Source organism: Microplitis demolitor, chromosome 10 (genome assembly GCF_026212275.2).
Source record: "Microplitis demolitor isolate Queensland-Clemson2020A chromosome 10, iyMicDemo2.1a, whole genome shotgun sequence".
Classification (NCBI taxonomy): domain Eukaryota; kingdom Metazoa; phylum Arthropoda; class Insecta; order Hymenoptera; family Braconidae; genus Microplitis; species Microplitis demolitor.
The window spans coordinates 5923506-6037594 of NC_068554.1; the positions used below are offsets into that span (position 1 = coordinate 5923506).

Sequence of the window (114089 nt, forward strand, 5' to 3'; positions counted from 1 at the left end):
ATCTATATCCATAATTAATAATTAATTAATTAACCGGGAAATTTTGTAACTGTGGTTCGTGGCTATTGGACACGAAGTAGCCAAGGGCCCACCGTTATAAGCTGTTTTTCAAATTAGGGGCTATATATTTATAAAATAAATTGTATGGAAAAATAGGGGTTAAATATTTTATTATTCTAGCGGAAGTGTAGGAAAATGAAAAAAAATCAAAGTACAAATGTAAAATGATATTTTTTGTTTATTTAATTTTTTTTTTAATTAGATATTTTGTAAGTTTTTAAAAAACTGCGAAGAACATAATAAATTAAGTGCGACAAAATAAAAAAAAGTAAATGAAACAAATAAAGTCTGAGGTGATGCCTCGTAATCGTTAATTAATTAAGAAAAAATATTTAAAAGACATTTATAATTCTTTTATATTAATTATTTAAAAAATGAAACTAATATAATAAATATATAAATAAAAAAATTCCTCATTTTTACTTATTATTTTTTCTAATACGATTAATGTATTAACATTGTTATAAAAAGATTTATGTTTTGCCTTATTGTAAAATTATGTATCGTTTCTAATATGCTGTAATAATATACATATTGATATATATTTAAACCAATTGTATAGAAATATTTATTTTTAATTTATTCACGGCAGTAAAATTAAGTCTTTAAGAGTTCCTTTTGACAGAAATTTTTTAAAAACTATAAATTTTAACTAAAAATGAACTTACCTTAGACTAAATTTTTTATTTCCGCAACGTATTGGACAGCAGCTTAAGTTCTAAGTATAAAACTAATTTCTTATGAACTAAAGTCTTAATTATTTATTTATTTAATTAAAGTATTAATTATTTATTAATGGGAATATTAAAAAAAAAGAAAAAATTGGTATTCGTATGATTGTTCTTTATTAAAAAATATAAAAATAATTTAATTTATTCAAAAGTGATAAAAGCCTTGAAAATGAATATATACAAATTTATAAATAAATAAAAATAATAATTAAGCAGCTAAACATTTGATCTCTGAAGTATTACGATGTGTCATTTCAGAAACCCTAGGGGGTACAACAATTGGGTTCCTGAAATGTTTTTTGAACCAACATATCAATGCATCAAGATTATTGAACACTTGGTTGCGATATTTGAATCCCTGTGAGATAACAGTAACATACTCATGGTAACATCTTAATCGAGGCACGTACGACAGTAAAAATTTACCAGGATAATTTTTCGAAGCCGAAAAAATGTATGGAATACTAGCAGGATTTTTTCTCTTCTGTTCCTTTAATATTTGCTCAGCCTTTTCTTTGAATCCAAGAACCTCAGGGTGATAGTACTTAAATTTAAGTATTTCTACGACATTACTAGCCATTACGTTGATATATCTCGCAAGTATTTCATCCAGGTCTTCAAATTTTTCAGTGCCGATCCACAAACTTCGTCCCAATGAAAAAGAATTTGATTTATCTGTTTCAATTACATCAATGTACTGATAAATGTCATCAGTTACTTTCCAAGTGACTGTTAAATGATCGATTCCTTTGCTGCTGGGTCTGATAATAGCTTCCCCTTGATCCATAGTCTTTATCATCTTCTCAGCTTCAGCGAAACTTATATTGTGAAATGACGGATGGACAACAAGACGTGTAGTATAAATCGGCTGTTTACTTTTCCTGCTTTCTTTTTCTGCTCTTTTATCTTCTTCTTCAGCCTCTGTGTCGTAGTATAAGTCCTTAGCAGGTCGCCAGGTATTATTTACGTCAGCAAGAACGCTGCTTTTACTGGAACATTCGCTGCCGAATTGGTCTACATCAATTTTGATAATACGACAAGCTATCACTTGTTGGATATGCACCCGATCCTGAGGATTCGCGACATAATTATCAGATATATTTATAGAATTAAGGTATCCAGACACTCCATTGTCCAAACGAAGTCTAACGCCGACAGCTTTTCCTGGACAAGATCCCGTGTCAAAATGATTCCATACTTCAGTGAGTTCAACAAAATCATCCTTGGAACAGAATGGACACTTCCAGAGTCCAGTATCGTCATTTTTAACGGGGTGTGCTTGATCCAGTTGTGTAACTTTGGGTTTTTTGAATCTGAACCCAATAACTGTTGCCTGGACTAGTTTGCCGACGTAAAAAGTTTCTTGAGTCTCTTTGGTCAATAGAGTAAACATTTCTTCAGGAGATGGAGATTTATAGGGCACTCGTAGATCTTTGTAGCGGTAAGTTAATTCAGTTTGGACATCATAGAGAGTAGTAATTTTATTTCCAAAGCCTTGTCTCTCTAACTCGACGGCAAAAGCTTCGAGATCTAATTCCTGAAGCTTGTAGGGAGTTTTTATTATTTCTTCGATAGCTGTACCTGGATCTGCATTTTTGACCCCGTATTCCAGAGCATCGACGGCCATTTTACGCGCCCACTCGTACGTTTCTGGATGAATTCTCGTGTTGTCCAACACCTCAATGTAGATATCTGAGTTGTCGTCGAGAGTAGCCGTGTCTATTTTTATAAATCCAGCGCAATTCATAAAAACTTTAGGTCCCATATGGCACACAGTCACCAAATGAGTACGATTTTCCAATTTATTTTTTTTGCTTTTCAGTATTTTCAATAGAACCTGACTTTTTCTGGGGCCTAATCCACAAACGAATTGTAATAAATTTTTATTGTAAACTTTATTGCTGCTCAAGTCGACACCAATTTCATTGACTCTGTTGATAAATTCAGTATACAAGTCCACCAAAAGCTCTTCTTTTGAAAGTAAATCTTGAAGGGGATGGTATTTCAAGCAGAGCAAGTCTTCATCTGGATTACAAAGCTGCGAAAATTCCCCGAGAGGATTTTGTAGACGTCGCGCAAGTGAAATCGATTCTCTCAGTAGTGGAGGGAACTCGCGGAATTCAGCTACTCCTCTATTGCTGGTAGAAAATAACTTTGCTACATTAGAGTCACATATTTCAACTTTTATAGCAGGATACTGTTCTTTGACAGCAAGCTTTGCCAAGCATTCCCTGATGTCATTGGAAATTGTTTGAGCATCTCTGGATTCACCGCCAATTACTACAATATGAGGCTTATTTTTGCTGATAAAATTTCGCAGAGAAAGTAAATCAGCTTCTTTGAGATGTCTTTCGTTTTGGTTAAAACTATTCTTACGTTTTAACAAATGAGGCAATTTTAAAAAGTCAACGCATTCACCATCCGGAGCGACGATTGAAGCAAACGCAGCTTGATTGACATCTGGAACATAAGCGATTCCCATTGACCTGATGCCTTCTCCAGTGTTCCAAGCTTCGTCATCTTGGCCATTAAATTTGCATGTGTAGGGAGCAAATTTTATCCAGTTGAATAATTTGCGACAGCACAAGTACGTGATGGATTCCTTTGCTTCAGCGGTGATATTAGCTCTTAATTCATTCTTCAAATCTGGTATAACATATTTTTTAAAAGCCAATTCTACACTACCAGTACGTAAATCATTCCAGTCTTGGACATTTCTGTTGAATTCATCTTTGATGTATAGCTGCTTGAATTCACTGATAAAGTCTGAGCCGACAATGCCTTTAACGGTTTCGCTGAATGTGATCGTTATCAAACCATCAGCTTCAGCAGTCGATAACTTGAGCCACATATGATCAACAAGTTCACGAACTGGTTTGTCCTTCAAGTACTTCATGGTATAGATCGGATGACTTTCATCTATTCCTCTGATTCCTTTTTTAGTCGGGCGTACTGACAGCTTAGCACGATCCATGTAAATTTCACGAGCGCATTTTCGTACAATTGGTTCACGTGCCAGTTGGATGGCCACCATGTGCTGAACAGCTTTCAGAACTTCTTCTGTGGACTGGAAACTTCCCCCGAGATAGTCTTGCGCCACTACATCAGGATGAACTGGATGTTGATTGACTTCATGACGCTGATAATTGTCTTGTAAATTTTCAGCAAAGTGTTCAGGAGTGAGACCAAATTTTTTAGCAAAACTGCTGAGCCCGGCGCGGACATAAAGTGCGTAAGGTCCACTTCTGATGGCCTGCTTAAGAGTACAGTCATTTTTTTCAGTCTCTTCAGCATCTTCATCCCCAAGCGATGGATCTTCACTATTTTTTTCTTCAGCCTCCAAAAGATATTGTTGACGTTTCCTATTTTTTTCCTGTCGAGCTTCCATCTCCTTCTGTCTCAAGATTTCCTTCATTCGCGGAATGTCGCGACTGTAGTAGAGCATGAAATGATTATAAACGTCATTTCTCTCTTCGTTTGTTTGGACGTTCTTCAATCGCTCGATATCTTCGTCTTTGATAATCCTAATCTCATCTGGAAGTGACGCCTCAGGATTCTTCATTAATTCGTCCAATTGAAAATCTCTCATATTTTCAAACAACCTCAGCAATTTTTGTTTTCTCTGGTACAATTGACACCACTTAGCATCGAACTTGTACACTTTCCACAAATCATCGATATTTAATTCTGGTTTCACTAGTTCCTTGCGGTAAAAAGCTATAAAAGGAACTTCAAAGTTTTGATTGCGCATCAAATTCAACGCATTCTTTATTTTCTTCACAGTTTCTGGTCCTTTAGATCCTAAATTATTCATACCGCCTGAACAATCCGTAACTTGTTGCAAAATTTTTCGTTGTGTGAATGCATGCTTATAAATCCACTCTGCCTCTTCATCAAGCTCGTTGGAACCTTCAGGTACAGGAGTAATCGGCGTTGAGCGTAACTGCATTCTCTCAGGAATGTCCTTGCAACGGATCTCATGATCTAGGTCCGTATAGAATGAGCGTTTTAAATCACTAGGCTCGTATATTTGGAAAATATTTTTGCCTGTAGGTTTTCTTGTACTCCTCTCATCTTCAGCTTCCTCATCTTCGTCTTCTGGAAACATGTCATCGTCGTACTGGTGTTGTACGGTGTCATAATCAAAGTCAACACCAAATATTTCCCTGGCCTGGTCCAGAGCTGAATCGCCTGCAGAAACATATTTCCTCTTGGGTATGGGCTTGTCATCATTGTCAACAATGAAATCATCGTCTGATGGAACACTTTGATCATCGTCGTCAAGATTGGATCCCTGATGCTCCGATTCGCGACTGGGACTTTGATTTTTAGTATCCTAAAATTTTTAATTATAAATTTGAATCCATGAAATAATTAAATAAAGTAAATTAAAATAATTATTATAGAAACTAAAATACTTACATCATCAATGCCATTTTCAAATAATTCATTAGCAATAGATTCTTTCTCAGTCCTTCCATTTTCGTCATCTTCGTCGTCAGATCCACCGGCTGGCATCTGCTTCAAACGTTTGAATCGTCGACGGTCAACAGTAATGCCCAAGTTTTCTTCAATCAAATCATAATCATCGTCCTCCAAACGATCATCAAAGTCATCGTCGTCGTCATGACTTTTCTTTCTTTTACTCCCGTTGACTTCATCGTCGGCTCCGTCACTTTTCTCATTTCCGCTGTTACGGCTTTCATCGTCGTCGTCGTCGTCGTCACAACTTTTTCGTCTTTTACTACCGTTGACTTCTCCATCGTCGTCACTTTCCTCACTACTACTGCTACTGCTACTGCTACTGCTACTGCTACTGCTACTGCTTTCATCATCATCTCCGTCACTTTCGCTGCTACTGCTTTCATCGTCGTCGCTTTCTATCACGTTATTCTTAAATCTCCTGTTTTCAACTTCTTCATACTCTTCAGTGTTCTTTAACTATAAATTAATAAAATAATATTTATTAAAAATAGTTTTCATTTTAAAAAATCACATTTCAAAAAGTCGCACCAAAAAAAAATTAATCTATTCACTTAAATTAAAAATTTATTTGACAATATTTAATTCAAAATAATTATTTGATCCACATTAAATTTAAAATTCGACTTAAATTATTTTTAAAAAATAAATAAAGAAAAAAAACTTACGAAATTCATTTTTGCAGCAATAATTTTTTGATGTAGATATTTTCAAAAAAAAAACACAAGTAACTTCTGTAACTACTATCAACTTAGATGTTAGAATAGTAACTTCTGTAACAATTATCAATAAGATAAAGTGTGATCGTGATCCTCAAAAGAGTACAGGACAACTAAACTGCATCAAGGTGCGAGTTGCACTTCAAATACCCAGCAAGTCCTTTTCGTTTAAAGATCCAAATTAAGGTAGAAGGGACACTTCTTACAAGTTCATTGGTCAGATGAATTTTACAAAATTTATGTGAATCTCATTAGTTACTTTAGAATAATGGTAACTCTAAGGAGACTGTGTATATTACAAAGAACAAACATTACGGCAGACTGGGTAATTACGCAGGTAATGAACTCATGACCCCTTGTACTGTATGAACCCTTACTTATTTATCTTGTAAGTGTTTTTAATCCTATAATGACTAAGAGTTTGTCTATCCTTAATTAACTAACCATTGGAGTTTATTATGTCGGTACTTAAATATTTTGTCCCTCAGGTGTGAAAAGGAAATAAATCACTAATTTACATCTCAGACAAGACGAATGGAAATTTTTTTATAGCAGAAGAAATTATTGGGATTATACGAGTATTTAAAATAAATAAATTACAAAATATGAGTGTTATTTAATTTTTAAGTTATCTTAATATATCAGGATATTTAGAGAAAAAAAAATAATTATTCTCCGTAAAATAATATTTTATATTTTTTCGTTTAATAGTAATGTTAAAAAGTAAATTTAAAATATATGTTTTCTATTAAAAGAAAATAAACCATTTTCTAGTGGATTTTTATGATTACTTGGATCGGTCTCAGGACATCTTTGACGTCATGTAGCCTAAGTGCTGTACAAATTGAAGACAATGTGTTTTCACTTGAAGACAAATATACATATATATATTTATTTTAGAAAACAGGAAAAAAGGATTTTAGGTCACACTGTAGAATAATTTTAGAAAATGTCAGTCTTAAGATTGGGCGGTCTTAAAAAAATTTTCGAATTTAACATTTATGATCACACGGAGAAAAACGGAGTTAAGAAATCTACGAATTTGAGACAAGAAGTTAAATCGCCGAAAAAATAATTATGCAGGACTGTAATTATTACTGCGATTATTGGTTTTATTGAAATTTTTGTGGTTTCGAGGCCGCTGCTGGGAATCCTACTCAATTTGAATTCCGACATCATTTTTCTCTAAATAATAAAGGAAAAGTTTAAATATCGACTTCTTATAGATCTTGTAAATAAATTTTAAAACGATTCTCAGGCTCTCTATCCCTCAGACAATTGCGCAAGAAGTATGCAATAGCCAGTAGAATAACTCAAGCGTCAATATGACAAGATTTAAGCCTTCTGTTTGGTAGTAATTTATATATATCGCGTTACTAAAACCAAAAGGGCGTATCTCAAAATATAGGCCCTTTTGGTTCTGCAGAACTTTACTTTTTTTTTTTTTTTTTTTTTTTTTTTTAATAAGTAATTTAGTAATTTGTTATATTTATTTTTTATATCATTTTATTTATTTCCATTCTTTTAATTGCCTCGAAACTTTTCATTCCCTGCTAGATCATTTGAATTTATATTTAAAATCCGAAATATTTTTTGAATTTATTGTAAATAGAATTTATAAAAAGTCTTATCAATTTTATAAAATCTTTTTGATAGACGAATGCGCATAACTTTTATATCTATATTTGTAATATATATATATATATATAAATATGAATATTAATTAATGCTCACATAGTGGCGTTGATTGGAGATACTTCAAATCACCATAAGCTACTGTATCTTTCCCAACTCCTTTTGGTAAGTTAGCATGCTTTGGTAGAATTATTTATTTAAATTTAATTATGGTTAAATAAAATAATTAATTTCCATAATTAAATTTAATCATTAGCACTTAATCCATTCGTAGGAGCTGTTGGTACGTACACGATTTTTTATTCCCTATTATTTTATTTAATGAACAGCAAAAATATTTAAATTTATAAAGATTCTTTGTAATTAAATTTAATATTTCTACAGAAAAATATAAAATCTTTATGAATTTAAGTTTATTATAAATGCCATCACAAACACATACACTTTAATTGTAATAAAAAATCCTATTTGTTTTATAATTACGCTTGATTTTTATACCTACTGAATTGAGCAATAAATTGAGTAATTAGTTATTAATTAATTAATTAATTAATTTTTTTTCAAATTCAGGTCAGAGAACGCAGTGTCAGAAGTGTACCGATGGGTCATTCGCATCGCGCGTCAAGGTCATCTTTAAGTGCTGGTACACCAGATAGTCTCAGTGACAATGAGAGCTCATTCAAATTGTCAACAAGAAAAACTAGTACTCCTTACAGAAGTGTCATTACACCAAGTAAGTACTCAATTAATCAGTAGGATGATTATATTTATGAATATACTTTATATAATTAAATTTAAATTAGGTGGCAGCCGTCCATCTAGCCGTCCAGCATCACGACCGGCATCAAGGCCAGCAAGTAGACCCAGTAGTAGACCAGCGTCAAGACAAGGTAGTAAACTACCAAGTCGATATGGTTCAACTCAATCATTAGATAGTACAGGTAATTATATTTTACTTTATTAAATATTTATTTAAGTATTTGACGTTTTATTTATATTTAATTTTGTTTAGATGAATCAGGTACTCCAAGTCGTATTCCACGAAGAACACTAGGTACAACTGGAACAACACCGACGTCAAGTCGACACAACAGTATTTCTGGAAGAAAATTAATTCCTCCAGTAAACGGGTCATCAACATCTCGACCTCGGACTCCCACTGGACTCGTAAGTCCTGCAAGCGGAGTCCCATCTAGGTAAGTTTTTATTACTTATATTTTTTATAAATAAAATCCTGCATTTAAATTTCACAGATAAAAAAAAAAACTAATATGCATTGCTCCAGATTTATTGACAGCGCAATAGATTTAACTGCATTATCAACTGCATTTAAAATTTTAAAAATAAATTAACACATCATTTATATTTATATTAATTAGCATAATAAAATATTTTAAATATTTAAAATTTAAAAAATAGTCGCGAGCCTTTAATTAAATAATTAATTTTTTACTGCTACTTTTTAATATTTTAATTTATTATTAAATTCGCTAGATTTTATTTAAAAAAAAAAAATTGAAAAACATAACAAACTGATCTAGAGTCATAACTAAAAATTTTTTTAGGCTTGGTTCGATTTATAGAACATCGAGTATCCCAACTCTTTCTGGTGCCGTAACACCAAATAGGTAAAGCGTAATTAATATAACTGGGAATTATAATTTATTTAATACGGTGTCGGGATAATAATAAAATAGGCTGCTTTAACTAATGGTTTATTTCTGATATATATATATATATATATATATATATATATATATATATATAAAAAGATAAAAATAAAACCACTTTCAATTAACATTTCCACTGTCTTGCTCTCTATAACTCTGGTGATGGTTTAGTCGCTCGCGGATTCCTGTGTACGTGGGACCAGATATTAAATCTCCTCAATCTACAACGAGTAATTTTTCAACTCATTCCACGCAAAGCAACCATTCTACAATTTCAACTGACTCCACTGGGTATGCCTGATCTGTCGCTAGTTTGTCATGTCCGTTTTCTTTCCTTGCATCATAAACTGAACTGATATTATTATTATTATTATTTTTCCCAAAACCAAAAAAAAAGTACCGTTTTAATGAGTGACAGCACAATTCCTTTACCCACTTTCAAATTATCAAATTATTTTTATTTAAAACAACCTCCGACTTTTATTATTATTTGTTTTTTTTTTTTTTTTTTTTTTGTATTTACCCTTACTGTTTATTTATCTAAATATCTATTTTATTTTGCTTTGAAATAATACTAACTCTCATAAATATATATCAGGGGCAGCTCTGTCTGTACCAGTTCAGCAACTAACTATTCATCAGCTATTAAATATGCTAGGTAACTAGCATCTGTCATTCATTGTTTAAATATTTACAAAATAATCATTTTTCAATTTTATGTCACGTAATCTAGCGATCCGTGGTCTTATTTTTAGTCACAATTTAAAAAATTTAGTTAAAGTAAAATTGACACTGAAATAATAATTTCTTAAAGTAGAAATTTAAATTTAAAAATGATTATTTTGTTTGCTTTATAAATAAATGCTTATAAAAATAGCTTGTAGAAAAATGTGATTGTCAAGAGTCTAAATGTCAACTGTAGTTTATCTTGGTGTAAATAATAATTAATTTATAAAAATTACTAATTATTATAATTAAATTATCTTAGGACACGAACACCTTCCAGTGGTTCATCGACGCCCTTGCCACCGGCGTCAAAATTATCGCGCAAACCTTCAGGAGCTTCAGATACTTCAGTCTCAGCTCTTCCAGTTTCATCACGCAAAGGAACCAAACCCACGGCCATTGATCAGAGAGCTCCATTTAGATTGTAATTAAAATTTAAAACTAAAAAAAAACTTTAAATCGTTTACGCGAGACGTATGTTTATATTATCATCAAAAAATTATCACAAATATCGTGTTTATAAATTAAAAAAAAAAAAAAAAAAAATAGATTATCTTTGATCGAGCTTTTCATACTGTTTTTAATCAAACGCAATGCCAGTAATTATTAAGAGCATCGCTAATAAATTGTTTACATTGTCTAAAAAAAAAAAAAAAAACTAAAAAAAAATATTTAAAACGTAATTTTAAAAAAAAAAATATCGAAAAATAGAATTAACATATTTAAGTGTAGTGAAAATAATTTAAAAAATTATTAAAATTTCTATTTATCAAGCAAGTTTATTAAAATATATAAACTAACTTACATATTAATTAATATTGAGCCTCGTTTGACGAAATTATAAAAAGTTTAACGTTACTAAGTGACAACAGATTTATAAATAAATAAACTATTGTATAATATGATTTATTGGTCACAGAGATGAACTAAAGTCAGTTAATTAAAATATAAATAATAATAAATTTTTAAAATAAACTAACAAGTGTTCCTAATAGTACCGAATTTTCGTTACCGAACGAAATTAGTTCGTACAAACAAGCTAAAAAAGAAAAACAATCTCATTACACATTTGAATGCCATTTACATAAATAATATTTATAATTATCATTTATTAAATATTTAATTGTGTAATTAATTTACTTTTACTTAAAATAATTATTTGTTTAATCTTTATACTAAAACTTTGTTCCTAATTTTTTTTTTATATATTAAAAATTAAATTTAAATGTAATTGTAACTTTGAAAAGAGATTTTCTACGCGCGGGTACTGATCCGGTTCGGGGAAAAAAAAACATCAAATGGCAGACCCGCGCGTAGACTTCTGTAATTTTTGTTGTAAGAAAATTAATATTTACCATTACCTATTAATTTTTTATTGGAACAATTATGATCTGATAAAAAAAAAAAAGTTGAACTAATACGCGAGGTTGCGCTTAAGTTTAATGTTTTATTATTTTTTTTTTTAAATAAAATGTAATTATACCAATTGTCCTAAAAATTAAGAGCTAGAATATATAAGTGTTTAGATATTAACAAAATTGTTATTATTAAGTACTTTTTATTTTTGATTCTTTGCTGTCACGGACTAGAACATTTGCAATTTAAATTTATTATTTTTTTTTTTATTTTTTCTAGTGTTTTTCTAAAAAAATGCAAATGCTCAATCGTGAAATATTTATTTGAAAGTTACTATTATAATTATTATTATTATTGAAAAGAGAATTGAATAAAAAATAATGAAGAGAGAACGTATTATGTAAATATTGGTTTGTTCTCTTGTTTGAATAAATAAAAAATCCGCTGATTAATAAATAAATTGTATGAGAAATAGGGGTTAAATATTTTATTATTAGCGGAAGTGTAGGAAAATGAAAGAAAATCAAAGTTAGTTTTACATTTATGTGGCACAAATGTAAACTGATATTTTTTGTTGATTTAATTATTTTTTTTTAATTAGATATTTTGTAAGTTTTTAAAAAACTGCGAAGAACATAATAAAATTAAGTGCGACAAAATAAAAAAAAAAGTAAATAAAACAAATAAGTCTGAGGTAATGCCTCGTAATCGTTAATTAATGAAGAAAAAAATATTTAAAAGACATTTATAATTCTTTTATATTAATTATTAAAAAAATGCAACTAATATAATAAATATATATAAATAAAAAAATTCCTCATTTTTACTTATTAATTTTTCTAATACGATTAATGTATTAACATTGTTATAAAAAGATTTATGTTTTGCCTTATTGTAAAATTATGTATCGTTTCTAATACGCTGTGAAAATATACATATAGATATATATATTTAAATCAATTGTATAGAAATATTTATTCTTAATTTATTTACGGCAGTAAAATTGAACTAAAAATGAACTTACCTTAGACTAAATTCTTCATTTCCGCAACGTATTGGACAGCAGCTTAAGTTCTAAATATAAAACTAATTTCTTATAAACTAAAGTCTTAATTATCTATTAATGGGAATATTTAAAAAAAAAAAAATTGGTATTCGTTTGATTGTTCTTTATTAAAAAATACAAACATCATTGAATTTATTGAGAAGTGATAAAAGCCTTGAAAATAAATATATACAAATTTATAAATAAATAAAAATAATAATCAAGCAGCTAAACATTTGATCTCTGAAGTATTACGATGTGTCATTTCAGAAACCCTAGGGGGTACAACAATTGGGTTCCTGAAATGTTTTTTGAACCAACATATCAATGCATCAAGATTATTGAACACTTGGTTGCGATATTTGAATCCCTGTGAGATAACAGTAACATACTCATGGTAACATCTTAATCGAGGCACGTACGAGAGTAAAAATTTACCAGGATAATTTTTCGAAGCCGAAAAAATGTATGGAATACTAGCAGGATTTTTTCTCTTCTGTTCCTTTAATATTTGCTCAGCCTTTTCTTTGAATCCAAGAACCTCAGGGTGATAGTACTTAAATTTAAGTATTTCTACGACATTACTAGCCATTACGTTGATATATCTCGCAAGTATTTCATCCAGGTCTTCAAATTTTTCAGTGCCGATCCACAAACTTCGTCCCAATGAAAAAGAATTTGATTTATCTGTTTCAATTACATCAATGTACTGATAAATGTCATCAGTTACTTTCCAAGTGACTGTTAAATGATCGATTCCTTTGCTGCTGGGTCTGATAATAGCTTCCCCTTGATCCATAGTCTTTATCATCTTCTCAGCTTCAGCGAAACTTATATTGTGAAATGACGGATGGACAACAAGACGTGTAGTATAAATCGGCTGTTTACTTTTCCTGCTTTCTTTTTCTGCTCTTTTATCTTCTTCTTCAGCCTCTGTGTCGTAGTATAAGTCCTTAGCAGGTCGCCAGGTATTATTTACGTCAGCAAGAACGCTGCTTTTACTGGAACATTCGCTGCCGAATTGGTCTACATCAATTTTGATAATACGACAAGCTATCACTTGTTGGATATGCACCCGATCCTGAGGATTCGCGACATAATTATCAGATATATTTATAGAATTAAGGTATCCAGACACTCCATTGTCCAAACGAAGTCTAACGCCGACAGCTTTTCCTGGACAAGATCCCGTGTCAAAATGATTCCATACTTCAGTGAGTTCAACAAAATCATCCTTGGAACAGAATGGACACTTCCAGAGTCCAGTATCGTCATTTTTAACGGGGTGTGCTTGATCCAGTTGTGTAACTTTGGGTTTTTTGAATCTGAACCCAATAACTGTTGCCTGGACTAGTTTGCCGACGTAAAAAGTTTCTTGAGTCTCTTTGGTCAATAGAGTAAACATTTCTTCAGGAGATGGAGATTTATAGGGCACTCGTAGATCTTTGTAGCGGTAAGTTAATTCAGTTTGGACATCATAGAGAGTAGTAATTTTATTTCCAAAGCCTTGTCTCTCTAACTCGACGGCAAAAGCTTCGAGATCTAATTCCTGAAGCTTGTAGGGAGTTTTTATTATTTCTTCGATAGCTGTACCTGGATCTGCATTTTTGACCCCGTATTCCAGAGCATCGACGGCCATTTTACGCGCCCACTCGTACGTTTCTGGATGAATTCTCGTGCTGTCCAACACCTCAATGTAGATATCTGAGTTGTCGTCGAGAGTAGCCGTGTCTATTTTTATAAATCCAGCGCAATTCATAAAAACTTTAGGTCCCATATGGCACACAGTCACCAAATGAGTACGATTTTCCAATTTATTTTTTTTGCTTTTCAGTATTTTCAATAGAACCTGACTTTTTCTGGGGCCTAATCCACAAACGAATTGTAATAAATTTTTATTGTAAACTTTATTGCTGCTCAAGTCGACACCAATTTCATTGACTCTGTTGATAAATTCAGTATACAAGTCCACCAAAAGCTCTTCTTTTGAAAGTAAATCTTGAAGGGGATGGTATTTCAAGCAGAGCAAGTCTTCATCTGGATTACAAAGCTGCGAAAATTCCCCGAGAGGATTTTGTAGACGTCGCGCAAGTGAAATCGATTCTCTCAGTAGTGGAGGGAACTCGCGGAATTCAGCTACTCCTCTATTGCTGGTAGAAAATAACTTTGCTACATTAGAGTCACATATTTCAACTTTTATAGCAGGATACTGTTCTTTGACAGCAAGCTTTGCCAAGCATTCCCTGATGTCATTGGAAATTGTTTGAGCATCTCTGGATTCACCGCCAATTACTACAATATGAGGCTTATTTTTGCTGATAAAATTTCGCAGAGAAAGTAAATCAGCTTCTTTGAGATGTCTTTCGTTTTGGTTAAAACTATTCTTACGTTTTAACAAATGAGGCAATTTTAAAAAGTCAACGCATTCACCATCCGGAGCGACGATTGAAGCAAACGCAGCTTGATTGACATCTGGAACATAAGCGATTCCCATTGACCTGATGCCTTCTCCAGTGTTCCAAGCTTCGTCATCTTGGCCATTAAATTTGCATGTGTAGGGAGCAAATTTTATCCAGTTGAATAATTTGCGACAGCACAAGTACGTGATGGATTCCTTTGCTTCAGCGGTGATATTAGCTCTTAATTCATTCTTCAAATCTGGTATAACATATTTTTTAAAAGCCAATTCTACACTACCAGTACGTAAATCATTCCAGTCTTGGACATTTCTGTTGAATTCATCTTTGATGTATAGCTGCTTGAATTCACTGATAAAGTCTGAGCCGACAATGCCTTTAACGGTTTCGCTGAATGTGATCGTTATCAAACCATCAGCTTCAGCAGTCGATAACTTGAGCCACATATGATCAACAAGTTCACGAACTGGTTTGTCCTTCAAGTACTTCATGGTATAGATCGGATGACTTTCATCTATTCCTCTGATTCCTTTTTTAGTCGGGCGTACTGACAGCTTAGCACGATCCATGTAAATTTCACGAGCGCATTTTCGTACAATTGGTTCACGTGCCAGTTGGATGGCCACCATGTGCTGAACAGCTTTCAGAACTTCTTCTGTGGACTGGAAACTTCCCCCGAGATAGTCTTGCGCCACTACATCAGGATGAACTGGATGTTGATTGACTTCATGACGCTGATAATTGTCTTGTAAATTTTCAGCAAAGTGTTCAGGAGTGAGACCAAACTTTTTAGCAAAACTGCTGAGCCCGGCGCGGACATAAAGTGCGTAAGGTCCACTTCTGACGGCCTGCTTAAGAGTACAGTCATTTTTTTCAGTCTCTTCAGCATCTTCATCCCCAAGCGATGGATCTTCACTATTTTTTTCTTCAGCCTCCAAAAGATATTGTTGACGTTTCCTATTTTTTTCCTGTCGAGCTTCCATCTCCTTCTGTCTCAAGATTTCCTTCATTCGCGGAATGTCGCGACTGTAGTAGAGCATGAAATGATTATAAACGTCATTTCTCTCTTCGTTTGTTTGGACGTTCTTCAATCGCTCGATATCTTCGTCTTTAATAATCCTAATCTCATCTGGAAGTGACGCCTCAGGATTCTTCATTAATTCGTCCAATTGAAAATCTCTCATATTTTCAAACAACCTCAGCAATTTTTGTTTTCTCTGGTACAATTGACACCACTTAGCATCGAACTTGTACACTTTCCACAAATCATCGATATTTAATTCTGGTTTCACTAGTTCCTTGCGGTAAAAAGCTATAAAAGGAACTTCAAAGTTTTGATTGCGCATCAAATTCAACGCATTCTTTATTTTCTTCACAGTTTCTGGTCCTTTAGATCCTAAATTATTCATACCGCCTGAACAATCCGTAACTTGTTGCAAAATTTTTCGTTGTGTGAATGCATGCTTATAAATCCACTCTGCCTCTTCATCAAGCTCGTTGGAACCTTCAGGTACAGGAGTAATCGGCGTTGAGCGTAACTGCATTCTCTCAGGAATGTCCTTGCAACGGATCTCATGATCTAGGTCCGTATAGAATGAGCGTTTTAAATCACTAGGCTCGTATATTTGGAAAATATTTTTGCCTGTAGGTTTTCTTGTACTCCTCTCATCTTCAGCTTCCTCATCTTCGTCTTCTGGAAACATGTCATCGTCGTACTGGTGTTGTACGGTGTCATAATCAAAGTCAACACCAAATATTTCCCTGGCCTGGTCCAGAGCTGAATCGCCTGCAGAAACATATTTCCTCTTGGGTATGGGCTTGTCATCATTGTCAACAATGAAATCATCGTCTGATGGAACACTTTGATCATCGTCGTCAAGATTGGATCCCTGATGCTCCGATTCGCGACTGGGACTTTGATTTTTAGTATCCTAAAATTTTTAATTATAAATTTGAATCCATGAAATAATTAAATAAAGTAAATTAAAATAATTATTATAGAAACTAAAATACTTACATCATCAATGCCATTTTCAAATAATTCATTAGCAATAGATTCTTTCTCAGTCCTTCCATTTTCGTCATCTTCGTCGTCAGATCCACCGGCTGGCATCTGCTTCAAACGTTTGAATCGTCGACGGTCAACAGTAATGCCCAAGTTTTCTTCAATCAAATCATAATCATCGTCCTCCAAACGATCATCAAAGTCATCGTCGTCGTCATGACTTTTCTTTCTTTTACTCCCGTTGACTTCATCGTCGGCTCCGTCACTTTTCTCATTTCCGCTGTTACGGCTTTCATCGTCGTCGTCGTCGTCGTCGTCACAACTTTTTCGTCTTTTACTACCGTTGACTTCTCCATCGTCGTCACTTTCCTCACTACTACTGCTACTGCTACTGCTACTGCTACTGCTACTGCTACTGATTTCATCATCATCTCCGTCACTTTCGCTGCTACTGCTTTCATCGTCGTCGCTTTCTATCACGTTATTCTTAAATCTCCTGTTTTCAACTTCTTCATACTCTTCAGTGTTCTTTAACTATAAATTAATAAAATAATATTTATTAAAAATAGTTTTCATTTTAAAAAATCACATTTCAAAAAGTCGCACCAAAAAAAAATTAATCTATTCACTTAAATTAAAAATTTATTTGACAATATTTAATTCAAAATAATTATTTGATCCACATTAAATTTAAAATTCGACTTAAATTATTTTTAAAAAATAAATAAAGAAAAAAAACTTACGAAATTCATTTTTGCAGCAATAATTTTTTGATGTAGATATTTTCAAAAAAAAAACACAAGTAACTTCTGTAACTACTATCAACTTAGATGTTAGAATAGTAACTTCTGTAACAATTATCAATAAGATAAAGTGTGATCGTGATCCTCAAAAGAGTACAGGACAACTAAACTGCATCAAGGTGCGAGTTGCACTTCAAATACCCAGCAAGTCCTTTTCGTTTAAAGATCCAAATTAAGGTAGAAGGGACACTTCTTACAAGTTCATTGGTCAGATGAATTTTACAAAATTTATGTGAATCTCATTAGTTACTTTAGAATAATGGTAACTCTAAGGAGACTGTGTATATTACAAAGAACAAACATTACGGCAGACTGGGTAATTACGCAGGTAATGAACTCATGACCCCTTGTACTGTATGAACCCTTACTTATTTATCTTGTAAGTGTTTTTAATCCTATAATGACTAAGAGTTTGTCTATCCTTAATTAACTAACCATTGGAGTTTATTATGTCGGTACTTAAATATTTTGTCCCTCAGGTGTGAAAAGGAAATAAATCACTAATTTACATCTCAGACAAGACGAATGGAAATTTTTTTATAGCAGAAGAAATTATTGGGATTATACGAGTATTTAAAATAAATAAATTACAAAATATGAGTGTTATTTAATTTTTAAGTTATCTTAATATATCAGGATATTTAGAGAAAAAAAAATAATTATTCTCCGTAAAATAATATTTTATATTTTTTCGTTTAATAGTAATGTTAAAAAGTAAATTTAAAATATATGTTTTCTATTAAAAGAAAATAAACCATTTTCTAGTGGATTTTTATGATTACTTGGATCGGTCTCAGGACATCTTTGACGTCATGTAGCCTAAGTGCTGTACAAATTGAAGACAATGTGTTTTCACTTGAAGACAAATATACATATATATATTTATTTTAGAAAACAGGAAAAAAGGATTTTAGGTCACACTGTAGAATAATTTTAGAAAATGTCAGTCTTAAGATTGGGCGGTCTTAAAAAAATTTTCGAATTTAACATTTATGATCACACGGAGAAAAACGGAGTTAAGAAATCTACGAATTTGAGACAAGAAGTTAAATCGCCGAAAAAATAATTATGCAGGACTGTAATTATTACTGCGATTATTGGTTTTATTGAAATTTTTGTGGTTTCGAGGCCGCTGCTGGGAATCCTACTCAATTTGAATTCCGACATCATTTTTCTCTAAATAATAAAGGAAAAGTTTAAATATCGACTTCTTATAGATCTTGTAAATAAATTTTAAAACGATTCTCAGGCTCTCTATCCCTCAGACAATTGCGCAAGAAGTATGCAATAGCCAGTAGAATAACTCAAGCGTCAATATGACAAGATTTAAGCCTTCTGTTTGGTAGTAATTTATATATATCGCGTTACTAAAACCAAAAGGGCGTATCTCAAAATATAGGCCCTTTTGGTTCTGCAGAACTTTACTTTTTTTTTTTTTTTTTTTTTTTTTTTTTAATAAGTAATTTAGTAATTTGTTATATTTATTTTTTATATCATTTTATTTATTTCCATTCTTTTAATTGCCTCGAAACTTTTCATTCCCTGCTAGATCATTTGAATTTATATTTAAAATCCGAAATATTTTTTGAATTTATTGTAAATAGAATTTATAAAAAGTCTTATCAATTTTATAAAATCTTTTTGATAGACGAATGCGCATAACTTTTATATCTATATTTGTAATATATATATATATAAATATGAATATTAATTAATGCTCACATAGTGGCGTTGATTGGAGATACTTCAAATCACCATAAGCTACTGTATCTTTCCCAACTCCTTTTGGTAAGTTAGCATGCTTTGGTAGAATTATTTATTTAAATTTAATTATGGTTAAATAAAATAATTAATTTCCATAATTAAATTTAATCATTAGCACTTAATCCATTCGTAGGAGCTGTTGGTACGTACACGATTTTTTATTCCCTATTATTTTATTTAATGAACAGCAAAAATATTTAAATTTATAAAGATTCTTTGTAATTAAATTTAATATTTCTACAGAAAAATATAAAATCTTTATGAATTTAAGTTTATTATAAATGCCATCACAAACACATACACTTTAATTGTAATAAAAAATCCTATTTGTTTTATAATTACGCTTGATTTTTATACCTACTGAATTGAGCAATAAATTGAGTAATTAGTTATTAATTAATTAATTAATTAATTTTTTTTCAAATTCAGGTCAGAGAACGCAGTGTCAGAAGTGTACCGATGGGTCATTCGCATCGCGCGTCAAGGTCATCTTTAAGTGCTGGTACACCAGATAGTCTCAGTGACAATGAGAGCTCATTCAAATTGTCAACAAGAAAAACTAGTACTCCTTACAGAAGTGTCATTACACCAAGTAAGTACTCAATTAATCAGTAGGATGATTATATTTATGAATATACTTTATATAATTAAATTTAAATTAGGTGGCAGCCGTCCATCTAGCCGTCCAGCATCACGACCGGCATCAAGGCCAGCAAGTAGACCCAGTAGTAGACCAGCGTCAAGACAAGGTAGTAAACTACCAAGTCGATATGGTTCAACTCAATCATTAGATAGTACAGGTAATTATATTTTACTTTATTAAATATTTATTTAAGTATTTGACGTTTTATTTATATTTAATTTTGTTTAGATGAATCAGGTACTCCAAGTCGTATTCCACGAAGAACACTAGGTACAACTGGAACAACACCGACGTCAAGTCGACACAACAGTATTTCGGGAAGAAAATTAATTCCTCCAGTAAACGGGTCATCAACATCTCGACCTCGGACTCCCACTGGACTCGTAAGTCCTGCAAGCGGAGTCCCATCTAGGTAAGTTTTTATTACTTATATTTTTTATAAATAAAATCCTGCATTTAAATTTCACAGATAAAAAAAAAACTAATATGCATTGCTCCAGATTTATTGACAGCGCAATAGATTTAACTGCATTATCAACTGCATTTAAAATTTTAAAAATAAATTAACACATCATTTATATTTATATTAATTAGCATAATAAAATATTTTAAATATTTAAAATTTAAAAAATAGTCGCGAGCCTTTAATTAAATAATTAATTTTTTACTGCTACTTTTTAATATTTTAATTTATTATTAAATTCGCTAGATTTTATTTAAAAAAAAAAAATTGAAAAACATAACAAACTGATCTAGAGTCATAACTAAAAATTTTTTTAGGCTTGGTTCGATTTATAGAACATCGAGTATCCCAACTCTTTCTGGTGCCGTAACACCAAATAGGTAAAGCGTAATTAATATAACTGGGAATTATAATTTATTTAATACGGTGTCGGGATAATAATAAAATAGGCTGCTTTAACTAATGGTTTATTTCTGATATATATATATATATATATATATATATATATATATATATAAAAAGATAAAAATAAAACCACTTTCAATTAACATTTCCACTGTCTTGCTCTCTATAACTCTGGTGATGGTTTAGTCGCTCGCGGATTCCTGTGTACGTGGGACCAGATATTAAATCTCCTCAATCTACAACGAGTAATTTTTCAACTCATTCCACGCAAAGCAACCATTCTACAATTTCAACTGACTCCACTGGGTATGCCTGATCTGTCGCTAGTTTGTCATGTCCGTTTTCTTTCCTTGCATCATAAACTGAACTGATATTATTATTATTATTATTTTTCCCAAAACCAAAAAAAAAGTACCGTTTTAATGAGTGACAGCACAATTCCTTTACCCACTTTCAAATTATCAAATTATTTTTATTTAAAACAACCTCCGACTTTTATTATTATTTGTTTTTTTTTTTTTTTTTTTTTTGTATTTACCCTTACTGTTTATTTATCTAAATATCTATTTTATTTTGCTTTGAAATAATACTAACTCTCATAAATATATATCAGGGGCAGCTCTGTCTGTACCAGTTCAGCAACTAACTATTCATCAGCTATTAAATATGCTAGGTAACTAGCATCTGTCATTCATTGTTTAAATATTTACAAAATAATCATTTTTCAATTTTATGTCACGTAATCTAGCGATCCGTGGTCTTATTTTTAGTCACAATTTAAAAAATTTAGTTAAAGTAAAATTGACACTGAAATAATAATTTCTTAAAGTAGAAATTTAAATTTAAAAATGATTATTTTGTTTGCTTTATAAATAAATGCTTATAAAAATAGCTTGTAGAAAAATGTGATTGTCAAGAGTCTAAATGTCAACTGTAGTTTATCTTGGTGTAAATAATAATTAATTTATAAAAATTACTAATTATTATAATTAAATTATCTTAGGACACGAACACCTTCCAGTGGTTCATCGACGCCCTTGCCACCGGCGTCAAAATTATCGCGCAAACCTTCAGGAGCTTCAGATACTTCAGTCTCAGCTCTTCCAGTTTCATCACGCAAAGGAACCAAACCCACGGCCATTGATCAGAGAGCTCCATTTAGATTGTAATTAAAATTTAAAACTAAAAAAAAACTTTAAATCGTTTACGCGAGACGTATGTTTATATTATCATCAAAAAATTATCACAAATATCGTGTTTATAAATTAAAAAAAAAAAAAAAAAAAATAGATTATCTTTGATCGAGCTTTTCATACTGTTTTTAATCAAACGCAATGCCAGTAATTATTAAGAGCATCGCTAATAAATTGTTTACATTGTCTAAAAAAAAAAAAAAAAACTAAAAAAAAATATTTAAAACGTAATTTTAAAAAAAAAAATATCGAAAAATAGAATTAACATATTTAAGTGTAGTGAAAATAATTTAAAAAATTATTAAAATTTCTATTTATCAAGCAAGTTTATTAAAATATATAAACTAACTTACATATTAATTAATATTGAGCCTCGTTTGACGAAATTATAAAAAGTTTAACGTTACTAAGTGACAACAGATTTATAAATAAATAAACTATTGTATAATATGATTTATTGGTCACAGAGATGAACTAAAGTCAGTTAATTAAAATATAAATAATAATAAATTTTTAAAATAAACTAACAAGTGTTCCTAATAGTACCGAATTTTCGTTACCGAACGAAATTAGTTCGTACAAACAAGCTAAAAAAGAAAAACAATCTCATTACACATTTGAATGCCATTTACATAAATAATATTTATAATTATCATTTATTAAATATTTAATTGTGTAATTAATTTACTTTTACTTAAAATAATTATTTGTTTAATCTTTATACTAAAACTTTGTTCCTAATTTTTTTTTTATATATTAAAAATTAAATTTAAATGTAATTGTAACTTTGAAAAGAGATTTTCTACGCGCGGGTACTGATCCGGTTCGGGGAAAAAAAAACATCAAATGGCAGACCCGCGCGTAGACTTCTGTAATTTTTGTTGTAAGAAAATTAATATTTACCATTACCTATTAATTTTTTATTGGAACAATTATGATCTGATAAAAAAAAAAAAGTTGAACTAATACGCGAGGTTGCGCTTAAGTTTAATGTTTTATTATTTTTTTTTTTAAATAAAATGTAATTATACCAATTGTCCTAAAAATTAAGAGCTAGAATATATAAGTGTTTAGATATTAACAAAATTGTTATTATTAAGTACTTTTTATTTTTGATTCTTTGCTGTCACGGACTAGAACATTTGCAATTTAAATTTATTATTTTTTTTTTTATTTTTTCTAGTGTTTTTCTAAAAAAATGCAAATGCTCAATCGTGAAATATTTATTTGAAAGTTACTATTATAATTATTATTATTATTGAAAAGAGAATTGAATAAAAAATAATGAAGAGAGAACGTATTATGTAAATATTGGTTTGTTCTCTTGTTTGAATAAATAAAAAATCCGCTGATTAATAAATAAATTGTATGAGAAATAGGGGTTAAATATTTTATTATTAGCGGAAGTGTAGGAAAATGAAAGAAAATCAAAGTTAGTTTTACATTTATGTGGCACAAATGTAAACTGATATTTTTTGTTGATTTAATTATTTTTTTTTAATTAGATATTTTGTAAGTTTTTAAAAAACTGCGAAGAACATAATAAAATTAAGTGCGACAAAATAAAAAAAAAAGTAAATAAAACAAATAAGTCTGAGGTAATGCCTCGTAATCGTTAATTAATGAAGAAAAAAATATTTAAAAGACATTTATAATTCTTTTATATTAATTATTAAAAAAATGCAACTAATATAATAAATATATATAAATAAAAAAATTCCTCATTTTTACTTATTAATTTTTCTAATACGATTAATGTATTAACATTGTTATAAAAAGATTTATGTTTTGCCTTATTGTAAAATTATGTATCGTTTCTAATACGCTGTGAAAATATACATATAGATATATATATTTAAATCAATTGTATAGAAATATTTATTCTTAATTTATTTACGGCAGTAAAATTGAACTAAAAATGAACTTACCTTAGACTAAATTCTTCATTTCCGCAACGTATTGGACAGCAGCTTAAGTTCTAAATATAAAACTAATTTCTTATAAACTAAAGTCTTAATTATCTATTAATGGGAATATTTAAAAAAAAAAAAATTGGTATTCGTTTGATTGTTCTTTATTAAAAAATACAAACATCATTGAATTTATTGAGAAGTGATAAAAGCCTTGAAAATAAATATATACAAATTTATAAATAAATAAAAATAATAATCAAGCAGCTAAACATTTGATCTCTGAAGTATTACGATGTGTCATTTCAGAAACCCTAGGGGGTACAACAATTGGGTTCCTGAAATGTTTTTTGAACCAACATATCAATGCATCAAGATTATTGAACACTTGGTTGCGATATTTGAATCCCTGTGAGATAACAGTAACATACTCATGGTAACATCTTAATCGAGGCACGTACGAGAGTAAAAATTTACCAGGATAATTTTTCGAAGCCGAAAAAATGTATGGAATACTAGCAGGATTTTTTCTCTTCTGTTCCTTTAATATTTGCTCAGCCTTTTCTTTGAATCCAAGAACCTCAGGGTGATAGTACTTAAATTTAAGTATTTCTACGACATTACTAGCCATTACGTTGATATATCTCGCAAGTATTTCATCCAGGTCTTCAAATTTTTCAGTGCCGATCCACAAACTTCGTCCCAATGAAAAAGAATTTGATTTATCTGTTTCAATTACATCAATGTACTGATAAATGTCATCAGTTACTTTCCAAGTGACTGTTAAATGATCGATTCCTTTGCTGCTGGGTCTGATAATAGCTTCCCCTTGATCCATAGTCTTTATCATCTTCTCAGCTTCAGCGAAACTTATATTGTGAAATGACGGATGGACAACAAGACGTGTAGTATAAATCGGCTGTTTACTTTTCCTGCTTTCTTTTTCTGCTCTTTTATCTTCTTCTTCAGCCTCTGTGTCGTAGTATAAGTCCTTAGCAGGTCGCCAGGTATTATTTACGTCAGCAAGAACGCTGCTTTTACTGGAACATTCGCTGCCGAATTGGTCTACATCAATTTTGATAATACGACAAGCTATCACTTGTTGGATATGCACCCGATCCTGAGGATTCGCGACATAATTATCAGATATATTTATAGAATTAAGGTATCCAGACACTCCATTGTCCAAACGAAGTCTAACGCCGACAGCTTTTCCTGGACAAGATCCCGTGTCAAAATGATTCCATACTTCAGTGAGTTCAACAAAATCATCCTTGGAACAGAATGGACACTTCCAGAGTCCAGTATCGTCATTTTTAACGGGGTGTGCTTGATCCAGTTGTGTAACTTTGGGTTTTTTGAATCTGAACCCAATAACTGTTGCCTGGACTAGTTTGCCGACGTAAAAAGTTTCTTGAGTCTCTTTGGTCAATAGAGTAAACATTTCTTCAGGAGATGGAGATTTATAGGGCACTCGTAGATCTTTGTAGCGGTAAGTTAATTCAGTTTGGACATCATAGAGAGTAGTAATTTTATTTCCAAAGCCTTGTCTCTCTAACTCGACGGCAAAAGCTTCGAGATCTAATTCCTGAAGCTTGTAGGGAGTTTTTATTATTTCTTCGATAGCTGTACCTGGATCTGCATTTTTGACCCCGTATTCCAGAGCATCGACGGCCATTTTACGCGCCCACTCGTACGTTTCTGGATGAATTCTCGTGCTGTCCAACACCTCAATGTAGATATCTGAGTTGTCGTCGAGAGTAGCCGTGTCTATTTTTATAAATCCAGCGCAATTCATAAAAACTTTAGGTCCCATATGGCACACAGTCACCAAATGAGTACGATTTTCCAATTTATTTTTTTTGCTTTTCAGTATTTTCAATAGAACCTGACTTTTTCTGGGGCCTAATCCACAAACGAATTGTAATAAATTTTTATTGTAAACTTTATTGCTGCTCAAGTCGACACCAATTTCATTGACTCTGTTGATAAATTCAGTATACAAGTCCACCAAAAGCTCTTCTTTTGAAAGTAAATCTTGAAGGGGATGGTATTTCAAGCAGAGCAAGTCTTCATCTGGATTACAAAGCTGCGAAAATTCCCCGAGAGGATTTTGTAGACGTCGCGCAAGTGAAATCGATTCTCTCAGTAGTGGAGGGAACTCGCGGAATTCAGCTACTCCTCTATTGCTGGTAGAAAATAACTTTGCTACATTAGAGTCACATATTTCAACTTTTATAGCAGGATACTGTTCTTTGACAGCAAGCTTTGCCAAGCATTCCCTGATGTCATTGGAAATTGTTTGAGCATCTCTGGATTCACCGCCAATTACTACAATATGAGGCTTATTTTTGCTGATAAAATTTCGCAGAGAAAGTAAATCAGCTTCTTTGAGATGTCTTTCGTTTTGGTTAAAACTATTCTTACGTTTTAACAAATGAGGCAATTTTAAAAAGTCAACGCATTCACCATCCGGAGCGACGATTGAAGCAAACGCAGCTTGATTGACATCTGGAACATAAGCGATTCCCATTGACCTGATGCCTTCTCCAGTGTTCCAAGCTTCGTCATCTTGGCCATTAAATTTGCATGTGTAGGGAGCAAATTTTATCCAGTTGAATAATTTGCGACAGCACAAGTACGTGATGGATTCCTTTGCTTCAGCGGTGATATTAGCTCTTAATTCATTCTTCAAATCTGGTATAACATATTTTTTAAAAGCCAATTCTACACTACCAGTACGTAAATCATTCCAGTCTTGGACATTTCTGTTGAATTCATCTTTGATGTATAGCTGCTTGAATTCACTGATAAAGTCTGAGCCGACAATGCCTTTAACGGTTTCGCTGAATGTGATCGTTATCAAACCATCAGCTTCAGCAGTCGATAACTTGAGCCACATATGATCAACAAGTTCACGAACTGGTTTGTCCTTCAAGTACTTCATGGTATAGATCGGATGACTTTCATCTATTCCTCTGATTCCTTTTTTAGTCGGGCGTACTGACAGCTTAGCACGATCCATGTAAATTTCACGAGCGCATTTTCGTACAATTGGTTCACGTGCCAGTTGGATGGCCACCATGTGCTGAACAGCTTTCAGAACTTCTTCTGTGGACTGGAAACTTCCCCCGAGATAGTCTTGCGCCACTACATCAGGATGAACTGGATGTTGATTGACTTCATGACGCTGATAATTGTCTTGTAAATTTTCAGCAAAGTGTTCAGGAGTGAGACCAAACTTTTTAGCAAAACTGCTGAGCCCGGCGCGGACATAAAGTGCGTAAGGTCCACTTCTGACGGCCTGCTTAAGAGTACAGTCATTTTTTTCAGTCTCTTCAGCATCTTCATCCCCAAGCGATGGATCTTCACTATTTTTTTCTTCAGCCTCCAAAAGATATTGTTGACGTTTCCTATTTTTTTCCTGTCGAGCTTCCATCTCCTTCTGTCTCAAGATTTCCTTCATTCGCGGAATGTCGCGACTGTAGTAGAGCATGAAATGATTATAAACGTCATTTCTCTCTTCGTTTGTTTGGACGTTCTTCAATCGCTCGATATCTTCGTCTTTAATAATCCTAATCTCATCTGGAAGTGACGCCTCAGGATTCTTCATTAATTCGTCCAATTGAAAATCTCTCATATTTTCAAACAACCTCAGCAATTTTTGTTTTCTCTGGTACAATTGACACCACTTAGCATCGAACTTGTACACTTTCCACAAATCATCGATATTTAATTCTGGTTTCACTAGTTCCTTGCGGTAAAAAGCTATAAAAGGAACTTCAAAGTTTTGATTGCGCATCAAATTCAACGCATTCTTTATTTTCTTCACAGTTTCTGGTCCTTTAGATCCTAAATTATTCATACCGCCTGAACAATCCGTAACTTGTTGCAAAATTTTTCGTTGTGTGAATGCATGCTTATAAATCCACTCTGCCTCTTCATCAAGCTCGTTGGAACCTTCAGGTACAGGAGTAATCGGCGTTGAGCGTAACTGCATTCTCTCAGGAATGTCCTTGCAACGGATCTCATGATCTAGGTCCGTATAGAATGAGCGTTTTAAATCACTAGGCTCGTATATTTGGAAAATATTTTTGCCTGTAGGTTTTCTTGTACTCCTCTCATCTTCAGCTTCCTCATCTTCGTCTTCTGGAAACATGTCATCGTCGTACTGGTGTTGTACGGTGTCATAATCAAAGTCAACACCAAATATTTCCCTGGCCTGGTCCAGAGCTGAATCGCCTGCAGAAACATATTTCCTCTTGGGTATGGGCTTGTCATCATTGTCAACAATGAAATCATCGTCTGATGGAACACTTTGATCATCGTCGTCAAGATTGGATCCCTGATGCTCCGATTCGCGACTGGGACTTTGATTTTTAGTATCCTAAAATTTTTAATTATAAATTTGAATCCATGAAATAATTAAATAAAGTAAATTAAAATAATTATTATAGAAACTAAAATACTTACATCATCAATGCCATTTTCAAATAATTCATTAGCAATAGATTCTTTCTCAGTCCTTCCATTTTCGTCATCTTCGTCGTCAGATCCACCGGCTGGCATCTGCTTCAAACGTTTGAATCGTCGACGGTCAACAGTAATGCCCAAGTTTTCTTCAATCAAATCATAATCATCGTCCTCCAAACGATCATCAAAGTCATCGTCGTCGTCATGACTTTTCTTTCTTTTACTCCCGTTGACTTCATCGTCGGCTCCGTCACTTTTCTCATTTCCGCTGTTACGGCTTTCATCGTCGTCGTCGTCGTCGTCGTCACAACTTTTTCGTCTTTTACTACCGTTGACTTCTCCATCGTCGTCACTTTCCTCACTACTACTGCTACTGCTACTGCTACTGCTACTGCTACTGCTACTGATTTCATCATCATCTCCGTCACTTTCGCTGCTACTGCTTTCATCGTCGTCGCTTTCTATCACGTTATTCTTAAATCTCCTGTTTTCAACTTCTTCATACTCTTCAGTGTTCTTTAACTATAAATTAATAAAATAATATTTATTAAAAATAGTTTTCATTTTAAAAAATCACATTTCAAAAAGTCGCACCAAAAAAAAATTAATCTATTCACTTAAATTAAAAATTTATTTGACAATATTTAATTCAAAATAATTATTTGATCCACATTAAATTTAAAATTCGACTTAAATTATTTTTAAAAAATAAATAAAGAAAAAAAACTTACGAAATTCATTTTTGCAGCAATAATTTTTTGATGTAGATATTTTCAAAAAAAAAACACAAGTAACTTCTGTAACTACTATCAACTTAGATGTTAGAATAGTAACTTCTGTAACAATTATCAATAAGATAAAGTGTGATCGTGATCCTCAAAAGAGTACAGGACAACTAAACTGCATCAAGGTGCGAGTTGCACTTCAAATACCCAGCAAGTCCTTTTCGTTTAAAGATCCAAATTAAGGTAGAAGGGACACTTCTTACAAGTTCATTGGTCAGATGAATTTTACAAAATTTATGTGAATCTCATTAGTTACTTTAGAATAATGGTAACTCTAAGGAGACTGTGTATATTACAAAGAACAAACATTACGGCAGACTGGGTAATTACGCAGGTAATGAACTCATGACCCCTTGTACTGTATGAACCCTTACTTATTTATCTTGTAAGTGTTTTTAATCCTATAATGACTAAGAGTTTGTCTATCCTTAATTAACTAACCATTGGAGTTTATTATGTCGGTACTTAAATATTTTGTCCCTCAGGTGTGAAAAGGAAATAAATCACTAATTTACATCTCAGACAAGACGAATGGAAATTTTTTTATAGCAGAAGAAATTATTGGGATTATACGAGTATTTAAAATAAATAAATTACAAAATATGAGTGTTATTTAATTTTTAAGTTATCTTAATATATCAGGATATTTAGAGAAAAAAAAATAATTATTCTCCGTAAAATAATATTTTATATTTTTTCGTTTAATAGTAATGTTAAAAAGTAAATTTAAAATATATGTTTTCTATTAAAAGAAAATAAACCATTTTCTAGTGGATTTTTATGATTACTTGGATCGGTCTCAGGACATCTTTGACGTCATGTAGCCTAAGTGCTGTACAAATTGAAGACAATGTGTTTTCACTTGAAGACAAATATACATATATATATTTATTCTAGAAAACAGGAAAAAAGGATTTTAGGTCACACTGTAGAATAATTTTAGAAAATGTCAGTCTTAAGATTGGGCGGTCTTAAAAAAATTTTCGAATTTAACATTTATGATCACACGGAGAAAAACGGAGTTAAGAAATCTACGAATTTGAGACAAGAAGTTAAATCGCCGAAAAAATAATTATGCAGGACTGTAATTATTACTGCGATTATTGGTTTTATTGAAATTTTTGTGGTTTCGAGGCCGCTGCTGGGAATCCTACTCAATTTGAATTCCGACATCATTTTTCTCTAAATAATAAAGGAAAAGTTTAAATATCGACTTCTTATAGATCTTGTAAATAAATTTTAAAACGATTCTCAGGCTCTCTATCCCTCAGACAATTGCGCAAGAAGTATGCAATAGCCAGTAGAATAACTCAAGCGTCAATATGACAAGATTTAAGCCTTCTGTTTGGTAGTAATTTATATATATCGCGTTACTAAAACCAAAAGGGCGTATCTCAAAATATAGGCCCTTTTGGTTCTGCAGAACTTTACTTTTTTTTTTTTTTTTTTTTTTTTTTTTAATAAGTAATTTAGTAATTTGTTATATTTATTTTTTATATCATTTTATTTATTTCCATTCTTTTAATTGCCTCGAAACTTTTCATTCCCTGCTAGATCATTTGAATTTATATTTAAAATCCGAAATATTTTTTGAATTTATTGTAAATAGAATTTATAAAAAGTCTTATCAATTTTATAAAATCTTTTTGATAGACGAATGCGCATAACTTTTATATCTATATTTGTAATATATATATATATATATAAATATGAATATTAATTAATGCTCACATAGTGGCGTTGATTGGAGATACTTCAAATCACCATAAGCTACTGTATCTTTCCCAACTCCTTTTGGTAAGTTAGCATGCTTTGGTAGAATTATTTATTTAAATTTAATTATGGTTAAATAAAATAATTAATTTCCATAATTAAATTTAATCATTAGCACTTAATCCATTCGTAGGAGCTGTTGGTACGTACACGATTTTTTATTCCCTATTATTTTATTTAATGAACAGCAAAAATATTTAAATTTATAAAGATTCTTTGTAATTAAATTTAATATTTCTACAGAAAAATATAAAATCTTTATGAATTTAAGTTTATTATAAATGCCATCACAAACACATACACTTTAATTGTAATAAAAAATCCTATTTGTTTTATAATTACGCTTGATTTTTATACCTACTGAATTGAGCAATAAATTGAGTAATTAGTTATTAATTAATTAATTAATTAATTTTTTTTCAAATTCAGGTCAGAGAACGCAGTGTCAGAAGTGTACCGATGGGTCATTCGCATCGCGCGTCAAGGTCATCTTTAAGTGCTGGTACACCAGATAGTCTCAGTGACAATGAGAGCTCATTCAAATTGTCAACAAGAAAAACTAGTACTCCTTACAGAAGTGTCATTACACCAAGTAAGTACTCAATTAATCAGTAGGATGATTATATTTATGAATATACTTTATATAATTAAATTTAAATTAGGTGGCAGCCGTCCATCTAGCCGTCCAGCATCACGACCGGCATCAAGGCCAGCAAGTAGACCCAGTAGTAGACCAGCGTCAAGACAAGGTAGTAAACTACCAAGTCGATATGGTTCAACTCAATCATTAGATAGTACAGGTAATTATATTTTACTTTATTAAATATTTATTTAAGTATTTGACGTTTTATTTATATTTAATTTTGTTTAGATGAATCAGGTACTCCAAGTCGTATTCCACGAAGAACACTAGGTACAACTGGAACAACACCGACGTCAAGTCGACACAACAGTATTTCTGGAAGAAAATTAATTCCTCCAGTAAACGGGTCATCAACATCTCGACCTCGGACTCCCACTGGACTCGTAAGTCCTGCAAGCGGAGTCCCATCTAGGTAAGTTTTTATTACTTATATTTTTTATAAATAAAATCCTGCATTTAAATTTCACAGATAAAAAAAAAACTAATATGCATTGCTCCAGATTTATTGACAGCGCAATAGATTTAACTGCATTATCAACTGCATTTAAAATTTTAAAAATAAATTAACACATCATTTATATTTATATTAATTAGCATAATAAAATATTTTAAATATTTAAAATTTAAAAAATAGTCGCGAGCCTTTAATTAAATAATTAATTTTTTACTGCTACTTTTTAATATTTTAATTTATTATTAAATTCGCTAGATTTTATTTAAAAAAAAAAAATTGAAAAACATAACAAACTGATCTAGAGTCATAACTAAAAATTTTTTTAGGCTTGGTTCGATTTATAGAACATCGAGTATCCCAACTCTTTCTGGTGCCGTAACACCAAATAGGTAAAGCGTAATTAATATAACTGGGAATTATAATTTATTTAATACGGTGTCGGGATAATAATAAAATAGGCTGCTTTAACTAATGGTTTATTTCTGATATATATATATATATATATATATATATATATATATATATATATATATATATATATAAAAAGATAAAAATAAAACCACTTTCAATTAACATTTCCACTGTCTTGCTCTCTATAACTCTGGTGATGGTTTAGTCGCTCGCGGATTCCTGTGTACGTGGGACCAGATATTAAATCTCCTCAATCTACAACGAGTAATTTTTCAACTCATTCCACGCAAAGCAACCATTCTACAATTTCAACTGACTCCACTGGGTATGCCTGATCTGTCGCTAGTTTGTCATGTCCGTTTTCTTTCCTTGCATCATAAACTGAACTGATATTATTATTATTATTATTTTTCCCAAAACCAAAAAAAAAGTACCGTTTTAATGAGTGACAGCACAATTCCTTTACCCACTTTCAAATTATCAAATTATTTTTATTTAAAACAACCTCCGACTTTTATTATTATTTGTTTTTTTTTTTTTTTTTTTTTTTTTTGTATTTACCCTTACTGTTTATTTATCTAAATATCTATTTTATTTTGCTTTGAAATAATACTAACTCTCATAAATATATATCAGGGGCAGCTCTGTCTGTACCAGTTCAGCAACTAACTATTCATCAGCTATTAAATATGCTAGGTAACTAGCATCTGTCATTCATTGTTTAAATATTTACAAAATAATCATTTTTCAATTTTATGTCACGTAATCTAGCGATCCGTGGTCTTATTTTTAGTCACAATTTAAAAAATTTAGTTAAAGTAAAATTGACACTGAAATAATAATTTCTTAAAGTAGAAATTTAAATTTAAAAATGATTATTTTGTTTGCTTTATAAATAAATGCTTATAAAAATAGCTTGTAGAAAAATGTGATTGTCAAGAGTCTAAATGTCAACTGTAGTTTATCTTGGTGTAAATAATAATTAATTTATAAAAATTACTAATTATTATAATTAAATTATCTTAGGACACGAACACCTTCCAGTGGTTCATCGACGCCCTTGCCACCGGCGTCAAAATTATCGCGCAAACCTTCAGGAGCTTCAGATACTTCAGTCTCAGCTCTTCCAGTTTCATCACGCAAAGGAACCAAACCCACGGCCATTGATCAGAGAGCTCCATTTAGATTGTAATTAAAATTTAAAACTAAAAAAAAACTTTAAATCGTTTACGCGAGACGTATGTTTATATTATCATCAAAAAATTATCACAAATATCGTGTTTATAAATTAAAAAAAAAAAAAAAAAAAATAGATTATCTTTGATCGAGCTTTTCATACTGTTTTTAATCAAACGCAATGCCAGTAATTATTAAGAGCATCGCTAATAAATTGTTTACATTGTCTAAAAAAAAAAAAAAAAACTAAAAAAAAATATTTAAAACGTAATTTTAAAAAAAAAAATATCGAAAAATAGAATTAACATATTTAAGTGTAGTGAAAATAATTTAAAAAATTATTAAAATTTCTATTTATCAAGCAAGTTTATTAAAATATATAAACTAACTTACATATTAATTAATATTGAGCCTCGTTTGACGAAATTATAAAAAGTTTAACGTTACTAAGTGACAACAGATTTATAAATAAATAAACTATTGTATAATATGATTTATTGGTCACAGAGATGAACTAAAGTCAGTTAATTAAAATATAAATAATAATAAATTTTTAAAATAAACTAACAAGTGTTCCTAATAGTACCGAATTTTCGTTACCGAACGAAATTAGTTCGTACAAACAAGCTAAAAAAGAAAAACAATCTCATTACACATTTGAATGCCATTTACATAAATAATATTTATAATTATCATTTATTAAATATTTAATTGTGTAATTAATTTACTTTTACTTAAAATAATTATTTGTTTAATCTTTATACTAAAACTTTGTTCCTAATTTTTTTTTCATATATTAAAAATTAAATTTAAATGTAATTGTAACTTTGAAAAGAGATTTTCTACGCGCGGGTACTGATCCGGTTCGGGGAAAAAAAAACATCAAATGGCAGACCCGCGCGTAGACTTCTGTAATTTTTGTTGTAAGAAAATTAATATTTACCATTACCTATTAATTTTTTATTGGAACAATTATGATCTGATAAAAAAAAAAAAGTTGAACTAATACGCGAGGTTGCGCTTAAGTTTATAACGGTTGGCCCTTGGCTACTTCGTGTCTAGTAGCCACGAACCACAGTTACAAAAATTCCCGGTTAATTAATTAATTATTAATTATGGATATAGATTTTATTATTTTATTTCTGGTTCTGAATGCGGGAAATAAATCTCAGAGGTGGGTCGACTCGCTTTGACCGGACACGCGGCTGAAATTAACTTATTCTAAAGAACGCTGGTGATAAAAGAAATTTATTTAAGGCGTAATTTAATTATCATGTACAACTAATTTTATTTAACCAAAGCCCAAATATGTACAGAATTTTCCCCTTTTCTTATAATCAATGAATGTCCAGCGACAGCAAATAAATATATTTATCCGTAGTTATTTAATAGACACGGGGTAATAAATTAAATAATTATTCAAGTAGAATATTACGTTGAAGAGAGAGAGTGTATGATTTATATTTATATAATTTTAATTGTAAATCTTATCTGGATTTATATATCGACGACGTACAGGCGGGATCGGACGACGCTGCATCCTGGACCTCCTCTCTGAATCCTGACTGATTGTATTGGACTTGATGTTGGGTGCACTCACAATCACTTAACTAATAGTTTAATTAAATTTTGGTTTTGTAAACCAGTTAAATAAGACAAATTTAATTTCCACAAAGTAAATTGAACGAATACAATAACGAGGCTGACGTTATTAGAGCTTCCACTTCAATGTCTCTTGAAATCTTGAACTTAAATTCATTGCCTGCCCTTGAATCGCCTCTTTTATCTAGTCGTCTTAGGCCCCAACCTCCGATGACCCCTACCTAATTATGCGCACATGACCAATTTACGGTCACCTGCTGCGTGGAATCATCCCCTGTGGTCTAACGCCTAGCTCAGCCAAACTCGGCAATCAGGCTGTAACGAGAGAGAGAGAAAGACCAAAAACCAACAAGGACAGCGAGAGAGCCACACTCTCACGTCGTACCAATGCTGCCCGGTTATACTCCCCGTCGCCAGACTTGAGATTGGGGCTCGAAAGCTGAAAGAAAGTTAAACGGTTTTCATCAGCCTTTGGCTGCGCCTGGGCAATTTTAAATCTGGAACATAGTGATTGCCCAAATTTTTCCCAGTCTCTGATTTTAACTCGACGACCAAAGGACTAATGATTTTATTAACAATGGCTGGTCCTAAGAATTTACTAGCCAAACTAGACGAATATTTATCGGCTTTCTTACTCAATTTCCGATTTGGGTAATATACCGAATCACCCACTTGCAGTTTGGGTGGTTCTTTAAGTCCCTTATCGTGATATACGGCTTGCTTCTCACTTTCTTTCCTCATTACGTCCTCGATTTTATGACGTAATTGATCGAGACGATTAATTCGAATACGCCACGCAGTATCATCAAGATCCAAATCATCTATTTCGAGTCTAGAAATTTTACCCGACAGCCGTGGTTCTTTGCCATGAACCAAATAGTATGGCGACATGTGCAGTGAGGCATGATAACTACTATTATAAGCAAGTTGGAATTCGCCTAAGTGTTCATCCCACGACGTCTGGTCTTTCGAAATAAATGCCCGAATCATTGGTTTAAGAGTACGGTTAATTCTTTCAACCGGATTACTCTGTGGATGCGCGATCGCGGTGGGTACTGATTTTACTCCCGTTTCTTTCAAGTACTCTTTAATCTCGTGATTAATAAATTCTTTGCCGTTGTCTGTGATTAAAAACAAAGGATATCCCCAGCGTGAGAAAACACGACGTAAACTTTTTTTAATATTTAATCCGGTCTGTTTACGAAGTCTGAAGACCTCAATAAAACGCGTATACAGGTCTTGCACAATCAACACATACTGATAACCGGCTTTCGATCGCGGAAATGGGCCAGTCACATCGGCAGCGACTATAGCCCAGGGTTCAATAGGTTGTCGCGTGCGCATCGGCGCTTGAGACGAGGTCTGTTTATATTTGACCCTTTTACAAGTTTCACAGTTCTCAACATACTCGCCGACATCGCGATACATACCAGGCCAATAGTAGCGTGTACGTATCCGATGATACATCTTATCGCGACCCAAATGACCCGCGTCCGGTACATCGTGGTTTTCTTTTAAAATATCGGGGATCTCACTCTCAGTTAAAACCAATTTCCACGCATCTTGATCGTCAATATACTCTTTCAAATAATCAGGTTTGTAATATTCTAATCTATCTTCACTATTTATACGCCAATCAACAAAATTCTCAGGATATTTCCTAACATTAGCTTTCTTTATATCGTACCACGAGCGAACTTGAATATGAACAAAATCTACGCCTTTAGTTTTAATCTCATCGAGGACTTCGGACCACTCTACAGGCTCCTGGTCCTCGTATAGACGCGACAAGGCATCCGGGCCTTCATTCTCGGTTCCACGACGATGTTCGATCGTAATTTGGTGGGCCAAGAGTTCCATGGCCCAGCGGGCAAGCCTACCGTTCGGGTTTTTTAAAGTATGGAGCCATTTTAATGAAGCGTGATCGGTGACTACGACAAACGGAAACCCTTCAAGATAACATCTTAATTTTCTTACGGCCCATACAACCGCCAAACACTCTTTCTCGGTCGTAGTATAACGTGTTTCGGCACCTCGTCGGTCTACTCAAACATATTATAAGGAACTCTTTTCCGGTATGTGGTTCCTTTTGAACCAAGAACGCGCCTAGACCCGTATCACTCGCGTCAGTATATAAATAATAAGGTAGATTTGGCTGTGGTACAGCCAAAGGTTTGGCATTAACAAGAGCTTGTTTAAGATCTTGGAAAGCCTTTTCTTCCTCCTCACCCCATTTCCATTCCGTATTAACACTACATAATTTATTTAGAGGTCCTTGAACCTTCGCGACATTTTGTAAATGCCTATGGTACCAATTTACAAGCCCGCAGAAACTGCGTACTTGCTTACGAGACGTTGGACGAGGGAAATTCGCGATGGGTGCTATTTTCTCCGGGTCAGGTCTTAGACCCCCTCTATCAACAATAAAGCCTAGAAATTTTACCTCAGATCTCGCGAATTTACATTTACTTGGATTAATTAATAATCCAGTCTCGCGAAAGATTTCAAAAACAAGAGATAAAATAGCTTTATGTTCATCGTAATTCTCACTAATAATTACCCAATCGTCCAGGTACGCAAAAACCTTTTCAGTCCAAGAACTCGGCAAGTTTCTCTTATGTACTTGCTCGATAAACCTATCGCGAAGCTTATCCATGGCTTTTTGAAACGTTGATGGTGCTCCCGCGAGACCATAAGGCATACGAACCCATTCAAATTGCCCCCTACCTTCGACAGAGAAGGCAGTATAAGGAATGGATTCCGGTGACATTAAAACCTGATGGAACGCTTCCTTGAGATCCATGGTTGTGATATACTTCGCGTTATGTAAAGCACTTAAAATACGTAGCATATTAGGAAGAGGATGCGCAGGTAAAATAGTATATTTGTTGATTGGTCGGTAGTCGACGCAAAAACGCCAACCACCCGAGGCTTTGGTCACCATTACCGGAGAACACGACCAGAAACTGTTACTAGGCCTAATATAGCCTTTCTCGAGCAGTTCGTCTATTTGTTTATTTAATTCCGCCGCAATAACAGGACTACGCCGATACGGACGGATTTGAATGGGTTTAATTCCCGGTTGTAGGACGATCTTATGCTGCACGAGGTCAGTTAGACCTTGGTTCGGTAACTCCGCGAATTTAGACATTTCCGATTCTAAAAATACATCAAAGTCTTTCTGTTGATCCGAAGTCAACGTTTGACAACTAGTTTGTTTATCACGACAATTTATTAATTCGAATGGATGACTTTCGTTAGTGTCTTTAAATTGCCAAGTTTTCGTAGCGCAGTCGATAAATATCCCAAACTGAAGAGCAAAGTCCATACCTAGGACTACTGAATAACTCAGGTCCTCGAGGACACTCAAATACTGCTCTCCTGCTATTGTACCGATTTGAATGATGAATGGAGCTCCCCCAATAGTCTTACATTGGGTATGATTCGCGAGAAGAACTCCCCGACGGTTCGTATCATCCTGTTGTAATTGACCAGAGCTAAGCTCACGTATTTGGTCATACACTCGCCGATTGATGTAGGATCTCTCACTTCCTGTATCAATAATACCGTTCACTTGCACCCCGAATATCCAGATGGACACCGGTATACGAGCCGTAATTGTTGGTGGAACAGGACCAGTACCCGTATAAAATTTGGTCCGAGATGCAATACGATTGGCGATACGTGAAGGTAATGTTTTATCTCTGAGTATCTCAGGAAGATACGACGCGCGCGAAGGCGAAGAACACGGTGATGGAGAGCTATGACTAACAGCTGGACCTTCAGGTTCTAATCCTGGGTCCAATTCATCCTCCCACTCTTCTTCAGTCTCCTCATCACTCTCAAGTGGTTCCAGACCACATAAATATGGCATACCGGGGACGTCTACGAAACTTGGTTCTTCCGATTCGTCTGAACCAATTGACACAATAAAATCGCTAGCCTCTAAAGTCTCTAAGATTTTCGGATGTATTCCGTTCGGATCATTTTCAACCGAAAGAACAGAACGATCAAGACCGGCACAAATTTCTTCAAATAAATTATTAGACATTGGTAAATTAACCATGGGCGGTGCTTCTTCCCTCAAGCCTTCCCAGTGATTAATTTCGTCAGAATTTAAAATAGAATAAATATTATTTGAAACGGACAATTTATTATTTACAACAGACAAATTATTAAAAATCGATAAACCGTTCGTATTATCATATATATCGCAAAACTGCGTAAATGGATTTTCTTCAACATCCAAATTTTCTAAATTACTACCACTACTAAATTCATTATCAAAGCAAATTAAATCTTCAGTAACATAATTTAAATTATTTTCAAACGATAGTGGGCTGCGCAGGTCAATTAAATTGACTTCAGTCCCAAATTCATTTACATTATTATTTGAAACGGAGCTCGCTATTTTCGCTATTTGATTTTCTAATACTACATCACCTATCAGTTCACCATTAGTTGACACGACCGGACCGATAGTACGCTCTAAGCCGCCATCAGGTCTCGAAAATAAATTTTTCTCAATTTCATAATTAAATTCTTTATCTGGACCGACAGTACGCTCTAAGCCGCCGTCAGGTTCCGAATTAAAAATTATTAAATTATTCGAATTACATTGTTCGATCTGACCGACAGTACGCACCAAGCCGCCGTCTGGTTCCGAACTAAAATTTATTACATTATCTGAATTGAATTGTTCGTTCTGACCGACAGTACGCACCAAGCCGCCGTCTGGTTCCGAACTTAAATCTATTAAATTTTCAATATTACTATCTACAACTGGACCGACAGTTCGCTCTAAGCCGCCGTCTCGTACCGAAATTAAATCATTTACATTATTTGTTGAAATTCTTTTAAATTTATTTGGTTTGTTCAACCAGAACTGATGTGAACGATAGCTACTAGGGCTCCGATTTCCCCTTCTTATTTGTTTTAACGATTTTCTAGCTTTCACGCCCTTTTTCCTCGGGGAATAGGAGGGCGAAGCTAGTTTTTTGACAGATCAGTGCGACTAATCTCGCCAGCACTGGTCGGTTGTACCTCGACACAATGGTTGTTTACATTATCAATATTATCATAATTATTATTAACATTATTATTATTACGAACAAAACGATTAGAACGGTTTCCACGATTATTACGATTATCATTTCTTTTAAAATTATTTGAATTTGAATTCGGGTTTCCCCTATTAACATTATTTACATTTGGTTGCCCACGATTTAGGTTATAATTGTTGCCATTATTATTAAAATTATTATGATTTGAATTAATATTTGACCGAACGGGAACGTTTGACGGACGTAAATTTGAACCTGCCGTAAACCCGGACCTAAATGAATCGGCATTTAATTTAAAACAATTTTGTCTTACGTGTCCTATTTTAAAACAATAATTACAGACATCTACTCTGTTATTTATACACTGTTCAGATAGATGACCATTTTGCCCGCAGTTAAAACAAAAGTAATGGTCGGAATTACGACCAGCAGTAACTTCACTAAATGTACGCGATATGGCGTTTGAGTTGCCATTATTATTCGTGTTATAGTGATAACGTACTCGATTATTTGGAAATCCATTTGACGATGCATTATTTTGCGAGGTTTGGACAGTAGCTGTAGATGCGCAAACAATTAATTTGCCGTCCTCTCCCTCTCTAATTTCCTCGATAACGAGTGGTTGTTTATCATTCATCATCTCAACCAAAATTGGAGTACGCGGGAACGAATGTACTGCTGAGAATCGCGATTTTTCTTTTGTCTTAGCGTGTGACTTATCGAATGGCTCGGACGCGCGTTTATTTTCTTCTAGTAGCACGGCGGCCTCATGTAATACCGATAAGAGGTCATCATAAGTGTTTACTGACCTAGAGAATACTAAGGTAGAAAGATTCCTAGGCAAATGATTACGGATGCACGTAACCTGTTCTGATTCAGGAGGTGGGTTACGCATCTCATTATATTTTTGTTGAACTCTAAACGTAAAATCTATTGACGATTCACCAGATTCTGGTCTCAACTGACCAATTTCCATCAATAACTGAGTGTCCGTCTTTTGTGAGCCAAATGCTCTTAAAAATTCCCGTTTAAAATGGTCATAATCAGACCAATGTCTGCTGTACACGTCGTACCACTTAGTAACTTTCCCAGTAAAAACATATCCAAGAATTTTCACGAAATCCGTTGTGAGCCAACCCTCACGAAACGCCATGGCTTCAAATGAAGTCAAGAAACTATTGGCTGTTAAATCGCCTTGCGGAAAACGTACTGGCCACGCTCTGACAATTTCTCTTATATCGCGCCATTTACGTAGCGAAACCGCCGCGGCGTTTGGTATTAACAGATTATTCGCCCTAGGTTGGTCATAGTATTCTTGGTGTCTTTCCTGACCATTATTAATCCGATATCCAGCGTTTCTTTCATCAAAATTATTATTATTACCAGCAAGTGAATTATCCCGTAATATTTCGAAATTAATATCATAATTATTACCGTAATTATTTATTGGTGGATTATTATTTTGAATTTCGCTGGGGGTATTGCAACAATAGTTATTGCCGTTTAAATTATTATTTAAATTATTGTTATGCACTCCACTAGGATTAATAACGGGGTGATCGTTACTATTATTGTTTAAATTATGATTATAATTATTGTTACTGAGACCGACCGTATTGTTACGAACATTATTAATTCCACTGGTACTTGGTTGTAAATTTACCGGGAGGGCTGAGGTCGTAGCAGCCCTATTTTCATGATTCAAGTGACCTGTACTACACTCCCCGTCGCCAAAACTGTGAGTTATCTCGCGAACAGTTTGTGTAATTGTCTGTACAGGCACTTGCGGATTGTTCACCGGTTGCGCGTTCATAGTTAAGGTCAGATTTTGTAGACAATTTAAAATCTGAGCCAGGACAGCCTGAGTTGTCACTTGATCAGCCTGTGCGGAAACTGGAACGGTGCCAGGCAGAAAAACGGATCCCGCATTAGGCTGAATTTGTTGAGGAAGTACCGGTGGGGGGTTTTCTATGAATACTTCGTCCATAGACGCCCGTAAATTATTAATATTTGTCAAATGTAAATTTGATTGTGCATTTGTATTTACGGCCTGTGGGTCGTTCATTTGAATTGACCCAGACGATGTTGTAACAGTAACTGGTGTGGTGATAACGGTACTGGGTAGTGTCGCGGTAGTAATCGGTATAGCGGTGGTCACTGTCGTGACCATAGTCGTGGTAGTTGCTACCATATTCCCCAAGCTGCGCCTTACTGGCGGTCTAACTTGCTGTGGGGTGTCCGAAGTCACGATCAGGTTAGGTAAACCGGGTAACGGATTGGGATTCGACATCGTTGAGGTCGCTGACGAAATCGTAGTACTTGATGTTATTGTGCACGTAGTCGAGGGTGGTGAATGCACTACCCTGTTCTGATTCCTACCGTTTGAGGAACTAATTCCTTCGAAGATTATCTCTTCACTTTCCCGCCTACCCGATTGTTGAACCGAACGCTTAGAATTTTGACGCGTCAGTGGTCGAGTATTACTCATAGTATGATTATTGGGACTTAATTTAATTTATATTGGCTGGTAAGACAAGCAGCTTACGAGCCCCAACAATATTTAAATATAAAATTTAATTACCGGTAGTAAATTCAAATAAGTTAAAATATTTCTTTTGTAACTTATTAGGATTAAAATTTATTTACCGGATTAAGAATTTATTGTAATTACTAGGTGACGACAGTTATAACTCGGTAATCCCTAACAATGACAGTTTTTTTTTTTTTTTTTTTTTTTTCAAATTAAATTAAATTTAATTTAAATTAACTATAATGGTTTAAGTAATAAACCACAAATCTATTGAATTTTAATTTGTTTAAAATTATTATAAAGAAAATTTTAGACAATGGCTAAAATTTTAAGCTACTGTTTTATTTTATTTATTAGCTGATAATTTCTAATCTTTCCGACGCTTAAAGCTTCAAGCCCTGAATTCTATATTAAACGATAAGGATTTTAGCTATTTAGTTTAATTTATTTGATTGAAAGATTTATTTAGACTTAAGTCTAGTGAGTAAATTATGTTAAAATTTGAATATAGTATTATTTTTATCAACAATTTTATTGCAATGACTCATTCACTTAGTAAATTTTACTTAAAACTTATTTTAATAATTCAAACGGTGGTTTATTTTAAACAAAAGTAATTAAAATTATTTGTCTTTGTTTTATTAAAATTTTAACTTGTAATTTTACTAATGAATTTTCTTTTACGAGTTTAATTCAATTAATTTTATTATAACAAAATTTTACTGTCACTGTTAGTTTTGGAAGTGTATAAATTTTATTTCCTAATTTATTTTATTTTACTTAGTTTATTTTAGTTTCTTTACCAGAGAAAATTTACAAAGAAACAAACAAGTGATTTTATTGTGTTTATTTCTCTAAGCTTAGTGTCGTACCTATTGTATATACTACGAGTAACGCGTACGACCAACGCGTAAGACGATGACCTTGTCTTGGTCTTCACGAGACCACCGGAATTTATCGATTTTTTTCACTACCACGATTTCAATTTTAATTTTATTCTTTTCACTCGGTATTTTATATTTTTAAAATTTAAGTATTTTACTCACTATTTAGCCAGTTAATATTTAAAGAAATTATTATAATTTTTATAGATTTAGTTTAAATAATTTTGGGCAACCAATATATATATAATTTAGCACAGTATCAATCCAATATATGATTTATAATACCAGTATTTCTCTCTTCAACGGTAAAATATTTAATTAATTTAATTTTTCAAAATTTTCCAAATTTAATTTTACTTTATCACCAGGTCTAGAATTTTCCAAAACGAGAAAACCGAGTTGGGCGCCAAATATAACGGTTGGCCCTTGGCTACTTCGTGTCTAGTAGCCACGAACCACAGTTACAAAAATTCCCGGTTAATTAATTAATTATTAATTATGGATATAGATTTTATTATTTTATTTCTGGTTCTGAATGCGGGAAATAAATCTCAGAGGTGGGTCGACTCGCTTTGACCGGACACGCGGCTGAAATTAACTTATTCTAAAGAACGCTGGTGATAAAAGAAATTTATTTAAGGCGTAATTTAATTATCATGTACAACTAATTTTATTTAACCAAAGCCCAAATATGTACAGAATTTTCCCCTTTTCTTATAATCAATGAATGTCCAGCGACAGCAATAAATATATTTATCCGTAGTTATTTAATAGACACGGGGTAATAAATTAAATAATTATTCAAGTAGAATATTACGTTGAAGAGAGAGAGTGTATGATTTATATTTATATAATTTTAATTGTAAATCTTATCTGGATTTATATATCGACGACGTACAGGCGGGATCGGACGACGCTGCATCCTGGACCTCCTCTCTGAATCCTGACTGATTGTATTGGACTTGATGTTGGGTGCACTCACAATCACTTAACTAATAGTTTAATTAAATTTTGGTTTTGTAAACCAGTTAAATAAGACAAATTTAATTTCCACAAAGTAAATTGAACGAATACAATAACGAGGCTGACGTTATTAGAGCTTCCACTTCAATGTCTCTTGAAATCTTGAACTTAAATTCATTGCCTGCCCTTGAATCGCCTCTTTTATCTAGTCGTCTTAGGCCCCAACCTCCGATGACCCCTACCTAATTATGCGCACATGACCAATTTACGGTCACCTGCTGCGTGGAATCATCCCCTGTGGTCTAACGCCTAGCTCAGCCAAACTCGGCAATCAGGCTGTAACGAGAGAGAGAGAAAGACCAAAAACCAACAAGGACAGCGAGAGAGCCACACTCTCACGTCGTACCAATGCTGCCCGGTTATAAGTTTAATGTTTTATTATTTTTTTTTTTAAATAAAATGTAATAATACCAATTGTCCTAAAAATTAAGAGCTAGAATATATAAGTGTTTAGATATTAACAAAATTGTTATTATTAAGTACTTTTTATTTTTGATTCTTTGCTGTCACGGACTAGAACATTTGCAATTTAAATTTATTATTTTTTTTTTTATTTTTTCTAGTGTTTTTCTAAAAAAATGCAAATGCTCAATCGTGAAATATTTATTTGAAAGTTACTATTATAATTATTATTATTATTGAAAAGAGAATTGAATAAAAAATAATGAAGAGAGAACGTATTATGTAAATATTGGTTTGTTCTCTTGTTTGAATAAATAAAAAATCCGCTGATTAATAAATAAATTGTATGAGAAATAGGGGTTAAATATTTTATTATTAGCGGAAGTGTAGGAAAATGAAAGAAAATCAAAGTTAGTTTTACATTTATGTGGCACAAATGTAAACTGATATTTTTTGTTGATTTAATTATTTTTTTTTAATTAGATATTTTGTAAGTTTTTAAAAAACTGCGAAGAACATAATAAAATTAAGTGCGACAAAATAAAAAAAAAAGTAAATAAAACAAATAAGTCTGAGGTAATGCCTCGTAATCGTTAATTAATGAAGAAAAAAATATTTAAAAGACATTTATAATTCTTTTATATTAATTATTAAAAAAATGCAACTAATATAATAAATATATATAAATAAAAAAATTCCTCATTTTTACTTATTAATTTTTCTAATACGATTAATGTATTAACATTGTTATAAAAAGATTTATGTTTTGCCTTATTGTAAAATTATGTATCGTTTCTAATACGCTGTGAAAATATACATATAGATATATATATTTAAATCAATTGTATAGAAATATTTATTCTTAATTTATTTACGGCAGTAAAATTGAACTAAAAATGAACTTACCTTAGACTAAATTCTTCATTTCCGCAACGTATTGGACAGCAGCTTAAGTTCTAAATATAAAACTAATTTCTTATAAACTAAAGTCTTAATTATCTATTAATGGGAATATTTAAAAAAAAAAAAATTGGTATTCGTTTGATTGTTCTTTATTAAAAAATACAAACATCATTGAATTTATTGAGAAGTGATAAAAGCCTTGAAAATAAATATATACAAATTTATAAATAAATAAAAATAATAATCAAGCAGCTAAACATTTGATCTCTGAAGTATTACGATGTGTCATTTCAGAAACCCTAGGGGGTACAACAATTGGGTTCCTGAAATGTTTTTTGAACCAACATATCAATGCATCAAGATTATTGAACACTTGGTTGCGATATTTGAATCCCTGTGAGATAACAGTAACATACTCATGGTAACATCTTAATCGAGGCACGTACGAGAGTAAAAATTTACCAGGATAATTTTTCGAAGCCGAAAAAATGTATGGAATACTAGCAGGATTTTTTCTCTTCTGTTCCTTTAATATTTGCTCAGCCTTTTCTTTGAATCCAAGAACCTCAGGGTGATAGTACTTAAATTTAAGTATTTCTACGACATTACTAGCCATTACGTTGATATATCTCGCAAGTATTTCATCCAGGTCTTCAAATTTTTCAGTGCCGATCCACAAACTTCGTCCCAATGAAAAAGAATTTGATTTATCTGTTTCAATTACATCAATGTACTGATAAATGTCATCAGTTACTTTCCAAGTGACTGTTAAATGATCGATTCCTTTGCTGCTGGGTCTGATAATAGCTTCCCCTTGATCCATAGTCTTTATCATCTTCTCAGCTTCAGCGAAACTTATATTGTGAAATGACGGATGGACAACAAGACGTGTAGTATAAATCGGCTGTTTACTTTTCCTGCTTTCTTTTTCTGCTCTTTTATCTTCTTCTTCAGCCTCTGTGTCGTAGTATAAGTCCTTAGCAGGTCGCCAGGTATTATTTACGTCAGCAAGAACGCTGCTTTTACTGGAACATTCGCTGCCGAATTGGTCTACATCAATTTTGATAATACGACAAGCTATCACTTGTTGGATATGCACCCGATCCTGAGGATTCGCGACATAATTATCAGATATATTTATAGAATTAAGGTATCCAGACACTCCATTGTCCAAACGAAGTCTAACGCCGACAGCTTTTCCTGGACAAGATCCCGTGTCAAAATGATTCCATACTTCAGTGAGTTCAACAAAATCATCCTTGGAACAGAATGGACACTTCCAGAGTCCAGTATCGTCATTTTTAACGGGGTGTGCTTGATCCAGTTGTGTAACTTTGGGTTTTTTGAATCTGAACCCAATAACTGTTGCCTGGACTAGTTTGCCGACGTAAAAAGTTTCTTGAGTCTCTTTGGTCAATAGAGTAAACATTTCTTCAGGAGATAGAGATTTATAGGGCACTCGTAGATCTTTGTAGCGGTAAGTTAATTCAGTTTGGACATCATAGAGAGTAGTAATTTTATTTCCAAAGCCTTGTCTCTCTAACTCGACGGCAAAAGCTTCGAGATCTAATTCCTGAAGCTTGTAGGGAGTTTTTATTATTTCTTCGATAGCTGTACCTGGATCTGCATTTTTGACCCCGTATTCCAGAGCATCGACGGCCATTTTACGCGCCCACTCGTACGTTTCTGGATGAATTCTCGTGTTGTCCAACACCTCAATGTAGATATCTGAGTTGTCGTCGAGAGTAGCCGTGTCTATTTTTATAAATCCAGCGCAATTCATAAAAACTTTAGGTCCCATATGGCACACAGTCACCAAATGAGTACGATTTTCCAATTTATTTTTTTTGCTTTTCAGTATTTTCAATAGAACCTGACTTTTTCTGGGGCCTAATCCACAAACGAATTGTAATAAATTTTTATTGTAAACTTTATTGCTGCTCAAGTCGACACCAATTTCATTGACTCTGTTGATAAATTCAGTATACAAGTCCACCAAAAGCTCTTCTTTTGAAAGTAAATCTTGAAGGGGATGGAATTTCAAGCAGAGCAAGTCTTCATCTGGATTACAAAGCTGCGAAAATTCCCCGAGAGGATTTTGTAGACGTCGCGCAAGTGAAATCGATTCTCTCAGTAGTGGAGGGAACTCGCGGAATTCAGCTACTCCTCTATTGCTGGTAGAAAATAACTTTGCTACATTAGAGTCACATATTTCAACTTTTATAGCAGGATACTGTTCTTTGACAGCAAGCTTTGCCAAGCATTCCCTGATGTCATTGGAAATTGTTTGAGCATCTCTGGATTCACCGCCAATTACTACAATATGAGGCTTATTTTTGCTGATAAAATTTCGCAGAGAAAGTAAATCAGCTTCTTTGAGATGTCTTTCGTTTTGGTTAAAACTATTCTTACGTTTTAACAAATGAGGCAATTTTAAAAAGTCAACGCATTCACCATCCGGAGCGACGATTGAAGCAAACGCAGCTTGATTGACATCTGGAACATAAGCGATTCCCATTGACCTGATGCCTTCTCCAGTGTTCCAAGCTTCGTCATCTTGGCCATTAAATTTGCATGTGTAGGGAGCAAATTTTATCCAGTTGAATAATTTGCGACAGCACAAGTACGTGATGGATTCCTTTGCTTCAGCGGTGATATTAGCTCTTAATTCATTCTTCAAATCTGGTATAACATATTTTTTAAAAGCCAATTCTACACTACCAGTACGTAAATCATTCCAGTCTTGGACATTTCTGTTGAATTCATCTTTGATGTATAGCTGCTTGAATTCACTGATAAAGTCTGAGCCGACAATGCCTTTAACGGTTTCGCTGAATGTGATCGTTATCAAACCATCAGCTTCAGCAGTCGATAACTTGAGCCACATATGATCAACAAGTTCACGAACTGGTTTGTCCTTCAAGTACTTCATGGTATAGATCGGATGACTTTCATCTATTCCTCTGATTCCTTTTTTAGTCGGGCGTACTGACAGCTTAGCACGATCCATGTAAATTTCACGAGCGCATTTTCGTACAATTGGTTCACGTGCCAGTTGGATGGCCACCATGTGCTGAACAGCTTTCAGAACTTCTTCTGTGGACTGGAAACTTCCCCCGAGATAGTCTTGCGCCACTACATCAGGATGAACTGGATGTTGATTGACTTCATGACGCTGATAATTGTCTTGTAAATTTTCAGCAAAGTGTTCAGGAGTGAGACCAAACTTTTTAGCAAAACTGCTGAGCCCGGCGCGGACATAAAGTGCGTAAGGTCCACTTCTGACGGCCTGCTTAAGAGTACAGTCATTTTTTTCAGTCTCTTCAGCATCTTCATCCCCAAGCGATGGATCTTCACTATTTTTTTCTTCAGCCTCCAAAAGATATTGTTGACGTTTCCTATTTTTTTCCTGTCGAGCTTCCATCTCCTTCTGTCTCAAGATTTCCTTCATTCGCGGAATGTCGCGACTGTAGTAGAGCATGAAATGATTATAAACGTCATTTCTCTCTTCGTTTGTTTGGACGTTCTTCAATCGCTCGATATCTTCGTCTTTAATAATCCTAATCTCATCTGGAAGTGACGCCTCAGGATTCTTCATTAATTCGTCCAATTGAAAATCTCTCATATTTTCAAACAACCTCAGCAATTTTTGTTTTCTCTGGTACAATTGACACCACTTAGCATCGAACTTGTACACTTTCCACAAATCATCGATATTTAATTCTGGTTTCACTAGTTCCTTGCGGTAAAAAGCTATAAAAGGAACTTCAAAGTTTTGATTGCGCATCAAATTCAACGCATTCTTTATTTTCTTCACAGTTTCTGGTCCTTTAGATCCTAAATTATTCATACCGCCTGAACAATCCGTAACTTGTTGCAAAATTTTTCGTTGTGTGAATGCATGCTTATAAATCCACTCTGCCTCTTCATCAAGCTCGTTGGAACCTTCAGGTACAGGAGTAATCGGCGTTGAGCGTAACTGCATTCTCTCAGGAATGTCCTTGCAACGGATCTCATGATCTAGGTCCGTATAGAATGAGCGTTTTAAATCACTAGGCTCGTATATTTGGAAAATATTTTTGCCTGTAGGTTTTCTTGTACTCCTCTCATCTTCAGCTTCCTCATCTTCGTCTTCTGGAAACATGTCATCGTCGTACTGGTGTTGTACGGTGTCATAATCAAAGTCAACACCAAATATTTCCCTGGCCTGGTCCAGAGCTGAATCGCCTGCAGAAACATATTTCCTCTTGGGTATGGGCTTGTCATCATTGTCAACAATGAAATCATCGTCTGATGGAACACTTTGATCATCGTCGTCAAGATTGGATCCCTGATGCTCCGATTCGCGACTGGGACTTTGATTTTTAGTATCCTAAAATTTTTAATTATAAATTTGAATCCATGAAATAATTAAATAAAGTAAATTAAAATAATTATTATAGAAACTAAAATACTTACATCATCAATGCCATTTTCAAATAATTCATTAGCAATAGATTCTTTCTCAGTCCTTCCATTTTCGTCATCTTCGTCGTCAGATCCACCGGCTGGCATCTGCTTCAAACGTTTGAATCGTCGACGGTCAACAGTAATGCCCAAGTTTTCTTCAATCAAATCATAATCATCGTCCTCCAAACGATCATCAAAGTCATCGTCGTCGTCATGACTTTTCTTTCTTTTACTCCCGTTGACTTTATCGTCGGCTCCGTCACTTTTCTCATTTCCGCTGTTACGGCTTTCATCGTCGTCGTCGTCGTCGTCACAACTTTTTCGTCTTTTACTACCGTTGACTTCTCCATCGTCGTCACTTTCCTCACTACTACTGCTACTGCTACTGCTACTGCTACTGCTACTGCTTTCATCATCATCTCCGTCACTTTCGCTGCTACTGCTTTCATCGTCGTCGCTTTCTATCACGTTATTCTTAAATCTCCTGTTTTCAACTTCTTCATACTCTTCAGTGTTCTTTAACTATAAATTAATAAAATAATATTTATTAAAAATAGTTTTCATTTTAAAAAATCACATTTCAAAAAGTCGCACCAAAAAAAAATTAATCTATTCACTTAAATTAAAAATTTATTTGACAATATTTAATTCAAAATAATTATTTGATCCACATTAAATTTAAAATTCGACTTAAATTATTTTTAAAAAATAAATAAAGAAAAAAAACTTACGAAATTCATTTTTGCAGCAATAATTTTTTGATGTAGATATTTTCAAAAAAAAAACACAAGTAACTTCTGTAACTACTATCAACTTAGATGTTAGAATAGTAACTTCTGTAACAATTATCAATAAGATAAAGTGTGATCGTGATCCTCAAAAGAGTACAGGACAACTAAACTGCATCAAGGTGCGAGTTGCACTTCAAATACCCAGCAAGTCCTTTTCGTTTAAAGATCCAAATTAAGGTAGAAGGGACACTTCTTACAAGTTCATTGGTCAGATGAATTTTACAAAATTTATGTGAATCTCATTAGTTACTTTAGAATAATGGTAACTCTAAGGAGACTGTGTATATTACAAAGAACAAACATTACGGCAGACTGGGTAATTACGCAGGTAATGAACTCATGACCCCTTGTACTGTATGAACCCTTACTTATTTATCTTGTAAGTGTTTTTAATCCTATAATGACTAAGAGTTTGTCTATCCTTAATTAACTAACCATTGGAGTTTATTATGTCGGTACTTAAATATTTTGTCCCTCAGGTGTGAAAAGGAAATAAATCACTAATTTACATCTCAGACAAGACGAATGGAAATTTTTTTATAGCAGAAGAAATTATTGGGATTATACGAGTATTTAAAATAAATAAATTACAAAATATGAGTGTTATTTAATTTTTAAGTTATCTTAATATATCAGGATATTTAGAGAAAAAAAAATAATTATTCTCCGTAAAATAATATTTTATATTTTTTCGTTTAATAGTAATGTTAAAAAGTAAATTTAAAATATATGTTTTCTATTAAAAGAAAATAAACCATTTTCTAGTGGATTTTTATGATTACTTGGATCGGTCTCAGGACATCTTTGACGTCATGTAGCCTAAGTGCTGTACAAATTGAAGACAATGTGTTTTCACTTGAAGACAAATATACATATATATATTTATTTTAGAAAACAGGAAAAAAGGATTTTAGGTCACACTGTAGAATAATTTTAGAAAATGTCAGTCTTAAGATTGGGCGGTCTTAAAAAAATTTTCGAATTTAACATTTATGATCACACGGAGAAAAACGGAGTTAAGAAATCTACGAATTTGAGACAAGAAGTTAAATCGCCGAAAAAATAATTATGCAGGACTGTAATTATTACTGCGATTATTGGTTTTATTGAAATTTTTGTGGTTTCGAGGCCGCTGCTGGGAATCCTACTCAATTTGAATTCCGACATCATTTTTCTCTAAATAATAAAGGAAAAGTTTAAATATCGACTTCTTATAGATCTTGTAAATAAATTTTAAAACGATTCTCAGGCTCTCTATCCCTCAGACAATTGCGCAAGAAGTATGCAATAGCCAGTAGAATAACTCAAGCGTCAATATGACAAGATTTAAGCCTTCTGTTTGGTAGTAATTTATATATATCGCGTTACTAAAACCAAAAGGGCGTATCTCAAAATATAGGCCCTTTTGGTTCTGCAGAACTTTACTTTTTTTTTTTTTTTTTTTTTTTTTTTTAATAAGTAATTTAGTAATTTGTTATATTTATTTTTTATATCATTTTATTTATTTCCATTCTTTTAATTGCCTCGAAACTTTTCATTCCCTGCTAGATCATTTGAATTTATATTTAAAATCCGAAATATTTTTTGAATTTATTGTAAATAGAATTTATAAAAAGTCTTATCAATTTTATAAAATCTTTTTGATAGACGAATGCGCATAACTTTTATATCTATATTTGTAATATATATATATATATATAAATATGAATATTAATTAATGCTCACATAGTGGCGTTGATTGGAGATACTTCAAATCACCATAAGCTACTGTATCTTTCCCAACTCCTTTTGGTAAGTTAGCATGCTTTGGTAGAATTATTTATTTAAATTTAATTATGGTTAAATAAAATAATTAATTTCCATAATTAAATTTAATCATTAGCACTTAATCCATTCGTAGGAGCTGTTGGTACGTACACGATTTTTTATTCCCTATTATTTTATTTAATGAACAGCAAAAATATTTAAATTTATAAAGATTCTTTGTAATTAAATTTAATATTTCTACAGAAAAATATAAAATCTTTATGAATTTAAGTTTATTATAAATGCCATCACAAACACATACACTTTAATTGTAATAAAAAATCCTATTTGTTTTATAATTACGCTTGATTTTTATACCTACTGAATTGAGCAATAAATTGAGTAATTAGTTATTAATTAATTAATTAATTAATTTTTTTTCAAATTCAGGTCAGAGAACGCAGTGTCAGAAGTGTACCGATGGGTCATTCGCATCGCGCGTCAAGGTCATCTTTAAGTGCTGGTACACCAGATAGTCTCAGTGACAATGAGAGCTCATTCAAATTGTCAACAAGAAAAACTAGTACTCCTTACAGAAGTGTCATTACACCAAGTAAGTACTCAATTAATCAGTAGGATGATTATATTTATGAATATACTTTATATAATTAAATTTAAATTAGGTGGCAGCCGTCCATCTAGCCGTCCAGCATCACGACCGGCATCAAGGCCAGCAAGTAGACCCAGTAGTAGACCAGCGTCAAGACAAGGTAGTAAACTACCAAGTCGATATGGTTCAACTCAATCATTAGATAGTACAGGTAATTATATTTTACTTTATTAAATATTTATTTAAGTATTTGACGTTTTATTTATATTTAATTTTGTTTAGATGAATCAGGTACTCCAAGTCGTATTCCACGAAGAACACTAGGTACAACTGGAACAACACCGACGTCAAGTCGACACAACAGTATTTCTGGAAGAAAATTAATTCCTCCAGTAAACGGGTCATCAACATCTCGACCTCGGACTCCCACTGGACTCGTAAGTCCTGCAAGCGGAGTCCCATCTAGGTAAGTTTTTATTACTTATATTTTTTATAAATAAAATCCTGCATTTAAATTTCACAGATAAAAAAAAAAACTAATATGCATTGCTCCAGATTTATTGACAGCGCAATAGATTTAACTGCATTATCAACTGCATTTAAAATTTTAAAAATAAATTAACACATCATTTATATTTATATTAATTAGCATAATAAAATATTTTAAATATTTAAAATTTAAAAAATAGTCGCGAGCCTTTAATTAAATAATTAATTTTTTACTGCTACTTTTTAATATTTTAATTTATTATTAAATTCGCTAGATTTTATTTAAAAAAAAAAAATTGAAAAACATAACAAACTGATCTAGAGTCATAACTAAAAATTTTTTTAGGCTTGGTTCGATTTATAGAACATCGAGTATCCCAACTCTTTCTGGTGCCGTAACACCAAATAGGTAAAGCGTAATTAATATAACTGGGAATTATAATTTATTTAATACGGTGTCGGGATAATAATAAAATAGGCTGCTTTAACTAATGGTTTATTTCTGATATATATATATATATATATATATATATATATATATATATAAAAAGATAAAAATAAAACCACTTTCAATTAACATTTCCACTGTCTTGCTCTCTATAACTCTGGTGATGGTTTAGTCGCTCGCGGATTCCTGTGTACGTGGGACCAGATATTAAATCTCCTCAATCTACAACGAGTAATTTTTCAACTCATTCCACGCAAAGCAACCATTCTACAATTTCAACTGACTCCACTGGGTATGCCTGATCTGTCGCTAGTTTGTCATGTCCGTTTTCTTTCCTTGCATCATAAACTGAACTGATATTATTATTATTATTATTTTTCCCAAAACCAAAAAAAAAGTACCGTTTTAATGAGTGACAGCACAATTCCTTTACCCACTTTCAAATTATCAAATTATTTTTATTTAAAACAACCTCCGACTTTTATTATTATTTGTTTTTTTTTTTTTTTTTTTTTTTTTTGTATTTACCCTTACTGTTTATTTATCTAAATATCTATTTTATTTTGCTTTGAAATAATACTAACTCTCATAAATATATATCAGGGGCAGCTCTGTCTGTACCAGTTCAGCAACTAACTATTCATCAGCTATTAAATATGCTAGGTAACTAGCATCTGTCATTCATTGTTTAAATATTTACAAAATAATCATTTTTCAATTTTATGTCACGTAATCTAGCGATCCGTGGTCTTATTTTTAGTCACAATTTAAAAAATTTAGTTAAAGTAAAATTGACACTGAAATAATAATTTCTTAAAGTAGAAATTTAAATTTAAAAATGATTATTTTGTTTGCTTTATAAATAAATGCTTATAAAAATAGCTTGTAGAAAAATGTGATTGTCAAGAGTCTAAATGTCAACTGTAGTTTATCTTGGTGTAAATAATAATTAATTTATAAAAATTACTAATTATTATAATTAAATTATCTTAGGACACGAACACCTTCCAGTGGTTCATCGACGCCCTTGCCACCGGCGTCAAAATTATCGCGCAAACCTTCAGGAGCTTCAGATACTTCAGTCTCAGCTCTTCCAGTTTCATCACGCAAAGGAACCAAACCCACGGCCATTGATCAGAGAGCTCCATTTAGATTGTAATTAAAATTTAAAACTAAAAAAAAACTTTAAATCGTTTACGCGAGACGTATGTTTATATTATCATCAAAAAATTATCACAAATATCGTGTTTATAAATTAAAAAAAAAAAAAAAAAAAATAGATTATCTTTGATCGAGCTTTTCATACTGTTTTTAATCAAACGCAATGCCAGTAATTATTAAGAGCATCGCTAATAAATTGTTTACATTGTCTAAAAAAAAAAAAAAAAAACTAAAAAAAAATATTTAAAACGTAATTTTAAAAAAAAAAATATCGAAAAATAGAATTAACATATTTAAGTGTAGTGAAAATAATTTAAAAAATTATTAAAATTTCTATTTATCAAGCAAGTTTATTAAAATATATAAACTAACTTACATATTAATTAATATTGAGCCTCGTTTGACGAAATTATAAAAAGTTTAACGTTACTAAGTGACAACAGATTTATAAATAAATAAACTATTGTATAATATGATTTATTGGTCACAGAGATGAACTAAAGTCAGTTAATTAAAATATAAATAATAATAAATTTTTAAAATAAGCTAACAAGTGTTCCTAATAGTACCGAATTTTCGTTACCGAACGAAATTAGTTCGTACAAACAAGCTAAAAAAGAAAAACAATCTCATTACACATTTGAATGCCATTTACATAAATAATATTTATAATTATCATTTATTAAATATTTAATTGTGTAATTAATTTACTTTTACTTAAAATAATTATTTGTTTAATCTTTATACTAAAACTTTGTTCCTAATTTTTTTTTCATATATTAAAAATTAAATTTAAATGTAATTGTAACTTTGAAAAGAGATTTTCTACGCGCGGGTACTGATCCGGTTCGGGGAAAAAAAAACATCAAATGGCAGACCCGCGCGTAGACTTCTGTAATTTTTGTTGTAAGAAAATTAATATTTACCATTACCTATTAATTTTTTATTGGAACAATTATGATCTGATAAAAAAAAAAAAGTTGAACTAATACGCGAGGTTGCGCTTAAGTTTAATGTTTTATTATTTTTTTTTTTAAATAAAATGTAATAATACCAATTGTCCTAAAAATTAAGAGCTAGAATATATAAGTGTTTAGATATTAACAAAATTGTTATTATTAAGTACTTTTTATTTTTGATTCTTTGCTGTCACGGACTAGAACATTTGCAATTTAAATTTATTATTTTTTTTTTTATTTTTTCTAGTGTTTTTCTAAAAAAATGCAAATGCTCAATCGTGAAATATTTATTTGAAAGTTACTATTATAATTATTATTATTATTGAAAAGAGAATTGAATAAAAAATAATGAAGAGAGAACGTATTATGTAAATATTGGTTTGTTCTCTTGTTTGAATAAATAAAAAATCCGCTGATTAATAAATAAATTGTATGAGAAATAGGGGTTAAATATTTTATTATTAGCGGAAGTGTAGGAAAATGAAAGAAAATCAAAGTTAGTTTTACATTTATGTGGCACAAATGTAAACTGATATTTTTTGTTGATTTAATTATTTTTTTTTAATTAGATATTTTGTAAGTTTTTAAAAAACTGCGAAGAACATAATAAAATTAAGTGCGACAAAATAAAAAAAAAAGTAAATAAAACAAATAAGTCTGAGGTAATGCCTCGTAATCGTTAATTAATGAAGAAAAAAATATTTAAAAGACATTTATAATTCTTTTATATTAATTATTAAAAAAATGCAACTAATATAATAAATATATATAAATAAAAAAATTCCTCATTTTTACTTATTAATTTTTCTAATACGATTAATGTATTAACATTGTTATAAAAAGATTTATGTTTTGCCTTATTGTAAAATTATGTATCGTTTCTAATACGCTGTGAAAATATACATATAGATATATATATTTAAATCAATTGTATAGAAATATTTATTCTTAATTTATTTACGGCAGTAAAATTGAACTAAAAATGAACTTACCTTAGACTAAATTCTTCATTTCCGCAACGTATTGGACAGCAGCTTAAGTTCTAAATATAAAACTAATTTCTTATAAACTAAAGTCTTAATTATCTATTAATGGGAATATTTAAAAAAAAAAAAATTGGTATTCGTTTGATTGTTCTTTATTAAAAAATACAAACATCATTGAATTTATTGAGAAGTGATAAAAGCCTTGAAAATAAATATATACAAATTTATAAATAAATAAAAATAATAATCAAGCAGCTAAACATTTGATCTCTGAAGTATTACGATGTGTCATTTCAGAAACCCTAGGGGGTACAACAATTGGGTTCCTGAAATGTTTTTTGAACCAACATATCAATGCATCAAGATTATTGAACACTTGGTTGCGATATTTGAATCCCTGTGAGATAACAGTAACATACTCATGGTAACATCTTAATCGAGGCACGTACGAGAGTAAAAATTTACCAGGATAATTTTTCGAAGCCGAAAAAATGTATGGAATACTAGCAGGATTTTTTCTCTTCTGTTCCTTTAATATTTGCTCAGCCTTTTCTTTGAATCCAAGAACCTCAGGGTGATAGTACTTAAATTTAAGTATTTCTACGACATTACTAGCCATTACGTTGATATATCTCGCAAGTATTTCATCCAGGTCTTCAAATTTTTCAGTGCCGATCCACAAACTTCGTCCCAATGAAAAAGAATTTGATTTATCTGTTTCAATTACATCAATGTACTGATAAATGTCATCAGTTACTTTCCAAGTGACTGTTAAATGATCGATTCCTTTGCTGCTGGGTCTGATAATAGCTTCCCCTTGATCCATAGTCTTTATCATCTTCTCAGCTTCAGCGAAACTTATATTGTGAAATGACGGATGGACAACAAGACGTGTAGTATAAATCGGCTGTTTACTTTTCCTGCTTTCTTTTTCTGCTCTTTTATCTTCTTCTTCAGCCTCTGTGTCGTAGTATAAGTCCTTAGCAGGTCGCCAGGTATTATTTACGTCAGCAAGAACGCTGCTTTTACTGGAACATTCGCTGCCGAATTGGTCTACATCAATTTTGATAATACGACAAGCTATCACTTGTTGGATATGCACCCGATCCTGAGGATTCGCGACATAATTATCAGATATATTTATAGAATTAAGGTATCCAGACACTCCATTGTCCAAACGAAGTCTAACGCCGACAGCTTTTCCTGGACAAGATCCCGTGTCAAAATGATTCCATACTTCAGTGAGTTCAACAAAATCATCCTTGGAACAGAATGGACACTTCCAGAGTCCAGTATCGTCATTTTTAACGGGGTGTGCTTGATCCAGTTGTGTAACTTTGGGTTTTTTGAATCTGAACCCAATAACTGTTGCCTGGACTAGTTTGCCGACGTAAAAAGTTTCTTGAGTCTCTTTGGTCAATAGAGTAAACATTTCTTCAGGAGATGGAGATTTATAGGGCACTCGTAGATCTTTGTAGCGGTAAGTTAATTCAGTTTGGACATCATAGAGAGTAGTAATTTTATTTCCAAAGCCTTGTCTCTCTAACTCGACGGCAAAAGCTTCGAGATCTAATTCCTGAAGCTTGTAGGGAGTTTTTATTATTTCTTCGATAGCTGTACCTGGATCTGCATTTTTGACCCCGTATTCCAGAGCATCGACGGCCATTTTACGCGCCCACTCGTACGTTTCTGGATGAATTCTCGTGTTGTCCAACACCTCAATGTAGATATCTGAGTTGTCGTCGAGAGTAGCCGTGTCTATTTTTATAAATCCAGCGCAATTCATAAAAACTTTAGGTCCCATATGGCACACAGTCACCAAATGAGTACGATTTTCCAATTTATTTTTTTTGCTTTTCAGTATTTTCAATAGAACCTGACTTTTTCTGGGGCCTAATCCACAAACGAATTGTAATAAATTTTTATTGTAAACTTTATTGCTGCTCAAGTCGACACCAATTTCATTGACTCTGTTGATAAATTCAGTATACAAGTCCACCAAAAGCTCTTCTTTTGAAAGTAAATCTTGAAGGGGATGGAATTTCAAGCAGAGCAAGTCTTCATCTGGATTACAAAGCTGCGAAAATTCCCCGAGAGGATTTTGTAGACGTCGCGCAAGTGAAATCGATTCTCTCAGTAGTGGAGGGAACTCGCGGAATTCAGCTACTCCTCTATTGCTGGTAGAAAATAACTTTGCTACATTAGAGTCACATATTTCAACTTTTATAGCAGGATACTGTTCTTTGACAGCAAGCTTTGCCAAGCATTCCCTGATGTCATTGGAAATTGTTTGAGCATCTCTGGATTCACCGCCAATTACTACAATATGAGGCTTATTTTTGCTGATAAAATTTCGCAGAGAAAGTAAATCAGCTTCTTTGAGATGTCTTTCGTTTTGGTTAAAACTATTCTTACGTTTTAACAAATGAGGCAATTTTAAAAAGTCAACGCATTCACCATCCGGAGCGACGATTGAAGCAAACGCAGCTTGATTGACATCTGGAACATAAGCGATTCCCATTGACCTGATGCCTTCTCCAGTGTTCCAAGCTTCGTCATCTTGGCCATTAAATTTGCATGTGTAGGGAGCAAATTTTATCCAGTTGAATAATTTGCGACAGCACAAGTACGTGATGGATTCCTTTGCTTCAGCGGTGATATTAGCTCTTAATTCATTCTTCAAATCTGGTATAACATATTTTTTAAAAGCCAATTCTACACTACCAGTACGTAAATCATTCCAGTCTTGGACATTTCTGTTGAATTCATCTTTGATGTATAGCTGCTTGAATTCACTGATAAAGTCTGAGCCGACAATGCCTTTAACGGTTTCGCTGAATGTGATCGTTATCAAACCATCAGCTTCAGCAGTCGATAACTTGAGCCACATATGATCAACAAGTTCACGAACTGGTTTGTCCTTCAAGTACTTCATGGTATAGATCGGATGACTTTCATCTATTCCTCTGATTCCTTTTTTAGTCGGGCGTACTGACAGCTTAGCACGATCCATGTAAATTTCACGAGCGCATTTTCGTACAATTGGTTCACGTGCCAGTTGGATGGCCACCATGTGCTGAACAGCTTTCAGAACTTCTTCTGTGGACTGGAAACTTCCCCCGAGATAGTCTTGCGCCACTACATCAGGATGAACTGGATGTTGATTGACTTCATGACGCTGATAATTGTCTTGTAAATTTTCAGCAAAGTGTTCAGGAGTGAGACCAAACTTTTTAGCAAAACTGCTGAGCCCGGCGCGGACATAAAGTGCGTAAGGTCCACTTCTGACGGCCTGCTTAAGAGTACAGTCATTTTTTTCAGTCTCTTCAGCATCTTCATCCCCAAGCGATGGATCTTCACTATTTTTTTCTTCAGCCTCCAAAAGATATTGTTGACGTTTCCTATTTTTTTCCTGTCGAGCTTCCATCTCCTTCTGTCTCAAGATTTCCTTCATTCGCGGAATGTCGCGACTGTAGTAGAGCATGAAATGATTATAAACGTCATTTCTCTCTTCGTTTGTTTGGACGTTCTTCAATCGCTCGATATCTTCGTCTTTAATAATCCTAATCTCATCTGGAAGTGACGCCTCAGGATTCTTCATTAATTCGTCCAATTGAAAATCTCTCATATTTTCAAACAACCTCAGCAATTTTTGTTTTCTCTGGTACAATTGACACCACTTAGCATCGAACTTGTACACTTTCCACAAATCATCGATATTTAATTCTGGTTTCACTAGTTCCTTGCGGTAAAAAGCTATAAAAGGAACTTCAAAGTTTTGATTGCGCATCAAATTCAACGCATTCTTTATTTTCTTCACAGTTTCTGGTCCTTTAGATCCTAAATTATTCATACCGCCTGAACAATCCGTAACTTGTTGCAAAATTTTTCGTTGTGTGAATGCATGCTTATAAATCCACTCTGCCTCTTCATCAAGCTCGTTGGAACCTTCAGGTACAGGAGTAATCGGCGTTGAGCGTAACTGCATTCTCTCAGGAATGTCCTTGCAACGGATCTCATGATCTAGGTCCGTATAGAATGAGCGTTTTAAATCACTAGGCTCGTATATTTGGAAAATATTTTTGCCTGTAGGTTTTCTTGTACTCCTCTCATCTTCAGCTTCCTCATCTTCGTCTTCTGGAAACATGTCATCGTCGTACTGGTGTTGTACGGTGTCATAATCAAAGTCAACACCAAATATTTCCCTGGCCTGGTCCAGAGCTGAATCGCCTGCAGAAACATATTTCCTCTTGGGTATGGGCTTGTCATCATTGTCAACAATGAAATCATCGTCTGATGGAACACTTTGATCATCGTCGTCAAGATTGGATCCCTGATGCTCCGATTCGCGACTGGGACTTTGATTTTTAGTATCCTAAAATTTTTAATTATAAATTTGAATCCATGAAATAATTAAATAAAGTAAATTAAAATAATTATTATAGAAACTAAAATACTTACATCATCAATGCCATTTTCAAATAATTCATTAGCAATAGATTCTTTCTCAGTCCTTCCATTTTCGTCATCTTCGTCGTCAGATCCACCGGCTGGCATCTGCTTCAAACGTTTGAATCGTCGACGGTCAACAGTAATGCCCAAGTTTTCTTCAATCAAATCATAATCATCGTCCTCCAAACGATCATCAAAGTCATCGTCGTCGTCATGACTTTTCTTTCTTTTACTCCCGTTGACTTCATCGTCGGCTCCGTCACTTTTCTCATTTCCGCTGTTACGGCTTTCATCGTCGTCGTCGTCGTCGTCACAACTTTTTCGTCTTTTACTACCGTTGACTTCTCCATCGTCGTCACTTTCCTCACTACTACTGCTACTGCTACTGCTACTGCTACTGCTACTGCTACTGATTTCATCATCATCTCCGTCACTTTCGCTGCTACTGCTTTCATCGTCGTCGCTTTCTATCACGTTATTCTTAAATCTCCTGTTTTCAACTTCTTCATACTCTTCAGTGTTCTTTAACTATAAATTAATAAAATAATATTTATTAAAAATAGTTTTCATTTTAAAAAATCACATTTCAAAAAGTCGCACCAAAAAAAAATTAATCTATTCACTTAAATTAAAAATTTATTTGACAATATTTAATTCAAAATAATTATTTGATCCACATTAAATTTAAAATTCGACTTAAATTATTTTTAAAAAATAAATAAAGAAAAAAAACTTACGAAATTCATTTTTGCAGCAATAATTTTTTGATGTAGATATTTTCAAAAAAAAAACACAAGTAACTTCTGTAACTACTATCAACTTAGATGTTAGAATAGTAACTTCTGTAACAATTATCAATAAGATAAAGTGTGATCGTGATCCTCAAAAGAGTACAGGACAACTAAACTGCATCAAGGTGCGAGTTGCACTTCAAATACCCAGCAAGTCCTTTTCGTTTAAAGATCCAAATTAAGGTAGAAGGGACACTTCTTACAAGTTCATTGGTCAGATGAATTTTACAAAATTTATGTGAATCTCATTAGTTACTTTAGAATAATGGTAACTCTAAGGAGACTGTGTATATTACAAAGAACAAACATTACGGCAGACTGGGTAATTACGCAGGTAATGAACTCATGACCCCTTGTACTGTATGAACCCTTACTTATTTATCTTGTAAGTGTTTTTAATCCTATAATGACTAAGAGTTTGTCTATCCTTAATTAACTAACCATTGGAGTTTATTATGTCGGTACTTAAATATTTTGTCCCTCAGGTGTGAAAAGGAAATAAATCACTAATTTACATCTCAGACAAGACGAATGGAAATTTTTTTATAGCAGAAGAAATTATTGGGATTATACGAGTATTTAAAATAAATAAATTACAAAATATGAGTGTTATTTAATTTTTAAGTTATCTTAATATATCAGGATATTTAGAGAAAAAAAAATAATTATTCTCCGTAAAATAATATTTTATATTTTTTCGTTTAATAGTAATGTTAAAAAGTAAATTTAAAATATATGTTTTCTATTAAAAGAAAATAAACCATTTTCTAGTGGATTTTTATGATTACTTGGATCGGTCTCAGGACATCTTTGACGTCATGTAGCCTAAGTGCTGTACAAATTGAAGACAATGTGTTTTCACTTGAAGACAAATATACATATATATATTTATTTTAGAAAACAGGAAAAAAGGATTTTAGGTCACACTGTAGGATAATTTTAGAAAATGTCAGTCTTAAGATTGGGCGGTCTTAAAAAAATTTTCGAATTTAACATTTATGATCACACGGAGAAAAACGGAGTTAAGAAATCTACGAATTTGAGACAAGAAGTTAAATCGCCGAAAAAATAATTATGCAGGACTGTAATTATTACTGCGATTATTGGTTTTATTGAAATTTTTGTGGTTTCGAGGCCGCTGCTGGGAATCCTACTCAATTTGAATTCCGACATCATTTTTCTCTAAATAATAAAGGAAAAGTTTAAATATCGACTTCTTATAGATCTTGTAAATAAATTTTAAAACGATTCTCAGGCTCTCTATCCCTCAGACAATTGCGCAAGAAGTATGCAATAGCCAGTAGAATAACTCAAGCGTCAATATGACAAGATTTAAGCCTTCTGTTTGGTAGTAATTTATATATATCGCGTTACTAAAACCAAAAGGGCGTATCTCAAAATATAGGCCCTTTTGGTTCTGCAGAACTTTACTTTTTTTTTTTTTTTTTTTTTTTTTTTTAATAAGTAATTTAGTAATTTGTTATATTTATTTTTTATATCATTTTATTTATTTCCATTCTTTTAATTGCCTCGAAACTTTTCATTCCCTGCTAGATCATTTGAATTTATATTTAAAATCCGAAATATTTTTTGAATTTATTGTAAATAGAATTTATAAAAAGTCTTATCAATTTTATAAAATCTTTTTGATAGACGAATGCGCATAACTTTTATATCTATATTTGTAATATATATATATATATATAAATATGAATATTAATTAATGCTCACATAGTGGCGTTGATTGGAGATACTTCAAATCACCATAAGCTACTGTATCTTTCCCAACTCCTTTTGGTAAGTTAGCATGCTTTGGTAGAATTATTTATTTAAATTTAATTATGGTTAAATAAAATAATTAATTTCCATAATTAAATTTAATCATTAGCACTTAATCCATTCGTAGGAGCTGTTGGTACGTACACGATTTTTTATTCCCTATTATTTTATTTAATGAACAGCAAAAATATTTAAATTTATAAAGATTCTTTGTAATTAAATTTAATATTTCTACAGAAAAATATAAAATCTTTATGAATTTAAGTTTATTATAAATGCCATCACAAACACATACACTTTAATTGTAATAAAAAATCCTATTTGTTTTATAATTACGCTTGATTTTTATACCTACTGAATTGAGCAATAAATTGAGTAATTAGTTATTAATTAATTAATTAATTAATTTTTTTTCAAATTCAGGTCAGAGAACGCAGTGTCAGAAGTGTACCGATGGGTCATTCGCATCGCGCGTCAAGGTCATCTTTAAGTGCTGGTACACCAGATAGTCTCAGTGACAATGAGAGCTCATTCAAATTGTCAACAAGAAAAACTAGTACTCCTTACAGAAGTGTCATTACACCAAGTAAGTACTCAATTAATCAGTAGGATGATTATATTTATGAATATACTTTATATAATTAAATTTAAATTAGGTGGCAGCCGTCCATCTAGCCGTCCAGCATCACGACCGGCATCAAGGCCAGCAAGTAGACCCAGTAGTAGACCAGCGTCAAGACAAGGTAGTAAACTACCAAGTCGATATGGTTCAACTCAATCATTAGATAGTACAGGTAATTATATTTTACTTTATTAAATATTTATTTAAGTATTTGACGTTTTATTTATATTTAATTTTGTTTAGATGAATCAGGTACTCCAAGTCGTATTCCACGAAGAACACTAGGTACAACTGGAACAACACCGACGTCAAGTCGACACAACAGTATTTCTGGAAGAAAATTAATTCCTCCAGTAAACGGGTCATCAACATCTCGACCTCGGACTCCCACTGGACTCGTAAGTCCTGCAAGCGGAGTCCCATCTAGGTAAGTTTTTATTACTTATATTTTTTATAAATAAAATCCTGCATTTAAATTTCACAGATAAAAAAAAAAACTAATATGCATTGCTCCAGATTTATTGACAGCGCAATAGATTTAACTGCATTATCAACTGCATTTAAAATTTTAAAAATAAATTAACACATCATTTATATTTATATTAATTAGCATAATAAAATATTTTAAATATTTAAAATTTAAAAAATAGTCGCGAGCCTTTAATTAAATAATTAATTTTTTACTGCTACTTTTTAATATTTTAATTTATTATTAAATTCGCTAGATTTTATTTAAAAAAAAAAAATTGAAAAACATAACAAACTGATCTAGAGTCATAACTAAAAATTTTTTTAGGCTTGGTTCGATTTATAGAACATCGAGTATCCCAACTCTTTCTGGTGCCGTAACACCAAATAGGTAAAGCGTAATTAATATAACTGGGAATTATAATTTATTTAATACGGTGTCGGGATAATAATAAAATAGGCTGCTTTAACTAATGGTTTATTTCTGATATATATATATATATATATATATATATATATATATATATATATATATAAAAAGATAAAAATAAAACCACTTTCAATTAACATTTCCACTGTCTTGCTCTCTATAACTCTGGTGATGGTTTAGTCGCTCGCGGATTCCTGTGTACGTGGGACCAGATATTAAATCTCCTCAATCTACAACGAGTAATTTTTCAACTCATTCCACGCAAAGCAACCATTCTACAATTTCAACTGACTCCACTGGGTATGCCTGATCTGTCGCTAGTTTGTCATGTCCGTTTTCTTTCCTTGCATCATAAACTGAACTGATATTATTATTATTATTATTTTTCCCAAAACCAAAAAAAAAGTACCGTTTTAATGAGTGACAGCACAATTCCTTTACCCACTTTCAAATTATCAAATTATTTTTATTTAAAACAACCTCCGACTTTTATTATTATTTGTTTTTTTTTTTTTTTTTTTTTTTTGTATTTACCCTTACTGTTTATTTATCTAAATATCTATTTTATTTTGCTTTGAAATAATACTAACTCTCATAAATATATATCAGGGGCAGCTCTGTCTGTACCAGTTCAGCAACTAACTATTCATCAGCTATTAAATATGCTAGGTAACTAGCATCTGTCATTCATTGTTTAAATATTTACAAAATAATCATTTTTCAATTTTATGTCACGTAATCTAGCGATCCGTGGTCTTATTTTTAGTCACAATTTAAAAAATTTAGTTAAAGTAAAATTGACACTGAAATAATAATTTCTTAAAGTAGAAATTTAAATTTAAAAATGATTATTTTGTTTGCTTTATAAATAAATGCTTATAAAAATAGCTTGTAGAAAAATGTGATTGTCAAGAGTCTAAATGTCAACTGTAGTTTATCTTGGTGTAAATAATAATTAATTTATAAAAATTACTAATTATTATAATTAAATTATCTTAGGACACGAACACCTTCCAGTGGTTCATCGACGCCCTTGCCACCGGCGTCAAAATTATCGCGCAAACCTTCAGGAGCTTCAGATACTTCAGTCTCAGCTCTTCCAGTTTCATCACGCAAAGGAACCAAACCCACGGCCATTGATCAGAGAGCTCCATTTAGATTGTAATTAAAATTTAAAACTAAAAAAAAACTTTAAATCGTTTACGCGAGACGTATGTTTATATTATCATCAAAAAATTATCACAAATATCGTGTTTATAAATTAAAAAAAAAAAAAAAAAAAATAGATTATCTTTGATCGAGCTTTTCATACTGTTTTTAATCAAACGCAATGCCAGTAATTATTAAGAGCATCGCTAATAAATTGTTTACATTGTCTAAAAAAAAAAAAAAAAAACTAAAAAAAAATATTTAAAACGTAATTTTAAAAAAAAAAATATCGAAAAATAGAATTAACATATTTAAGTGTAGTGAAAATAATTTAAAAAATTATTAAAATTTCTATTTATCAAGCAAGTTTATTAAAATATATAAACTAACTTACATATTAATTAATATTGAGCCTCGTTTGACGAAATTATAAAAAGTTTAACGTTACTAAGTGACAACAGATTTATAAATAAATAAACTATTGTATAATATGATTTATTGGTCACAGAGATGAACTAAAGTCAGTTAATTAAAATATAAATAATAATAAATTTTTAAAATAAACTAACAAGTGTTCCTAATAGTACCGAATTTTCGTTACCGAACGAAATTAGTTCGTACAAACAAGCTAAAAAAGAAAAACAATCTCATTACACATTTGAATGCCATTTACATAAATAATATTTATAATTATCATTTATTAAATATTTAATTGTGTAATTAATTTACTTTTACTTAAAATAATTATTTGTTTAATCTTTATACTAAAACTTTGTTCCTAATTTTTTTTTCATATATTAAAAATTAAATTTAAATGTAATTGTAACTTTGAAAAGAGATTTTCTACGCGCGGGTACTGATCCGGTTCGGGGAAAAAAAAACATCAAATGGCAGACCCGCGCGTAGACTTCTGTAATTTTTGTTGTAAGAAAATTAATATTTACCATTACCTATTAATTTTTTATTGGAACAATTATGATCTGATAAAAAAAAAAAAGTTGAACTAATACGCGAGGTTGCGCTTAAGTTTAATGTTTTATTATTTTTTTTTTTAAATAAAATGTAATAATACCAATTGTCCTAAAAATTAAGAGCTAGAATATATAAGTGTTTAGATATTAACAAAATTGTTATTATTAAGTACTTTTTATTTTTGATTCTTTGCTGTCACGGACTAGAACATTTGCAATTTAAATTTATTATTTTTTTTTTTATTTTTTCTAGTGTTTTTCTAAAAAAATGCAAATGCTCAATCGTGAAATATTTATTTGAAAGTTACTATTATAATTATTATTATTATTGAAAAGAGAATTGAATAAAAAATAATGAAGAGAGAACGTATTATGTAAATATTGGTTTGTTCTCTTGTTTGAATAAATAAAAAATCCGCTGATTAATAAATAAATTGTATGAGAAATAGGGGTTAAATATTTTATTATTAGCGGAAGTGTAGGAAAATGAAAGAAAATCAAAGTTAGTTTTACATTTATGTGGCACAAATGTAAACTGATATTTTTTGTTGATTTAATTATTTTTTTTTAATTAGATATTTTGTAAGTTTTTAAAAAACTGCGAAGAACATAATAAAATTAAGTGCGACAAAATAAAAAAAAAAGTAAATAAAACAAATAAGTCTGAGGTAATGCCTCGTAATCGTTAATTAATGAAGAAAAAAATATTTAAAAGACATTTATAATTCTTTTATATTAATTATTAAAAAAATGCAACTAATATAATAAATATATATAAATAAAAAAATTCCTCATTTTTACTTATTAATTTTTCTAATACGATTAATGTATTAACATTGTTATAAAAAGATTTATGTTTTGCCTTATTGTAAAATTATGTATCGTTTCTAATACGCTGTGAAAATATACATATAGATATATATATTTAAATCAATTGTATAGAAATATTTATTCTTAATTTATTTACGGCAGTAAAATTGAACTAAAAATGAACTTACCTTAGACTAAATTCTTCATTTCCGCAACGTATTGGACAGCAGCTTAAGTTCTAAATATAAAACTAATTTCTTATAAACTAAAGTCTTAATTATCTATTAATGGGAATATTTAAAAAAAAAAAAATTGGTATTCGTTTGATTGTTCTTTATTAAAAAATACAAACATCATTGAATTTATTGAGAAGTGATAAAAGCCTTGAAAATAAATATATACAAATTTATAAATAAATAAAAATAATAATCAAGCAGCTAAACATTTGATCTCTGAAGTATTACGATGTGTCATTTCAGAAACCCTAGGGGGTACAACAATTGGGTTCCTGAAATGTTTTTTGAACCAACATATCAATGCATCAAGATTATTGAACACTTGGTTGCGATATTTGAATCCCTGTGAGATAACAGTAACATACTCATGGTAACATCTTAATCGAGGCACGTACGACAGTAAAAATTTACCAGGATAATTTTTCGAAGCCGAAAAAATGTATGGAATACTAGCAGGATTTTTTCTCTTCTGTTCCTTTAATATTTGCTCAGCCTTTTCTTTGAATCCAAGAACCTCAGGGTGATAGTACTTAAATTTAAGTATTTCTACGACATTACTAGCCATTACGTTGATATATCTCGCAAGTATTTCATCCAGGTCTTCAAATTTTTCAGTGCCGATCCACAAACTTCGTCCCAATGAAAAAGAATTTGATTTATCTGTTTCAATTACATCAATGTACTGATAAATGTCATCAGTTACTTTCCAAGTGACTGTTAAATGATCGATTCCTTTGCTGCTGGGTCTGATAATAGCTTCCCCTTGATCCATAGTCTTTATCATCTTCTCAGCTTCAGCGAAACTTATATTGTGAAATGACGGATGGACAACAAGACGTGTAGTATAAATCGGCTGTTTACTTTTCCTGCTTTCTTTTTCTGCTCTTTTATCTTCTTCTTCAGCCTCTGTGTCGTAGTATAAGTCCTTAGCAGGTCGCCAGGTATTATTTACGTCAGCAAGATCGCTGCTTTTACTGGAACATTCGCTGCCGAATTGGTCTACATCAATTTTGATAATACGACAAGCTATCACTTGTTGGATATGCACCCGATCCTGAGGATTCGCGACATAATTATCAGATATATTTATAGAATTAAGGTATCCAGACACTCCATTGTCCAAACGAAGTCTAACGCCGACAGCTTTTCCTGGACAAGATCCCGTGTCAAAATGATTCCATACTTCAGTGAGTTCAACAAAATCATCCTTGGAACAGAATGGACACTTCCAGAGTCCAGTATCGTCATTTTTAACGGGGTGTGCTTGATCCAGTTGTGTAACTTTGGGTTTTTTGAATCTGAACCCAATAACTGTTGCCTGGACTAGTTTGCCGACGTAAAAAGTTTCTTGAGTCTCTTTGGTCAATAGAGTAAACATTTCTTCAGGAGATGGAGATTTATAGGGCACTCGTAGATCTTTGTAGCGGTAAGTTAATTCAGTTTGGACATCATAGAGAGTAGTAATTTTATTTCCAAAGCCTTGTCTCTCTAACTCGACGGCAAAAGCTTCGAGATCTAATTCCTGAAGCTTGTAGGGAGTTTTTATTATTTCTTCGATAGCTGTACCTGGATCTGCATTTTTGACCCCGTATTCCAGAGCATCGACGGCCATTTTACGCGCCCACTCGTACGTTTCTGGATGAATTCTCGTGTTGTCCAACACCTCAATGTAGATATCTGAGTTGTCGTCGAGAGTAGCCGTGTCTATTTTTATAAATCCAGCGCAATTCATAAAAACTTTAGGTCCCATATGGCACACACTCACCAAATGAGTACGATTTTCCAATTTATTTTTTTTGCTTTTCAGTATTTTCAATAGAACCTGACTTTTTCTGGGGCCTAATCCACAAACGAATTGTAATAAATTTTTATTGTAAACTTTATTGCTGCTCAAGTCGACACCAATTTCATTGACTCTGTTGATAAATTCAGTATACAAGTCCACCAAAAGCTCTTCTTTTGAAAGTAAATCTTGAAGGGGATGGAATTTCAAGCAGAGCAAGTCTTCATCTGGATTACAAAGCTGCGAAAATTCCCCGAGAGGATTTTGTAGACGTCGCGCAAGTGAAATCGATTCTCTCAGTAGTGGAGGGAACTCGCGGAATTCAGCTACTCCTCTATTGCTGGTAGAAAATAACTTTGCTACATTAGAGTCACATATTTCAACTTTTATAGCAGGATACTGTTCTTTGACAGCAAGCTTTGCCAAGCATTCCCTGATGTCATTGGAAATTGTTTGAGCATCTCTGGATTCACCGCCAATTACTACAATATGAGGCTTATTTTTGCTGATAAAATTTCGCAGAGAAAGTAAATCAGCTTCTTTGAGATGTCTTTCGTTTTGGTTAAAACTATTCTTACGTTTTAACAAATGAGGCAATTTTAAAAAGTCAACGCATTCACCATCCGGAGCGACGATTGAAGCAAACGCAGCTTGATTGACATCTGGAACATAAGCGATTCCCATTGACCTGATGCCTTCTCCAGTGTTCCAAGCTTCGTCATCTTGGCCATTAAATTTGCATGTGTAGGGAGCAAATTTTATCCAGTTGAATAATTTGCGACAGCACAAGTACGTGATGGATTCCTTTGCTTCAGCGGTGATATTAGCTCTTAATTCATTCTTCAAATCTGGTATAACATATTTTTTAAAAGCCAATTCTACACTACCAGTACGTAAATCATTCCAGTCTTGGACATTTCTGTTGAATTCATCTTTGATGTATAGCTGCTTGAATTCACTGATAAAGTCTGAGCCGACAATGCCTTTAACGGTTTCGCTGAATGTGATCGTTATCAAACCATCAGCTTCAGCAGTCGATAACTTGAGCCACATATGATCAACAAGTTCACGAACTGGTTTGTCCTTCAAGTACTTCATGGTATAGATCGGATGACTTTCATCTATTCCTCTGATTCCTTTTTTAGTCGGGCGTACTGACAGCTTAGCACGATCCATGTAAATTTCACGAGCGCATTTTCGTACAATTGGTTCACGTGCCAGTTGGATGGCCACCATGTGCTGAACAGCTTTCAGAACTTCTTCTGTGGACTGGAAACTTCCCCCGAGATAGTCTTGCGCCACTACATCAGGATGAACTGGATGTTGATTGACTTCATGACGCTGATAATTGTCTTGTAAATTTTCAGCAAAGTGTTCAGGAGTGAGACCAAACTTTTTAGCAAAACTGCTGAGCCCGGCGCGGACATAAAGTGCGTAAGGTCCACTTCTGACGGCCTGCTTAAGAGTACAGTCATTTTTTTCAGTCTCTTCAGCATCTTCATCCCCAAGCGATGGATCTTCACTATTTTTTTCTTCAGCCTCCAAAAGATATTGTTGACGTTTCCTATTTTTTTCCTGTCGAGCTTCCATCTCCTTCTGTCTCAAGATTTCCTTCATTCGCGGAATGTCGCGACTGTAGTAGAGCATGAAATGATTATAAACGTCATTTCTCTCTTCGTTTGTTTGGACGTTCTTCAATCGCTCGATATCTTCGTCTTTGATAATCCTAATCTCATCTGGAAGTGACGCCTCAGGATTCTTCATTAATTCGTCCAATTGAAAATCTCTCATATTTTCAAACAACCTCAGCAATTTTTGTTTTCTCTGGTACAATTGACACCACTTAGCATCGAACTTGTACACTTTCCACAAATCATCGATATTTAATTCTGGTTTCACTAGTTCCTTGCGGTAAAAAGCTATAAAAGGAACTTCAAAGTTTTGATTGCGCATCAAATTCAACGCATTCTTTATTTTCTTCACAGTTTCTGGTCCTTTAGATCCTAAATTATTCATACCGCCTGAACAATCCGTAACTTGTTGCAAAATTTTTCGTTGTGTGAATGCATGCTTATAAATCCACTCTGCCTCTTCATCAAGCTCGTTGGAACCTTCAGGTACAGGAGTAATCGGCGTTGAGCGTAACTGCATTCTCTCAGGAATGTCCTTGCAACGGATCTCATGATCTAGGTCCGTATAGAATGAGCGTTTTAAATCACTAGGCTCGTATATTTGGAAAATATTTTTGCCTGTAGGTTTTCTTGTACTCCTCTCATCTTCAGCTTCCTCATCTTCGTCTTCTGGAAACATGTCATCGTCGTACTGGTGTTGTACGGTGTCATAATCAAAGTCAACACCAAATATTTCCCTGGCCTGGTCCAGAGCTGAATCGCCTGCAGAAACATATTTCCTCTTGGGTATGGGCTTGTCATCATTGTCAACAATGAAATCATCGTCTGATGGAACACTTTGATCATCGTCGTCAAGATTGGATCCCTGATGCTCCGATTCGCGACTGGGACTTTGATTTTTAGTATCCTAAAATTTTTAATTATAAATTTGAATCCATGAAATAATTAAATAAAGTAAATTAAAATAATTATTATAGAAACTAAAATACTTACATCATCAATGCCATTTTCAAATAATTCATTAGCAATAGATTCTTTCTCAGTCCTTCCATTTTCGTCATCTTCGTCGTCAGATCCACCGGCTGGCATCTGCTTCAAACGTTTGAATCGTCGACGGTCAACAGTAATGCCCAAGTTTTCTTCAATCAAATCATAATCATCGTCCTCCAAACGATCATCAAAGTCATCGTCGTCGTCATGACTTTTCTTTCTTTTACTCCCGTTGACTTCATCGTCGGCTCCGTCACTTTTCTCATTTCCGCTGTTACGGCTTTCATCGTCGTCGTCGTCGTCGTCACAACTTTTTCGTCTTTTACTACCGTTGACTTCTCCATCGTCGTCACTTTCCTCACTACTACTGCTACTGCTACTGCTACTGCTACTGCTACTGCTACTGCTTTCATCATCATCTCCGTCACTTTCGCTGCTACTGCTTTCATCGTCGTCGCTTTCTATCACGTTATTCTTAAATCTCCTGTTTTCAACTTCTTCATACTCTTCAGTGTTCTTTAACTATAAATTAATAAAATAATATTTATTAAAAATAGTTTTCATTTTAAAAAATCACATTTCAAAAAGTCGCACCAAAAAAAAATTAATCTATTCACTTAAATTAAAAATTTATTTGACAATATTTAATTCAAAATAATTATTTGATCCACATTAAATTTAAAATTCGACTTAAATTATTTTTAAAAAATAAATAAAGAAAAAAAACTTACGAAATTCATTTTTGCAGCAATAATTTTTTGATGTAGATATTTTCAAAAAAAAAACACAAGTAACTTCTGTAACTACTATCAACTTAGATGTTAGAATAGTAACTTCTGTAACAATTATCAATAAGATAAAGTGTGATCGTGATCCTCAAAAGAGTACAGGACAACTAAACTGCATCAAGGTGCGAGTTGCACTTCAAATACCCAGCAAGTCCTTTTCGTTTAAAGATCCAAATTAAGGTAGAAGGGACACTTCTTACAAGTTCATTGGTCAGATGAATTTTACAAAATTTATGTGAATCTCATTAGTTACTTTAGAATAATGGTAACTCTAAGGAGACTGTGTATATTACAAAGAACAAACATTACGGCAGACTGGGTAATTACGCAGGTAATGAACTCATGACCCCTTGTACTGTATGAACCCTTACTTATTTATCTTGTAAGTGTTTTTAATCCTATAATGACTAAGAGTTTGTCTATCCTTAATTAACTAACCATTGGAGTTTATTATGTCGGTACTTAAATATTTTGTCCCTCAGGTGTGAAAAGGAAATAAATCACTAATTTACATCTCAGACAAGACGAATGGAAATTTTTTTATAGCAGAAGAAATTATTGGGATTATACGAGTATTTAAAATAAATAAATTACAAAATATGAGTGTTATTTAATTTTTAAGTTATCTTAATATATCAGGATATTTAGAGAAAAAAAAATAATTATTCTCCGTAAAATAATATTTTATATTTTTTCGTTTAATAGTAATGTTAAAAAGTAAATTTAAAATATATGTTTTCTATTAAAAGAAAATAAACCATTTTCTAGTGGATTTTTATGATTACTTGGATCGGTCTCAGGACATCTTTGACGTCATGTAGCCTAAGTGCTGTACAAATTGAAGACAATGTGTTTTCACTTGAAGACAAATATACATATATATATTTATTTTAGAAAACAGGAAAAAAGGATTTTAGGTCACACTGTAGAATAATTTTAGAAAATGTCAGTCTTAAGATTGGGCGGTCTTAAAAAAATTTTCGAATTTAACATTTATGATCACACGGAGAAAAACGGAGTTAAGAAATCTACGAATTTGAGACAAGAAGTTAAATCGCCGAAAAAATAATTATGCAGGACTGTAATTATTACTGCGATTATTGGTTTTATTGAAATTTTTGTGGTTTCGAGGCCGCTGCTGGGAATCCTACTCAATTTGAATTCCGACATCATTTTTCTCTAAATAATAAAGGAAAAGTTTAAATATCGACTTCTTATAGATCTTGTAAATAAATTTTAAAACGATTCTCAGGCTCTCTATCCCTCAGACAATTGCGCAAGAAGTATGCAATAGCCAGTAGAATAACTCAAGCGTCAATATGACAAGATTTAAGCCTTCTGTTTGGTAGTAATTTATATATATCGCGTTACTAAAACCAAAAGGGCGTATCTCAAAATATAGGCCCTTTTGGTTCTGCAGAACTTTACTTTTTTTTTTTTTTTTTTTTTTTTTTTTAATAAGTAATTTAGTAATTTGTTATATTTATTTTTTATATCATTTTATTTATTTCCATTCTTTTAATTGCCTCGAAACTTTTCATTCCCTGCTAGATCATTTGAATTTATATTTAAAATCCGAAATATTTTTTGAATTTATTGTAAATAGAATTTATAAAAAGTCTTATCAATTTTATAAAATCTTTTTGATAGACGAATGCGCATAACTTTTATATCTATATTTGTAATATATATATATATATATAAATATGAATATTAATTAATGCTCACATAGTGGCGTTGATTGGAGATACTTCAAATCACCATAAGCTACTGTATCTTTCCCAACTCCTTTTGGTAAGTTAGCATGCTTTGGTAGAATTATTTATTTAAATTTAATTATGGTTAAATAAAATAATTAATTTCCATAATTAAATTTAATCATTAGCACTTAATCCATTCGTAGGAGCTGTTGGTACGTACACGATTTTTTATTCCCTATTATTTTATTTAATGAACAGCAAAAATATTTAAATTTATAAAGATTCTTTGTAATTAAATTTAATATTTCTACAGAAAAATATAAAATCTTTATGAATTTAAGTTTATTATAAATGCCATCACAAACACATACACTTTAATTGTAATAAAAAATCCTATTTGTTTTATAATTACGCTTGATTTTTATACCTACTGAATTGAGCAATAAATTGAGTAATTAGTTATTAATTAATTAATTAATTAATTTTTTTTCAAATTCAGGTCAGAGAACGCAGTGTCAGAAGTGTACCGATGGGTCATTCGCATCGCGCGTCAAGGTCATCTTTAAGTGCTGGTACACCAGATAGTCTCAGTGACAATGAGAGCTCATTCAAATTGTCAACAAGAAAAACTAGTACTCCTTACAGAAGTGTCATTACACCAAGTAAGTACTCAATTAATCAGTAGGATGATTATATTTATGAATATACTTTATATAATTAAATTTAAATTAGGTGGCAGCCGTCCATCTAGCCGTCCAGCATCACGACCGGCATCAAGGCCAGCAAGTAGACCCAGTAGTAGACCAGCGTCAAGACAAGGTAGTAAACTACCAAGTCGATATGGTTCAACTCAATCATTAGATAGTACAGGTAATTATATTTTACTTTATTAAATATTTATTTAAGTATTTGACGTTTTATTTATATTTAATTTTGTTTAGATGAATCAGGTACTCCAAGTCGTATTCCACGAAGAACACTAGGTACAACTGGAACAACACCGACGTCAAGTCGACACAACAGTATTTCTGGAAGAAAATTAATTCCTCCAGTAAACGGGTCATCAACATCTCGACCTCGGACTCCCACTGGACTCGTAAGTCCTGCAAGCGGAGTCCCATCTAGGTAAGTTTTTATTACTTATATTTTTTATAAATAAAATCCTGCATTTAAATTTCACAGATAAAAAAAAAAACTAATATGCATTGCTCCAGATTTATTGACAGCGCAATAGATTTAACTGCATTATCAACTGCATTTAAAATTTTAAAAATAAATTAACACATCATTTATATTTATATTAATTAGCATAATAAAATATTTTAAATATTTAAAATTTAAAAAATAGTCGCGAGCCTTTAATTAAATAATTAATTTTTTACTGCTACTTTTTAATATTTTAATTTATTATTAAATTCGCTAGATTTTATTTAAAAAAAAAAAATTGAAAAACATAACAAACTGATCTAGAGTCATAACTAAAAATTTTTTTAGGCTTGGTTCGATTTATAGAACATCGAGTATCCCAACTCTTTCTGGTGCCGTAACACCAAATAGGTAAAGCGTAATTAATATAACTGGGAATTATAATTTATTTAATACGGTGTCGGGATAATAATAAAATAGGCTGCTTTAACTAATGGTTTATTTCTGATATATATATATATATATATATATATATATATATATATATATATATATATATAAAAGATAAAAATAAAACCACTTTCAATTAACATTTCCACTGTCTTGCTCTCTATAACTCTGGTGATGGTTTAGTCGCTCGCGGATTCCTGTGTACGTGGGACCAGATATTAAATCTCCTCAATCTACAACGAGTAATTTTTCAACTCATTCCACGCAAAGCAACCATTCTACAATTTCAACTGACTCCACTGGGTATGCCTGATCTGTCGCTAGTTTGTCATGTCCGTTTTCTTTCCTTGCATCATAAACTGAACTGATATTATTATTATTATTATTTTTCCCAAAACCAAAAAAAAAGTACCGTTTTAATGAGTGACAGCACAATTCCTTTACCCACTTTCAAATTATCAAATTATTTTTATTTAAAACAACCTCCGACTTTTATTATTATTTGTTTTTTTTTTTTTTTTTTTTTTTTGTATTTACCCTTACTGTTTATTTATCTAAATATCTATTTTATTTTGCTTTGAAATAATACTAACTCTCATAAATATATATCAGGGGCAGCTCTGTCTGTACCAGTTCAGCAACTAACTATTCATCAGCTATTAAATATGCTAGGTAACTAGCATCTGTCATTCATTGTTTAAATATTTACAAAATAATCATTTTTCAATTTTATGTCACGTAATCTAGCGATCCGTGGTCTTATTTTTAGTCACAATTTAAAAAATTTAGTTAAAGTAAAATTGACACTGAAATAATAATTTCTTAAAGTAGAAATTTAAATTTAAAAATGATTATTTTGTTTGCTTTATAAATAAATGCTTATAAAAATAGCTTGTAGAAAAATGTGATTGTCAAGAGTCTAAATGTCAACTGTAGTTTATCTTGGTGTAAATAATAATTAATTTATAAAAATTACTAATTATTATAATTAAATTATCTTAGGACACGAACACCTTCCAGTGGTTCATCGACGCCCTTGCCACCGGCGTCAAAATTATCGCGCAAACCTTCAGGAGCTTCAGATACTTCAGTCTCAGCTCTTCCAGTTTCATCACGCAAAGGAACCAAACCCACGGCCATTGATCAGAGAGCTCCATTTAGATTGTAATTAAAATTTAAAACTAAAAAAAAACTTTAAATCGTTTACGCGAGACGTATGTTTATATTATCATCAAAAAATTATCACAAATATCGTGTTTATAAATTAAAAAAAAAAAAAAAAAAAATAGATTATCTTTGATCGAGCTTTTCATACTGTTTTTAATCAAACGCAATGCCAGTAATTATTAAGAGCATCGCTAATAAATTGTTTACATTGTCTAAAAAAAAAAAAAAAAACTAAAAAAAAATATTTAAAACGTAATTTTAAAAAAAAAAATATCGAAAAATAGAATTAACATATTTAAGTGTAGTGAAAATAATTTAAAAAATTATTAAAATTTCTATTTATCAAGCAAGTTTATTAAAATATATAAACTAACTTACATATTAATTAATATTGAGCCTCGTTTGACGAAATTATAAAAAGTTTAACGTTACTAAGTGACAACAGATTTATAAATAAATAAACTATTGTATAATATGATTTATTGGTCACAGAGATGAACTAAAGTCAGTTAATTAAAATATAAATAATAATAAATTTTTAAAATAAACTAACAAGTGTTCCTAATAGTACCGAATTTTCGTTACCGAACGAAATTAGTTCGTACAAACAAGCTAAAAAAGAAAAACAATCTCATTACACATTTGAATGCCATTTACATAAATAATATTTATAATTATCATTTATTAAATATTTAATTGTGTAATTAATTTACTTTTACTTAAAATAATTATTTGTTTAATCTTTATACTAAAACTTTGTTCCTAATTTTTTTTTCATATATTAAAAATTAAATTTAAATGTAATTGTAACTTTGAAAAGAGATTTTCTACGCGCGGGTACTGATCCGGTTCGGGGAAAAAAAAACATCAAATGGCAGACCCGCGCGTAGACTTCTGTAATTTTTGTTGTAAGAAAATTAATATTTACCATTACCTATTAATTTTTTATTGGAACAATTATGATCTGATAAAAAAAAAAAAGTTGAACTAATACGCGAGGTTGCGCTTAAGTTTAATGTTTTATTATTTTTTTTTTTAAATAAAATGTAATAATACCAATTGTCCTAAAAATTAAGAGCTAGAATATATAAGTGTTTAGATATTAACAAAATTGTTATTATTAAGTACTTTTTATTTTTGATTCTTTGCTGTCACGGACTAGAACATTTGCAATTTAAATTTATTATTTTTTTTTTTATTTTTTCTAGTGTTTTTCTAAAAAAATGCAAATGCTCAATCGTGAAATATTTATTTGAAAGTTACTATTATAATTATTATTATTATTGAAAAGAGAATTGAATAAAAAATAATGAAGAGAGAACGTATTATGTAAATATTGGTTTGTTCTCTTGTTTGAATAAATAAAAAATCCGCTGATTAATAAATAAATTGTATGAGAAATAGGGGTTAAATATTTTATTATTAGCGGAAGTGTAGGAAAATGAAAGAAAATCAAAGTTAGTTTTACATTTATGTGGCACAAATGTAAACTGATATTTTTTGTTGATTTAATTATTTTTTTTTAATTAGATATTTTGTAAGTTTTTAAAAAACCGCGAAGAACATAATAAAATTAAGTGCGACAAAATAAAAAAAAAAGTAAATAAAACAAATAAGTCTGAGGTAATGCCTCGTAATCGTTAATTAATGAAGAAAAAAATATTTAAAAGACATTTATAATTCTTTTATATTAATTATTAAAAAAATGCAACTAATATAATAAATATATATAAATAAAAAAATTCCTCATTTTTACTTATTAATTTTTCTAATACGATTAATGTATTAACATTGTTATAAAAAGATTTATGTTTTGCCTTATTGTAAAATTATGTATCGTTTCTAATACGCTGTGAAAATATACATATAGATATATATATTTAAATCAATTGTATAGAAATATTTATTCTTAATTTATTTACGGCAGTAAAATTGAACTAAAAATGAACTTACCTTAGACTAAATTCTTCATTTCCGCAACGTATTGGACAGCAGCTTAAGTTCTAAATATAAAACTAATTTCTTATAAACTAAAGTCTTAATTATCTATTAATGGGAATATTTAAAAAAAAAAAAATTGGTATTCGTTTGATTGTTCTTTATTAAAAAATACAAACATCATTGAATTTATTGAGAAGTGATAAAAGCCTTGAAAATAAATATATACAAATTTATAAATAAATAAAAATAATAATCAAGCAGCTAAACATTTGATCTCTGAAGTATTACGATGTGTCATTTCAGAAACCCTAGGGGGTACAACAATTGGGTTCCTGAAATGTTTTTTGAACCAACATATCAATGCATCAAGATTATTGAACACTTGGTTGCGATATTTGAATCCCTGTGAGATAACAGTAACATACTCATGGTAACATCTTAATCGAGGCACGTACGACAGTAAAAATTTACCAGGATAATTTTTCGAAGCCGAAAAAATGTATGGAATACTAGCAGGATTTTTTCTCTTCTGTTCCTTTAATATTTGCTCAGCCTTTTCTTTGAATCCAAGAACCTCAGGGTGATAGTACTTAAATTTAAGTATTTCTACGACATTACTAGCCATTACGTTGATATATCTCGCAAGTATTTCATCCAGGTCTTCAAATTTTTCAGTGCCGATCCACAAACTTCGTCCCAATGAAAAAGAATTTGATTTATCTGTTTCAATTACATCAATGTACTGATAAATGTCATCAGTTACTTTCCAAGTGACTGTTAAATGATCGATTCCTTTGCTGCTGGGTCTGATAATAGCTTCCCCTTGATCCATAGTCTTTATCATCTTCTCAGCTTCAGCGAAACTTATATTGTGAAATGACGGATGGACAACAAGACGTGTAGTATAAATCGGCTGTTTACTTTTCCTGCTTTCTTTTTCTGCTCTTTTATCTTCTTCTTCAGCCTCTGTGTCGTAGTATAAGTCCTTAGCAGGTCGCCAGGTATTATTTACGTCAGCAAGAACGCTGCTTTTACTGGAACATTCGCTGCCGAATTGGTCTACATCAATTTTGATAATACGACAAGCTATCACTTGTTGGATATGCACCCGATCCTGAGGATTCGCGACATAATTATCAGATATATTTATAGAATTAAGGTATCCAGACACTCCATTGTCCAAACGAAGTCTAACGCCGACAGCTTTTCCTGGACAAGATCCCGTGTCAAAATGATTCCATACTTCAGTGAGTTCAACAAAATCATCCTTGGAACAGAATGGACACTTCCAGAGTCCAGTATCGTCATTTTTAACGGGGTGTGCTTGATCCAGTTGTGTAACTTTGGGTTTTTTGAATCTGAACCCAATAACTGTTGCCTGGACTAGTTTGCCGACGTAAAAAGTTTCTTGAGTCTCTTTGGTCAATAGAGTAAACATTTCTTCAGGAGATGGAGATTTATAGGGCACTCGTAGATCTTTGTAGCGGTAAGTTAATTCAGTTTGGACATCATAGAGAGTAGTAATTTTATTTCCAAAGCCTTGTCTCTCTAACTCGACGGCAAAAGCTTCGAGATCTAATTCCTGAAGCTTGTAGGGAGTTTTTATTATTTCTTCGATAGCTGTACCTGGATCTGCATTTTTGACCCCGTATTCCAGAGCATCGACGGCCATTTTACGCGCCCACTCGTACGTTTCTGGATGAATTCTCGTGCTGTCCAACACCTCAATGTAGATATCTGAGTTGTCGTCGAGAGTAGCCGTGTCTATTTTTATAAATCCAGCGCAATTCATAAAAACTTTAGGTCCCATATGGCACACAGTCACCAAATGAGTACGATTTTCCAATTTATTTTTTTTGCTTTTCAGTATTTTCAATAGAACCTGACTTTTTCTGGGGCCTAATCCACAAACGAATTGTAATAAATTTTTATTGTAAACTTTATTGCTGCTCAAGTCGACACCAATTTCATTGACTCTGTTGATAAATTCAGTATACAAGTCCACCAAAAGCTCTTCTTTTGAAAGTAAATCTTGAAGGGGATGGAATTTCAAGCAGAGCAAGTCTTCATCTGGATTACAAAGCTGCGAAAATTCCCCGAGAGGATTTTGTAGACGTCGCGCAAGTGAAATCGATTCTCTCAGTAGTGGAGGGAACTCGCGGAATTCAGCTACTCCTCTATTGCTGGTAGAAAATAACTTTGCTACATTAGAGTCACATATTTCAACTTTTATAGCAGGATACTGTTCTTTGACAGCAAGCTTTGCCAAGCATTCCCTGATGTCATTGGAAATTGTTTGAGCATCTCTGGATTCACCGCCAATTACTACAATATGAGGCTTATTTTTGCTGATAAAATTTCGCAGAGAAAGTAAATCAGCTTCTTTGAGATGTCTTTCGTTTTGGTTAAAACTATTCTTACGTTTTAACAAATGAGGCAATTTTAAAAAGTCAACGCATTCACCATCCGGAGCGACGATTGAAGCAAACGCAGCTTGATTGACATCTGGAACATAAGCGATTCCCATTGACCTGATGCCTTCTCCAGTGTTCCAAGCTTCGTCATCTTGGCCATTAAATTTGCATGTGTAGGGAGCAAATTTTATCCAGTTGAATAATTTGCGACAGCACAAGTACGTGATGGATTCCTTTGCTTCAGCGGTGATATTAGCTCTTAATTCATTCTTCAAATCTGGTATAACATATTTTTTAAAAGCCAATTCTACACTACCAGTACGTAAATCATTCCAGTCTTGGACATTTCTGTTGAATTCATCTTTGATGTATAGCTGCTTGAATTCACTGATAAAGTCTGAGCCGACAATGCCTTTAACGGTTTCGCTGAATGTGATCGTTATCAAACCATCAGCTTCAGCAGTCGATAACTTGAGCCACATATGATCAACAAGTTCACGAACTGGTTTGTCCTTCAAGTACTTCATGGTATAGATCGGATGACTTTCATCTATTCCTCTGATTCCTTTTTTAGTCGGGCGTACTGACAGCTTAGCACGATCCATGTAAATTTCACGAGCGCATTTTCGTACAATTGGTTCACGTGCCAGTTGGATGGCCACCATGTGCTGAACAGCTTTCAGAACTTCTTCTGTGGACTGGAAACTTCCCCCGAGATAGTCTTGCGCCACTACATCAGGATGAACTGGATGTTGATTGACTTCATGACGCTGATAATTGTCTTGTAAATTTTCAGCAAAGTGTTCAGGAGTGAGACCAAACTTTTTAGCAAAACTGCTGAGCCCGGCGCGGACATAAAGTGCGTAAGGTCCACTTCTGACGGCCTGCTTAAGAGTACAGTCATTTTTTTCAGTCTCTTCAGCATCTTCATCCCCAAGCGATGGATCTTCACTATTTTTTTCTTCAGCCTCCAAAAGATATTGTTGACGTTTCCTATTTTTTTCCTGTCGAGCTTCCATCTCCTTCTGTCTCAAGATTTCCTTCATTCGCGGAATGTCGCGACTGTAGTAGAGCATGAAATGATTATAAACGTCATTTCTCTCTTCGTTTGTTTGGACGTTCTTCAATCGCTCGATATCTTCGTCTTTGATAATCCTAATCTCATCTGGAAGTGACGCCTCAGGATTCTTCATTAATTCGTCCAATTGAAAATCTCTCATATTTTCAAACAACCTCAGCAATTTTTGTTTTCTCTGGTACAATTGACACCACTTAGCATCGAACTTGTACACTTTCCACAAATCATCGATATTTAATTCTGGTTTCACTAGTTCCTTGCGGTAAAAAGCTATAAAAGGAACTTCAAAGTTTTGATTGCGCATCAAATTCAACGCATTCTTTATTTTCTTCACAGTTTCTGGTCCTTTAGATCCTAAATTATTCATACCGCCTGAACAATCCGTAACTTGTTGCAAAATTTTTCGTTGTGTGAATGCATGCTTATAAATCCACTCTGCCTCTTCATCAAGCTCGTTGGAACCTTCAGGTACAGGAGTAATCGGCGTTGAGCGTAACTGCATTCTCTCAGGAATGTCCTTGCAACGGATCTCATGATCTAGGTCCGTATAGAATGAGCGTTTTAAATCACTAGGCTCGTATATTTGGAAAATATTTTTGCCTGTAGGTTTTCTTGTACTCCTCTCATCTTCAGCTTCCTCATCTTCGTCTTCTGGAAACATGTCATCGTCGTACTGGTGTTGTACGGTGTCATAATCAAAGTCAACACCAAATATTTCCCTGGCCTGGTCCAGAGCTGAATCGCCTGCAGAAACATATTTCCTCTTGGGTATGGGCTTGTCATCATTGTCAACAATGAAATCATCGTCTGATGGAACACTTTGATCATCGTCGTCAAGATTGGATCCCTGATGCTCCGATTCGCGACTGGGACTTTGATTTTTAGTATCCTAAAATTTTTAATTATAAATTTGAATCCATGAAATAATTAAATAAAGTAAATTAAAATAATTATTATAGAAACTAAAATACTTACATCATCAATGCCATTTTCAAATAATTCATTAGCAATAGATTCTTTCTCAGTCCTTCCATTTTCGTCATCTTCGTCGTCAGATCCACCGGCTGGCATCTGCTTCAAACGTTTGAATCGTCGACGGTCAACAGTAATGCCCAAGTTTTCTTCAATCAAATCATAATCATCGTCCTCCAAACGATCATCAAAGTCATCGTCGTCGTCATGACTTTTCTTTCTTTTACTCCCGTTGACTTCATCGTCGGCTCCGTCACTTTTCTCATTTCCGCTGTTACGGCTTTCATCGTCGTCGTCGTCGTCGTCACAACTTTTTCGTCTTTTACTACCGTTGACTTCTCCATCGTCGTCACTTTCCTCACTACTACTGCTACTGCTACTGCTACTGCTACTGCTACTGCTACTGCTTTCATCATCATCTCCGTCACTTTCGCTGCTACTGCTTTCATCGTCGTCGCTTTCTATCACGTTATTCTTAAATCTCCTGTTTTCAACTTCTTCATACTCTTCAGTGTTCTTTAACTATAAATTAATAAAATAATATTTATTAAAAATAGTTTTCATTTTAAAAAATCACATTTCAAAAAGTCGCACCAAAAAAAAATTAATCTATTCACTTAAATTAAAAATTTATTTGACAATATTTAATTCAAAATAATTATTTGATCCACATTAAATTTAAAATTCGACTTAAATTATTTTTAAAAAATAAATAAAGAAAAAAAACTTACGAAATTCATTTTTGCAGCAATAATTTTTTGATGTAGATATTTTCAAAAAAAAAACACAAGTAACTTCTGTAACTACTATCAACTTAGATGTTAGAATAGTAACTTCTGTAACAATTATCAATAAGATAAAGTGTGATCGTGATCCTCAAAAGAGTACAGGACAACTAAACTGCATCAAGGTGCGAGTTGCACTTCAAATACCCAGCAAGTCCTTTTCGTTTAAAGATCCAAATTAAGGTAGAAGGGACACTTCTTACAAGTTCATTGGTCAGATGAATTTTACAAAATTTATGTGAATCTCATTAGTTACTTTAGAATAATGGTAACTCTAAGGAGACTGTGTATATTACAAAGAACAAACATTACGGCAGACTGGGTAATTACGCAGGTAATGAACTCATGACCCCTTGTACTGTATGAACCCTTACTTATTTATCTTGTAAGTGTTTTTAATCCTATAATGACTAAGAGTTTGTCTATCCTTAATTAACTAACCATTGGAGTTTATTATGTCGGTACTTAAATATTTTGTCCCTCAGGTGTGAAAAGGAAATAAATCACTAATTTACATCTCAGACAAGACGAATGGAAATTTTTTTATAGCAGAAGAAATTATTGGGATTATACGAGTATTTAAAATAAATAAATTACAAAATATGAGTGTTATTTAATTTTTAAGTTATCTTAATATATCAGGATATTTAGAGAAAAAAAAATAATTATTCTCCGTAAAATAATATTTTATATTTTTTCGTTTAATAGTAATGTTAAAAAGTAAATTTAAAATATATGTTTTCTATTAAAAGAAAATAAACCATTTTCTAGTGGATTTTTATGATTACTTGGATCGGTCTCAGGACATCTTTGACGTCATGTAGCCTAAGTGCTGTACAAATTGAAGACAATGTGTTTTCACTTGAAGACAAATATACATATATATATTTATTTTAGAAAACAGGAAAAAAGGATTTTAGGTCACACTGTAGAATAATTTTAGAAAATGTCAGTCTTAAGATTGGGCGGTCTTAAAAAAATTTTCGAATTTAACATTTATGATCACACGGAGAAAAACGGAGTTAAGAAATCTACGAATTTGAGACAAGAAGTTAAATCGCCGAAAAAATAATTATGCAGGACTGTAATTATTACTGCGATTATTGGTTTTATTGAAATTTTTGTGGTTTCGAGGCCGCTGCTGGGAATCCTACTCAATTTGAATTCCGACATCATTTTTCTCTAAATAATAAAGGAAAAGTTTAAATATCGACTTCTTATAGATCTTGTAAATAAATTTTAAAACGATTCTCAGGCTCTCTATCCCTCAGACAATTGCGCAAGAAGTATGCAATAGCCAGTAGAATAACTCAAGCGTCAATATGACAAGATTTAAGCCTTCTGTTTGGTAGTAATTTATATATATCGCGTTACTAAAACCAAAAGGGCGTATCTCAAAATATAGGCCCTTTTGGTTCTGCAGAACTTTACTTTTTTTTTTTTTTTTTTTTTTTTTTTTAATAAGTAATTTAGTAATTTGTTATATTTATTTTTTATATCATTTTATTTATTTCCATTCTTTTAATTGCCTCGAAACTTTTCATTCCCTGCTAGATCATTTGAATTTATATTTAAAATCCGAAATATTTTTTGAATTTATTGTAAATAGAATTTATAAAAAGTCTTATCAATTTTATAAAATCTTTTTGATAGACGAATGCGCATAACTTTTATATCTATATTTGTAATATATATATATATATATAAATATGAATATTAATTAATGCTCACATAGTGGCGTTGATTGGAGATACTTCAAATCACCATAAGCTACTGTATCTTTCCCAACTCCTTTTGGTAAGTTAGCATGCTTTGGTAGAATTATTTATTTAAATTTAATTATGGTTAAATAAAATAATTAATTTCCATAATTAAATTTAATCATTAGCACTTAATCCATTCGTAGGAGCTGTTGGTACGTACACGATTTTTTATTCCCTATTATTTTATTTAATGAACAGCAAAAATATTTAAATTTATAAAGATTCTTTGTAATTAAATTTAATATTTCTACAGAAAAATATAAAATCTTTATGAATTTAAGTTTATTATAAATGCCATCACAAACACATACACTTTAATTGTAATAAAAAATCCTATTTGTTTTATAATTACGCTTGATTTTTATACCTACTGAATTGAGCAATAAATTGAGTAATTAGTTATTAATTAATTAATTAATTAATTTTTTTTCAAATTCAGGTCAGAGAACGCAGTGTCAGAAGTGTACCGATGGGTCATTCGCATCGCGCGTCAAGGTCATCTTTAAGTGCTGGTACACCAGATAGTCTCAGTGACAATGAGAGCTCATTCAAATTGTCAACAAGAAAAACTAGTACTCCTTACAGAAGTGTCATTACACCAAGTAAGTACTCAATTAATCAGTAGGATGATTATATTTATGAATATACTTTATATAATTAAATTTAAATTAGGTGGCAGCCGTCCATCTAGCCGTCCAGCATCACGACCGGCATCAAGGCCAGCAAGTAGACCCAGTAGTAGACCAGCGTCAAGACAAGGTAGTAAACTACCAAGTCGATATGGTTCAACTCAATCATTAGATAGTACAGGTAATTATATTTTACTTTATTAAATATTTATTTAAGTATTTGACGTTTTATTTATATTTAATTTTGTTTAGATGAATCAGGTACTCCAAGTCGTATTCCACGAAGAACACTAGGTACAACTGGAACAACACCGACGTCAAGTCGACACAACAGTATTTCTGGAAGAAAATTAATTCCTCCAGTAAACGGGTCATCAACATCTCGACCTCGGACTCCCACTGGACTCGTAAGTCCTGCAAGCGGAGTCCCATCTAGGTAAGTTTTTATTACTTATATTTTTTATAAATAAAATCCTGCATTTAAATTTCACAGATAAAAAAAAAAACTAATATGCATTGCTCCAGATTTATTGACAGCGCAATAGATTTAACTGCATTATCAACTGCATTTAAAATTTTAAAAATAAATTAACACATCATTTATATTTATATTAATTAGCATAATAAAATATTTTAAATATTTAAAATTTAAAAAATAGTCGCGAGCCTTTAATTAAATAATTAATTTTTTACTGCTACTTTTTAATATTTTAATTTATTATTAAATTCGCTAGATTTTATTTAAAAAAAAAAAATTGAAAAACATAACAAACTGATCTAGAGTCATAACTAAAAATTTTTTTAGGCTTGGTTCGATTTATAGAACATCGAGTATCCCAACTCTTTCTGGTGCCGTAACACCAAATAGGTAAAGCGTAATTAATATAACTGGGAATTATAATTTATTTAATACGGTGTCGGGATAATAATAAAATAGGCTGCTTTAACTAATGGTTTATTTCTGATATATATATATATATATATATATATATATATATAAAAAGATAAAAATAAAACCACTTTCAATTAACATTTCCACTGTCTTGCTCTCTATAACTCTGGTGATGGTTTAGTCGCTCGCGGATTCCTGTGTACGTGGGACCAGATATTAAATCTCCTCAATCTACAACGAGTAATTTTTCAACTCATTCCACGCAAAGCAACCATTCTACAATTTCAACTGACTCCACTGGGTATGCCTGATCTGTCGCTAGTTTGTCATGTCCGTTTTCTTTCCTTGCATCATAAACTGAACTGATATTATTATTATTATTATTTTTCCCAAAACCAAAAAAAAAGTACCGTTTTAATGAGTGACAGCACAATTCCTTTACCCACTTTCAAATTATCAAATTATTTTTATTTAAAACAACCTCCGACTTTTATTATTATTTGTTTTTTTTTTTTTTTTTTTTTTTTTTGTATTTACCCTTACTGTTTATTTATCTAAATATCTATTTTATTTTGCTTTGAAATAATACTAACTCTCATAAATATATATCAGGGGCAGCTCTGTCTGTACCAGTTCAGCAACTAACTATTCATCAGCTATTAAATATGCTAGGTAACTAGCATCTGTCATTCATTGTTTAAATATTTACAAAATAATCATTTTTCAATTTTATGTCACGTAATCTAGCGATCCGTGGTCTTATTTTTAGTCACAATTTAAAAAATTTAGTTAAAGTAAAATTGACACTGAAATAATAATTTCTTAAAGTAGAAATTTAAATTTAAAAATGATTATTTTGTTTGCTTTATAAATAAATGCTTATAAAAATAGCTTGTAGAAAAATGTGATTGTCAAGAGTCTAAATGTCAACTGTAGTTTATCTTGGTGTAAATAATAATTAATTTATAAAAATTACTAATTATTATAATTAAATTATCTTAGGACACGAACACCTTCCAGTGGTTCATCGACGCCCTTGCCACCGGCGTCAAAATTATCGCGCAAACCTTCAGGAGCTTCAGATACTTCAGTCTCAGCTCTTCCAGTTTCATCACGCAAAGGAACCAAACCCACGGCCATTGATCAGAGAGCTCCATTTAGATTGTAATTAAAATTTAAAACTAAAAAAAAACTTTAAATCGTTTACGCGAGACGTATGTTTATATTATCATCAAAAAATTATCACAAATATCGTGTTTATAAATTAAAAAAAAAAAAAAAAAAAATAGATTATCTTTGATCGAGCTTTTCATACTGTTTTTAATCAAACGCAATGCCAGTAATTATTAAGAGCATCGCTAATAAATTGTTTACATTGTCTAAAAAAAAAAAAAAAAACTAAAAAAAAATATTTAAAACGTAATTTTAAAAAAAAAAATATCGAAAAATAGAATTAACATATTTAAGTGTAGTGAAAATAATTTAAAAAATTATTAAAATTTCTATTTATCAAGCAAGTTTATTAAAATATATAAACTAACTTACATATTAATTAATATTGAGCCTCGTTTGACGAAATTATAAAAAGTTTAACGTTACTAAGTGACAACAGATTTATAAATAAATAAACTATTGTATAATATGATTTATTGGTCACAGAGATGAACTAAAGTCAGTTAATTAAAATATAAATAATAATAAATTTTTAAAATAAACTAACAAGTGTTCCTAATAGTACCGAATTTTCGTTACCGAACGAAATTAGTTCGTACAAACAAGCTAAAAAAGAAAAACAATCTCATTACACATTTGAATGCCATTTACATAAATAATATTTATAATTATCATTTATTAAATATTTAATTGTGTAATTAATTTACTTTTACTTAAAATAATTATTTGTTTAATCTTTATACTAAAACTTTGTTCCTAATTTTTTTTTCATATATTAAAAATTAAATTTAAATGTAATTGTAACTTTGAAAAGAGATTTTCTACGCGCGGGTACTGATCCGGTTCGGGGAAAAAAAAACATCAAATGGCAGACCCGCGCGTAGACTTCTGTAATTTTTGTTGTAAGAAAATTAATATTTACCATTACCTATTAATTTTTTATTGGAACAATTATGATCTGATAAAAAAAAAAAAGTTGAACTAATACGCGAGGTTGCGCTTAAGTTTAATGTTTTATTATTTTTTTTTTTAAATAAAATGTAATAATACCAATTGTCCTAAAAATTAAGAGCTAGAATATATAAGTGTTTAGATATTAACAAAATTGTTATTATTAAGTACTTTTTATTTTTGATTCTTTGCTGTCACGGACTAGAACATTTGCAATTTAAATTTATTATTTTTTTTTTTATTTTTTCTAGTGTTTTTCTAAAAAAATGCAAATGCTCAATCGTGAAATATTTATTTGAAAGTTACTATTATAATTATTATTATTATTGAAAAGAGAATTGAATAAAAAATAATGAAGAGAGAACGTATTATGTAAATATTGGTTTGTTCTCTTGTTTGAATAAATAAAAAATCCGCTGATTAATAAATAAATTGTATGAGAAATAGGGGTTAAATATTTTATTATTAGCGGAAGTGTAGGAAAATGAAAGAAAATCAAAGTTAGTTTTACATTTATGTGGCACAAATGTAAACTGATATTTTTTGTTGATTTAATTATTTTTTTTTAATTAGATATTTTGTAAGTTTTTAAAAAACCGCGAAGAACATAATAAAATTAAGTGCGACAAAATAAAAAAAAAAGTAAATAAAACAAATAAGTCTGAGGTAATGCCTCGTAATCGTTAATTAATGAAGAAAAAAATATTTAAAAGACATTTATAATTCTTTTATATTAATTATTAAAAAAATGCAACTAATATAATAAATATATATAAATAAAAAAATTCCTCATTTTTACTTATTAATTTTTCTAATACGATTAATGTATTAACATTGTTATAAAAAGATTTATGTTTTGCCTTATTGTAAAATTATGTATCGTTTCTAATACGCTGTGAAAATATACATATAGATATATATATTTAAATCAATTGTATAGAAATATTTATTCTTAATTTATTTACGGCAGTAAAATTGAACTAAAAATGAACTTACCTTAGACTAAATTCTTCATTTCCGCAACGTATTGGACAGCAGCTTAAGTTCTAAATATAAAACTAATTTCTTATAAACTAAAGTCTTAATTATCTATTAATGGGAATATTTAAAAAAAAAAAAATTGGTATTCGTTTGATTGTTCTTTATTAAAAAATACAAACATCATTGAATTTATTGAGAAGTGATAAAAGCCTTGAAAAATAAATATATACAAATTTATAAATAAATAAAAATAATAATCAAGCAGCTAAACATTTGATCTCTGAAGTATTACGATGTGTCGTTTCAGAAACCCTAGGGGGTACAACAATTGGGTTCCTGAAATGTTTTTTGAACCAACATATTAACGTATCAAGATTATTGAACACTTGGTTGCGATATTTGAATCCCTGTGAGATAACAGTAACATACTCATGGTAACATCTTAATCGAGGCACGTACGACAGTAAAAATTTACCAGGATAATTTTTCGAAGCCGAAAAAATGTATGGAATACTAGCAGGATTTTTTCTCTTCTGTTCCTTTAATATTTGCTCAGCCTTTTCTTTGAATCCAAGAACCTCAGGGTGATAGTACTTAAATTTAAGTATTTCTACGACATTACTAGCCATTACGTTGATATATCTCGCAAGTATTTCATCCAGGTCTTCAAATTTTTCAGTGCCGATCCACAAACTTCGTCCCAATGAAAAAGAATTTGATTTATCTGTTTCAATTACATCAATGTACTGATAAATGTCATCAGTTACTTTCCAAGTGACTGTTAAATGATCGATTCCTTTGCTGCTGGGTCTGATAATAGCTTCCCCTTGATCCATAGTCTTTATCATCTTCTCAGCTTCAGCGAAACTTATATTGTGAAATGACGGATGGACAACAAGACGTGTAGTATAAATCGGCTGTTTACTTTTCCTGCTTTCTTTTTCTGCTCTTTTATCTTCTTCTTCAGCCTCTGTGTCGTAGTATAAGTCCTTAGCAGGTCGCCAGGTATTATTTACGTCAGCAAGAACGCTGCTTTTACTGGAACATTCGCTGCCGAATTGGTCTACATCAATTTTGATAATACGACAAGCTATCACTTGTTGGATATGCACCCGATCCTGAGGATTCGCGACATAATTATCAGATATATTTATAGAATTAAGGTATCCAGACACTCCATTGTCCAAACGAAGTCTAACGCCGACAGCTTTTCCTGGACAAGATCCCGTGTCAAAATGATTCCATACTTCAGTGAGTTCAACAAAATCATCCTTGGAACAGAATGGACACTTCCAGAGTCCAGTATCGTCATTTTTAACGGGGTGTGCTTGATCCAGTTGTGTAACTTTGGGTTTTTTGAATCTGAACCCAATAACTGTTGCCTGGACTAGTTTGCCGACGTAAAAAGTTTCTTGAGTCTCTTTGGTCAATAGAGTAAACATTTCTTCAGGAGATGGAGATTTATAGGGCACTCGTAGATCTTTGTAGCGGTAAGTTAATTCAGTTTGGACATCATAGAGAGTAGTAATTTTATTTCCAAAGCCTTGTCTCTCTAACTCGACGGCAAAAGCTTCGAGATCTAATTCCTGAAGCTTGTAGGGAGTTTTTATTATTTCTTCGATAGCTGTACCTGGATCTGCATTTTTGACCCCGTATTCCAGAGCATCGACGGCCATTTTACGCGCCCACTCGTACGTTTCTGGATGAATTCTCGTGCTGTCCAACACCTCAATGTAGATATCTGAGTTGTCGTCGAGAGTAGCCGTGTCTATTTTTATAAATCCAGCGCAATTCATAAAAACTTTAGGTCCCATATGGCACACAGTCACCAAATGAGTACGATTTTCCAATTTATTTTTTTTGCTTTTCAGTATTTTCAATAGAACCTGACTTTTTCTGGGGCCTAATCCACAAACGAATTGTAATAAATTTTTATTGTAAACTTTATTGCTGCTCAAGTCGACACCAATTTCATTGACTCTGTTGATAAATTCAGTATACAAGTCCACCAAAAGCTCTTCTTTTGAAAGTAAATCTTGAAGGGGATGGAATTTCAAGCAGAGCAAGTCTTCATCTGGATTACAAAGCTGCGAAAATTCCCCGAGAGGATTTTGTAGACGTCGCGCAAGTGAAATCGATTCTCTCAGTAGTGGAGGGAACTCGCGGAATTCAGCTACTCCTCTATTGCTGGTAGAAAATAACTTTGCTACATTAGAGTCACATATTTCAACTTTTATAGCAGGATACTGTTCTTTGACAGCAAGCTTTGCCAAGCATTCCCTGATGTCATTGGAAATTGTTTGAGCATCTCTGGATTCACCGCCAATTACTACAATATGAGGCTTATTTTTGCTGATAAAATTTCGCAGAGAAAGTAAATCAGCTTCTTTGAGATGTCTTTCGTTTTGGTTAAAACTATTCTTACGTTTTAACAAATGAGGCAATTTTAAAAAGTCAACGCATTCACCATCCGGAGCGACGATTGAAGCAAACGCAGCTTGATTGACATCTGGAACATAAGCGATTCCCATTGACCTGATGCCTTCTCCAGTGTTCCAAGCTTCGTCATCTTGGCCATTAAATTTGCATGTGTAGGGAGCAAATTTTATCCAGTTGAATAATTTGCGACAGCACAAGTACGTGATGGATTCCTTTGCTTCAGCGGTGATATTAGCTCTTAATTCATTCTTCAAATCTGGTATAACATATTTTTTAAAAGCCAATTCTACACTACCAGTACGTAAATCATTCCAGTCTTGGACATTTCTGTTGAATTCATCTTTGATGTATAGCTGCTTGAATTCACTGATAAAGTCTGAGCCGACAATGCCTTTAACGGTTTCGCTGAATGTGATCGTTATCAAACCATCAGCTTCAGCAGTCGATAACTTGAGCCACATATGATCAACAAGTTCACGAACTGGTTTGTCCTTCAAGTACTTCATGGTATAGATCGGATGACTTTCATCTATTCCTCTGATTCCTTTTTTAGTCGGGCGTACTGACAGCTTAGCACGATCCATGTAAATTTCACGAGCGCATTTTCGTACAATTGGTTCACGTGCCAGTTGGATGGCCACCATGTGCTGAACAGCTTTCAGAACTTCTTCTGTGGACTGGAAACTTCCCCCGAGATAGTCTTGCGCCACTACATCAGGATGAACTGGATGTTGATTGACTTCATGACGCTGATAATTGTCTTGTAAATTTTCAGCAAAGTGTTCAGGAGTGAGACCAAACTTTTTAGCAAAACTGCTGAGCCCGGCGCGGACATAAAGTGCGTAAGGTCCACTTCTGACGGCCTGCTTAAGAGTACAGTCATTTTTTTCAGTCTCTTCAGCATCTTCATCCCCAAGCGATGGATCTTCACTATTTTTTTCTTCAGCCTCCAAAAGATATTGTTGACGTTTCCTATTTTTTTCCTGTCGAGCTTCCATCTCCTTCTGTCTCAAGATTTCCTTCATTCGCGGAATGTCGCGACTGTAGTAGAGCATGAAATGATTATAAACGTCATTTCTCTCTTCGTTTGTTTGGACGTTCTTCAATCGCTCGATATCTTCGTCTTTAATAATCCTAATCTCATCTGGAAGTGACGCCTCAGGATTCTTCATTAATTCGTCCAATTGAAAATCTCTCATATTTTCAAACAACCTCAGCAATTTTTGTTTTCTCTGGTACAATTGACACCACTTAGCATCGAACTTGTACACTTTCCACAAATCATCGATATTTAATTCTGGTTTCACTAGTTCCTTGCGGTAAAAAGCTATAAAAGGAACTTCAAAGTTTTGATTGCGCATCAAATTCAACGCATTCTTTATTTTCTTCACAGTTTCTGGTCCTTTAGATCCTAAATTATTCATACCGCCTGAACAATCCGTAACTTGTTGCAAAATTTTTCGTTGTGTGAATGCATGCTTATAAATCCACTCTGCCTCTTCATCAAGCTCGTTGGAACCTTCAGGTACAGGAGTAATCGGCGTTGAGCGTAACTGCATTCTCTCAGGAATGTCCTTGCAACGGATCTCATGATCTAGGTCCGTATAGAATGAGCGTTTTAAATCACTAGGCTCATATATTTGGAAAATATTTTTGCCTGTAGGTTTTCTTGTACTCCTCTCATCTTCAGCTTCCTCATCTTCGTCTTCTGGAAACATGTCATCGTCGTACTGGTGTTGTACGGTGTCATAATCAAAGTCAACACCAAATATTTCCCTGGCCTGGTCCAGAGCTGAATCGCCTGCAGAAACATATTTCCTCTTGGGTATGGGCTTGTCATCATTGTCAACAATGAAATCATCGTCTGATGGAACACTTTGATCATCGTCGTCAAGATTGGATCCCTGATGCTCCGATTCGCGACTGGGACTTTGATTTTTAGTATCCTAAAATTTTTAATTATAAATTTGAATCCATGAAATAATTAAATAAAGTAAATTAAAATAATTATTATAGAAACTAAAATACTTACATCATCAATGCCATTTTCAAATAATTCATTAGCAATAGATTCTTTCTCAGTCCTTCCATTTTCGTCATCTTCGTCGTCAGATCCACCGGCTGGCATCTGCTTCAAACGTTTGAATCGTCGACGGTCAACAGTAATGCCCAAGTTTTCTTCAATCAAATCATAATCATCGTCCTCCAAACGATCATCAAAGTCATCGTCGTCGTCATGACTTTTCTTTCTTTTACTCCCGTTGACTTCATCGTCGGCTCCGTCACTTTTCTCATTTCCGCTGTTACGGCTTTCATCGTCGTCGTCGTCGTCGTCACAACTTTTTCGTCTTTTACTACCGTTGACTTCTCCATCGTCGTCACTTTCCTCACTACTACTGCTACTGCTACTGCTACTGCTACTGCTACTGCTACTGCTTTCATCATCATCTCCGTCACTTTCGCTGCTACTGCTTTCATCGTCGTCGCTTTCTATCACGTTATTCTTAAATCTCCTGTTTTCAACTTCTTCATACTCTTCAGTGTTCTTTAACTATAAATTAATAAAATAATATTTATTAAAAATAGTTTTCATTTTAAAAAATCACATTTCAAAAAGTCGCACCAAAAAAAAATTAATCTATTCACTTAAATTAAAAATTTATTTGACAATATTTAATTCAAAATAATTATTTGATCCACATTAAATTTAAAATTCGACTTAAATTATTTTTAAAAAATAAATAAAGAAAAAAAACTTACGAAATTCATTTTTGCAGCAATAATTTTTTGATGTAGATATTTTCAAAAAAAAAACACAAGTAACTTCTGTAACTACTATCAACTTAGATGTTAGAATAGTAACTTCTGTAACAATTATCAATAAGATAAAGTGTGATCGTGATCCTCAAAAGAGTACAGGACAACTAAACTGCATCAAGGTGCGAGTTGCACTTCAAATACCCAGCAAGTCCTTTTCGTTTAAAGATCCAAATTAAGGTAGAAGGGACACTTCTTACAAGTTCATTGGTCAGATGAATTTTACAAAATTTATGTGAATCTCATTAGTTACTTTAGAATAATGGTAACTCTAAGGAGACTGTGTATATTACAAAGAACAAACATTACGGCAGACTGGGTAATTACGCAGGTAATGAACTCATGACCCCTTGTACTGTATGAACCCTTACTTATTTATCTTGTAAGTGTTTTTAATCCTATAATGACTAAGAGTTTGTCTATCCTTAATTAACTAACCATTGGAGTTTATTATGTCGGTACTTAAATATTTTGTCCCTCAGGTGTGAAAAGGAAATAAATCACTAATTTACATCTCAGACAAGACGAATGGAAATTTTTTTATAGCAGAAGAAATTATTGGGATTATACGAGTATTTAAAATAAATAAATTACAAAATATGAGTGTTATTTAATTTTTAAGTTATCTTAATATATCAGGATATTTAGAGAAAAAAAAATAATTATTCTCCGTAAAATAATATTTTATATTTTTTCGTTTAATAGTAATGTTAAAAAGTAAATTTAAAATATATGTTTTCTATTAAAAGAAAATAAACCATTTTCTAGTGGATTTTTATGATTACTTGGATCGGTCTCAGGACATCTTTGACGTCATGTAGCCTAAGTGCTGTACAAATTGAAGACAATGTGTTTTCACTTGAAGACAAATATACATATATATATTTATTTTAGAAAACAGGAAAAAAGGATTTTAGGTCACACTGTAGAATAATTTTAGAAAATGTCAGTCTTAAGATTGGGCGGTCTTAAAAAAATTTTCGAATTTAACATTTATGATCACACGGAGAAAAACGGAGTTAAGAAATCTACGAATTTGAGACAAGAAGTTAAATCGCCGAAAAAATAATTATGCAGGACTGTAATTATTACTGCGATTATTGGTTTTATTGAAATTTTTGTGGTTTCGAGGCCGCTGCTGGGAATCCTACTCAATTTGAATTCCGACATCATTTTTCTCTAAATAATAAAGGAAAAGTTTAAATATCGACTTCTTATAGATCTTGTAAATAAATTTTAAAACGATTCTCAGGCTCTCTATCCCTCAGACAATTGCGCAAGAAGTATGCAATAGCCAGTAGAATAACTCAAGCGTCAATATGACAAGATTTAAGCCTTCTGTTTGGTAGTAATTTATATATATCGCGTTACTAAAACCAAAAGGGCGTATCTCAAAATATAGGCCCTTTTGGTTCTGCAGAACTTTACTTTTTTTTTTTTTTTTTTTTTTTTTTTTAATAAGTAATTTAGTAATTTGTTATATTTATTTTTTATATCATTTTATTTATTTCCATTCTTTTAATTGCCTCGAAACTTTTCATTCCCTGCTAGATCATTTGAATTTATATTTAAAATCCGAAATATTTTTTGAATTTATTGTAAATAGAATTTATAAAAAGTCTTATCAATTTTATAAAATCTTTTTGATAGACGAATGCGCATAACTTTTATATCTATATTTGTAATATATATATATATATATAAATATGAATATTAATTAATGCTCACATAGTGGCGTTGATTGGAGATACTTCAAATCACCATAAGCTACTGTATCTTTCCCAACTCCTTTTGGTAAGTTAGCATGCTTTGGTAGAATTATTTATTTAAATTTAATTATGGTTAAATAAAATAATTAATTTCCATAATTAAATTTAATCATTAGCACTTAATCCATTCGTAGGAGCTGTTGGTACGTACACGATTTTTTATTCCCTATTATTTTATTTAATGAACAGCAAAAATATTTAAATTTATAAAGATTCTTTGTAATTAAATTTAATATTTCTACAGAAAAATATAAAATCTTTATGAATTTAAGTTTATTATAAATGCCATCACAAACACATACACTTTAATTGTAATAAAAAATCCTATTTGTTTTATAATTACGCTTGATTTTTATACCTACTGAATTGAGCAATAAATTGAGTAATTAGTTATTAATTAATTAATTAATTAATTTTTTTTCAAATTCAGGTCAGAGAACGCAGTGTCAGAAGTGTACCGATGGGTCATTCGCATCGCGCGTCAAGGTCATCTTTAAGTGCTGGTACACCAGATAGTCTCAGTGACAATGAGAGCTCATTCAAATTGTCAACAAGAAAAACTAGTACTCCTTACAGAAGTGTCATTACACCAAGTAAGTACTCAATTAATCAGTAGGATGATTATATTTATGAATATACTTTATATAATTAAATTTAAATTAGGTGGCAGCCGTCCATCTAGCCGTCCAGCATCACGACCGGCATCAAGGCCAGCAAGTAGACCCAGTAGTAGACCAGCGTCAAGACAAGGTAGTAAACTACCAAGTCGATATGGTTCAACTCAATCATTAGATAGTACAGGTAATTATATTTTACTTTATTAAATATTTATTTAAGTATTTGACGTTTTATTTATATTTAATTTTGTTTAGATGAATCAGGTACTCCAAGTCGTATTCCACGAAGAACACTAGGTACAACTGGAACAACACCGACGTCAAGTCGACACAACAGTATTTCTGGAAGAAAATTAATTCCTCCAGTAAACGGGTCATCAACATCTCGACCTCGGACTCCCACTGGACTCGTAAGTCCTGCAAGCGGAGTCCCATCTAGGTAAGTTTTTATTACTTATATTTTTTATAAATAAAATCCTGCATTTAAATTTCACAGATAAAAAAAAAACTAATATGCATTGCTCCAGATTTATTGACAGCGCAATAGATTTAACTGCATTATCAACTGCATTTAAAATTTTAAAAATAAATTAACACATCATTTATATTTATATTAATTAGCATAATAAAATATTTTAAATATTTAAAATTTAAAAAATAGTCGCGAGCCTTTAATTAAATAATTAATTTTTTACTGCTACTTTTTAATATTTTAATTTATTATTAAATTCGCTAGATTTTATTTAAAAAAAAAAAATTGAAAAACATAACAAACTGATCTAGAGTCATAACTAAAAATTTTTTTAGGCTTGGTTCGATTTATAGAACATCGAGTATCCCAACTCTTTCTGGTGCCGTAACACCAAATAGGTAAAGCGTAATTAATATAACTGGGAATTATAATTTATTTAATACGGTGTCGGGATAATAATAAAATAGGCTGCTTTAACTAATGGTTTATTTCTGATATATATATATATATATATATATATATATATATATATATATATATATAAAAAGATAAAAATAAAACCACTTTCAATTAACATTTCCACTGTCTTGCTCTCTATAACTCTGGTGATGGTTTAGTCGCTCGCGGATTCCTGTGTACGTGGGACCAGATATTAAATCTCCTCAATCTACAACGAGTAATTTTTCAACTCATTCCACGCAAAGCAACCATTCTACAATTTCAACTGACTCCACTGGGTATGCCTGATCTGTCGCTAGTTTGTCATGTCCGTTTTCTTTCCTTGCATCATAAACTGAACTGATATTATTATTATTATTATTTTTCCCAAAACCAAAAAAAAAGTACCGTTTTAATGAGTGACAGCACAATTCCTTTACCCACTTTCAAATTATCAAATTATTTTTATTTAAAACAACCTCCGACTTTTATTATTATTTGTTTTTTTTTTTTTTTTTTTTTTTTTTGTATTTACCCTTACTGTTTATTTATCTAAATATCTATTTTATTTTGCTTTGAAATAATACTAACTCTCATAAATATATATCAGGGGCAGCTCTGTCTGTACCAGTTCAGCAACTAACTATTCATCAGCTATTAAATATGCTAGGTAACTAGCATCTGTCATTCATTGTTTAAATATTTACAAAATAATCATTTTTCAATTTTATGTCACGTAATCTAGCGATCCGTGGTCTTATTTTTAGTCACAATTTAAAAAATTTAGTTAAAGTAAAATTGACACTGAAATAATAATTTCTTAAAGTAGAAATTTAAATTTAAAAATGATTATTTTGTTTGCTTTATAAATAAATGCTTATAAAAATAGCTTGTAGAAAAATGTGATTGTCAAGAGTCTAAATGTCAACTGTAGTTTATCTTGGTGTAAATAATAATTAATTTATAAAAATTACTAATTATTATAATTAAATTATCTTAGGACACGAACACCTTCCAGTGGTTCATCGACGCCCTTGCCACCGGCGTCAAAATTATCGCGCAAACCTTCAGGAGCTTCAGATACTTCAGTCTCAGCTCTTCCAGTTTCATCACGCAAAGGAACCAAACCCACGGCCATTGATCAGAGAGCTCCATTTAGATTGTAATTAAAATTTAAAACTAAAAAAAAACTTTAAATCGTTTACGCGAGACGTATGTTTATATTATCATCAAAAAATTATCACAAATATCGTGTTTATAAATTAAAAAAAAAAAAAAAAAAAATAGATTATCTTTGATCGAGCTTTTCATACTGTTTTTAATCAAACGCAATGCCAGTAATTATTAAGAGCATCGCTAATAAATTGTTTACATTGTCTAAAAAAAAAAAAAAAAACTAAAAAAAAATATTTAAAACGTAATTTTAAAAAAAAAAATATCGAAAAATAGAATTAACATATTTAAGTGTAGTGAAAATAATTTAAAAAATTATTAAAATTTCTATTTATCAAGCAAGTTTATTAAAATATATAAACTAACTTACATATTAATTAATATTGAGCCTCGTTTGACGAAATTATAAAAAGTTTAACGTTACTAAGTGACAACAGATTTATAAATAAATAAACTATTGTATAATATGATTTATTGGTCACAGAGATGAACTAAAGTCAGTTAATTAAAATATAAATAATAATAAATTTTTAAAATAAACTAACAAGTGTTCCTAATAGTACCGAATTTTCGTTACCGAACGAAATTAGTTCGTACAAACAAGCTAAAAAAGAAAAACAATCTCATTACACATTTGAATGCCATTTACATAAATAATATTTATAATTATCATTTATTAAATATTTAATTGTGTAATTAATTTACTTTTACTTAAAATAATTATTTGTTTAATCTTTATACTAAAACTTTGTTCCTAATTTTTTTTTCATATATTAAAAATTAAATTTAAATGTAATTGTAACTTTGAAAAGAGATTTTCTACGCGCGGGTACTGATCCGGTTCGGGGAAAAAAAAACATCAAATGGCAGACCCGCGCGTAGACTTCTGTAATTTTTGTTGTAAGAAAATTAATATTTACCATTACCTATTAATTTTTTATTGGAACAATTATGATCTGATAAAAAAAAAAAAGTTGAACTAATACGCGAGGTTGCGCTTAAGTTTATAACGGTTGGCCCTTGGCTACTTCGTGTCTAGTAGCCACGAACCACAGTTACAAAAATTCCCGGTTAATTAATTAATTATTAATTATGGATATAGATTTTATTATTTTATTTCTGGTTCTGAATGCGGGAAATAAATCTCAGAGGTGGGTCGACTCGCTTTGACCGGACACGCGGCTGAAATTAACTTATTCTAAAGAACGCTGGTGATAAAAGAAATTTATTTAAGGCGTAATTTAATTATCATGTACAACTAATTTTATTTAACCAAAGCCCAAATATGTACAGAATTTTCCCCTTTTCTTATAATCAATGAATGTCCAGCGACAGCAAATAAATATATTTATCCGTAGTTATTTAATAGACACGGGGTAATAAATTAAATAATTATTCAAGTAGAATATTACGTTGAAGAGAGAGAGTGTATGATTTATATTTATATAATTTTAATTGTAAATCTTATCTGGATTTATATATCGACGACGTACAGGCGGGATCGGACGACGCTGCATCCTGGACCTCCTCTCTGAATCCTGACTGATTGTATTGGACTTGATGTTGGGTGCACTCACAATCACTTAACTAATAGTTTAATTAAATTTTGGTTTTGTAAACCAGTTAAATAAGACAAATTTAATTTCCACAAAGTAAATTGAACGAATACAATAACGAGGCTGACGTTATTAGAGCTTCCACTTCAATGTCTCTTGAAATCTTGAACTTAAATTCATTGCCTGCCCTTGAATCGCCTCTTTTATCTAGTCGTCTTAGGCCCCAACCTCCGATGACCCCTACCTAATTATGCGCACATGACCAATTTACGGTCACCTGCTGCGTGGAATCATCCCCTGTGGTCTAACGCCTAGCTCAGCCAAACTCGGCAATCAGGCTGTAACGAGAGAGAGAGAAAGACCAAAAACCAACAAGGACAGCGAGAGAGCCACACTCTCACGTCGTACCAATGCTGCCCGGTTATACTCCCCGTCGCCAGACTTGAGATTGGGGCTCGAAAGCTGAAAGAAAGTTAAACGGTTTTCATCAGCCTTTGGCTGCGCCTGGGCAATTTTAAATCTGGAACATAGTGATTGCCCAAATTTTTCCCAGTCTCTGATTTTAACTCGACGACCAAAGGACTAATGATTTTATTAACAATGGCTGGTCCTAAGAATTTACTAGCCAAACTAGACGAATATTTATCGGCTTTCTTACTCAATTTCCGATTTGGGTAATATACCGAATCACCCACTTGCAGTTTGGGTGGTTCTTTAAGTCCCTTATCGTGATATACGGCTTGCTTCTCACTTTCTTTCCTCATTACGTCCTCGATTTTATGACGTAATTGATCGAGACGATTAATTCGAATACGCCACGCAGTATCATCAAGATCCAAATCATCTATTTCGAGTCTAGAAATTTTACCCGACAGCCGTGGTTCTTTGCCATGAACCAAATAGTATGGCGACATGTGCAGTGAGGCATGATAACTACTATTATAAGCAAGTTGGAATTCGCCTAAGTGTTCATCCCACGACGTCTGGTCTTTCGAAATAAATGCCCGAATCATTGGTTTAAGAGTACGGTTAATTCTTTCAACCGGATTACTCTGTGGATGCGCGATCGCGGTGGGTACTGATTTTACTCCCGTTTCTTTCAAGTACTCTTTAATCTCGTGATTAATAAATTCTTTGCCGTTGTCTGTGATTAAAAACAAAGGATATCCCCAGCGTGAGAAAACACGACGTAAACTTTTTTTAATATTTAATCCGGTCTGTTTACGAAGTCTGAAGACCTCAATAAAACGCGTATACAGGTCTTGCACAATCAACACATACTGATAACCGGCTTTCGATCGCGGAAATGGGCCAGTCACATCGGCAGCGACTATAGCCCAGGGTTCAATAGGTTGTCGCGTGCGCATCGGCGCTTGAGACGAGGTCTGTTTATATTTGACCCTTTTACAAGTTTCACAGTTCTCAACATACTCGCCGACATCGCGATACATACCAGGCCAATAGTAGCGTGTACGTATCCGATGATACATCTTATCGCGACCCAAATGACCCGCGTCCGGTACATCGTGGTTTTCTTTTAAAATATCGGGGATCTCACTCTCAGTTAAAACCAATTTCCACGCATCTTGATCGTCAATATACTCTTTCAAATAATCAGGTTTGTAATATTCTAATCTATCTTCACTATTTATACGCCAATCAACAAAATTCTCAGGATATTTCCTAACATTAGCTTTCTTTATATCGTACCACGAGCGAACTTGAATATGAACAAAATCTACGCCTTTAGTTTTAATCTCATCGAGGACTTCGGACCACTCTACAGGCTCCTGGTCCTCGTATAGACGCGACAAGGCATCCGGGCCTTCATTCTCGGTTCCACGACGATGTTCGATCGTAATTTGGTGGGCCAAGAGTTCCATGGCCCAGCGGGCAAGCCTACCGTTCGGGTTTTTTAAAGTATGGAGCCATTTTAATGAAGCGTGATCGGTGACTACGACAAACGGAAACCCTTCAAGATAACATCTTAATTTTCTTACGGCCCATACAACCGCCAAACACTCTTTCTCGGTCGTAGTATAACGTGTTTCGGCACCTCGTCGGTCTACTCAAACATATTATAAGGAACTCTTTTCCGGTATGTGGTTCCTTTTGAACCAAGAACGCGCCTAGACCCGTATCACTCGCGTCAGTATATAAATAATAAGGTAGATTTGGCTGTGGTACAGCCAAAGGTTTGGCATTAACAAGAGCTTGTTTAAGATCTTGGAAAGCCTTTTCTTCCTCCTCACCCCATTTCCATTCCGTATTAACACTACATAATTTATTTAGAGGTCCTTGAACCTTCGCGACATTTTGTAAATGCCTATGGTACCAATTTACAAGCCCGCAGAAACTGCGTACTTGCTTACGAGACGTTGGACGAGGGAAATTCGCGATGGGTGCTATTTTCTCCGGGTCAGGTCTTAGACCCCCTCTATCAACAATAAAGCCTAGAAATTTTACCTCAGATCTCGCGAATTTACATTTACTTGGATTAATTAATAATCCAGTCTCGCGAAAGATTTCAAAAACAAGAGATAAAATAGCTTTATGTTCATCGTAATTCTCACTAATAATTACCCAATCGTCCAGGTACGCAAAAACCTTTTCAGTCCAAGAACTCGGCAAGTTTCTCTTATGTACTTGCTCGATAAACCTATCGCGAAGCTTATCCATGGCTTTTTGAAACGTTGATGGTGCTCCCGCGAGACCATAAGGCATACGAACCCATTCAAATTGCCCCCTACCTTCGACAGAGAAGGCAGTATAAGGAATGGATTCCGGTGACATTAAAACCTGATGGAACGCTTCCTTGAGATCCATGGTTGTGATATACTTCGCGTTATGTAAAGCACTTAAAATACGTAGCATATTAGGAAGAGGATGCGCAGGTAAAATAGTATATTTGTTGATTGGTCGGTAGTCGACGCAAAAACGCCAACCACCCGAGGCTTTGGTCACCATTACCGGAGAACACGACCAGAAACTGTTACTAGGCCTAATATAGCCTTTCTCGAGCAGTTCGTCTATTTGTTTATTTAATTCCGCCGCAATAACAGGACTACGCCGATACGGACGGATTTGAATGGGTTTAATTCCCGGTTGTAGGACGATCTTATGCTGCACGAGGTCAGTTAGACCTTGGTTCGGTAACTCCGCGAATTTAGACATTTCCGATTCTAAAAATACATCAAAGTCTTTCTGTTGATCCGAAGTCAACGTTTGACAACTAGTTTGTTTATCACGACAATTTATTAATTCGAATGGATGACTTTCGTTAGTGTCTTTAAATTGCCAAGTTTTCGTAGCGCAGTCGATAAATATCCCAAACTGAAGAGCAAAGTCCATACCTAGGACTACTGAATAACTCAGGTCCTCGAGGACACTCAAATACTGCTCTCCTGCTATTGTACCGATTTGAATGATGAATGGAGCTCCCCCAATAGTCTTACATTGGGTATGATTCGCGAGAAGAACTCCCCGACGGTTCGTATCATCCTGTTGTAATTGACCAGAGCTAAGCTCACGTATTTGGTCATACACTCGCCGATTGATGTAGGATCTCTCACTTCCTGTATCAATAATACCGTTCACTTGCACCCCGAATATCCAGATGGACACCGGTATACGAGCCGTAATTGTTGGTGGAACAGGACCAGTACCCGTATAAAATTTGGTCCGAGATGCAATACGATTGGCGATACGTGAAGGTAATGTTTTATCTCTGAGTATCTCAGGAAGATACGACGCGCGCGAAGGCGAAGAACACGGTGATGGAGAGCTATGACTAACAGCTGGACCTTCAGGTTCTAATCCTGGGTCCAATTCATCCTCCCACTCTTCTTCAGTCTCCTCATCACTCTCAAGTGGTTCCAGACCACATAAATATGGCATACCGGGGACGTCTACGAAACTTGGTTCTTCCGATTCGTCTGAACCAATTGACACAATAAAATCGCTAGCCTCTAAAGTCTCTAAGATTTTCGGATGTATTCCGTTCGGATCATTTTCAACCGAAAGAACAGAACGATCAAGACCGGCACAAATTTCTTCAAATAAATTATTAGACATTGGTAAATTAACCATGGGCGGTGCTTCTTCCCTCAAGCCTTCCCAGTGATTAATTTCGTCAGAATTTAAAATAGAATAAATATTATTTGAAACGGACAATTTATTATTTACAACAGACAAATTATTAAAAATCGATAAACCGTTCGTATTATCATATATATCGCAAAACTGCGTAAATGGATTTTCTTCAACATCCAAATTTTCTAAATTACTACCACTACTAAATTCATTATCAAAGCAAATTAAATCTTCAGTAACATAATTTAAATTATTTTCAAACGATAGTGGGCTGCGCAGGTCAATTAAATTGACTTCAGTCCCAAATTCATTTACATTATTATTTGAAACGGAGCTCGCTATTTTCGCTATTTGATTTTCTAATACTACATCACCTATCAGTTCACCATTAGTTGACACGACCGGACCGATAGTACGCTCTAAGCCGCCATCAGGTCTCGAAAATAAATTTTTCTCAATTTCATAATTAAATTCTTTATCTGGACCGACAGTACGCTCTAAGCCGCCGTCAGGTTCCGAATTAAAAATTATTAAATTATTCGAATTACATTGTTCGATCTGACCGACAGTACGCACCAAGCCGCCGTCTGGTTCCGAACTAAAATTTATTACATTATCTGAATTGAATTGTTCGTTCTGACCGACAGTACGCACCAAGCCGCCGTCTGGTTCCGAACTTAAATCTATTAAATTTTCAATATTACTATCTACAACTGGACCGACAGTTCGCTCTAAGCCGCCGTCTCGTACCGAAATTAAATCATTTACATTATTTGTTGAAATTCTTTTAAATTTATTTGGTTTGTTCAACCAGAACTGATGTGAACGATAGCTACTAGGGCTCCGATTTCCCCTTCTTATTTGTTTTAACGATTTTCTAGCTTTCACGCCCTTTTTCCTCGGGGAATAGGAGGGCGAAGCTAGTTTTTTGACAGATCAGTGCGACTAATCTCGCCAGCACTGGTCGGTTGTACCTCGACACAATGGTTGTTTACATTATCAATATTATCATAATTATTATTAACATTATTATTATTACGAACAAAACGATTAGAACGGTTTCCACGATTATTACGATTATCATTTCTTTTAAAATTATTTGAATTTGAATTCGGGTTTCCCCTATTAACATTATTTACATTTGGTTGCCCACGATTTAGGTTATAATTGTTGCCATTATTATTAAAATTATTATGATTTGAATTAATATTTGACCGAACGGGAACGTTTGACGGACGTAAATTTGAACCTGCCGTAAACCCGGACCTAAATGAATCGGCATTTAATTTAAAACAATTTTGTCTTACGTGTCCTATTTTAAAACAATAATTACAGACATCTACTCTGTTATTTATACACTGTTCAGATAGATGACCATTTTGCCCGCAGTTAAAACAAAAGTAATGGTCGGAATTACGACCAGCAGTAACTTCACTAAATGTACGCGATATGGCGTTTGAGTTGCCATTATTATTCGTGTTATAGTGATAACGTACTCGATTATTTGGAAATCCATTTGACGATGCATTATTTTGCGAGGTTTGGACAGTAGCTGTAGATGCGCAAACAATTAATTTGCCGTCCTCTCCCTCTCTAATTTCCTCGATAACGAGTGGTTGTTTATCATTCATCATCTCAACCAAAATTGGAGTACGCGGGAACGAATGTACTGCTGAGAATCGCGATTTTTCTTTTGTCTTAGCGTGTGACTTATCGAATGGCTCGGACGCGCGTTTATTTTCTTCTAGTAGCACGGCGGCCTCATGTAATACCGATAAGAGGTCATCATAAGTGTTTACTGACCTAGAGAATACTAAGGTAGAAAGATTCCTAGGCAAATGATTACGGATGCACGTAACCTGTTCTGATTCAGGAGGTGGGTTACGCATCTCATTATATTTTTGTTGAACTCTAAACGTAAAATCTATTGACGATTCACCAGATTCTGGTCTCAACTGACCAATTTCCATCAATAACTGAGTGTCCGTCTTTTGTGAGCCAAATGCTCTTAAAAATTCCCGTTTAAAATGGTCATAATCAGACCAATGTCTGCTGTACACGTCGTACCACTTAGTAACTTTCCCAGTAAAAACATATCCAAGAATTTTCACGAAATCCGTTGTGAGCCAACCCTCACGAAACGCCATGGCTTCAAATGAAGTCAAGAAACTATTGGCTGTTAAATCGCCTTGCGGAAAACGTACTGGCCACGCTCTGACAATTTCTCTTATATCGCGCCATTTACGTAGCGAAACCGCCGCGGCGTTTGGTATTAACAGATTATTCGCCCTAGGTTGGTCATAGTATTCTTGGTGTCTTTCCTGACCATTATTAATCCGATATCCAGCGTTTCTTTCATCAAAATTATTATTATTACCAGCAAGTGAATTATCCCGTAATATTTCGAAATTAATATCATAATTATTACCGTAATTATTTATTGGTGGATTATTATTTTGAATTTCGCTGGGGGTATTGCAACAATAGTTATTGCCGTTTAAATTATTATTTAAATTATTGTTATGCACTCCACTAGGATTAATAACGGGGTGATCGTTACTATTATTGTTTAAATTATGATTATAATTATTGTTACTGAGACCGACCGTATTGTTACGAACATTATTAATTCCACTGGTACTTGGTTGTAAATTTACCGGGAGGGCTGAGGTCGTAGCAGCCCTATTTTCATGATTCAAGTGACCTGTACTACACTCCCCGTCGCCAAAACTGTGAGTTATCTCGCGAACAGTTTGTGTAATTGTCTGTACAGGCACTTGCGGATTGTTCACCGGTTGCGCGTTCATAGTTAAGGTCAGATTTTGTAGACAATTTAAAATCTGAGCCAGGACAGCCTGAGTTGTCACTTGATCAGCCTGTGCGGAAACTGGAACGGTGCCAGGCAGAAAAACGGATCCCGCATTAGGCTGAATTTGTTGAGGAAGTACCGGTGGGGGGTTTTCTATGAATACTTCGTCCATAGACGCCCGTAAATTATTAATATTTGTCAAATGTAAATTTGATTGTGCATTTGTATTTACGGCCTGTGGGTCGTTCATTTGAATTGACCCAGACGATGTTGTAACAGTAACTGGTGTGGTGATAACGGTACTGGGTAGTGTCGCGGTAGTAATCGGTATAGCGGTGGTCACTGTCGTGACCATAGTCGTGGTAGTTGCTACCATATTCCCCAAGCTGCGCCTTACTGGCGGTCTAACTTGCTGTGGGGTGTCCGAAGTCACGATCAGGTTAGGTAAACCGGGTAACGGATTGGGATTCGACATCGTTGAGGTCGCTGACGAAATCGTAGTACTTGATGTTATTGTGCACGTAGTCGAGGGTGGTGAATGCACTACCCTGTTCTGATTCCTACCGTTTGAGGAACTAATTCCTTCGAAGATTATCTCTTCACTTTCCCGCCTACCCGATTGTTGAACCGAACGCTTAGAATTTTGACGCGTCAGTGGTCGAGTATTACTCATAGTATGATTATTGGGACTTAATTTAATTTATATTGGCTGGTAAGACAAGCAGCTTACGAGCCCCAACAATATTTAAATATAAAATTTAATTACCGGTAGTAAATTCAAATAAGTTAAAATATTTCTTTTGTAACTTATTAGGATTAAAATTTATTTACCGGATTAAGAATTTATTGTAATTACTAGGTGACGACAGTTATAACTCGGTAATCCCTAACAATGACAGTTTTTTTTTTTTTTTTTTTTTTTTCAAATTAAATTAAATTTAATTTAAATTAACTATAATGGTTTAAGTAATAAACCACAAATCTATTGAATTTTAATTTGTTTAAAATTATTATAAAGAAAATTTTAGACAATGGCTAAAATTTTAAGCTACTGTTTTATTTTATTTATTAGCTGATAATTTCTAATCTTTCCGACGCTTAAAGCTTCAAGCCCTGAATTCTATATTAAACGATAAGGATTTTAGCTATTTAGTTTAATTTATTTGATTGAAAGATTTATTTAGACTTAAGTCTAGTGAGTAAATTATGTTAAAATTTGAATATAGTATTATTTTTATCAACAATTTTATTGCAATGACTCATTCACTTAGTAAATTTTACTTAAAACTTATTTTAATAATTCAAACGGTGGTTTATTTTAAACAAAAGTAATTAAAATTATTTGTCTTTGTTTTATTAAAATTTTAACTTGTAATTTTACTAATGAATTTTCTTTTACGAGTTTAATTCAATTAATTTTATTATAACAAAATTTTACTGTCACTGTTAGTTTTGGAAGTGTATAAATTTTATTTCCTAATTTATTTTATTTTACTTAGTTTATTTTAGTTTCTTTACCAGAGAAAATTTACAAAGAAACAAACAAGTGATTTTATTGTGTTTATTTCTCTAAGCTTAGTGTCGTACCTATTGTATATACTACGAGTAACGCGTACGACCAACGCGTAAGACGATGACCTTGTCTTGGTCTTCACGAGACCACCGGAATTTATCGATTTTTTTCACTACCACGATTTCAATTTTAATTTTATTCTTTTCACTCGGTATTTTATATTTTTAAAATTTAAGTATTTTACTCACTATTTAGCCAGTTAATATTTAAAGAAATTATTATAATTTTTATAGATTTAGTTTAAATAATTTTGGGCAACCAATATATATATAATTTAGCACAGTATCAATCCAATATATGATTTATAATACCAGTATTTCTCTCTTCAACGGTAAAATATTTAATTAATTTAATTTTTCAAAATTTTCCAAATTTAATTTTACTTTATCACCAGGTCTAGAATTTTCCAAAACGAGAAAACCGAGTTGGGCGCCAAATATAACGGTTGGCCCTTGGCTACTTCGTGTCTAGTAGCCACGAACCACAGTTACAAAAATTCCCGGTTAATTAATTAATTATTAATTATGGATATAGATTTTATTATTTTATTTCTGGTTCTGAATGCGGGAAATAAATCTCAGAGGTGGGTCGACTCGCTTTGACCGGACACGCGGCTGAAATTAACTTATTCTAAAGAACGCTGGTGATAAAAGAAATTTATTTAAGGCGTAATTTAATTATCATGTACAACTAATTTTATTTAACCAAAGCCCAAATATGTACAGAATTTTCCCCTTTTCTTATAATCAATGAATGTCCAGCGACAGCAATAAATATATTTATCCGTAGTTATTTAATAGACACGGGGTAATAAATTAAATAATTATTCAAGTAGAATATTACGTTGAAGAGAGAGAGTGTATGATTTATATTTATATAATTTTAATTGTAAATCTTATCTGGATTTATATATCGACGACGTACAGGCGGGATCGGACGACGCTGCATCCTGGACCTCCTCTCTGAATCCTGACTGATTGTATTGGACTTGATGTTGGGTGCACTCACAATCACTTAACTAATAGTTTAATTAAATTTTGGTTTTGTAAACCAGTTAAATAAGACAAATTTAATTTCCACAAAGTAAATTGAACGAATACAATAACGAGGCTGACGTTATTAGAGCTTCCACTTCAATGTCTCTTGAAATCTTGAACTTAAATTCATTGCCTGCCCTTGAATCGCCTCTTTTATCTAGTCGTCTTAGGCCCCAACCTCCGATGACCCCTACCTAATTATGCGCACATGACCAATTTACGGTCACCTGCTGCGTGGAATCATCCCCTGTGGTCTAACGCCTAGCTCAGCCAAACTCGGCAATCAGGCTGTAACGAGAGAGAGAGAAAGACCAAAAACCAACAAGGACAGCGAGAGAGCCACACTCTCACGTCGTACCAATGCTGCCCGGTTATAAGTTTAATGTTTTATTATTTTTTTTTTTAAATAAAATGTAATAATACCAATTGTCCTAAAAATTAAGAGCTAGAATATATAAGTGTTTAGATATTAACAAAATTGTTATTATTAAGTACTTTTTATTTTTGATTCTTTGCTGTCACGGACTAGAACATTTGCAATTTAAATTTATTATTTTTTTTTTTATT

The 114089-nt window shown here is 32.3% G+C and overlaps 15 protein-coding genes and 1 long non-coding RNA gene across 16 annotated transcripts; 8 read left to right on the top strand and 8 right to left on the bottom strand.

Moving 5' to 3' along the window:
• Window positions 1-999: 999 nt before the first annotated feature.
• LOC128668779 (transcription elongation factor SPT6-like) lies at window positions 1000-6116 on the bottom strand. The gene is made up of 3 exons (XM_053742465.1): window positions 6099-6116; window positions 5214-5732; window positions 1000-5127 (listed from the first exon to the last, which is right to left on the bottom strand). Exons 1-3 carry the CDS (start codon window positions 6114-6116, stop codon window positions 1000-1002), a joined length of 4665 nt encoding a protein of 1554 aa, XP_053598440.1.
• Window positions 6117-6260: 144 nt separating this feature from the next.
• LOC128668780 (uncharacterized protein DKFZp434B061-like) lies at window positions 6261-10451 on the top strand. The gene is made up of 5 exons (XM_053742466.1): window positions 6261-6317; window positions 8198-8360; window positions 8431-8568; window positions 8640-8823; window positions 10286-10451. Exons 1-5 carry the CDS (start codon window positions 6261-6263, stop codon window positions 10449-10451), a joined length of 708 nt encoding a protein of 235 aa, XP_053598441.1.
• A 2193-nt stretch (window positions 10452-12644) lies between these two features.
• Window positions 12645-17764, bottom strand: LOC128668781 (transcription elongation factor SPT6-like). The gene is made up of 3 exons (XM_053742467.1): window positions 17747-17764; window positions 16859-17380; window positions 12645-16772 (listed from the first exon to the last, which is right to left on the bottom strand). The coding sequence occupies exons 1-3, from the start codon at window positions 17762-17764 to the stop codon at window positions 12645-12647; spliced, it is 4668 nt and encodes a 1555-aa protein (XP_053598442.1).
• A 2618-nt stretch (window positions 17765-20382) lies between these two features.
• Window positions 20383-22169, top strand: LOC128668751 (uncharacterized). The gene is made up of 3 exons (XR_008404399.1): window positions 20383-20468; window positions 20837-20899; window positions 21928-22169. It is a non-coding gene; the product is annotated as an uncharacterized LOC128668751 (long non-coding RNA).
• Window positions 22170-24286: 2117 nt separating this feature from the next.
• Window positions 24287-30461, bottom strand: LOC128668782 (transcription elongation factor SPT6-like). Its single transcript, XM_053742468.1, has 3 exons — window positions 30381-30461; window positions 28501-29022; window positions 24287-28414 (listed from the first exon to the last, which is right to left on the bottom strand). Exons 1-3 carry the CDS (start codon window positions 30459-30461, stop codon window positions 24287-24289), a joined length of 4731 nt encoding a protein of 1576 aa, XP_053598443.1.
• Window positions 30462-31475: 1014 nt separating this feature from the next.
• Window positions 31476-33834, top strand: LOC128668749 (uncharacterized protein DKFZp434B061-like). The gene is made up of 5 exons (XM_053742339.1): window positions 31476-31650; window positions 31721-31858; window positions 31930-32113; window positions 32482-32544; window positions 33593-33834. Exons 1-5 carry the CDS (start codon window positions 31518-31520, stop codon window positions 33756-33758), a joined length of 684 nt encoding a protein of 227 aa, XP_053598314.1. The 5' UTR covers window positions 31476-31517; the 3' UTR covers window positions 33759-33834.
• A 12559-nt stretch (window positions 33835-46393) lies between these two features.
• LOC128668783 (transcription elongation factor SPT6-like) lies at window positions 46394-52559 on the bottom strand. Its single transcript, XM_053742469.1, has 3 exons — window positions 52479-52559; window positions 50608-51120; window positions 46394-50521 (listed from the first exon to the last, which is right to left on the bottom strand). The coding sequence occupies exons 1-3, from the start codon at window positions 52557-52559 to the stop codon at window positions 46394-46396; spliced, it is 4722 nt and encodes a 1573-aa protein (XP_053598444.1).
• A 1014-nt stretch (window positions 52560-53573) lies between these two features.
• On the top strand, window positions 53574-55917 carry LOC128668747 (uncharacterized protein DKFZp434B061-like). The gene is made up of 5 exons (XM_053742337.1): window positions 53574-53748; window positions 53819-53956; window positions 54028-54211; window positions 54581-54643; window positions 55676-55917. The coding sequence occupies exons 1-5, from the start codon at window positions 53616-53618 to the stop codon at window positions 55839-55841; spliced, it is 684 nt and encodes a 227-aa protein (XP_053598312.1). The 5' UTR covers window positions 53574-53615; the 3' UTR covers window positions 55842-55917.
• A 2118-nt stretch (window positions 55918-58035) lies between these two features.
• LOC128668784 (transcription elongation factor SPT6-like) lies at window positions 58036-64207 on the bottom strand. Its single transcript, XM_053742470.1, has 3 exons — window positions 64127-64207; window positions 62250-62768; window positions 58036-62163 (listed from the first exon to the last, which is right to left on the bottom strand). The coding sequence occupies exons 1-3, from the start codon at window positions 64205-64207 to the stop codon at window positions 58036-58038; spliced, it is 4728 nt and encodes a 1575-aa protein (XP_053598445.1).
• A 1014-nt stretch (window positions 64208-65221) lies between these two features.
• Window positions 65222-67571, top strand: LOC128668739 (uncharacterized protein DKFZp434B061-like). Its single transcript, XM_053742329.1, has 5 exons — window positions 65222-65396; window positions 65467-65604; window positions 65676-65859; window positions 66229-66291; window positions 67330-67571. The coding sequence occupies exons 1-5, from the start codon at window positions 65264-65266 to the stop codon at window positions 67493-67495; spliced, it is 684 nt and encodes a 227-aa protein (XP_053598304.1). The 5' UTR covers window positions 65222-65263; the 3' UTR covers window positions 67496-67571.
• A 2118-nt stretch (window positions 67572-69689) lies between these two features.
• On the bottom strand, window positions 69690-75861 carry LOC128668785 (transcription elongation factor SPT6-like). The gene is made up of 3 exons (XM_053742471.1): window positions 75781-75861; window positions 73904-74422; window positions 69690-73817 (listed from the first exon to the last, which is right to left on the bottom strand). The coding sequence occupies exons 1-3, from the start codon at window positions 75859-75861 to the stop codon at window positions 69690-69692; spliced, it is 4728 nt and encodes a 1575-aa protein (XP_053598446.1).
• A 1014-nt stretch (window positions 75862-76875) lies between these two features.
• Window positions 76876-79228, top strand: LOC128668745 (uncharacterized protein DKFZp434B061-like). The gene is made up of 5 exons (XM_053742335.1): window positions 76876-77050; window positions 77121-77258; window positions 77330-77513; window positions 77883-77945; window positions 78987-79228. The coding sequence occupies exons 1-5, from the start codon at window positions 76918-76920 to the stop codon at window positions 79150-79152; spliced, it is 684 nt and encodes a 227-aa protein (XP_053598310.1). The 5' UTR covers window positions 76876-76917; the 3' UTR covers window positions 79153-79228.
• Window positions 79229-81345: 2117 nt separating this feature from the next.
• Window positions 81346-87517, bottom strand: LOC128668786 (transcription elongation factor SPT6-like). The gene is made up of 3 exons (XM_053742472.1): window positions 87437-87517; window positions 85560-86078; window positions 81346-85473 (listed from the first exon to the last, which is right to left on the bottom strand). Exons 1-3 carry the CDS (start codon window positions 87515-87517, stop codon window positions 81346-81348), a joined length of 4728 nt encoding a protein of 1575 aa, XP_053598447.1.
• A 1014-nt stretch (window positions 87518-88531) lies between these two features.
• Window positions 88532-90869, top strand: LOC128668744 (uncharacterized protein DKFZp434B061-like). The gene is made up of 5 exons (XM_053742334.1): window positions 88532-88706; window positions 88777-88914; window positions 88986-89169; window positions 89539-89601; window positions 90628-90869. The coding sequence occupies exons 1-5, from the start codon at window positions 88574-88576 to the stop codon at window positions 90791-90793; spliced, it is 684 nt and encodes a 227-aa protein (XP_053598309.1). The 5' UTR covers window positions 88532-88573; the 3' UTR covers window positions 90794-90869.
• A 2118-nt stretch (window positions 90870-92987) lies between these two features.
• On the bottom strand, window positions 92988-99159 carry LOC128668787 (transcription elongation factor SPT6-like). The gene is made up of 3 exons (XM_053742473.1): window positions 99079-99159; window positions 97202-97720; window positions 92988-97115 (listed from the first exon to the last, which is right to left on the bottom strand). Exons 1-3 carry the CDS (start codon window positions 99157-99159, stop codon window positions 92988-92990), a joined length of 4728 nt encoding a protein of 1575 aa, XP_053598448.1.
• A 1014-nt stretch (window positions 99160-100173) lies between these two features.
• Window positions 100174-102524, top strand: LOC128668748 (uncharacterized protein DKFZp434B061-like). The gene is made up of 5 exons (XM_053742338.1): window positions 100174-100348; window positions 100419-100556; window positions 100628-100811; window positions 101180-101242; window positions 102283-102524. Exons 1-5 carry the CDS (start codon window positions 100216-100218, stop codon window positions 102446-102448), a joined length of 684 nt encoding a protein of 227 aa, XP_053598313.1. The 5' UTR covers window positions 100174-100215; the 3' UTR covers window positions 102449-102524.
• The last annotated feature ends 11565 nt before the right edge of the window (window positions 102525-114089 follow it).

What these genes read in the sequence shown, in the direction of transcription:
- LOC128668785 (XM_053742471.1), bottom strand. Translation starts at nt 75,861, where the DNA reads ATGATGTCGGAATTCAAATTGAGTAGGATTCCCAGCAGCGGCCTCGAA. An exon ending in CAATAAAACCAATAATCGCA is followed by an intron (nt 74,423 to 75,780) that starts GTAATAATTACA and finishes ATTAATTTATAG; the next exon opens with TTAAAGAACACTGAAGAGTA. An exon ending in TTGAAAATGGCATTGATGAT is followed by an intron (nt 73,818 to 73,903) that starts GTAAGTATTTTA and finishes TAAAAATTTTAG; the next exon opens with GATACTAAAAATCAAAGTCC.
- LOC128668747 (XM_053742337.1), top strand. Translation starts at nt 53,616, where the DNA reads ATGGGTCATTCGCATCGCGCGTCAAGGTCATCTTTAAGTGCTGGTACA. An exon ending in CAGAAGTGTCATTACACCAA is followed by an intron (nt 53,749 to 53,818) that starts GTAAGTACTCAA and finishes AATTTAAATTAG; the next exon opens with GTGGCAGCCGTCCATCTAGC. An exon ending in TCAATCATTAGATAGTACAG is followed by an intron (nt 53,957 to 54,027) that starts GTAATTATATTT and finishes AATTTTGTTTAG; the next exon opens with ATGAATCAGGTACTCCAAGT.
- LOC128668779 (XM_053742465.1), bottom strand. An exon ending in TTGAAAATGGCATTGATGAT is followed by an intron (nt 5,128 to 5,213) that starts GTAAGTATTTTA and finishes TAAAAATTTTAG; the next exon opens with GATACTAAAAATCAAAGTCC.
- LOC128668744 (XM_053742334.1), top strand. Translation starts at nt 88,574, where the DNA reads ATGGGTCATTCGCATCGCGCGTCAAGGTCATCTTTAAGTGCTGGTACA. An exon ending in CAGAAGTGTCATTACACCAA is followed by an intron (nt 88,707 to 88,776) that starts GTAAGTACTCAA and finishes AATTTAAATTAG; the next exon opens with GTGGCAGCCGTCCATCTAGC. An exon ending in GGTGCCGTAACACCAAATAG is followed by an intron (nt 89,602 to 90,627) that starts GTAAAGCGTAAT and finishes AAATTATCTTAG; the next exon opens with GACACGAACACCTTCCAGTG.
- LOC128668780 (XM_053742466.1), top strand. Translation starts at nt 6,261, where the DNA reads ATGGTAACTCTAAGGAGACTGTGTATATTACAAAGAACAAACATTACG. An exon ending in CAAACATTACGGCAGACTGG is followed by an intron (nt 6,318 to 8,197) that starts GTAATTACGCAG and finishes TTTCAAATTCAG; the next exon opens with GTCAGAGAACGCAGTGTCAG. An exon ending in CAGAAGTGTCATTACACCAA is followed by an intron (nt 8,361 to 8,430) that starts GTAAGTACTCAA and finishes AATTTAAATTAG; the next exon opens with GTGGCAGCCGTCCATCTAGC.
- LOC128668782 (XM_053742468.1), bottom strand. Translation starts at nt 30,461, where the DNA reads ATGATGTCGGAATTCAAATTGAGTAGGATTCCCAGCAGCGGCCTCGAA. An exon ending in CAATAAAACCAATAATCGCA is followed by an intron (nt 29,023 to 30,380) that starts GTAATAATTACA and finishes ATTAATTTATAG; the next exon opens with TTAAAGAACACTGAAGAGTA. An exon ending in TTGAAAATGGCATTGATGAT is followed by an intron (nt 28,415 to 28,500) that starts GTAAGTATTTTA and finishes TAAAAATTTTAG; the next exon opens with GATACTAAAAATCAAAGTCC.
- LOC128668784 (XM_053742470.1), bottom strand. Translation starts at nt 64,207, where the DNA reads ATGATGTCGGAATTCAAATTGAGTAGGATTCCCAGCAGCGGCCTCGAA. An exon ending in CAATAAAACCAATAATCGCA is followed by an intron (nt 62,769 to 64,126) that starts GTAATAATTACA and finishes ATTAATTTATAG; the next exon opens with TTAAAGAACACTGAAGAGTA. An exon ending in TTGAAAATGGCATTGATGAT is followed by an intron (nt 62,164 to 62,249) that starts GTAAGTATTTTA and finishes TAAAAATTTTAG; the next exon opens with GATACTAAAAATCAAAGTCC.
- LOC128668781 (XM_053742467.1), bottom strand. An exon ending in TTGAAAATGGCATTGATGAT is followed by an intron (nt 16,773 to 16,858) that starts GTAAGTATTTTA and finishes TAAAAATTTTAG; the next exon opens with GATACTAAAAATCAAAGTCC.
- LOC128668786 (XM_053742472.1), bottom strand. Translation starts at nt 87,517, where the DNA reads ATGATGTCGGAATTCAAATTGAGTAGGATTCCCAGCAGCGGCCTCGAA. An exon ending in CAATAAAACCAATAATCGCA is followed by an intron (nt 86,079 to 87,436) that starts GTAATAATTACA and finishes ATTAATTTATAG; the next exon opens with TTAAAGAACACTGAAGAGTA. An exon ending in TTGAAAATGGCATTGATGAT is followed by an intron (nt 85,474 to 85,559) that starts GTAAGTATTTTA and finishes TAAAAATTTTAG; the next exon opens with GATACTAAAAATCAAAGTCC.
- LOC128668787 (XM_053742473.1), bottom strand. Translation starts at nt 99,159, where the DNA reads ATGATGTCGGAATTCAAATTGAGTAGGATTCCCAGCAGCGGCCTCGAA. An exon ending in CAATAAAACCAATAATCGCA is followed by an intron (nt 97,721 to 99,078) that starts GTAATAATTACA and finishes ATTAATTTATAG; the next exon opens with TTAAAGAACACTGAAGAGTA. An exon ending in TTGAAAATGGCATTGATGAT is followed by an intron (nt 97,116 to 97,201) that starts GTAAGTATTTTA and finishes TAAAAATTTTAG; the next exon opens with GATACTAAAAATCAAAGTCC.
- LOC128668749 (XM_053742339.1), top strand. Translation starts at nt 31,518, where the DNA reads ATGGGTCATTCGCATCGCGCGTCAAGGTCATCTTTAAGTGCTGGTACA. An exon ending in TCAATCATTAGATAGTACAG is followed by an intron (nt 31,859 to 31,929) that starts GTAATTATATTT and finishes AATTTTGTTTAG; the next exon opens with ATGAATCAGGTACTCCAAGT. An exon ending in GGTGCCGTAACACCAAATAG is followed by an intron (nt 32,545 to 33,592) that starts GTAAAGCGTAAT and finishes AAATTATCTTAG; the next exon opens with GACACGAACACCTTCCAGTG.
- LOC128668748 (XM_053742338.1), top strand. Translation starts at nt 100,216, where the DNA reads ATGGGTCATTCGCATCGCGCGTCAAGGTCATCTTTAAGTGCTGGTACA. An exon ending in CAGAAGTGTCATTACACCAA is followed by an intron (nt 100,349 to 100,418) that starts GTAAGTACTCAA and finishes AATTTAAATTAG; the next exon opens with GTGGCAGCCGTCCATCTAGC. An exon ending in GCAAGCGGAGTCCCATCTAG is followed by an intron (nt 100,812 to 101,179) that starts GTAAGTTTTTAT and finishes AAATTTTTTTAG; the next exon opens with GCTTGGTTCGATTTATAGAA.
- LOC128668739 (XM_053742329.1), top strand. Translation starts at nt 65,264, where the DNA reads ATGGGTCATTCGCATCGCGCGTCAAGGTCATCTTTAAGTGCTGGTACA. An exon ending in CAGAAGTGTCATTACACCAA is followed by an intron (nt 65,397 to 65,466) that starts GTAAGTACTCAA and finishes AATTTAAATTAG; the next exon opens with GTGGCAGCCGTCCATCTAGC. An exon ending in GGTGCCGTAACACCAAATAG is followed by an intron (nt 66,292 to 67,329) that starts GTAAAGCGTAAT and finishes AAATTATCTTAG; the next exon opens with GACACGAACACCTTCCAGTG.
- LOC128668745 (XM_053742335.1), top strand. Translation starts at nt 76,918, where the DNA reads ATGGGTCATTCGCATCGCGCGTCAAGGTCATCTTTAAGTGCTGGTACA. An exon ending in TCAATCATTAGATAGTACAG is followed by an intron (nt 77,259 to 77,329) that starts GTAATTATATTT and finishes AATTTTGTTTAG; the next exon opens with ATGAATCAGGTACTCCAAGT. An exon ending in GCAAGCGGAGTCCCATCTAG is followed by an intron (nt 77,514 to 77,882) that starts GTAAGTTTTTAT and finishes AAATTTTTTTAG; the next exon opens with GCTTGGTTCGATTTATAGAA.
- LOC128668783 (XM_053742469.1), bottom strand. Translation starts at nt 52,559, where the DNA reads ATGATGTCGGAATTCAAATTGAGTAGGATTCCCAGCAGCGGCCTCGAA. An exon ending in CAATAAAACCAATAATCGCA is followed by an intron (nt 51,121 to 52,478) that starts GTAATAATTACA and finishes ATTAATTTATAG; the next exon opens with TTAAAGAACACTGAAGAGTA. An exon ending in TTGAAAATGGCATTGATGAT is followed by an intron (nt 50,522 to 50,607) that starts GTAAGTATTTTA and finishes TAAAAATTTTAG; the next exon opens with GATACTAAAAATCAAAGTCC.